The sequence below is a fragment of the Neolamprologus brichardi genome, chromosome 1 (genome assembly GCF_056152115.1).
Source record: "Neolamprologus brichardi isolate AB-2024 chromosome 1, ASM5615211v1, whole genome shotgun sequence".
NCBI classification, from domain to species: Eukaryota; Metazoa; Chordata; class Actinopteri; order Cichliformes; family Cichlidae; genus Neolamprologus; species Neolamprologus brichardi.
In genome coordinates, this window is record NC_142104.1 from 2,699,477 (window position 1) to 2,838,670 (window position 139,194).

The window sequence follows — 139,194 nt, forward strand, 5'->3', positions numbered from 1 at the left end:
AGCCTCTGTCACGTCTCCTCTCACCTTCTCAATTCTGACTCTGGACACTTGCAGAAGGAAATCAACCATGGCAGTTAGCAAATAAGCAGCACAACTAAAACAGGACACAGGATCCCGCAGAACATTGGTCTTTATAACAAAGGCGACAACTCAGGTTGTTTGATATAAGCCTGACAAAAACAGCAGAGAAACAGGAGGAGGACTTCTCCATCTACTGTCTGTCTCATTATTAGTGGTTTATACAGGATGAGAGCTCTTTTAAGGACAAACTTCAGCACAGCATGGTTGAGTCTGTGTCCTCACCACAGTTTGCGGGCCACATATTTGGTGAACCGTCTCATACATGCCAACCCTCCCGATTTTTCCGGGAGAATCCCGAATTTCAGTGCCCCTCCTGAGAATCTCCCAGAGCCACCATTCTTACGAATTTCTCCCGATTTTCAACCCGGACAACAAAATTGAAAAAACATATAGCAGAATTCATAGCGCGGCCCAGCCAATTCCAGTTTCCAACAATGGCGGCAGCTTCTAGTTTTAATATTACTCTTTTTTCTCTTTCTGGGTCACAAAATAAACTTTTAAAATATTTTCAGGTGAGAATGTAGCTGTGTAAACTTCAAATATCTGAGCCGACCAACACATCGTTTTCAAACCCCCGTGGTCTTTCGGTTAAACATGATATATAAGTCACTTTGATGATGATTTAAAGTTATTCGATTCGATTAAATTTAACTTTATTAATCCCTCGGGAGGGGTCCTCTGGGGTTTTCACAAAGCTGAATAAACGTCAAACAGAAAACTGATTAAACAGAAGTGTGAGACGGTGGAGAGTTTACGCCAGCGCCCGTTTATATTTTAGATAGCAAGGAGCAGACGGTAGTTTCAGAGAGCTCGTGACGTACTACCCGCGAAGGCCGGGTCCTCAGGTGGAAGCAGCCTTTGAATTTGGACACCCCCGCTGTTTCCGGCCAGCCAATAATAACGGTGACATTTAATGTATTTTGTCTGATAAATAAATACTGTAAAATGTATCCCCCCAACAGCCCTTTTGAATGTTGGCAAGTATGAACCGTCTGCTCGGTGTTTCCTAAAACGTTAAAGTACGTGTGGCTTCACACCGACAAACAGACCCAGCTTCGGCAGAAACCTAAACTAACTAACTGACCAAAGAGCCGCGTTAAGTGGCGATATCACTAACGTCGCGTAACTTAGCCGAAGGTTAGCTAAATTTGACTTTTTAAGACTTTTTCATTATGCTAACATTAGTGATATGACTGCACTTAATTCTACAATTCTTTCATTATGCTAACATTTGTTCCGGTGTATATCTGAAGTGAGATAAAAACCCAGAACTAACTTTTAAGAGTTTATTTCTTCTCCGCTTCGACCGTCGGCCATCCCCCCCCCACATCCTCCAACCTATGATTCGCAATAAATCCTGGGATTATGGTGGGTGGCTAACGAACGATACACCGGAGGCGTCATTCAAATCTGTGAGCGCGCGCAAGGGACGCCGCGTCTCCGCGTGCGCTCCTTGTGGAACGTCGCGTCTCCGCGTGCGTTCCGTGTGACGTCACTGACGCGCTTGCTTTGATCTGTCAGTAACGTCACAGACAACCAAACCCATAAATAAGGGCTCTCAGACAGAAAAATCAGAACTCGATGTTCATCTGTTTGCAAAACGTTCAGCAGTCGGCGCTCCGTAATACAAGAAAATTCTCACACTTCACTCAAACGAAGAAAATCAAATTTGTGACACAACAATGGAAACATTCAACGAAAATGAAAATTCAATGGTGGTCACACCAGACCAGATTATGCCGCCAATCAACAAGTGCTTTGAAAGGCTCTCTGAAGGTCAGTGGAGCATAATAGAAAATGGAAAATGTGACTCCAGCGTCCATGCCGTGCTCGCTGGTATGATTTCTGAAATCATTCAGATCGCCTCTGCCAGCATCCTGGAAATTGCCCTTCCTGTTATTCAGGAACCCATGATAAGGGAAGAGCTTATGGATGAGGGGAAAATAAGGGTGTCCCTTGGAGACTCGATCTCAGCTGCCATCGCAAGCGCTCTTAATGTCCCAAGACAGCAAGATAAGAGCGCTGACAAGCTGACACTGATGGTTGAGGAAGAGATCTCAGAAAAGGTCAGCTTAACCATTGCACTGATTGAAGAAAGCCCTGATTTCCTGCAAGACCCTGCCGTTTATTTTAGCGACAAACTTAGTAATAGTAAAAAACTAGACCGCATGGTTTGTTGCGCTGCCTCATGCCTGAAAAGTTATACGGCACGTAAGGTGTCGTTTCAGTGTGGGACAAGCAGCTCTGATTCCAGTACAGAAAATCTAATTTGGGACACAACAATGGGAACACGCAACAAAAACAAAAATTCAATGGTGGTCACACCAGACCAGATTATGCCGCCAATCAACAGGTGCTTTAAAAGGCTCTCTGAAGTTCAGTGGAGCATAATAGAAAATGGAAAATGCAACTCTAGGGTCCATGCGGTGCTCGCTGATATGATTTCTGAAATCATTCAGATTGCCTCTGCCAGCATCCTGGAAATAGCCCTTCCTGTTATTCAGGAACCCATGATAAGGGAAGAGTTTATGGATGAGGGGAAAATAAGGGTGTCCCTCGGAGACTCAATCTCAGCTGCCATCGCCGGCGCTCTTAATGTCTCAAAACAGCAAGATAAGAGCGCTGACAAGCTGACACTGATGGTTGAGGAAGAGATCATCGAAAAGGTCAGCTCAACCATTGCACTGATTGAAAAAAGCCCCGATTTCCCACTAGACCCCGCCGTTTATGTTAGCGGCAAATCTAGTAGTATTAAGAAACTACACCGCATGGTTTGTTGCGCTGCCTCATGCCTGAAAACGTATGCAGCATGTAAGCTGCGCTGCCAGTGTGGGACAAATGGGTCTGATCCCAGTACAGAAAGTACTGGTTCAAAAATATCAGTTCAATCAGCAATCGCAGAGATTTCTGTTATTCTGTCCACAAGGAGCTCAGATGGAGAGATGACAGAAAAAGATAAAGATGAGCTCCCAGAAGAATCAGCTGTAACAGAACAAAGCAAAATAAAACCAACTACAGAAACACAAAGTATCCAGGCTCCAACCCCAGTAGAAATGGTTGCAGCTGACATCGTAGGTGAGATACTTGCTAACATGGATTCAAGCAGTGAAGAGCTCTGTGAGAAATGTAACTTACCCAAACCTGCCTTTAATGCAGGCTTAATTATCCACAAGGTGAGACACTTCTTCTCCAAATGTGTGCCATCCACCTCACACGCCAGGCTCAAAGCACGCAAACACAACTTTTCCATGTTTGCAAAAAAACAATTTGAAAAAATGAAAACAGAGCTGAAAAAAAGAATAAAGTCAAACAGGCAACATTTTGTTTGTCTACAAAACATTTGCAACCACCTCAAGAATGAAACAGTGCCCTCCAATAAAAGTATAGTTTCCATTCTCCCAGGGTCAGTACCTGAAACGGCTGGTCCCCAGAGTACAGAGGCTCATCGCTCCCCTTCTCGACATACGCCAAGCCTGGGAACCGCAATTAAACGTTCTTCTTCATTCGACTTTAACGTCATTAGATCAGACGTTAATCAGTTATTTGACAAATTAACAAAGAAAGAAGAACTCTTCCTCATCGATAAGACCTTGGGGGACTTTAAAAACAGTGGGCATATCAGAAATTTTACGGTGGACTTAATGGCAAAAGTGTTTGATCTACTTATGATGGATCGAGTGTATCAAATCCCCATACCTCTAATGGGTAGATCCCTCTCAGACACGGTCATCTCCAGGACTCCACAATCAGTAGAGCGTCCCATTTCTGCTGAAGTCCTCTATGTCCTCATAGATGACACAGTAGAAAGGTTTTTGCAGAAGCTTTTACTGTGGATGGAGAATGAAGAGAAAGATCAAATGATTCAAATGGACAAGATTTCTGGGGTCCTGGAAGACATCCAAAACTTTATTAAAAGAACACAGACCCCAACACAGGAAAAAAGCCCTGATTCAGATGGCAGAGGAAAAGAATCTGGTGCATCACCTCCAACACCAAAATCTGGGAGCATTTCTCCAGATACATTATCCGTGGAATCTGACAAGTCACCCCGAACGCCAAAATCTGGGAGCATTTCTCCAGGTAGATGCTCTGTGGCATCTGACAAGTCACCTCGAACACCAAAACCTGGAAGCATTTCTCCAGATAAATTATCCGTGGAATCTGACAAGTCACCTCGAGCGCAACAACCTGGGAGCATTTCTCCAGGTAGATGCTCTGTGGCATCTGACAAGTCACCACAAATGCCAAAAACTGGGAGCATTTCTCCAGATAAATGCTCTGTGGCATCTGACAAGTCACTTCGAACGACAAAAACTGGGAGCATTTCTCCAGATAAATGCTCTGTGGCATCTGACAAGTCACCTCGAACACCAAAAGCTGGGAGCATTTCTCCAGATAAATTATCCATGGAATCTGAGAAGTCACCTCGAACACCAAAAACTGGGAGCATTTCTCCAGATAAATGCTCTGTGGAATCTGACAAGTCACCTCGAGCGCCACAACCTGGGAGCATTTCTCCAGATAAATTATCCATGGAATCTGACAAGTCACCTCGAACACCAAAAACTGGGAGCATTTCTCCAGATGAATGCTCTGTGGCATTTGACAAGTCACCTCGAGCGCCAAAAACTGGGAGCATTTCTCCAGATGAATGCTCTGTGGCATCTGACAAGTCACCACAAATGCCAAAAACTGGGAGCATTTCTCCAGATAAATGCTCTGTGGCATCTGACAAGTCACTTCGAACGACAAAAACTGGTAGCATCTCTCCAGATAAATGCTCTGTGGCATCTGACAAGTCACCTCGAGCGCCAAAAACTGGGAACATTTCTCCAGATAAATGCTCTGTGGCATCTGAAAATCCACCTCCAACACCAAAAACTGGGAGCATTTCTCCAGGTAGATGCTCCGTGGCATCTGACAAGTCACCACAAATGCCAAAAACTGGGAGCATTTCTCCAGATGAATGCTCTGTGGCATCTGACAAGTCACTTCGAACGACAAAAATTGGGAACATTTCTCCAGATAAATGCTCTGTGGCATCTGAAAATCCACCTCCAACACCAAAAACTGGGAGCATTTCTCCAGATAAATTATCCGTGGAATCTGACAAGTCACCTCGAACACCAAAACCTGGGAGCATTTCTCCAGATAAATGCTCTGTGGCATCTGACAAGTCACTTCGAGCGACAAAAACTGGGAGCATCTCTCCAGATAAATGCTCTGTGGCATCTGACAAGTCACCTCGAGCGCCAAAAATTGGGAACATTTCTCCAGATAAATGCTCTGTGGCATCTGAAAATCCACCTCCAACACCAAAAACTGGGAGCATTTCTCCAGATAAATTATCCGTGGAATCTGACAAGTCACCTCGAACACCAAAACCTGGGAGCATTTCTCCAGATAAATGCTCTGTGGCATCTGACAAGTCACTTCGAACGACAAAAACTGGGAGCATCTCTCCAGATAAATGCTCTGTGGCATCTGACAAGTCACCTCGAGCGCCAAAAATTGGGAGCATTTCTCCAGATAAATGCTTTGGGGCATCTGAAAATCCACCTCCAACACCAAAAACTGGGAGCATTTCTCCAGATAAATTATCCGTGGAATCTGACAAGTCACCTCGAACACCAAAAACTGGGAGCATTTCTCCAGATAAATGCTCTGTGGCATCTGACAAGTCACTTCGAACGACAAAAAGTGGGAGCATCTCTCCAGATAAATGCTCTGTGGCATCTGACAAGTCACCTCGAGCGCCAAAAACTGGGAGAATTTCTCCAGATAAATGCTTTGGGGCATCTGAAAATCCACCTCCAACACCAAAAACTGGGAGCATTTCTCCAGGTAGATGCTCCGTGGCATCTGACAAGTCACCTCGAGCACCAAAAACTGGGAGCATTTCTCCAGATAAATGCTTTGTGGCATCTGACAAGTCACCTCGAACACCAATACCTGGGAGCATTTCTCCAGATAAATGCTCCTTGGCATCCGACAAGTCACCTCGAACACCAAAATCTTGGAGCATTTCTCCAGATAAATTATGCGTGGAATCTGAAAAGTCACCTCGAACACCAAAAACTGGGAGCATTTCTCCAGATAAATTATCGGTGGCATCTGAGAAATCACCTCGAGCGCCACAACCTGGGAGCATTTCTCCAGATAAATGCTCTGTGGCATCTGACAAGTCACTTCGAACGCCAAAAACTGGGAGCATCTCTCCAGATAAATGTTCTGTGGCATCTGACAAGTCACCTCGAGCGCCAAAAATTGGGAGTATTTCTCCAGATAAATGCTTTGTGGCATCTGAAAATCCACCTCTAACACCAAAAACTGGGAGCATTTCTTCAGATAAATGTTCTGTGGCATCTGACAAGTCACCACAAATGCCAAAAACTGGGAGCATTTCTCCAGATAAATGCTCTGTGGTATCTGAAAAGTCACCTCGAACACCAAAAACTGGGAGCATTTCTCCAGATAAATGCTCCTTTGCATCTGACAAGTCACCTAGAACGCCAAAAACTGGGAGCATTTCTCCAGATAAATGCTCCTTGGAATCTGACAAGTCACCTAGAACGCCAAAAACTGGGAGCATTTCCCCAGATAAATGCTCCTTGGCATCCGACAAGTCACCTAGAACACCAAAACCTGGGCGTATTTCTCCAGATAAATGCTTTGTGGCATCTGAAAATCCACCTCCAACACCAAAAACTGGGAGCGTTTCTCCAGATGAATGCTTCTTGGCATCCGGCGACAAGTCATCTAGAACACCAAAAACTGGGAGCATTTCTCCAGATAAATTATCCGTGGAATCTGACAAGTCACCTCGAACACCAAAACCTGGGAGCATTTCTCCAGATGAATGCTCTGTGGCATCTGACAAGTCACTTCGAACGCCAAAAACTGGGAGCATCTCTCCAGATAAATGCTCTGTGGCATCTGACAAGTCACCTCGAGCGCCAAAAACTGGGAGCATTTCTCCAGATAAATGCTCTGTGGCATCTGACAAGTCACCTCGAGCGCCAAAAACTGGGAGCATTTCTCCAGATAAATGCTTTGGGGCATCTGAAAATCCACCTCTAACACCAAAAACTGGGAGCATTTCTCCAGATAAATGCTCCTTGGCATCTGACAAGTCACCACAAATGCCAAAAACTGGGAGCATTTCTCCAGATAAATGCTCCTTGGCATCCGACAAGTCACCTAGAACACCAAAACCTGGGAGAATTTCTCCAGAAAAATCATCTGGAGCCTTGAGCCTGAAACACTCTCTCAAAGATTCCTCCAAAATATCAGAGATGGGTTCTGTGTCAGTTTCATCTTCTGATGTTCAGAAAATTTCCAGTGACCTTGCGTTGCTCCTTATCATGAGAATCATCCATAAATCTAAACCTGAGACCAAAAAGTCTGCTGTTCGGATCCCATCTACTACAAAAGAAATAGACACGGTCATCAATCGTCTGAGCAATCTAATGCAGCCTGAACTCAGCAGCACAGCGTCTGCCACAAGTCTGACAAATGACAAGAAAAAGTTCATCAAGAAAATAGCCAAATGCCTCATCAAGGAGTTTGGCTCCCCAGACAATGTCTTTAAGGCTTCAATGGCAAATGATTCATCTTTTGATGAGGCTCTGATTAAACATCTAAAAATCAGCCTCGGAGTCATCCCGAGTCCCCCAAAGACGTCCAAAATATCCAGGTTTTTTTCTGCGTTGGGAAAAGCATTGCTAAAACCCTTCAGGTGGTTCACTAAAGCCAGAGATCATTAAAATGACCATTTTGGCTTTTCCCACTGCCCTGCTTCTTTTAAAATCTTGAAGCAGACTTTTAGCACCAAATCCTTTTTTTAAAAACATCACCATAAAATTTTGGGATCAGCCCTCAAATCCAAATTTTAGAACTGTAGTTCACGCCATCTCGTCTCCTTTTGATTTCCATCCCCCCAACCGGTCGCAGCGGATGGCCGCCCCTTCTGAGCCCGGTTCCGTTGGAAGTTTCTTCCTGTTAAAGGGAGTTTTTCTTCCCCACAGTCGCCTCGTGCTTGCTCAGAGGGGGATCATTTGATTGTTGGGGTTCTCTGTAGTACAGTAGGGCTTTGACCTTACAGTACAAACAGGGAGGAGACGTTGTGATTTGGCTTGATTTTTAAAATATCTAATTCGGCATGAAATAAAAAAAAAATCCAAATTATAAATACATTCCAAGTTTGTTTGTGTTTTTCTTCTGTTGTCAAATATGTAGGTGTTACACGTGTGATTTTAGTCATTTTGCATCAGTTTGTAGCCGACGTGTCTGTTTGTGATCATGCTGCATCTGTTTTTGTCTGATTTGTGTCTTAGTTTGGTCAATTTACATCACTTTTGTGGCCCAATTTAGTTGTTTTGCATGTATTTGTGGCAAAATGTGTGGACCCTGTTTGACGTTGCTATGTTTTGTCTTAATGCTTCACTTTGGTTGTTTATGTATGTGCTCATTTTGATTCTAGATGTAGACCTGGCATCTGAAAATTAGCACCTAGTCCACTTCAAACATTTTTTTTAGTCCATGGGTTAACACATTTCTTTTTATTTCGCTGACCTTGTAGAGCAGTGGTTCCCAAACTTTTTTTGCTAGGCCCCCCTTTGTTTTACAAGAAAAATGTTCGCTAAAAAATATTATTAGCCAAAGCTTTCACTGGAAGTCAGTTACTGGTGTCAGGCCAGCTCCCACTTCTTCTTTTGTGTTACTTCTGCATATAAGTATACACAAAGAGACATTGAGACCTGAATTACAAATAAAAGCCACCTTCAAGATTAACAAACACTGTTTAAAGATCTCCGTATAAACTTCTGTGTGCAACAAGGCCTCAGTAGCATCCAGACCACACTGATCTAGGTCTTCTTGGTAGAAGAAGGTGTTTCCTTTTTCCAGATGTTTAAATGCAGTCCCCCCACATGTTTGTTCCCCTTCTTCATCTGAACCAACAAGAAGTGTGAGCACATGTCAGTCAGCCTCGTACTTCTGTTACCCTGTCAACACATGTAGGAGGGATCTGATTGGCTGCTGCAGGTCGGGAAGTTATCCAGACGAGAGCCGAGGGAAGCAGATTCCCCTCGATGAGGTTTGTCAGCAGCTGGCTGACTGATGACCTTTCTGTGACATCAGACACAAGCTCCCTGTTGGTGAAATCCAATGAAAGTCTGCTTTCATCCAGGCCGTCAAAAATGAACAAAAGTTTACAGACAGCCAGCTTCTCTGCTGTGACCTTCTGTAATGTTGGATGGAAAACATGGAGCAGCTCCAGAAGACTGTACTGTTCATCTCTGATCAGGTTCAGCTTCCTGAATGAAAGCAGAACCACCACACTGACATCTTGGTTCTCCAAGCCCTCTGCCCAGTCCAGAGTGAACTTCTGCATTGACAAGGTTTTTCCAACACCAGCGACGCTGTTGGTCAGAACCACTCTGATGGGTCTCTCTTGGTCAGGTAAGGCTTTAAAGATGTCGTGACACCTGACTGTAATGTCATCAAGAGCCTCCATCTTGGAAGCTGTCTCCAGCTGCATCACCTCATGTTGGTTATGAACGTCTTCATTCTGTCCCTCTGTGATGTAGAGCTCAGTGTAGATCCTGTTCGGGAGGGTTCCACCTCCTGTATTATCAGTTTCTTCAGTCACACTTTCAAACCTCCTCCTCAGACTGGTCTTATATTCTTCTAAAACTTCTTCCAGACTCGCATCTGCTGATTGACAACAAGAAGCCAAAAAGAATGAAATGTCTTTAGTGTGTGAAACTGCATGAAAAACAGATTTTTATCTTTTGACGGCAGGGATGGGAATGGTGTTAAGCACTGTAAATTGTAAATAAGCTTCAGAAAATAGTAAATCATGTAACATGATATTTTCGGCATTAAGCTATAACCAGTAGTGATGGGATTTCCGGCTCTTTTTAGAGAACCGGCTCTTTCGGTTCGGCTCACTAAAAAGAGCCGGCTCTTTCGGCTCCGAACCGGCTCTTTAGGTTGTTTTGTTGCTTTAATTAATTTATTATTAACAATAATATAAAATTATGCACAAAAGGAATTACTAATGTACAAAAAAAAGAGGTTTTATTTATATATGTTTATATATAAATATATGTGGTGGCCCCCAGAGACAAAACACGTACAAACTCCAAAACACATTTCTAGCATGAACTGAACTTCCAAAACAGAGCTACCTAGATCACTTAAATTACACAATTGAAAGCATGAAAGCATATGTGTATTGTTTATGTATTTATACACAAGCATTCATATATAGTCAAATAATTAAAAAAAAATTCATTTACACGTTATTACCACACACTTCTGTGCTTCTGAGTTTTTACGTGTTTTGGAGTTTGTATGTGTTTTTACGTGTTTTGGAGTTTTTACGTGTTTTGGAGTTTGTACGTGTTTTTACGCGTTTTGGAGTTTTTACGTGTTTTAACGTGTTTTGGAGTTTGTACGTGCTTCAGAGTTCGTACGTGATTTGAAGTTTGTATGTGCTTTGTCTGTAGGGGCCACCGTAAATATTCTTTTATTTATTCACTCCACATAAAATGTAATAAATAAATCATATAATACAAAAATCAACTATTCACATTTCAACTTTTAACTATTTAAATTTTCAGCTTTTTCCTTTTACAAATTTAAAGTGAAACGACACAAAACACTGCAAACGACAATACAATAAAATATAAATTATAATATGAAAACAAAAAGAAGATGCATATTCTCTGTCATATGGACCTGCATGAATAAACTTTCTGAATCCTTTATCATCTGCAACTGAAAATAGTTGCAGATGATAGTACCTTTCTAATGTGACGTGGTTGTCCCTGGCTCTTTCTCTCTCTCTCCCTCCCGCTCTGTTCCTGTGCTACTGAGTGTAACTACCGCCCCTCCCCCCTCTTCCCAGCAAAGCACAAGGCTCGCGTGCTGAGTGAAGTGGAAAAAAGTGCAGGAGAGGGTGAGAGAAAGAAAAAAAACCCCCACGGCTCGCGATAAGGAGCCGGCTCCCGTCGTTCACGTCAAAGAACCGGCTCTAAGAGCCATTTCGTTCGCGACCGACCCATCACTAACCAGTGTGTGACTTATTTAAAACATTTTGATTCATAATCAGAACCTTTTTTTGTCACAGCAGAGACAAGAAGCAACTGTTAAAAATGTTCCTAATGTGACATTTTAAGAGGAGGGAAAATTCCCCTCATACTGGCTTCACATCATTGGCTCCCTGTTAAATCCAGAGCTGAATTCAAAATGCTTCTCACATAAAAAGGGCCATAATAAAACAGCCCCATCTTATCTGAGAGGCCTCACAGTATCATATCAGATAGATGGAGCACTTTGCTCTCAAAGTGTTCTCCATGTGATCCTTTACTCTGTCTGTGTTACTGCGTCTCTTTGTCTGCTGTGCTACACCCTGCGATTACTGTTGCTGTTGTTTGGCCATTTACATGATTCTGTTCTTGTTGTACAGTAGCTGCTTAATAAAGTGTGTAAATGAACTCTGCTCTTCTTTAGATGATCTTTTGTTGAGTGTTTTTTTTTTTTTATTATTTCATCTAAAAACTACAAATGACCAGCTAAAATTTTGGCCCAGCAGCACACGCAGCCATACAAACTATTTCATTTTGAGCTGCTGCTATGAAATTAGAGCCAAATGGAAAAGCCTGCTGAAGCGTTTTTTACACTCTGATTTTCTGTTTGTATTTGGATTCAGCCAGTATCCAGTATTTATTTCCAACAAACAATTGAATCCTTTAGTTTCCAACACATCACCCAGTTTGCATCAGTATTGATCTCCAGCATGATTTTCTCCGTGCGAGAGCCATTATGTTTTCAGTGTGTTCCTCTGATTTTTTTGAGTAGTATATTTTGAGGATTGCCTGATATTGTGAATAATTAAGACAATCACAAAGCAGGAAGTAAAACTAACGTGAGACATGAAAGGAAACAACATTCAAAATAAAACAGGAAAATTACCTATACCATAAAAAACTAATGAAATCTTTTTCATGCACCTACAAAACAAGAAGTCAAGTTTTCAAAAATGTGTTCATCAGCACACCGATACCGACTCTTACTTTGGACAGAGATGCCACAACTGGTAGCGACTGAATCCTCTGAGACATCTTGACCCAAAGCACAGCAGGACAACTGCTCCTCTTCCTCCACACCAACATCACTGTTCTCTCTGAGGACACAAAGGGAAAATTATTATTACCAGTACAACTGTCAAAGTGACCCAAGTGACTCACACACAGGTAAATTGTTCAGTGCATTCATCTGTAGTGAATAGTGAAGCACAGTTCAAAAAGACAACATGACGAGTTGATGCAGGAACTTGCCTTAGTTAAAGCTACAGCTGCACAAACTAAGTTCAAACCTGATCCTTTTCTATGCAGAGCTCTTCTCTAAGGTCAAAAGGTTTTTTTCTCAAGGTTTCCCACCCAATGACTGCTTTCAGTTTGTCACGTTAGGTGGAGTGTGGAAGATTAATCCATGATCAATGGTCTTTCATCAATGATTGTTGATCAATGGTCATGACAATTTGCATATTAATGATCAAGGAACTGATTTCACAGCCAGTGGGCTGGTTTCAGTCACTGTGCAAATGTACTGTTTATAAGACTGAAAACCTGCAGTCAGCTGTGTGTGACCACCCGACAATTTATCGTTGATGGAGTTGAGTCATCTTGTTCCAGAACAAGGAAGGGAAAATGCAGCTTTTTTCCTTCTGCTGTCTTTCTCGAACTGAGCAAAACTATGATGTGGGAGAAGTGGAACTGCTAGCTGGCCTTGGAAGGATGGTGCTACTAGCGGGAGGGAGCACAACACCTGCTCATTGTTCATCGTTTGACTGACCACAAGCATCTTGCATATCTCACAGCAGCCACTCAAGACAAGCCAGGTGGGCCCTCTTCTTTGCTTGGTTCAACTGTGATATGATCTATAGACCCGGCAACCCAAAACGTGAAACCCAACACTTTGTCCCGTCAATTCTCAACTTCTGATGCCACGGCAGAGGAGACCATTATTTTCCCGCCCTCCTGCATTGTTTGTTTGCTGTACTAAGAGATTGAGTCATTTTCTGCAATGCATAGCGAGACACATGTCCCAGATGTTGAACTTCACATCATATCATGCTTTGTAGATACTTGCAAATCTCTATAATATTAAAGTTTGGCATTCTACACTAAAAAGCTATGAAACCCTGAAAAAGAACCAGCTGTTTTTCTGTACTCTTTAAATTAAAATATTGACCATTATTAGCTGCAAAGGCCTTCGATAACGGATTTGCACAGGGCAGATGTATTCAGGTGAAAATGTATGACTATATTATGCTAAGCTTTTGAGGATCTTAATGTCTTTTTCCTTTTTGGCAGTTTTGTTCGCTGACTGTGGCAGATCAATACTGAACTATAGATTAAAAGTCTTCATGTAACAGGAAAGTTTTCAGCTGCATTATTCACTTGGAAACTCAGTCTCTGATTTTCAGAATCCATTTGTTCCATTCCAATCATATTACCTTTATTATGATAAAGGCTTCGGCATGTTCACCTACCAGTTTGAGTTCTACCCAAACAACCACTTCCAGAGAATGATTGATCCAAATTCATACCCTCTGCAGTATAACGTAGGAGAGAAGGTTTACATGGAGATAGATGCCTCCTCTACAGTCAACAACACTGAGATTTTTGTGGAGTCCTGCAGAGCTTCACCATATGACAACCCCAACTACCACCCGACCTACTCCATCATCGAAAATGGGTAGGCATGAGAACAGGTGGTGTATCAGTGAAGGTTCTCCTGTTTATCTGTTTGTACTTGAAGCAGTTACCTGAGTGCCTTTTAGAATAAAAATTTCGCTCATCTTTAAGAATTTCAGGTGTTATACAGAAGTGGAAGTCCATAGAATAAGGCTCTTTAAAGGTTTTTAAGGCATCAGGCTATCACTTGAATATTTGTGAATGGTGCTGTATGATGGTTAAACAAGGATTTATGATGAAATTGTAAGTTGTAGTCTCTTTCTTTGCATTGCGCTGTGATCAGGTGCCCAGTGCACTCCACTGTTCTAGTTCATTGGTTTGCACGATCAGGTATAGAATGAATTTAGACCAGACCTCTAAATACGTTTTACATTGTTGTGCTTGAGCAGCACCATCGACTGGAACCAAATTCCTTGTATGTGTTTGCGCATATACTCGGCCAAAAAAGGGGGTTCTGATTCTGATGAATTCTACACCCAAAACTCAAGCTATATCTTTTTAATCTGATTAACTTTATTGCATACTCGCACATCTCGTGCACACATTGCACATTGAAAACATTGAAAACGTGTCCATCATGGGGGGTTGTTTTGCAGAAAAAAGGTTTTATTTATATGCTATAGTTTGTCATTTGTTGTTTGCTCATGTGGCCAAAGGGCAGATGATGTTTGCTATCAGTCACTAGAATCTTCCTTCAGTATGTGTCAGTGAAACTTTCATGATGATTACCTGATGGGTTTCAGCCAAAATTATTCTTAAGATCAAGATTGTATTTGTTGTTTTACAGATAATACCAGCAACAGACTGAGAGGGCAGCTATTATGCTTAAAATTGTTATTTCATTGGCTGGGAATACATCCTCACATTAGGTTTGACAGCATTTCTAGTTTTGGTTTAAGCATGAACTGAGGCTGCAGTTTGGGGAAGGCCTCAGAGGAGGCTGGCTCCCGGGCCGGGCAGATCTCCATGATCTCCATCAACAGCTTGTAGCGCTGCGGGAAGCTAAATAAATAATCTCCACTTAATGTAAATTCAGATTTTCCATCAGAATTTTTACGTGCAGCACTTGGATACTGAGAGATTTGAGGTTGAGTGACACGCACAGCCAAAAGTTTCACTTGCATTCAGGTATACATCAGCTGTTCAGTATGTGAAGCAGGAAACTCCAACACCAGGTGCTCACAGGGATGCATCAACTCCACGTCAAACGCTCACCACCACTCCCACTGCTGAAAGAGAGGGGCTGTCATGCAGACTGCACAGCACTTAATTTCCCAGGGTCCCCTGTGCTTGAAGAGGTCAGCAGACATCAGCAGGAGTGCAGGTATGGAAACAGAGTCGGCTGCTTTGTTTTAGTCACTGTAACTTTTGATAACGCTGAATTAAAACAGACCTTCTCTTGTTTCCAGGGAACGCCATGAACCTGAACTTCATCGCTGGATGTCTTCTTGCTGCCGTCGCTATGATCTGTGGCGTGCTCACGTTGAGCGCCGAAACATCAATGGTCAGATACCGAGCTTTGTCCTCAACTGAAAGTTAAAACCCTTCGTGTGCTCCAGAGGATGAGATGAAATTATTTAGCTCAGCCTGCAGTCTGAGTCTGAGTGTTCATGTATCTTCTCATGTGTGAATTAACTGATGAAAAGCAATTATTTTCTATCAGTTATTATTAGAATATTACACAGCTTTGGGTGCATAAGTTTGTTTTTTAAATCTATAGATTTACAGAATAATTTGAAATGAATAAATCCTGATTATTGATCCTGATCAAAAATTTATAGAATAATGAAACTCTTTTATTACTGTTTTTGTCCATGTTTACTTTCAGCTGTCGACTGTGTAGCTCAAAGTCACAAGTGACGTTTACACAACATATACTTCATTCCACAGTTTCACAAACTGTGAAACAAGCTAACAAAAAGCTTGTTTGTGCTGCTTCTTCCTGCAGGTCTCTCTTGGAAATGAGGATATTTTTCCTTCTGATTAAATAAAGATGAAAAAAAAATAACTGCTTCTGTCTGAGATGTGGTGAAACGTGGAATCCAGTAATTGTGACACATACTTTCATTTCATCTGTATCATCTGTAATCTTGGATTAATGTTTGTAATATTATATCAATGTCAAGCTTAAACAACGTCACACACAGAAGTCTCTGAAATCATCAGAATATGTAGCAAAAGTTCTAAAAGATCACATTTCTCTTTGTGTCAATATCAATAAACTTCTTACAATGTAACTGGTAACGATGTTACCACAGCAACCCAAATCAGCTGTTCCTTTCCTTCTCCACAGTAATCGTGGTTACACGTCTTTTCTGTCCAATGTGGCCTTTTTGGTCTCGAGTGTAACCTCAGGTTGCATCGTTTGTTTCCATTCATCGATTGCAGTGACAGTGACATGTTTACTTACTTTAAGAGAGAGTTCTTCACTTAAACACAAAACGTCAGTTTTTGTGTGATTGAAGGTTTCCCAGCAGGTCAGTAAATACAGAACACTTGGTTATAAAGATTTTATGTTATTACCCAAAACTACACAGCAGGTAATCTGTCAGGTGAAACAATCAGCTGACTGACGGTCCTCACAGAGGACAGACCTCCAACTGATTCACCACGTCTGATGGGAGCGGATGCTCTTCAGTCTGGAAGAGAAGACAAACACACAGACAGTGAAGAAGACGGTTCAAGGTGCTTTGCATACGACACTAAATTAAGTTTGTAAAAATAAAAGCATCTGTTTACTAAACGTAAACACAACACTCCCCAGACACCAGATTATTACCCCTCTAATACAGCGGTCCCCAACCCCCGGGTCTCAGACCGGTACCGGTCCGTGAGTCGTTTGGTGCCGGGCCGCGAGAGTTGAGGCTCAGGTGTGAAATGTTTGGTTTTCAGGGTTTTTATCGGTTTTCAGCGTTATTTTGTTATCGTTTTTATCGTTTTTATCGTTTACTCGGTTTTCCTGGGTCTTTTCACGTGTGTTATGAATAAATCTTCTTTTTTTCGGTACCGGTACTAGTTTTATTTTGTTGTATTTATCCGCAAAAAAAAGAGAGAAAAACTCTAAATATTGTTAATAATTGTTTTGCACACAGCTTCTGACTAACATCAGCACTTTATAACAAACTAATTTCCAAGTGTCTCCTATTCCATCAGGGTCATCTTTCGATGCTCTGACAGGTGACCTCTGACCTTTTTAGCAGCTCGTCTGTCGACACCGGTCCGTCTTCACCTTCCTGCTCGCCGGCTCCTCCTCCTCGCTCTTCTTCGGCTGCTTCTTTGTGCTTGTGCTTCTTGTGTTTCTTCTTCTGTAAAGAAAAAAGAAGTCACAGCTTCAGCGTGAGGAAGGAGTCATTTTATCTGATCCTTACTCTTCGTTTTCTACCTTCTTTTCCTTCTTGTGTTTGTAATGCTTCTTTTTCTTGTGTTTCTTCTCTTTGCTCTTCTTGCCCGTTTTAACCTCCTTGATTGGAGGGCGCATGGAGGCGGCGCCTCCTCTGACTAAACACAGGAACAACAGGCAGGTTATTAACCTTCCAGCAACGCTTTTACGAAGCAGGATGCACTTAATGAAGTCGATGAACAGACGCTCTAGTTCTACATGTGGATCGATTTGCACGAATGTAACCCAGCTGAGCTTATCACAGAGAGATTGCTGTATCTATAAAAACAATGTCCACGCAAGGGAAACCACGTGACTGGGTCACGGTGAATAAACTTGAGTTGTCTGTTGTTGATCTGGTGGGTGACACTCACTCAGAGCAGCCGAGGGAGGCGGCAGCTTCGGCCCAAACTCCTCCTCTTCCTGTTCGGAGGCCTGAGTGGAAACTGCTGCTTTTGAAGGAGCCGAGAAGAGTTAACAGAGTTACGCTCGACAGGGACGTGAGATTAGAAGAAAGGTTAAGGTGATTCAGCAAACTCAGAGTACCTGCTTGGTGACTGGAGGAGGTGGTGGCTGAGGAGGAGGTGGTGGCTGAGGAGGAGGAGGGGATGCTGAAGAGGTTCAGTGGCTCCGAGTCCACTTTTCCTTCATCCTCCTTTGTCACCTTTTCTTCCTCCTCATCGCTACTCCCCCCCTCTGATGAAGAGGAGGACTTCTCATCAGAGGAGCTGGCAAAGATGGCCTTAAACAGACATGCAGGTCTTCCAGGAGACTAAACACTGTTTGCTTTCCAAATTTCCATAAAGTGATTTTTAACATTTCTCTGGTGAATTATCAGAAAACAGATTAAACATCCAGGGTACCGATGATATTGTAAGATCCAGACCCTACAATAAAACAGAGAAACCCCCCTGTGAACAAGCACTTTGCTACAGAGCCCCGCAGGGGACATGGGAGAAAAAAAATTAAGACGGAAATTTGCGAGATCTCGCAAAACAAACTCGGGATCTCGCAAACGTTTTAGCCGCATTCTTCCCGTTAGCTTCGACCTACTACAGCGGGGAGGAACACCGCTTTTCCGGCACATCGTGCCTCGACCTCCCGGTCGGCTTCGAGCCGACGTCCGAAGAATGTGGCTAAAACTTTTGCGAGATCTCAGATCCCGAGTTTGTTTTGCGAGATCTCGCAAAAGTTTTGCGAGATCCCGAGTTTGTTTTGCGAGATCTCGCAAAAGTCCGTCTTAATTATTTTTTCTCCCTTGTCCCCTGCGGGGCTCCGTACTTTGGTGACAGTGGGAAGGAAAACCTAAATTTTCACAGGAAGAAACCTCCAGCAGACCCAGGCTCAGAGATGGAGAGCACGGTGAGGGTGAGGGGAGAAAGACAGGACAAAAAAAGAAAGAAAGAAAAGCTCAAGGAGCAAAAACTTCCTAAAAACTTCTGGCCGGGACAGTGAGTGAAAATACTTGTGAACCTTGGAGGAAGAAGCCACCAACTTCCTGTCAGCGCTCACTGACACATCTGTCACCCAATCACTGTGGCCCTGATGGGGGGAAAAGCAAAATCAGGAGTTAAGTGTCTAAAAGAACACGACCAGAAACATCAGGATGTCTTCACACAGCCGAGTTTAATCACCTTCAGCACGAGAGTCTGAGAGAGAGACGACAAATCCCAGAGAGCAACAGTCCCGTCGTAGGAGGCGGACGCCAGGAGGTTCGCTGAGGAAACACAACAGGAAGTGATTTTATTAGGCAAACATTGTGAGGAAGAACTGAGCATGTTCCAGTACCTGCAGAAAAACACATCAGTGAGCAGTGCTTGCTTTCTAAACACAGTAAACAGCACGACGGACTCTAAGGTGCTGACATTTCTTACAAATCTTAAGCCGTGCAACCACCAGAGGTCTAAACCACCTGACCTCTGATCCTTTAGATCTGCTTCTTAACGAGGGCAGAAAACATACTTACAGCACACGACACGATGAGCTTTGTTCATTTTCATTCGTAAAAATTAGCTAAATCCTAATGCATAAATAATTAAATAGTTAAAAATACACATTAAAAGAACTCTTTTGTCCATACGTGGATGTAGCAAGTGTTCATCGATCAAACTCCGCCTCTTGCTCGTAGTTCAGCACAAATGTTACTGGAGAATCTGAGGACGTCAGCTGAGGACACCTGCTTGCTCAGAGGTCTCACCGTCAGCAGCGGCGAGGCAGCAGGCACTCACGCTGCCTTCGTGGCCTCCCTGTAGCGGCGTCCCGCCGTGAGATCGGAAGCCCCCCGCCTGCAGGTCCCACAGCTTCAGCGTCTTGTCCCACGACGCCGTGCACAGGAAGTGCCCGTTGCTGGTGAAGCAGCAGGCTGAGACGACGTTTCCATGGTTACTGATTGCGAGAATGTAAACAAGAACAAGTGCACAGGGGGGCTCCTCTGAGGGTCTGAAAATTGTCATCAAACTTTTGTGAATCTGATAAATATCTGAGACTTCAGAGTGTCTCACGCTGAAGACAAAAGCCACACAGTGTGAGAGGAGCTCAGAGCGTTTACAGGTCACTGAAATGCTTCACCTGTCGATGGACACGGTGGTTTTCTGCGCCCGCAGGTCCCACAGTTTGATGCTGCGGTCTGCAGAGACGGTGGCCACTCGCTGGCTCTGAGGGTCGAACCGACATCGAGTGACGCAGGAGCGGTGAAGATCTGATCGGCAAAGCAAACACACGCTCGCTGACGCTCACAGGAGTATTATTGCCGACCGGGCAACACGTGACCTGTCCTACCGCTGACGTGGTGCAGCATCTGTCCGCTGGCGGCGTCGCAGATGGAAACGCCATTCTGAGGATTTACAGCGCAAACGACCAGCCGGCCGTCAGACGAGGAGCTGCAGGAGGTCAGCAGGCCGAGCTGCCTCGATTTCCACTGCGACAAAGATCGTAAAAGTGAGTCGAACTCAGAAAAGCAAAAAGACCAAATTTATTCCATGTGTGTGAAAGAGCAGAAACGTGTGCGCAGAGAAATGTGTGCAGCGAATCACAGGAAGGTTGCTGGTTTGAAACTCCAGGAGCGTGACAGCAGACGTTACCAGAGTGAGTCCGGTCTCGAGGTCCCAGGCCACCACCTTCTTATCCCAGGACACTGTGACCATCCTGACACACAGAGCAAACGTTTCATTCACAGGTGCACTCGGGTTACTACATGGAAGTTTCTGCATTGTTGTTTTTTGTGAACTTTATGTTTTTTTCATCAGCGTGAGAGATTACATGAAGCCTTACGGGTCCATGGATGATGAATAAGTCATCGGTTAATTCACAAAGATGTTTTTTCCTCAAAGAAATGAAGAAAAACTTCATCTATCATCAGATAAAGGTGAAAAAATTGCTACTTTTTGTTTTACAAATCTCAGAAAGTCAACTTTTACAAGTCTACTTGACTTTACAGTCTTGGTAACAGCGAATCTTCACCAGCTGGTGGAGCTTACAGTTCCAGTGACAGTGACGGGGAGCTCACGGGAACTCATTTTTCCAAATATTCAGACATTGCAGTAATCGAGAGCCTGCTTCCCTATTTCACATGTTCTGGGCATGTCCAAAACTGGGTAGCTTTTGGAAAAGCATATTTGAAACCATGTCCAACATATTTGGTGTTCCAATTGCACCCTGCCCGTTTATAGCTATTTTTGGGGTGACGCCTTGTGATGCCAGTCTTTCCAAATCACACTCTGATCTTCTGGCCTTTTGCACTCTTTTGGCCCGTAGAATGATATTATTGAAATGGAAAGAGCCACTCCCACCTGTATATGGGCGATGGGTTAAGGATGTCATGTACTATACTCAGCTGGAAAAGATCCGCTACACTGTAAAAGGTTCGGAGGTTTTATGACACATGGCAACCTTTTCTTACTTACTTTGAAAGATTAAGTCCTGATACTATCGCTTAATGTGCGTGTGAGTGGGGTTTTTGTTGTTGTTGTTGTTGTTTTTTTTGTTGTTGTTTTCCCTTGCTGTTGTTCATTTATTTTATTATTTACTTTGTATCTGTAATTTTCTTTTCTTTTATCTCTTCTTTCCTCTCTGGCTGGGTTTTAGTTACACTGTTCTGGATGGGGGGTGGGAGGCACGACTGTTTGTTAATATTGCTGTAATTGTTGTTGGAAGCAATTCTTTGATCAATAAAAAGACCTTGATAAAAAAAAAAGACATTGCAGTAATCTGACTACAAGGCCAGCTGCACAAATAACTGAAAAAATGTTTTAATGTTGACCTGTACACCGCCAACTTCTAACGCTACTTCTGTAAATGTTGGCAGAAGTTCATCTCACCCTTTCTTTTACACCAAATCACTTCTGCCTCACTTGAAAAGACCCGACAGCTCAGCTTTGACCAAGACAAAAGGAATACAGGTGGAAAGATTTTGGCTTCCAGGGCATAATGTTTGCAAAATTCAAAAGAGAAATCATCTGCTCTCAGCTGCAGGATCATAACCTAGCTGAATTTAAAGCTAATGTGGAACCCACCTGTTGCTGTTTGGGATCAGAGCACACTCAGTGATGGCTTTACTGTGAACTCCCTCAAACGTCCTCAGAGGCTGACAGCTCCCCACATCCTACACAGGTCAGAGGTCAACCAGGAAGAGTGAATATGGAACAACCTTCTGATGATTTATTCCTAAACTTTCTGTGGAATGAATTCATCAGAAAACTGATCTACAGAGAGGCTGTTCAGTCAAACACAGATTCTGAGATTCTACAGACTGATGTGGACACACAAAAACACAGAGGTTCTCAGGGTTTGCAGAAGAGCGTCTCTCAGCACACAACCTTGAAGAAGATGGGTTAAAGCAGCAGAAGACCACACGGGGAGCCACGCCTGCCCGCTAAGAAGAAGAAGCTGAAGCTACAGTTTACACATGCTCAACAAAATAAGACAATAAAAAAACTGGAACTGTCTGATCTTCTGTATTTCTTGTTGGGACTTTGAGACGGTGGGACTGATCCACCCTGCCTTGTGTCCTGATTTCAGGCTGCTGGTAGTTTAAGAGTGTAGAGTTATGTTCACTTTGGTGTCAACTTAGCATCATTTAAACTCCACAGCATACCCGAGTGTTGTTGCTGACTATTTCCATGCCTATTTGACCACAGTGTACCATCTTCTGATGGCTCCTTCCAGCCACAAAGCTCAAATCGTCTCACACTGGTTTCTTGAACATGACGATGAGTTAACTGTACTCCAATGGCCTCCACACAACTTTGGGGATGTGGTGGAACAGGAGATTCAAAGTGCCAAGTATCTCCTGGTCGCAGCAGATGGCCCCGCCCCTCCCTGAGCCTGGTTCTGTCGGAGGTTTCTTCCTGTTAAAAGGAAGTTTTTCTTTCCCACTGTCACCAAAGTGCTTGCTCATAGGGGGTCATATGATTGTTGGCTTTTTCTCTGTATCTATTACTGTAGGATCTACCTTACAATATAAAGCGCCTTGAGGCAACTGTTGTTGTGATTTGGTGCTGTGTAAATAAAACTGAATTGAACTGACATTAGAAACTCGAGTGTAGACCAACCCTAAAATCAAAACAGGCACATCAACTCATAAAAAATGCCGACCATGACAGCAGCTTACCCAGAGGACAGCGGTGCAGTCTGAGGAGCAGCTCAGGATGCAGCGATTGTCGCAGCAGACTCGAGCTGTGGTCACAGCATCGCTGTGAGCTTGCAACACCTTCACTGGGATCTGCAGACACAGGTTATACAGCAAACTAGCAGAGGACCATTGAGGAGAAAGAAGACTGACATCTACTGTACAAAGAACATCCATGCAGTGGTTGCCCAGTATAATTATGGACCAGCTTCAGATCGCAATATATTTTGGGCTACTGGAGCTCAAATTCTAAGCTTTGGTTTTAAATGAATGCTTGTTTTGCAATAGCTGAAAGAACAGGAGAAAGTGGGATCTTACCGCACATAGAACCCAGGCAGAGAAATAGCAGTAAGATTTGGTGCTGCAGATAAAAATATAGAGTTGATGATGTGCATTTCCCTACTTTAAAATGAGGGCGGAACGGCTCAAAGCCAGTTTGCATGTTTGGCCCTCCCCTCTGACTCACTCAATGACCTGTGGCTGCCCTATCACCTAAAAGCCATTTAGGTTGGGGTTTCTGGGTCTTACTGTCCCGTGAAGGTCTTTCTTATGTCCCCAGATGATTTTTAAGGGAAACTTTCCCAACCAGCTTAGAGGCATCAATGTCAAACATGAAATAAAGGCAGGCTAGTGGAAGATAAGCCATTTTACCTGGTTTTACAATACACATGCAATTCTGCCCATCAGTGTCACTTTTACAAATAGTGTTTTCAGACTCATCTTACAACATTAATCTGCGCATAACAGTCCACAGTGACAGCAGAGTTTTAAAAAATATTTACAGATCCTTTATTATGACGCTCACGCTGGTGAATCCTAATTTTGAAACATTCATTTGGTTGATCCAGTGGCGCCTTGAGGTTGTTCACTAATCTGCCCATGTTTCTATTAGCTCTCCTTATGTTTTGTAAATGAAATCTTAAGCTCGATAAAAACGTCAATACATCAAAGATAAAAGTAGCGACCTCGGTATTGCACTGTACTTAGAATCTAGGAATTCTAATAGTGCTTTACTATTACCTGAACTTTATAATAACTGTTACAGAATTACTGGAAGTTACAGAATAAATATGCCTGCTCCATCTCAGTCAGACTGTCGGGATCAGACGCTCTAAAATAACTTTGCTCTCGTGAAGTGCTTCAGACCAAGAGAAGACAAACCTCACATGCAAGTGAACGCATCACGCTAACGTTAGCCACGGAGCTAACGTTAGCTCCGAAACACGTTTCGGTTTACCTGAGACTCCGAGCTCCACGCTTCTCTCTCCTCTTCTCCGCCTTCTGAAGGCTCCTCCGCTGACAAAGGGTCGATGTTCCTTGACGCCATTTTTCGGTACAAATAAAACTTGTCGTTTAGCCAAACGCCACATTAGCTAATGACAGTTACCGTGGCAACAGCCTCACAAGCGAAATTTGGTGCATTCGGGGGCGGTGGGAGATAAGATAATTAGTTGATAATTAGATTTTTGATGGAAACGGAAACAAGCAAAATACGCACTTACTTTGACAGTTAATGATAATTATACTACTGTTTAACACTGCGTGTTTCAGTTTGAGTTAATCTAATTATGGTTCTGTGAAATAACACTCAGTGATTTTCAGAGTTCTGTCAGACTGATCTCAGAGTTATGTCCATGATCACCTCTGTATGAAAGCTTTAGTCATATTTAAGGGCAATATCACCAAAATACAGTAAAAGATCTCCTCCTTGAATGTTTCAGATAAAATGGAAGAAAATATATGCAGTAAATATTCTTTTATTGGAGAGAAAACTGTGCAGTATAATTTACTTGAGATGTTGAAGATATGAGAGCATTAAACAGGCTGATGTTTGGGTAAGAGGCTCTGACAGGAGAGAGATGATACAGAAACATGACATCCTTATAAAATACTGACACACTTTATGAACAGACAACTTTTCACAGCTCTTTGAACTTCATATTTAAATGAGCTGCATACTTTTCCCACTGAAACCAGCACAATCCCTCTGTGATGAAAACAATATTTGAACTAAATATACTGTGGATAAATCAAAGCATTATCAAAGTTGTCCGTGGTTCCCTTATTTTTCCTTCTTTCCCTGTCAGATCCTCTCCTGCAGGATAAACATGACTGAGTGGTTCCCTGTATGCAGCTGTTACAGTTTGTGTTGGAGATACTTCTGCAAATATCTAAAAACTGTTTTTTACCAGTCCGTCAACTACAGAGAGCTGTCTGTTGCCCCCCTGTTCTCCTCTATATCTCTCAGCTGATGCTGGCTCCTTTTTCTCCTCCTCTTCCTCACACACTGTCCTGGTGTCTCATCAGGGGTGGAGAGCCTCTGTCACGTCTCCTCTCACCTTCTCAATTCTGACTCTGGACACTTGCAGAAGGAAATCAACCATGGCAGTTAGCAACTAAAGCAGCACAACTAAAACAGGACACAGGATCCCGCAGAACATTGGTCTTTATAACAAAGGTGACAACTCAGGTTGTTTGATATAAGCCTGACAAAAACAGCAGAGAAACAGGAGGAGGACTTCTCCATCTACTGTCTGTCTCATTATTAGTGGTTTATACAGGATGAGAGCTCTTTTAAGGACAAACTTCAGCACAGCATGGTTGAGTCTGTGTCCTCACCACAGTTCGCGGGCCACATATTTGGTGAACCGTCTCATACATGCCAACCCTCCCGATTTTTCCGGGAGAATCCCGAATTTCAGTGCCCCTCCTGAGAATCTCCCAGAGCCACCATTCTCACGAATTTCTCCCGATTTTCAACCCGGACAACAAAATTGAAAAAACATATCGCAGAATTCATAGCGCGGCCCAGCCAATTCCAGTTTCCAAAAATGCAGCTTTTAGTTTTAATATTACTCTTATTTCTCTTTCTGGGTCACAAATAAACTTTTAAAATATTTTCAGGTGAGAATGTAGCTGTGTAAACTTCAAATATCTGAGCCGACCAACACATCGTTTTCAAACCCCCGTGGTCTTTCGGTTAAACATGATATATAAGTCACTTTGATGATGATTTAAAGTTATTCGATTCGATTAAATTTAACTTTATTAATCCCTTGGGAGGGGTCCTCTGAATAGCTGAACAAACGTCAAACAGAAAACTGATTAAACAGAAGTGTGAGACGGTGGAGAGTTTACGCCAGCGCCCGTTTATATTTTAGATAGCAAGGAGCAGACGGTAGTTTCAGAGAGCTCGTGACGTACTACACGGCTTTCTTTAGACCGCCAGCAGCCGTCTGCTCGGTGTATCCTAAAACGTTAAAGTACGTGTGGCTTCACACCGACAAACAGACCCAGCTTCGGCAGAAACCTAAACTAACTAACTGACCAAAGAGCCGCGTTAAGTGGCGATATCACTAACGTCACGTAACTTAGCCGAAGGTTAGCTAAATTTGACTTTTTAAGACTTTTTCATTATGCTAACATTTGTGATATGACTGCACTTAATTCTACAATTCTTTCATTATGCTAACATTTGTTCCGGTGTATATCTGAAGTGAGATAAAAACCCAGAACTAACTTTTAAGAGTTTATTTCTTCTCCGCTTCGACCGTCGGCCATTCCCCCCCCCCAACATCCTCCAACCAACATCCTCCAACCTATGATTCGCAATGAATCCTGGGATTATGATGGGTGGCTAACGAACGATACACCGGAGGCGTCATTCAAATCTGTGAGCGCGCGCAAGGGACGCCGCGTCTCCGCGTGCGCTCCTTGTGGAACGTCGCGTCTCCGCGTGCGTTCCGTGTGACGTCACTGACGCGCTTGCTTTGATCTGTCAGTAACGTCACAGACAACCAAACCCATAAATAAGGGCTCTCAGACAGAAAAATCAGAACTCGATGTTCATCTGTTTGCAAAACGTTCAGCAGTCGGCGCTCCGTAATACAAGAAAATTCTCACACTTCACTCAAACGAAGAAAATCAAATTTGTGACACAACAATGGAAACATTCAACGAAAATGAAAATTCAATGGTGGTCACACCAGACCAGATTATGCCGCCAATCAACAAGTGCTTTGAAAGGCTCTCTGAAGGTCAGTGGAGCATAATAGAAAATGGAAAATGCGACTCCAGCGTCCATGCCGTGCTCGCTGGTATGATTTCTGAAATCATTCAGATTGCCTCTACCAGCATCCTGGAAATTGCCCTTCCTGTTATTCAGGAACCCATGATAAGGGAAGAGCTTATGGATGAGGGGAAAATAAGGGTGTCCCTTGGAGACTCGATCTCAGCTGCCATCGCAAGCGCTCTTAATGTCCCAAGACAGCAAGATAAGAGCGCTGACAAGCTGACACTGATGGTTGAGGAAGAGATCACCGAAAAGGTCAGCTTAACCATTGCACTGATTGAAGAAAGCCCTGATTTCCTGCAAGACCCTGCCGTTTATTTTAGCGACAAACTTAGTAATAGTAAAAAACTAGACCGCATGGTTTGTTGCGCTGCCTCATGCCTGAAAAGTTATACGGCACGTAAGGTGTCGTTTCAGTGTGGGACAAGCAGCTCTGATTCCAGTACAGAAAATCTAATTTGGGACACAACAATGGGAACACGCAACAAAAACAAAAATTCAATGGTGGTCACACCAGACCAGATTATGCCGCCAATCAACAGGTGCTTTAAAAGGCTCTCTGAAGTTCAGTGGAGCATAATAGAAAATGGAAAATGCAACTCTAGGGTCCATGCGGTGCTCGCTGATATGATTTCTGAAATCATTCAGATTGCCTCTGCCAGCATCCTGGAAATAGCCCTTCCTGTTATTCAGGAACCCATGATAAGGGAAGAGTTTATGGATGAGGGGAAAATAAGGGTGTCCCTCGGAGACTCAATCTCAGCTGCCATCGCCGGCGCTCTTAATGTCTCAAAACAGCAAGATAAGAGCGCTGACAAGCTGACACTGATGGTTGAGGAAGAGATCATCGAAAAGGTCAGCTCAACCATTGCACTGATTGAAAAAAGCCCCGATTTCCCACTAGACCCCGCCGTTTATGTTAGCGGCAAATCTAGTAGTATTAAGAAACTACACCGCATGGTTTGTTGCGCTGCCTCATGCCTGAAAACGTATGCAGCATGTAAGCTGCGCTGCCAGTGTGGGACAAATGGGTCTGATCCCAGTACAGAAAGTACTGGTTCAAAAATATCAGTTCAATCAGCAATCGCAGAGATTTCTGTTATTCTGTCCACAAGGAGCTCAGATGGAGAGATGACAGAAAAAGATAAAGATGAGCTCCCAGAAGAATCAGCTGTAACAGAACAAAGCAAAATAAAACCAACTACAGAAACACAAAGTATCCAGGCTCCAACCCCAGTAGAAATGGTTGCAGCTGACATCGTAGGTGAGATACTTGCTAACATGGATTCAAGCAGTGAAGAGCTCTGTGAGAAATGTAACTTACCCAAACCTGCCTTTAATGCAGGCTTAATTATCCACAAGGTGAGACACTTCTTCTCCAAATGTGTGCCATCCACCTCACACGCCAGGCTCAAAGCACGCAAACACAACTTTTCCATGTTTGCAAAAAAACAATTTGAAAAAATGAAAACAGAGCTGAAAAAAAGAATAAAGTCAAACAGGCAACATTTTGTTTGTCTACAAAACATTTGCAACCACCTCAAGAATGAAACAGTGCCCTCCAATAAAAGTATAGTTTCCATTCTCCCAGGGTCAGTACCTGAAACGGCTAGTCCCCAGAGTACAGAGGCTCATCGCTCCCCTTCTCGACATACGCCAAGCCTGGGAACCGCAATTAAACGTTCTTCTTCATTCGACTTTAACGTCATTAGATCAGACGTTAATCAGTTATTTGACAAATTAACAAAGAAAGAAGAACTCTTCCTCATCGATAAGACCTTGGGGGACTTTAAAAACAGTGGGCATATCAGAAATTTTATGGTGGACTTAATGGCAAAAGTGTTTGATCTACTTATGATGGATCAAGTGTATCAAATCCCCATACCTCTAATGGGTAGATCCCTCTCAGACACGGTCATCTCCAGGACTCCACAATCAGTAGAGCGTCCCATTTCTGCTGAAGTCCTCTATGTCCTCATAGATGACACAGTAGAAAGGTTTTTGCAGAAGCTTTTACTGTGGGTGGAGAATGAAGAGAAAGATCAAATGATTCAAATGGACAAGATTTCTGGGGTCCTGGAAGACATCCAAAACTTTATTAAAAGAACACAGACTCCAACACAGGAAAAAAGCCCTGATTCAGATGGCAGAGGAAAAGAATCTGGTGCTTCACCTCCAACACCAAAATCTGGGAGCATTTCTCCAGATACATTATCCGTGGAATCTGACAAGTCACCCCGAACACCAAAATCTGGGAGCATTTCTCCAGGTAGATGCTCTGTGGCATCTGACAAGTCACCTCGAACACCAAAACCTGGAAGCATTTCTCCAGATAAATTATCCGTGGAATCTGACAAGTCACCTCGAACACCAAAACCTGGAAGCATTTCTCCAGATAAATTATCCGTGGAATCTGACAAGTCACCTCGAGCGCCACAACCTGGGAGCATTTCTCCAGGTAGATGCTCTGTGGCATCTGACAAGTCACCACAAATGCCAAAAACTGGGAGCATTTCTCCAGATAAATGCTCTGTGGCATCTGACAAGTCACCTCGAACACCAAAACCTGGGAGCATTTCTCCAGATAAATTATCCATGGAATCTGACAAGTCACCTCGAACACCAAAACCTGGGAGCATTTCTCCAGATAAATGCTCTGTGGCATCTGACAAGTCACCTCGAGCGCCACAACCTGGGAGCATTTCTCCAGATAAATGCTCCTTGGCATCCGACAAGTCACCTAGAACACCAAAACCTGGGAGCATTTCTCCAGATAAATTATCCATGGAATCTGACAAGTCACCTCGAACACCAAAAACTGGGAGAATTTCTCCAGATGAATGCTCTGTGGCATTTGACAAGTCACCTCGAGCGCCAAAAACTGGGAGCATTTCTCCAGATAAATGCTTTGTGGCATCTGACAAGTCACCACAAATGCCAAAAACTAGGAGCATTTCTCCAGATAAATGCTCTGTGGCATCTGACAAGTCACTTCGAATGCCAAAAACTGGTAGCATCTCTCCAGATAAATGCTCTGTGGCATCTGATAAGTCACCTCGAGCGCCAAAAACTGGGAACATTTCTCCACATAAATGCTTTGTGGCATCTGAAAATCCACCTCCAACACCAAAACCTGGGAGCATTTCTCCAGATAAATGCTCTGTGGCATCTGACAAGTCACTTCGAACGACAAAAACTGGGAGCATCTCTCCAGATAAATGCTCTGTGGCATCTGACAAGTCACCTCTAACGCCAAAAACTGGGAGCATTTCTCCAGATAAATGCTTTGGGGCATCTGAAAATCCACCTCCAACACCAAAAACTGGGAGCATTTCTCCAGGTAGATGCTCCGTGGCATCTAACAAGTCACCACAAATGCCAAAAACTGGGAGCATTTCTCCAGATAAATGCTCTGTGGCATCTGACAAGTCACTTCGAACGACAAAAACTGGGAGCATCTCTCCAGATAAATGCTCTGTGGCATCTGACAAGTCACCTCGAACACCAAAAACTGGGAGCATTTCTCCAGATAAATTATCCGTGGAATCTGACAAGTCACCTCGAACACCAAAAACTGGGAGCATTTCTCCAGATAAATGCTCTGTGGCATCTGACAAGTCACTTCGAACGACAAAAACTGGGAGCATTTCTCCAGATAAATGCTCCTTGGCATCCGACAAGTCACCTCGAACACCAAAATCTGGGAGCATTTCTCCAGATAAATTATCCGTGGAATCTGAAAAGTCACCTCGAACACCAAAAACTGGGAGCATTTCTCCAGATAAATTATTGGTGGCATCTGACAAGTCACCTCGAGCGCCACAACCTGGGAGCATTTCTCCAGATAAATGCTCTGTGGCATCTGACAAGTCACTTCGAACGCCAAAAACTGGGAGCATCTATCCAGATAAATGCTCTGTGGCATCTGACAAGTCACCTCGAGCGCCAAAAACTGGGAGTATTTCTCCAGATAAATGCTTTGTGGCATCTGAAAATCCACCTCTAACACCAAAACCTGGGAGCATTTCTTCAGATAAATGTTCTTTGGCATCTGACAAGTCACCACAAATGCCAAAAACTGGGAGCATTTCTCCAGATAAATGCTCTGTGGTATCTGAAAAACCACCTCAAACGCCAAATATTGGGAGCATTTCTCCAGATAAATGCTCCTTGGCATCTGACAAGTCACCTAGAACGCCAAAAACTGGGAACATTTCTCCAGATAAATGCTCCTTGGCATCTGACAAGTCACCTAGAACGCCAAAAACTGGGAGCATTTCCCCAGATAAATGCTCCTTGGCATCCGACAAGTCACCTAGAACACCAAAACCTGGGCGTATTTCTCCAGATAAATGCTCTGTGGCATCTGAAAATCCACCTCCAACACCAAAAACTGGGAGCATTTCTCCAGATGAATGCTTCTTGGCATCCGGCGACAAGTCATCTAGAACACCAAAAACTGGGAGCATTTCTCCAGATAAATTATCCGTGGAATCTGACAAGTCACCTCGAACACCAAAACCTGGGAGCATTTCTCCAGATGAATGCTCTGTGGCATCTGACAAGTCACTTCGAACGCCAAAAACTGGGAGCATCTCTCCAGATAAATGCTCTGTGGCATCTGACAAGTCACCTCGAGCGCCAAAAACTGGGAGCATTTCTCCAGATAAATGTTCTGTGGCATCTGACAAGTCACCACAAATGCCAAAAACTGGGAGCATTTCTCCAGATAAATGCTCCTTGGCATCCGACAAGTCACCTAGAACACCAAAACCTGGGAGAATCTCTCCAGAAAAATCATCTGGAGCCTTGAGCCTGAAACACTCTCTCAAAGATTCCTCCAAAATATCAGAGATGGGTTCTGTGTCAGTTTCATCTTCTGATGTTCAGAAAATTTCCAGTGACCTTGCGTTGCTCCTTATCATGAGAATCATCCATAAATCTAAACCTGAGACCAAAAAGTCTGCTGTTCGGATCCCATCTACTACAAAAGAAATAGACACGGTCATCAATCGTCTGAGCAATCTAATGCAGCCTGAACTCAGCAGCACAGCGTCTGCCACAAGTCTGACAAATGACAAGAAAAAGTTCATCAAGAAAATAGCCAAATGCCTCATCAAGGAGTTTGGCTCCCCAGACAATGTCTTTAAGGCTTCAATGGCAAATGATTCATCTTTTGATGAGGCTCTGATTAAACATCTAAAAATCAGCCTCGGAGTCATCCCGAGTCCCCCAAAGACGTCCAAAATATCCAGGTTTTTTTCTGCGTTGGGAAAAGCATTGCTAAAACCCTTCAGGTGGTTCACTAAAGGCAGAGATCATTAAAATGACCATTTTGGCTTTTCCCACTGCCCTGCTTCTTTTAAAATCTTGAAGCAGACTTTTAGCACCAAATCCTTTTTTTAAAAACATCACCATAAAATTTTGGGATCAGCCCTCAAATCCAAATTTTAGAACTGTAGTTCACGCCATCTCGTCTCCTTTTGATTTCCATCCCCCCAACCGGTCGCAGCGGATGGCCGCCCCTTCTGAGCCCGGTTCCGTTGGAAGTTTCTTCCTGTTAAAGGGAGTTTTTCTTCCCCACAGTCGCCTCGTGCTTGCTCAGAGGGGGATCATTTGATTGTTGGGGTTCTCTGTAGTACAGTAGGGCTTTGACCTTACAGTACAAACAGGGAGGAGACGTTGTGATTTGGCTTGATTTTTAAAATATCTAATTCGGCATGAAATAAAAAAAAAATCCAAATTATAAATACATTCCAAGTTTGTTTGTGTTTTTCTTCTGTTGTCAAATATGTAGGTGTTACACGTGTGATTTTAGTCATTTTGCATCAGTTTGTAGCCGACGTGTCTGTTTGTGATCATGCTGCATCTGTTTTTGTCTGATTTGTGTCTTAGTTTGGTCAATTTACATCACTTTTGTGGCCCAATTTAGTTGTTTTGCATGTATTTGTGGCAAAATGTGTGGACCCTGTTTGACGTTGCTATGTTTTGTCTTAATGCTTCACTTTGGTTGTTTATGTATGTGCTCATTTTGATTCTAGATGTAGACCTGGCATCTGAAAATTAGCACCTAGGCTACTTCGAACATTTTTTTTAGTCCATGGGTTAACACATTTTTTTTATTTTGCTGACCTTGTAGAGCAGTGGTTCCCAAACTTCTTTTGCTAGGCCCCCCTTTGTTTTACAAGAAAAATGTTCGCTAAAAAATATTATTAGCCAAAGCTTTCACTGGAAGTCAGTTACTGGTGTCAGGCCAGCTCCCACTTCTTCTTTTGTGTTACTTCTGCATATAAGTATACACAAAGAGACATTGAGACCTGAATTACAAATAAAAGCCACCTTCAAGATTATCAAACACTGTTTAAAGATCTCCGTATAAACTTCTGTGTGAAACAAGGCCTCAGTAGCATCCAGACCACACTGATCTAGGTCTTCTTGGTAGAAGAAGGTGTTTCCTTTTTCCAGATGTTTAAATGCAGCCTCCCCAGATTCAGAAGAAATTTCCTTTCAGCCATCTCACTTGTTTCATGTCCCCCCACATGTTTGTTCCCCTTCTTCGTCTGAACCAACAAGAAGTGTGAGTACATGTCAGTCAGGGTCTTGGGCAGCTCTCCTCTCTGCTCTTTAGTCAACATGTGCTCCAGAACTGTGATCCAGCAGAAGACTGGGATGCTACACATGATGTGGAGGCTCCTGCATGTCTTCATGTGGGAGATGATTCTGGACAGCTCTTCATCACTGAATCTTCTCCTGAAGTACTCCTCCTTCTGGGCATCAGTGAAGCCTCGTACTTCTGTTACCCTGTGAACACGTCTAGGAGGGATCTGATTGGCTGCTGCAGGTCGGGAAGTTATCCAGACGAGAGCCGAGGGAAGCAGATTCCCCTCGATGAGGTTTGTCAGCAGCTGGCTGACTGATGACCTTTCTGTGACATCAGACACAAGCTTCCTGTTGGTGAAATCCAATGAAAGTCTGCTTTCATCCAGGCTGTCAAAAATGAACAAAAGTTTACAGACAGCGAGCTTCTCTGCTGTGACCTTCTGTAATGTTGGATGGAAAACATGGAGCAGCTCCAGAAAACTGTACTGCTCATCTCTGATCAGCAACGCTGTTGGTCAGAACCACTCTGATGGGTCTCTGTTGGTCAGGTAAGGCTTTAAAGATGTCGTGACACCTGACTGTAATGTCATCAAGAGCCTCCATCTTGGAAGCTGTCTCCAGCTGCATCACCTCATGTTGGTTATGAACATCTTCATTCTGTCCCTCTGTGATGTAGAGCTCAGTGTAGATCCTGTTCGGGAGGGTTCCACCTCCTGTATTATCAGTTTCTTCAGTCACACTTTCAAACCTCCTCCTCAGACTGGTCTTATATTCTTCTAAAACTTCTTCCAGACTCGCATCTGCTGATTGACAACAAGAAACCAAAAAGAATGAAATGTCTTTAGTGTGTGAAACTGCATGAAAAACAGATTTTTATCTTTTGACGGCAGGGATGGGAATGGTGTTAAGCATTGTAAATTGTAAATAAGCTTCAGAAAATAGTAAATCATGTAACATGATATTTTCGGCATTAAACTATAACCAGTAGTGATGGGATTTCCGGCTCTTTTTAGAGAACCGGCTCTTTCGGTTTGGCTCACTAAAAAGAGCCGGCTCTTTCGGCTCCGAACCGGCTCTTCAGGTTGTTTTGTTGCTTTAATTATTTAATCATTAACAATAATATAAAATTATGCACAAAAGGAATTACTAATGTACAAAAAAAAAGTGGTTTTATTTATATATGTTTATATATAAATATATGTGGTGGCCCCCAGAGACAAAACACGTACAAACTCCAAAACACATTTCTAGCTTTAACTGAACTTCAAAACAGAGCTACCTAGATCACTTAAATTACACAATTGAAAGCATGAAAGCATATGTGTATTGTTTATGTATTTATACACAAGCATTCATATATAGTCAAATAATTTAAAAAAAATTTCATTTACACGTTATTACCACACACCTCTGTGCTTCTGAGTTTTTACGTGTTTGTACATGTTTTGGAGTTTGTACGTGCGTCAGAGTTCGTACGTGATTTGAAGTTTGTATGTGCTTTGTCTGTAGGGGCCACCGTAAATATACTTTTATTTATTCACTCCACATAAAATGTAATAAATAAATCATATAATACAAAAATCAACTATTCACATTTCAACTTTTAACTATTTAAATTTTCAACTTTTTCCTTTTACAAATTTAAAGTGAAACGACACAAAACACTGCAAACCACAATACAATAAAATATAAATTATAATATGAAAACAAAAAGAAGATGCACATTCTCTGTCATATGGACCTGCATGAATAAACTTTCTGAATCCTTTATCATCTGCAACTGAAAATAGTTGCAGATGATAGTACCTTTCTAATGTGACGTGGTTGTCCCTGGCTCTTTCTCTCTCTCTCCCTCCCGCTCTGTTCCTGTGCTACTGAGTGTAACTACCGCCCCTCCCCCCTCTTCCCAGCGTAAAGCACAAGGCTCGCGTGCTGAGTGAAGTGGAAAAAAGTGCGAGAGAGAGGCTGAGAGAAAGAAAAAAAAAACCCCACGGCTCGCGATAAGGAGCCGGCTCCGGTCGTTCACGTCAAAGAACCGGCTCAAAGAGCCATTTCGTTCGCGACCGGCCCATCACTAACCAGTGTGTGACTTATTTAAAACATTTTGATTCATAATCAGAACCTTTTTTGTCACAGCAGAGACAAGAAGCAACTGTTAAAAATGTTCCTAATGTGACATTTTAAGAGGAGGGAAAATTCCCCTCATACTGGCTTCACATCATTGGCTCCCTGTTAAATCCAGAGCTGAATTCAAAATGCTTCTCACATAAAAAGGGCCATAATAAAACAGCCCCATCTTATCTGAGAGGCCTCACAGTATCATATCAGATAGATGGAGCACTTTGCTCTCAAAGTGTTCTCCATGTGATCCTTTACTCTCTCTGTGTTACTGCTCTTTGTCTGCTGTGTTACACCCTGCGATTACTGTTGCTGTTGTTTGGCCATTTACATGATTCTGTTCTTGTTGTACAGTAGCTGCTTAATAAAGTGTGTAAATGAACTCTGCTCTTCTTTAGATGATTTTTTTGAGTGTTTTTTTTTTTTAAATTTCATCTAAAAACTACAAATGACCAGCTAAAATTTTGGCCCAGCAGCACACGCAGCCATACAAACTATTCATTTTGAGCTGCTGCTATGAAATTAGAGCCAAATGGAAAAGCCTGCTGAAGCGTTTTTTACACTCTGATTTTCTGTTTGTATTTGGATTCAGCCAGTATCCAGTATTTTTATCATTTATTTCCAACAAACAATTGAATCCTTTAGTTTCCAACACATCACCCAGTTTGCATCAGTATTGATCTCCAGCATGATTTTCTCCGTGCGATAGCCATTATGTTTTCAGTGTGTTCCTCTGATTTTTTTGAGTAGTATATATTGAGGATTGCCTGATATTGTGTGCAGGTGGGGAACATGACAGCTAAACTTTAGCAAACCAGGTGAAAAATAATTAAGACAATCACAAAGCAGGAAGTAAAACTAACGTGAGACATGAAAGGAAACAACATTCAAAGTAAAACAGGAAAAAAACCTATACCATAAAAAACTAATGAAATCTTTTTCATTTCCTACAAAACAAGAAGTCAAGTTTTCAAAAATGTGTTCATCAGCACACCGATACCGACTCTTACTTTGGACAGAGATGCCACAACTGGTAGCGACTGAATCCTCTGAGACATCTTGACCCAAAGCACAGCAGGACAACTGCTCCTCTTCCTCCACACCAACATCACTGTTCTCTCTGAGGAGACAAAGGGAAAATTATTATTACCAGTACAACTGTCAAAGTGACCCAAGTGACTCACACGCAGGTCTCCAATTGTTTACAGTGCATTCATCTGTAGTGAATAGTGAAGCACAGTTCAAAAAGACAACAGGACGAGTTGATGCCTTAGTTAAAGGTACAGCTGCACAAACTAAGTTCAAACCTGATCCTTTTCTATGCAGAGCTCTTCTCTAAGGTCAAACGTGTTTTTCTCAAGGTTTCCCACCCAATGACTGCTTTCAGTTTGTCACGTTAGGTGCAGTGTGGAAGATTATTCCATGATCAATGGTCTTTGATCAATGATTGTTGATCAATGGTCATGACAAATTGCATATTAATGATCAAGGAACTGACGTCACAGCCAGTGGGCTGGTTTCAGTCATTGTGCAAATGTACTGTTTATAAGACTGGAAACCTGCAGTCAGCTGTGTGTGGCCACCCAACAATTTAGTGTTGATGGAGCTGAGTCATCTTGTGCCAGAACAAGGAAGGGAAAATGCAGCTTTTTTCCTTCTGCTGTCTTTCTCAAACTGAGCAAAACTATGATGTGGGAGAAGTGGAACTGCTAGCTTTCCTTGGAAGGATGGTGTTATTAACGGGAGGGAGCACAACACCTGCTCATTGTTCATCGTTTGACTGACCACAAGCATCTTGCATATCTCACAGCAGCCACTCAAGACAAGCCAGGTGGGCCCTCTTCTTTGCTTGGTTCAACTGTGTTATGATCTATAGACCCGGCAACCCAAAACGTGAAACCCAACACTTTGTCCCGTCAATTCTCAACTTCTGATGCCACGGCAGAGGAGACCATTATTTTCCCGCCCTCCTGCATTGTTTGTTTGCTGTACTAAGAGATTGAGTCATTTTCTGCAATGCATAGCGGGACACATGTCCCAGATGTTGAACTTCACATCATATCATGCTTTGTAGATACTTGCAAATCTCTATAATATTAAAGCTTGGCATTCTACACTAAAAAGCTATGAAACCCTGAAAAAGAACCAGCTGTTTTTCTGTACTCTTTAAATTAAAATATTGACCATTATTAGCTGCAAAGGCCTTCGATAACGGATTTGCACAGGGCAGATGTGTTCAGGTGAAAATGTATGACTATATTATGCTAAGCTTTTGAGGATCTTAATGTCTTTTTCCTTTTTGGCAGTTTTGTTCGCTGACTGTGGCAGATCAATACTGAACTATAGATTAAAAGTCTTCATGTAACAGGAAAGTTTTTCAGCTGCATTATTCACTTGGAAACTCAATCTCTGATTTTCAGAATCCATTTGTTCCATTCCAATCATATTACCTTTATTATGATAAAGGCTTCGGCATGTTCACCTACCAGTTTGAGTTCTACCCAAACAACCACTTCCAGAGAATGATTGATCCAAATTCATACCCTCTGCAGTATAACGTAGGAGAGAAGGTTTAGGAGATAGATGAGTCCACAATGAGAGTTGAGATTGACAAATCGTCCTTCTGTGGACTCCACGAGGATCACCTGCGTCTCAGTGAACCCAGCAACACCCTCTGCAGCCTGGAGAGATACTCCAACAGTCCTCACGTCATCGGCATCATCCCCCTAAGCACTCAAATTGAGGTAACGAGGGCTCATTTGTGTCAACACACACAAATTCATACCCTCTGCAGTATAACGTAGGAGAGAAGGTTTACATGGAGATAGATGCCTCCTCTACAGTCAACAACACAAAGTTTTTTGTGGAGTCCTGCAGAGCTTCGCCATATGACAACCCCAACTACCACCCGACCTACTCCATCGTCGAAAAATGGGTAGGCATGAGAACAGGTGGTGCATCAGTGAAGGTTCTCCTGTTTATCTGTTTGTATTGAAGCAGTTACCTGAGTGCCTTTTAGAGTAAAAATTTCTCTCATCTTTAAGAATTTCAGGTGTTATACAGAAGTGGAAGTCCGTAGAATAAGGCTCTTTAAAGGTTTTTAAGGCATCAGGCTATTACTTGAATATTTGTGAATGGCGCTGTATGATGGTTAAACAAGGATTTATGATGAAATTGTAAGTTGTAGTCTCTTTCTTTGCATTGCGCTGTGATCAGATGCCCAGTGCACTTCTGTCAGCCGGTGATCAGCTGATCGCCAGCTGATCACGGGGCCGGGTTTAAAAGGGAGACGCCACCCACCTGTTCGCCGCTCAGACATCGTTCTCCTCATGTCAGAAGCTCCAACTCTTTGCCGACGTCAGTGTCCTTCTGATTCAGCAACCGTGAGTGTTTTTCCTCTCGATTCTTTTTCTGTAACGCCAGTCCGAAGCCACGCTTCGTGCACTGACCGTTACTAGATTAACTGCGTGTCTGTTCCTACCCATCGCTAGCCTTCCCCGCGTTTGGGTCTAACCAGCACGCCACACAGGCACGCCGAATTACCGTGCGTAGTCCGCCCGTTCGTGACAACTTCACTGTTCTAGTTCATTGGTTTGCACGATCAGGTAAAGAATGAGTTTAGACCAGACCTCTAAATACGTTTTACATTGTGGTGCTTGAGCGGCACCATCGACTGGAACCAAATTCCTTGTATGTGTTTGCGCATATACTTGGCCAAAAAGGGGGTTCTGATTCTGATGAATTCTACACCCAAAACTCAAGCCATATCTTTTTAATCTGATTAACTTTATTGCATACTCGCACATCTCGTGCACACATTGCACATTGAACACATTGAACACATTGAAAATGTGTCCATCATGGGGGGTGTTTTTGCAGGAAAAATGCCTGCTTTTATTTAAATGCTATAGTTTGTCATTTGTTGTTTGCTCATGTGGCCAAAGGGCAGATGATGTTTGCTATCAATCACTAGAATCTTCCTTCAGTATGTTTCAGTGAAACTTTCATGATGATTACCTGATGGGTTTCGGCCAAAATTGTTCTTAAGATCAAGATTGTATTTGCTGTTTTACAGATAATACCAGCAACAGACTGAGAGGGCAGCTATTATGCTTATAAGTTAATGATTAAAATTGTTATTTCATTGGCTGGGAATACATCCTCACATTAGGTTTGACAGCATTTCCAGTTTTGGCTGAAGCATGAACTGAGGCTGCAGTTTGGGGAAGACCTCAGAGGAGGCTGGCTCCCGGGCCGGGCAGATCTCCATCAACAGCTTGTAGCGCTGCGGGAAGCTAAATAAATAATCTCCATTTAAATCTGGGATGTCCACTTAATGTAAATTCAGATTTTCCATCAGAATTTTTACGTGCAGCACTTGGATACTGAGAGATTTGAGGTTGAGCGACACGCACAGCCAAAAGTTTCACTTGCATTCAGGTATACATCAGCTGTTCAGTATGTGAAGCAGGAAACCCCAACACCAGGTGCTCACAGGGATGCATCAACTCCACGTCAAACGCTCACCACCACTCCCACTGCTGAAAGAGAGGGGCTGTCATGCAGACTGCACAGCACTTAATTTCCCAGGGTCCCCTGTGCTTGAAGAGGTCAGCAGACATCAGCAGGAGTGCAGGTATGGAAACAGAGTCGGCTGCTTTGTTTTAGTCACTGTAACTTTGGATAACGCTGAATTAAAACGGATCTTCTCTTGTTTCCAGGGAACGCCATGAACCTGAACCTGGTCTTCATCGCTGGATGTCTTCTTGCTGCCGTCGCTATGATCTGTGGCGTGCTCACGTTGAGCGCCGAAACATCAATGGTCAGATACCGAGCTTTGTCCTCAACTGAAAGTTAAAACCCTTCATGTGCTCCAGTGGATGAGATGAAATTATTTAGCTCAGCCTGCAGTCTGAGTCTGAGTGTTCATGTATCTTCTCATGTGTGAATTAACTGATGAAAAGCAATTATTTTCTATCAGTTATTATTAGAATATTACACAGCTTTGGGTGCATAAGTTTGATTTTTAAATCTATAGATTTACAGAATAATTTGAAATGAATAAATCCTGATTATTGATCCTGATCAAAGATTTATAGAATAATGAAACTCTTTTATTACTGTTTTTGTCCATGTTTACTTTCACCTGTCGACTGTGTGGCTCAAAGTCACAAGTGACATTTACACAACATATACTTCATACCACAGTTTCACAAACTGTGAAACAAGCTAACAAAAAGGTTGTTTGTGCTGCTTCTTCCTGCAGGTCTCTCTTGGAAATGAGGATATTTTTCCTTCTGATTAAATAAAGATGAAAAAAAAAAAAACTGCTTCTGTCTGAGAAACGTGGAATCCAGTAATTGTGACACATACTTCCATCTGTAACACATTTCTTACCAATCTGTAATCTTGGATTAATGTTTGTAATATTATATCAATGTCAAGCTTAAACGACGTCACACACAGAAGTCTCTGAAATCATCAGAATATGTAGCAAAAGTTCTAAAAGTTCACATTTCTTTTTTCTCTTTGTGTCAATATTGATAAACTTCTTACAATGTAACTGGTAACGATGTTACCACAGCAACCCAAATCAGCTGTTCCTTTCCTTCTCCACAGTAATCGTGGTTACACGTCTTTTCTGTCCAATGTGGCCTTTTTGGTCTCGAGTGTAACCTAAGGTTGCATCGTTTGTTTCCATTCATTGATTGCAGTGACAGTGACATATTTACTTACTTTAAGAGAGAGTTCTTCACTTAAACACAAAACGTCAGTTTTTGTGTGATTGAAGGTTTCCCAGCAGGTCAGTAAATACAGAACACTTGGTTATAAAGATTTTATGTTATTACCCAAAACTACACAGCAGGTAATCTGTCAGGTGAAACAATCAGCTGACTGACGGTCCTCACAGAGGACAGACCTCCAACTGATTCACCACGTCTGATGGGAGCGGATGCTCTTCAGTCTGGAAGAGAAGACAAACACACACAGACAGTGAAGAAGACGGTTCAAGGTGCTTTGCATACGACACTAAATTCAGTTTTTAAAAATAAAAGCATCTGTTTACTAAACGTAAACACAACACTCCCCAGACACCAGATTATTACCCCTCTAATACAGCGGTCCCCAACCCCCGGGTCTCGGACCGGTACCGGTCCGTGAGTCGTTTGGTACCGGGCCGGAGAGTTGAGGCTCAGGTGTGAAATGTTTGGTTTTCAGGGTTTTTATTTCAGCGTTATTTTGTTATCGTTTTTATCGTTTACTCGGTTTTCCTGGGTCTTTTCACGAGTGTTAGGAATAAATTTTCTTTTTTTCGGTACCGGTACTAGTTTTATTTTGTTGTATTTATCCGCGACACCTTAAAGGCCGGTCTGTGAAAATATTGTCGGGCATAAACCGGTCCGTGGCGCAAAAAAGGTTGGAGACCGCTGCTCTAAGAGATCTGATAAATAAAAATGATATCAGAAACAGAAGAGCAGATAAAAACAAACTATGTTCTTAAGTGAACGCAGTGAGTTTCTGGATTATGGATTTAAAACGTTTTGGTGGAAACAAAAAAAAAGAGAGAAAAACTCTAAATATTGTTAATAATGATTGTTTTGCACACAGCTTCTGACTTACATCAGCACTTTATAACAAACTAATTTCCAAGTGTCTCCTATTCCATCAGGGTCATCTTTCGATGCTCTGACAGGTGACCTCTGACCTTTTTAGCAGCTCGTCTGTCGACACCTGTCCGTCTTCACCTTCCTGCTCGCCGGCTCCTCCTCCTCGCTCTTCTTCGGCTGCTTCTTTGTGCTTGTGCTTCTTGTGTTTCTTCTTCTGTAAAGAAAAAAGAGGTCACAGCTTCAGCGTGAGGAAGGAGTCATTTTATCTGATCTGATCCTTACTCTTCGTTTTCTACCTTCTTTTCCTTCTTGTGTTTGTAATGCTTCTTTTTCTTGTGTTTCTTCTCTTTGCTCTTCTTGCCCGTTTTAACCTCCTTGATTGGAGGGCGCATGGAGGCGGCGCCTCCTCTGACTAAACACAGGAACAACAGGCAGGTTATTAATCCTCCAGCAACGCTTTTACAAAGCAGGATGCACTTAATGAAGTCGATGAACAGACGCTCTAGCTCTACACACTGAAGGTAGATCGATTCACATGAATGTAACCCAGCTGAGCTGATCACAGAGAGATTGCTGCATCTATAAAAACAATGTCCACGCAAGGGAAACCACGTGACTGGGTCACGGTGAATAAACTTGAGTTGTCTGTTGTTGATCTGGTGGGTGACACTCACTCAGAGCAGCCGAGGGAGGCGGCAGCTTCGGCCCAAACTCCTCCTCTTCCTGTTCGGAGGCCTGAGTGGAAACTGCTGCTTCTGAAGGAGCCGAGAAGAGTTGACAGAGTTACGCTCGACAGGGACGTGAGATTAGAAGAAAGGTTAAGGTGATTCAGCAAACTCAGAGTACCTGCTTGGTGACTGGAGGAGGTGGTGGCTGAGGAGGAGGTGGTGGCTGAGGAGGAGGAGGGGATGCTGAAGAGGTTCAGTGACTCCGAGTCCACTTTTCCTTCATCCTCCTTTGTCACCTTTTCTTCCTCCTCATCGCTGCTCCCCCCCTCTGATGAAGAGGAGGACTTCTCATCGGAGGAGCTGGCAAAGATGGCCTTAAACAGACATGCAGGTCTTCCAGGAGACTAAACGCTGTTTGCTTTCCAAATTTCCATAAAATGATTTTTAACATTTCTCTGGTGAATTATCAGAAAACAGATTAAACATCCAGGGTACCAATGATATTGTAAGATCCAGACCTACATTAAAACAGAGAAACCCCCTGTGAACAAGCACTTTGGTACGGAGCCCCGCAGGGGACATGGGAGAAAAAAAATTAAGACGGAAATTTGCGAGATCTCGCAAAACAAACTCGGGATCGCGCAAAAGTTTTAGCCGCATTCTTCCCGTTAGCTCGAAGCTAACGGGAGGTCGAGACCTACTACAGCCGGGAGGAACACCGCTTTCCCGGCACATCGTGGCTCGACCTCCTGGTCGGCTTCGAGCCAGCGTCCGAAGAATGTGGCTAAAACTTTTGCGAGATCTCACAAAAGTTTTGCGAGATCTCGCAAAAGTTTTGCGAGATCTCGCAAAAGTTTTGCGAGATCCCGAGTTTGTTATGCGAGATCTCGCAAAAGTCCGTCTTAATTATTTTTTCTCCCATGTCCCCTGCGGGGCTCCGTACTTTGGTGACAGTGGGAAGGAAAACCTAAATTTTCGCAGGAAGAAACCTCCAGCAGACCCAGGCTCAGAGATGGTGAGCACGGTGAGGGTGAGAGGAGAAAGACAGGACAAAAAAAGAAAGAAAGAAAAGCTCAAGGAGCAAAAACTTCCTAAAAACTTCTGGCCGGGACTGTGAGTGAAAATACTTGTGAACCTTGGAGGAAGCAGCCACCAACTTCCTGTCAGCACTCACTGACACATCTGTCACCCAATCACTGTGGCCCTGATGGGGGGAAAAGCAAAATCAGGAGTTAAGTGTCTAAAAGAACACGACCAGAAACATCAGGATGTCTTCACACAGCCGAGTTTAATCACCTTCAGCACGAGAGTCTGAGAGAGAGACGACAAATCCCAGAGAGCAACAGTCCCGTCGTAGGAGGCGGACACCAGGAGGTTCGCTGAGGAAACACAACAGGAAGTGATTTTAGGCAAACATTATGAGGAAGAACTGAGCATGTTCCAGTACCTGCAGAAAAACACATCAGCTCAGTGAGCAGTGCTTGCTTTCTAAACAGTAAACAGCACGACGGACTCTAAGGTGCTGACATTTCTTACAAATCTTAAGCCGTGCAACCACCAGAGGTCTAAACCACCTGACCTCTGATCCTTTAGATCTGCTTCTTAACGAGGGCAGAAAACATACTTACAGCACACGACACGATGAGCTTTGTTCATTTTCATTCGTAAAAATTAGCTAAATCCTAATGCATAAATAATTAAATAGTTAAAAATACACATTAAAAGAACTCTTTTGTCCATACGTGGATTTAGCAAGTGTTCATCGATCAAACTCCGCCTCTTGCTCGTAGTTCAGCACAAATGTTACTGGAGAATCTGAGGACGTCAGCTGAGGACACCTGCTTGCTCAGAGGTCTCACCGTCAGCAGCGGCGAGGCAGCAGGCACTCACGCTGCCTTCGTGGCCTCCCTGCAGCGGCGTCCCGCCGTGAGATCGGAACCCCCCCGCCTGCAGGTCCCACAGCTTCAGCGTCTTGTCCCACGACGCCGTGCACAGGAAGTGCCCGTTGCTGGTGAAGCAGCAGGCTGAGACGACGTTTCCATGGTTACTGATTGCGAGAATGTAAACAAGAACAAGCGCACAGGGGGGCTCCTCTGAGGGTCTGAAAATTGTCATCAAACTTTTGTGAATCTGATAAATATCTGAGACTTCAGAGTGTCTCACGCTGAAGACAAAAGCCACACAGCGTGAGAGGAGCTCAGAGCGTTTACAGGTCACTGAAATGCTTCACCTGTCGATGGACACGGTGGTTTTCTGCGCCCGCAGGTCCCACAGTTTGATGCTGCGGTCTGCAGAGACGGTAGCCACTCGCTGGCTCTGAGGGTCGAACCGACATCGAGTGACGCAGGAGCGGTGAAGATCTGATCGGCAAAGCAAACACACGCTCACTGACGCTCACAGGAGTATTATTGCCGACCGGGCAACACGCGACCTGTCCTACCGCTGACGTGGTGCAGCATCTGTCCGCTGGCGGCGTCGCAGATGGAAACGCCATTCTGAGGATTTACAGCGCAAACGACCAGCCGGCCGTCAGACGAGGAGCTGCAGGAGGTCAGCAGGCCGAGCTGCCTCGATTTCCACTGCGACAAAGATCATAAAAATGAGTCAAACTCAGAAAAGCAAAAAGACCAAATTTATTCCATGTGTGTGAAAGAGCAGAAACGTGTGTGCGCAGAGAAATGTGTGCAGCGAATCACAGGAAGGTTGCTGGTTTGAAACTCCAGGAGCGTGACAGCAGACGTTACCAGAGTGAGTCCGGTCTCGAGGTCCCAGGCCACCATCTTCTTATCCCAGGACACTGTGACCATCCTGACACACAGAGCAAACGTTTCATTCACAGGTGCACTCGAGTTACTACATGGAAGTTTCTGCATTGTTGTTTTTTGTGAACTTTATGTTTTTTTCATCAGTGTGAGAGATTACATGAAGCCTTACGGGTCCATTGACGATGAATAAGTCATCGATTAATTCACAAAGATGTTTTTTCCTCAAAGAAATGAAGAAAAACTTCATCTATCATCAGATAAAGGTGCAAAAATTGCTACTTTTTGTATTACAAATCTCAGAAAGTCAACTTTTACAAGTCTACTTGACTTTACAGTCTTGGTAACAGCGAATCTTCACCAGCTGGTGGAGCTTACAGTTCCAGTGGCAGTGACGGGGAGCTCACGGGAACTCATTTTTCCAAATATTCAGACATTGCAGTAATCGAGAGCCTGCTTCCCTATTTCACATGTTCTGGGCATGTCCAAAACTGGGTAGCTTTTGGAAAAGCATATTTGAAACCATGTCCAACATATTTGGTGTTCCAATTGCACCCTGCCCGTTTATAGCTATTTTTGGGGTGACGCCTTGTGATGCCAGTCTTTCCAAATCACACTCTGATCTTCTGGGCTTTTGCACTCTTTTGGCCCGTAGAATGATATTATTGAAATGGAAAGAGCCACTTCCACCTGTATATGGGCGATGGGTTAAGGATGTCATGTACTATACTCAGCTGGAAAAGATCCGCTACACTGTAAAAGGTTCGGAGGTTTTATGACACATGGCAACCTTTTCTTACTTACTTTGAAAGATTAAGTCCTGATACTATCGCTTAATGTGCGTGTGAGTGGGGTTTTTGTTGTTGTTGTTGTTGTTTTTTTTGTTGTTGTTTTCCCTTGCTGTTGTTCATTTATTTTATTATTTACTTTGTATCTGTAATTTTCTTTTCTTTTATCTCTTCTTTCCTCTCTGGCTGGGTTTTAGTTACACTGTTCTGGATGGGTGGGGGGGGGGGGGGGGGGGGGGGGCACGACTGTTTGTTAATATTGCTGTAATTGTTGTTGGAAGCAATTCTTTGATCAATAAAAAGACCCTGATATAAAAAAAAAAAAGACATTGCAGTAATCGACTACAAGGCCAGCTGCACAAATAACTGAAGAAATGTTTTAATGTTGACCTGTACACCGCCAACTTCTAACGCTACTTCTGTAAATGTTGGCAGAAGTTCATCTCACCCTTTCTTTTACACCAAATCACTTCTGCCTCACTTGAAAAGACCCGACAGCTCAGCTTTGACTAAGACAAAAGGAATACAGGTGGAAAGATTTTGGCTTCCAGGTCATAATGTTTGCAAAATTCAAAAGAGAAATCATCTGCTCTCAGCTGCAGGATCATAACCTAGCTGAATTTAAAGCTAACGTGGAACCCACCTGTTGCTGTTTGGGATCAGAGCACACTCAGTGATGGCTTTACTGTGAACTCCATCAAACGTCCTCAGAGGCTGACAGCTCCCCACATCCTACACGGGTCAGAGGTCAACCAGGAAGAGTGAATATGGAACAACCTTCTGATGATTTATTCCGAAACTTTCTGTGGAATGAATTCATCGGAAAACTGATCTACAGAGAGGCTGTTCAGTCAAACACGGATTCTGAGATTCTACAGACTGATGTGGACACACAAAAACACAGAGGTTCTCTCAGGGTTTGCAGAAGAGCGTCTCTCAGCACACAACCTTGAAGAAGATGGGTTAAAGCAGCAGAAGACCACACGGGGAGCCACGCCTGTCCGCTAAGAACAAGAAGCTGAAGCTACAGTTTACACATGCTCACCAAAATAAGACAATAAAAAAACTGGAACTGTCTGATCTTCTGTATTTCTTGTTGGGACTTTGAGACGGTGGGACTGATCCATCCTGCCTTGTGTCCTGATCTCAGGCTGCTGGTAGTTTAAGAGTGTAGAGTTATGTTCACTTTGGTGTCAACTTAGCATCATTTAAACATCATTTAAACTCCACAGCATACCCGAGTGTTGTTGCTGACTATTTCCATGCCTATTTGACCACAGTGCACCATCTTCTGATGGCTCCTTCCAGCCACAAAGCTCAAATCGTCTCACACTGGTTTCTTGAACATGACGATGAGTTAACTGTAGTCCAATGGCCTCCACAGAACTTTGGGGATGTGGTGCAACAGGAGATTCAAAGTGCCAAGTATCTCCTGGTCGCAGCAGATGGCCCCGCCCCTCCCTGAGCCTGGTTCTGTCGGAGGTTTCTTCCTGTTAAAAGGAAGTTTTTCTTTCCCACTGTCACCAAAGTGCTTGCTCATAGGGGGTCATATGATTGTTGGCTTTTTCTATGCATCTATTACTGTAGGATCTACCTTACAATATAAAGCGCCTTGAGGCGACTGTTGTTGTGATTTGGCGCTGTATAAATAAAACTGAATTGAACTGACATTAGAAACTCGAGTGTAGACCAACCCTAAAATCAAAACAGGCACATAAACTTATAAAAACTGCCGACCATGACAGCAGCTTACCCAGAGGACAGCGGTGCAGTCTGAGGAGCAGCTCAGGATGCAGCGATTGTCGCAGCAGACTCGAGCTGTGGTCACAGCATCGCTGTGAGCTTGCAACACCTTCACTGGGATCTGCAGACACAGGTTATACAGCAAACTAGCAGAGGACCATTGAGGAAAAAGATAGAAGACTGACATCTACTGTACAAAGAACATCCATGCAGTGGTTGCCCAGTATAATTATGGACCAGCTTCGGACAGCAATATATTTTGGGCTACTGGAGCTCAAATTCTAAGCTTTGGTTTTAAATGAATGCTTGTTTTGCAATAGCTGAATGAACAGGAGAAAGTGGGATCTTACCGCACATAGAACCCAGACAGAGAAATAGCAGTAAGATTTGGTGCTGCAGATAAAAATATAGAGTTGATGATGTGCATTTCCCTACTTTAAAATGAGGGCGGAACGGCTCAAAGCCAGTTTGCATGTTTGGCCCTCCCCTCTGACTCACTCAATGACCCGTGGCTGCCCTATCACCTAAAAGCCATTTAGGTTGGGGTTTCTGTGTCTTACTGTCCCGTGAAGGTCTTTCTTATGTCCCCAGATGATTTTTAAGGGAAACTTTCCCAACCAGCTTAGAGGCATCAATGTCAAACATGAAATAAAGGCAGGCTAGTGCAAGATAAGCCATTTTACCTGGTTTTGCAATACACATGCAACTCTGCCAATCAGAGTCACTTTTACAAATAGTTTTCAGACTCATCTTACAACATTAATCTGCACATAACAGTAACAGCACAGATTTTTAAACATTATTTACAGACCCTTTATTATGACGCTCACGCTGGTGAATCCTAATTTTGAAACGTTCATTTGGTTGATCCAGTGGCGCCTTGAGGTTGTTCACTAATCTGCCCATGTTTCTATTAGCTCTCCTTATGTTTTGTAAATGAAATCTTAAGCTCGATAAAAACGTCAATACATCAAAGATAAAAGTAGCGACCTCGGTATTGCACTGTACTTAGATTCTAGGAATTCTAATAGTGCTTTACTATTACCTGAACTTTATAATAACTGTTACAGAATTACTGGAAGTTACAGAATAAATATGCCTGCTCCATCTCAGTCAGACTGTCGGGATCAGACGCTCTAAAATAACTTTGCTCTCGTGAAGTGCTTCAGACCAAGAGAAGACAAACCTCACATGCAAGTGAACGCATCACGCTAACGTTAGCCACCGAGCTAACGTTAGCTCCGAAACACGTTTCGGTTTACCTGAGACTCCGAGCTCCACGCTTCTCTCTCCTCTTCTCCGCCTTCCGAAGGCTCCTCCGCTGACAAAGGGTCGATGTTCCTTGACGCCATTTTTCGGTACAAATAAAACTTGTCGTTTAGCCAAACGCCACATTAGCTAATGACAGTTACCGTGGCAACAGCCTCACAAGCGAAATTTGGTGCATTCGGGGGCGGTGGGAGATATGATAATTAGTTGATAATTAGATTTTTGATGGAAACGGAAACAAGCAAAATACGCACTTTGACAGTTAATGATAATTATACTACTGTTTAACACTGCGTGTTTCAGTTTGAGTTAATCTAATTATGGTTCTGTGAAATAACACTCAATGATTTTCAGAGTTCAGTCAGACTGATCTCAGTTATGTCCATGATCACCTCTGTATGAAAGCTTTAGTCATATTTAAGGGCAATATCACCAAAATACAGTAAAAGATCTCCTCCTTGAATGTTTCAGATAAAATGGACGAAAATATATGCAGTAAATATTCTTTTATTGGAGAGAAAACTGTGCAGTATAATTTACTTGAGATGTTGAAGATATGAGAGCATTAAACAGGCTGATGTTTGGGTAAGAGGCTCTGACAGGAGAGAGAGATGATACAGAAACATGACATCCTTATAAAATACTGACACACTTTATGAACGGTCAACTTTTCACAGCTCTTTGAACTTCATATTTAAATGAGCTGCATACTTTTCCCACTGAAACCAGCACAATCCCTCTGTGATGAAAACAATATTTGAACTAAATATACTGTGGATAAATCAAAGCATTATCAAAGTTGTCCGTGGTTCCCTTATTTTTCCTTCTTTCCCTGTCAGATCCTGTCCTGCAGGATAAACATGACTGAGTGGTTCCCTGTATGCAGCTGTTACAGTTTGTGTTGGAGATACTTCTGCAAATACAGGAAGCAAATATCTAAAAACTGTTTTTTACCAGTCCGTCAACTACAGAGAGCTGTCTGTTGTCCCCCTGTTCTCCTCTATATCTCTCAGCTGATGCTGGCTCCTTTTTCTCCTCCTCTTCCTCACACACTGTCCTGGTGTCTCATCAGGGGTGGAGAGCCTCTGTCACGTCTCCTCTCACCTTCTCAATTCTGACTCTGGACACTTGCAGAAGGAAATCAACCATGGCAGTTAGCAACTAAAGCAGCAAAACTAAAACAGGACACAGGATCCCGCAGAACATTGGTCTTTATAACAAAGGTGACAACTCAGGTTGTTTGATATAAGCCTGACAAAAACAGCAGAGAAACAGGAGGAGGACTTCTCCATCTACTGTCTGTCTCATTATTAGTGGTTTATACAGGATGAGAGCTCTTTTAAGGACAAACTTCAGCACAGCATGGTTGAGTCTGTGTCCTCACCACAGTTCCCGGGCCACATATTTGGTGAACCGTCTCATACATGCCAACCCTCCCGATTTTTCCGGGAGAATCCCGAATTTCAGTGCCCCTCCTGAGAATCTCCCAGAGCCACCATTCTCACTAATTTCTCCCGATTTTCAACCCGGACAACAAAATTGAAAAAACATATAGCAGAATTCATAGCGCGGCCCAGCCAATTCCAGTTTCCAAAAATGGCGGCAGCTTTTAGTTTTAATATTACTCTTATTTCTCTTTCTGGGTCACAAAATAAACTTTTAAAATATTTTCAGGTGAGAATGTAGCTGTGTAAACTTCAAATATCTGAGCCGACCAACACATCGTTTTCAAACCCCCGTGGTCTTTAGGTTAAACATGATATATAAGTCACTTTGATGATGATTTAAAGATATTCTATTCGATTAAATTTAACTTTATTAATCCCTCGGGAGGGGTCCTCTGGGGTTTTCACAAAGCTGAATAAACGTCAAACAGAAAACTGATTAAACAGAAGTGTGAGACGGTGGAGAGTTTAGCGCCCGTTTATATTTTAGATAGCAAGGAGCAGACGGTAGTTTCAGAGAGCTCGTGACGTACTACACGGCTTTCTTTAGACCGCCAGCAGCCGTCTGCTCGGTGTATCCTAAAACGTTAAAGTACGTGTGGCTTCACACCGACAAACAGACCCAGCTTCGGCAGAAACCTAAACTAACTAACTGACCAAAGAGCCGCGTTAAGTGGCGATATCACTAACGTCACGTAACTTAGCCGAAGGTTAGCTAAATTTGACTTTTTAAGACTTTTTCATTATGCTAACATTTGTGATATGACTGCACTTAATTCTACAATTCTTTCATTATGCTAACATTTGTTCCGGTGTATATCTGAAGTGAGATAAAAACCCAGAACTAACTTTTAAGAGTTTATTTCTTCTCCGCTTCGACCGTCGGCCATCCACCCCCCCCAACATCCTCCAACCTATGATTCGCAATGAATCCTGGGATTATGGTGGGTGGCTAACGAACGATACACCTGAGGCGTCATTCAAATCTGTGAGCGCGCGCAAGGGACGCCGCGTCTCCGCGTGCGCTCCTTGTGGAACGTCGCGTCTCCGCGTGCGTTCCGTGTGACGTCACTGACGCGCTTGCTTTGATCTGTCAGTAACGTCACAGACAACCAAACCCATAAATAAGGGCTCTCAGACAGAAAAATCAGAACTCGATGTTCATCTGTTTGCAAAACGTTCAGCAGTCGGCGCTCCGTAATACAAGAAAATTCTCACACTTCACTCAAACGAAGAAAATCAAATTTGTGACACAACAATGGAAACATTCAACGAAAATGAAAATTCAATGGTGGTCACACCAGACCAGATTATGCCGCCAATCAACAAGTGCTTTGAAAGGCTCTCTGAAGGTCAGTGGAGCATAATAGAAAATGGAAAATGCGACTCCAGCGTCCATGCCGTGCTCGCTGGTATGATTTCTGAAATCATTCAGATTGCCTCTACCAGCATCCTGGAAATTGCCCTTCCTGTTATTCAGGAACCCATGATAAGGGAAGAGCTTATGGATGAGGGGAAAATAAGGGTGTCCCTTGGAGACTCGATCTCAGCTGCCATCGCAAGCGCTCTTAATGTCCCAAGACAGCAAGATAAGAGCGCTGACAAGCTGACACTGATGGTTGAGGAAGAGATCACCGAAAAGGTCAGCTTAACCATTGCACTGATTGAAGAAAGCCCTGATTTCCTGCAAGACCCTGCCGTTTATTTTAGCGACAAACTTAGTAATAGTAAAAAACTAGACCGCATGGTTTGTTGCGCTGCCTCATGCCTGAAAAGTTATACGGCACGTAAGGTGTCGTTTCAGTGTGGGACAAGCAGCTCTGATTCCAGTACAGAAAATCTAATTTGGGACACAACAATGGGAACACGCAACAAAAACAAAAATTCAATGGTGGTCACACCAGACCAGATTATGCCGCCAATCAACAGGTGCTTTAAAAGGCTCTCTGAAGTTCAGTGGAGCATAATAGAAAATGGAAAATGCAACTCTAGGGTCCATGCGGTGCTCGCTGATATGATTTCTGAAATCATTCAGATTGCCTCTGCCAGCATCCTGGAAATAGCCCTTCCTGTTATTCAGGAACCCATGATAAGGGAAGAGTTTATGGATGAGGGGAAAATAAGGGTGTCCCTCGGAGACTCAATCTCAGCTGCCATCGCCGGCGCTCTTAATGTCTCAAAACAGCAAGATAAGAGCGCTGACAAGCTGACGCTGATGGTTGAGGAAGAGATCATCGAAAAGGTCAGCTCAACCATTGCACTGATTGAAAAAAGCCCCGATTTCCCACTAGACCCCGCCGTTTATGTTAGCGGCAAATTTAGTAGTATTAAGAAACTACACCGCATGGTTTGTTGCGCTGCCTCATGCCTGAAAACGTATGCAGCATGTAAGCTGTGCTGCCAGTGTGGGACAAATGGGTCTGATCCCAGTACAGAAAGTACTGGTTCAAAAATATCAGTTCAATCAGCAATCGCAGAGATTTCTGTTATTCTGTCCACAAGGAGCTCAGATGGAGAGATGACAGAAAAAGATAAAGATGAGCTCCCAGAAGAATCAGCTGTAACAGAACAAAGCAAAATAAAACCAACTACAGAAACACAAAGTATCCAGGCTCCAACCCCAGTAGAAATGGTTGCAGCTGACATCGTAGGTGAGATACTTGCTAACATGGATTCAAGCAGTGAAGAGCTCTGTGAGAAATGTAACTTACCCAAACCTGCCTTTAATGCAGGCTTAATTATCCACAAGGTGAGACACTTCTTCTCCAAATGTGTGCCATCCACCTCACACGCCAGGCTCAAAGCACGCAAACACAACTTTTCCATGTTTGCAAAAAAACAATTTGAAAAAATGAAAACAGAGCTGAAAAAAAGAATAAAGTCAAACAGGCAACATTTTGTTTGTCTACAAAACATTTGCAACCACCTCAAGAATGAAACAGTGCCCTCCAATAAAAGTATAGTTTCCATTCTCCCAGGGTCAGTACCTGAAACGGCTGGTCCCCAGAGTACAGAGGCTCATCGCTCCCCTTCTCGACATACGCCAAGCCTGGGAACCGCAATTAAACGTTCTTCTTCATTCGACTTTAACGTCATTAGATCAGACGTTAATCAGTTATATGACAAATTAACAAAGAAAGAAGGACTCTTCCTCATCGATAAGACCTTGGGGGACTTTAAAAACAGTGGGCATATCAGAAATTTCACGGTGGACTTAATGGCAAAAGTGTTTGATCTACTTATGATGGATCGAGTGTATCAAATCCCCATACCTCTAATGGGTAGATCCCTCTCAGACACGGTCATCTCCAGGACTCCACAATCAGTAGAGCGTCCCATTTCTGCTGAAGTCCTCTATGTCCTCATAGATGACACAGTAGAAAGGTTTTTGCAGAAGCTTTTACTGTGGGTGGAGAATGAAGAGAAAGATCAAATGATTCAAATGGACAAGATTTCTGGGGTCCTGGAAGACATCCAAAACTTTATTAAAAGAACACTGACCCCAACACAGGAAAAAAGCCCTGATTCAGATGGCAGAGGAAAAGAATCTGGTGCATCACCTCCAACACCAAAATCTGGGAGCATTTCTCCAGATACATTATCCATGGAATCTGACAAGTCACCTCGAACACCAAAACCTGGAAGCATTTCTCCAGGTAGATGCTCTGTGGCATCTGACAAGTCACCTCGAACACCAAAACCTGGAAGCATTTCTCCAGATAAATTATCCGTGGAATCTGACAAGTCACCTCGAACACCAAAACCTGGAAGCATTTCTCCAGATAAATTATCCGTGGAATCTGACAAGTCACCACAAATGCCAAAAACTGGGAGCATTTCTCCAGATAAATGCTCTGTGGCATCTGACAAGTCACTTCGAACGACAAAAACTGGGAGCATTTCTCCAGATAAATGCTCTGTGGCATCTGACAAGTCACCTCGAACACCAAAACCTGGGAGCATTTCTCCAGATAAATTATCCATGGAATCTGACAAGTCACCTCGAACACCAAAAACTGGGAGCATTTCTCCAGATGAATGCTCTGTGGCATTTGACAAGTCACCTCGAGCGCCAAAAACTGGGAGCATTTCTCCAGATAAATGCTTTGTGGCATCTGACAAGTCACCACAAATGCCAAAAACTAGGAGCATTTCTCCAGATAAATGCTCTGTGGCATCTGACAAGTCACTTCGAATGCCAAAAACTGGTAGCATCTCTCCAGATAAATGCTCTGTGGCATCTGATAAGTCACCTCGAGCGCCAAAAACTGGGAACATTTCTCCAGATAAATGCTTTGTGGCATCTGAAAATCCACCTCCAACACCAAAAACTGGGAGCATTTCTCCAGATAAATGCTCTGTTGCATCTGACAAGTCACTTCGAACGACAAAAACTGGGAGCATCTCTCCAGATAAATGCTCTGTGGCATCTGACAAGTCACCTCGAGCGCCAAAAACTGGGAGCATTTCTCCAGATAAATGCTTTGGGGCATCTGAAAATCCACCTCCAACACCAAAAACTGGGAGCATTTCTCCAGGTAGATGCTCCGTGTCATCTGACAAGTCACCTCGAGCACCAAAAACTGGGAGCATTTCTCCAGGTAGATGCTCCGTGGCATCTGACAAGTCACCTCGAACACCAAAATCTGGGAGCATTTCTCCAGATAAATTATCCGTGGAATCTGACAAGTCACCTCGAGCGCCACAACCTGGGAGCATTTCTCCAGATAAATGCTCCTTGGCATCCGATAAGTCACCTAGAACACCAAAACCTGGGAGCATTTCTCCAGATAAATTATCCATGGAATCTGACAAGTCACTTCGAACGACAAAAACTGGGAGCATCTCTCCAGATAAATGCTCTGTGGCATCTGACAAGTCACCTCGAACGCCAAAAACTGGGAGCATTTCTCCAGATAAATGCTTTGGGGCATCTGAAAATCCACCTCCAACACCAAAAACTGGGAGCATTTCTCCAGGTAGATGCTCCGTGGCATCTGACAAGTCACCACAAATGCCAAAAACTGGGAGCATTTCTCCAGATAAATGCTCTGTGGCATCTGACAAGTCACTTCGAACGACAAAAACTGGGAGCATCTCTCCAGATAAATGCTCTGTGGCATCTGACAAGTCACCTCGAACACCAAAAACTGGGAGCATTTCTCCAGATAAATTATCCGTGGAATCTGACAAGTCACCTCGAACACCAAAAACTGGGAGCATTTCTCCAGATAAATGCTCTGTGGCATCTGACAAGTCACTTCGAACGACAAAAACTGGGAGCATTTCTCCAGATAAATGCTCCTTGGCATCCGACAAGTCACCTCGAACACCAAAATCTGGGAGCATTTCTCCAGATAAATTATCCGTGGAATCTGAAAAGTCACCTCGAACACCAAAAACTGGGAGCATTTCTCCAGATAAATTATCGGTGGCATCTGACAAGTCACCTCGAGCGCCACAACCTGGGAGCATTTCTCCAGATAAATGCTCTTTGGCATCTTACAAGTCACTTCGAACGCCAAAAACTGGGAGCATCTATCCAGATAAATGCTCTGTGGCATCTGACAAGTCACCTCGAGCGCCAAAAACTGGGAGTATTTCTCCAGATAAATGCTTTGTGGCATCTGAAAATCCACCTCTAACACCAAAACCTGGGAGCATTTCTTCAGATAAATGTTCTTTGGCATCTGACAAGTCACCACAAATGCCAAAAACTGGGAGCATTTCTCCAGATAAATGCTCTGTGGTATCTGAAAAACCACCTCAAACGCCAAATATTGGGAGCATTTCTCCAGATAAATGCTCCTTGGCATCTGACAAGTCACCTAGAACGCTAAAAACTGGGAGCATTTCTCCAGATAAATGCTCCTTGGCATCCGACAAGTCACCTAGAACACCAAAACCTGGGCGTATTTCTCCAGATAAATGCTTTGTGGCATCTGAAAATCCACCTCCAACACCAAAAACTGGGAGCATTTCTCCAGATGAATGCTTCTTGGCATCCGGCGACAAGTCATCTAGAACACCAAAAACTAGGAGCATTTCTCCAGATAAATTATCCGTGGAATCTGACAAGTCACCTCGAACACCAAAACCTGGGAGCATTTCTCCAGATGAATGCTCTGTGGCATCTGACAAGTCACTTCGAACGCCAAAAACTGGGAGCATCTCTCCAGATAAATGCTCTGTGGCATCTGACAAGTCACCTCGAGCGCCAAAAACTGGGAGCATTTCTCCAGATAAATGTTCTGTGGCATCTGACAAGTCACCACAAATGCCAAAAACTGGGAGCATTTCTCCAGATAAATGCTCCTTGGCATCCAACAAGTCACCTAGAACACCAAAACCTGGGAGAATCTCTCCAGAAAAATCATCTGGAGCCTTGAGCCTGAAACACTCTCTCAAAGATTCCTCCAAAATATCAGAGATGGGTTCTGTGTCAGTTTCATCTTCTGATGTTCAGAAAATTTCCAGTGACCTTGCGTTGCTCCTTATCATGAGAATCATCCATAAATCTAAACCTGAGACCAAAAAGTCTGCTGTTCGGATCCCATCTACTACAAAAGAAATAGACACGGTCATCAATCGTCTGAGCAATCTAATGCAGCCTGAACTCAGCAGCACAGCGTCTGCCACAAGTCTGACAAATGACAAGAAAAAGTTCATCAAGAAAATAGCCAAATGCCTCATCAAGGAGTTTGGCTCCCCAGACAATGTCTTTAAGGCTTCAATGGCAAATGATTCATCTTTTGATGAGGCTCTGATTAAACATCTAAAAATCAGCCTCGGAGTCATCCCGAGTCCCCCAAAGACGTCCAAAATATCCAGGTTTTTTTCTGCGTTGGGAAAAGCATTGCTAAAACCCTTCAGGTGGTTCACTAAAGCCAGAGATCATTAAAATGACCATTTTGGCTTTTCCCACTGCCCTGCTTCTTTTAAAATCTTGAAGCAGACTTTTAGCACCAAATCCTTTTTTAAAAAACATCACCATAAAATTTTGGGATCAGACCTCAAATCCAAATTTTAGAACTGTAGTTCACGCAATCTCGTCTCCTTTTGATTTCCATCCCCCCAACCGGTCGCAGCGGATGGCCGCCCCTTCTGAGCCCGGTTCCGTTGGAAGTTTCTTCCTGTTAAAGGGAGTTTTTCTTCCCCACAGTCGCCTCGTGCTTGCTCAGAGGGGGATCATTTGATTGTTGGGGTTCTCTGTAGTACAGTAGGGCTTTGACCTTACAGTACAAACAGGGAGGAGACTTTGTGATTTGGCTTGATTTTTAAAATATCTAATTCGGCATGAAATTAAAAAAAAATCCAAATTATAAATACATTCCAAGTTTGTTTGTGTTTTCCTTCTGTTGTCAAATATGTAGGTGTTACACGTGTGATTTTAGTCATTTTGCATCAGTTTGTAGCCGACGTGTCTGTTTGTGATCATGCTGCATCTGTTTTTGTCTGATTTGTGTCTTAGTTTGGTCAGTTTACATCACTTTTGTGGCCCAATTTAGTTGTTTTGCATGTATTTGTGGCAAAATGTGTGGACCCTGTTTGACGTTGCTATGTTTTGTCTTAATGCTTCACTTTGGTTGTTTATGTATGTGCTCATTTTGATTCTAGATGTAGACCTGGCATCTGAAAATTAGCACCTAGGCTACTTCGAACATTTTTTTTAGTCCATGGGTTAACACATTTTTTTTATTTTGCTGACCTTGTAGAGCAGTGGTTCCCAAACTTCTTTTGCTAGGCCCCCCTTTGTTTTACAAGAAAAATGTTCGCTAAAAAATATTATTAGCCAAAGCTTTCACTGGAAGTCAGTTACTGGTGTCAGGCCAGCTCCCACTTCTTCTTTTGTGTTACTTCTGCATATAAGTATACACAAAGAGACATTGAGACCTGAATTACAAATAAAAGCCACCTTCAAGATTATCAAACACTGTTTAAAGATCTCCGTATAAACTTCTGTGTGAAACAAGGCCTCAGTAGCATCCAGACCACACTGATCTAGGTCTTCTTGGTAGAAGAAGGTGTTTCCTTTTTCCAGATGTTTAAATGCAGCCTCCCCAGATTCAGAAGAAATTTCCTTTCAGCCATCTCACTTGTTTCATGTCCCCCCACATGTTTGTTCCCCTTCTTCGTCTGAACCAACAAGAAGTGTGAGTACATGTCAGTCAGGGTCTTGGGCAGCTCTCCTCTCTGCTCTTTAGTCAACATGTGCTCCAGAACTGTGATCCAGCAGAAGACTGGGATGCTACACATGATGTGGAGGCTCCTGCATGTCTTCATGTGGGAGATGATTCTGGACAGCTCTTCATCACTGAATCTTCTCCTGAAGTACTCCTCCTTCTGGGCATCAGTGAAGCCTCGTACTTCTGTTACCCTGTGAACACGTCTAGGAGGGATCTGATTGGCTGCTGCAGGTCGGGAAGTTATCCAGACGAGAGCCGAGGGAAGCAGATTCCCCTCGATGAGGTTTGTCAGCAGCTGGCTGACTGATGACCTTTCTGTGACATCAGACACAAGCTTCCTGTTGGTGAAATCCAATGAAAGTCTGCTTTCATCCAGGCTGTCAAAAATGAACAAAAGTTTACAGACAGCGAGCTTCTCTGCTGTGACCTTCTGTAATGTTGGATGGAAAACATGGAGCAGCTCCAGAAAACTGTACTGCTCATCTCTGATCAGCAACGCTGTTGGTCAGAACCACTCTGATGGGTCTCTGTTGGTCAGGTAAGGCTTTAAAGATGTCGTGACACCTGACTGTAATGTCATCAAGAGCCTCCATCTTGGAAGCTGTCTCCAGCTGCATCACCTCATGTTGGTTATGAACATCTTCATTCTGTCCCTCTGTGATGTAGAGCTCAGTGTAGATCCTGTTCGGGAGGGTTCCACCTCCTGTATTATCAGTTTCTTCAGTCACACTTTCAAACCTCCTCCTCAGACTGGTCTTATATTCTTCTAAAACTTCTTCCAGACTCGCATCTGCTGATTGACAACAAGAAACCAAAAAGAATGAAATGTCTTTAGTGTGTGAAACTGCATGAAAAACAGATTTTTATCTTTTGACGGCAGGGATGGGAATGGTGTTAAGCATTGTAAATTGTAAATAAGCTTCAGAAAATAGTAAATCATGTAACATGATATTTTCGGCATTAAACCATAACCAGTAGTGATGGGATTTCCGGCTCTTTTTAGAGAACCGGCTCTTTCGGTTTGGCTCACTAAAAAGAGCCGGCTCTTTCGGCTCCGAACCGGCTCTTCAGGTTGTTTTGTTGCTTTAATTAATTTATTATTAACAATAATATAAAATTATGCACAAAAGGGATTACTAATGTACAAAAAAAAAGTGGTTTTATTTATATATGTTTATATATAAATATATGTGGTGGCCCCCAGAGACAAAACACGTACAAACTCCAAAACACATTTCTAGCATGAACTGAACTTCCAAAACAGAGCTACCTAGATCACTTAAATTACACAATTGAAAGCATGAAAGCATATGTGTATTGTTTATGTATTTATACACAAGCATTCATATATAGTCAAATAATTTAAAAAAAATTTCATTTACACGTTATTACCACACACCTCTGTGCTTCTGAGTTTTTACGTGTTTGTACATGTTTTGGAGTTTGTACGTGCGTCAGAGTTCGTACGTGATTTGAAGTTTGTATGTGCTTTGTCTGTAGGGGCCACCGTAAATATACTTTTATTTATTCACTCCACATAAAATGTAATAAATAAATCATATAATACAAAAATCAACTATTCACATTTCAACTTTTAACTATTTAAATTTTCAGCTTTTTCCTTTTACAAATTTAAAGTGAAACGACACAAAACACTGCAAACCACAATACAATAAAATATAAATTATAATATGAAAACAAAAAGAAGATGCATATTCTCTGTCATATGGACCTGCATGAATAAACTTTCTGAATCCTTTATCATCTGCAACTGAAAATAGTTGCAGATGATAGTACCTTTCTAATGTGACGTGGTTGTCCCTGGCTCTTTCTCTCTCTCTCCCTCCCGCTCTGTTCCTGTGCTACTGAGTGTAACTACCGCCCCTCCCCCCTCTTCCCAGCAAAGCACAAGGCTCGCGTGCTGAGTGAAGTGGAAAAAAGTGCAGGAGAGGGTGAGAGAAAGAAAAAAAACCCCCACGGCTCGCGATAAGGAGCCGGCTCCCGTCGTTCACGTCAAAGAACCGGCTCTAAGAGCCATTTCGTTCGCGACCGACCCATCACTAACCAGTGTGTGACTTATTTAAAACATTTTGATTCATAATCAGAACCTTTTTTTGTCACAGCAGAGACAAGAAGCAATTGTTAAAAATGTTCCTAATGTGACATTTTAAGAGGAGGGAAAATTCCCCTCATACTGGCTTCACATCATTGGCTCCCTGTTAAATCCAGAGCTGAATTCAAAAGGCTTCTCACATAAAAAGGGCCATAATAAAACAGCCCCATCTTATCTGAGAGGCCTCACAGTATCATATCAGATAGATGGAGCACTTTGCTCTCAAAGTGTTCTCCATGTGATCCTTTACTCTGTCTGTGTTACTGCGTCTCTTTGTCTGCTGTGCTACACCCTGCGATTACTGTTGCTGTTGTTTGGCCATTTACATGATTCTGTTCTTGTTGTACAGTAGCTGCTTAATAAAGTGTGTAAATGAACTCTGCTCTTCTTTAGATGATTTTTTTGAGTGTTTTTTTTTTTATTATTATTTCATCTAAAAACTACAAATGACCAGCTAAAATTTTGGCCCAGCAGCACACGCAGCCATACAAACTATTCATTTTGAGCTGCTGCTATGAAATTAGAGCCAAATGGAAAAGTCTGCTGCAGCTTTTTTTCACTCTGATTTTCTGTTTGTATTTGGATTCAGCCAGTATCCAGTATTTTTATCATTTATTTCCAACAAACAATTGAATCCTTTAGTTTCCAACACATCAGCCAGTTTGCATCAGTATTGATCTCCAGCATGATTTTCTCCGCGCGAGAGCCATTATGTTTTCAGTGTGTTCCTCTGATTTTTTTGAGTAGTATATATTGAGGATTGCCTGATATTGTGTGCAGGTGGGGAACATGACAGCTAAACTTTAGCAAACCAGGTGAAAAATAATTAAGACAATCACAAAGCAGGAAGTAAAACTAACGTGAGACATGAAAGGAAACAACATTCAAAGTAAAACAGGAAAAAAACCTATACCATAAAAAATCTAATGAAATCTTTTTCATGCACCTACAAAACAAGAAGTCAAGTTTTCAAAAATGTGTTCATCAGCACACCGATACCGACTCTTACTTTGGACAGAGATGCCACAACTGGTAGCGACTGAATCCTCATAGACATCTTGACCCAAAGCACAGCAGGACAACTGCTCCTCTTCCTCCACACCAACATCACTGTTCTCTCTGAGGACACAAAGGGAAAATTATTATTACCAGTACAACTGTCAAAGTGACCAAAGTGACTCACACGCAGGTAAATTGTTTACAGTGCATTCATCTGTAGTGAATAGTGAAGCTGCACAAACTAAGTTCAAACCTGATCCTTTTCTATGCAGAGCTCTTCTCTAAGGTCAAATGTGTTTTTCTCAAGGTTTCCCACCCAATGACTGCTTTCAGTTTGTCACGTTAGGTGCAGTGTGGAAGATTATTCCATGATCAATGGTCTTTGATCAATGATTGTTGATCAATGGTCATGACAATTTGCATATTAATGATCAAGGAACTGACGTCACAGCCAGTGGGCTGGTTTCAGTCATTGTGCAAATGTACTGTTTATAAGACTGGAAACCTGCAGTCAGCTGTGTGTGGCCACCCGACAATTTATCGTTGATGGAGCTGAGTCATCTTGTTCCAGAACAAGGAAGGGAAAATGCAGCTTTTTTCCTTCTGCTGTCTTTCTCGAACTGAGCAAAACTATGATGTGGGAGAAGTGGAACTGCTAGCTTTCCTTGGAAGGATGGTGTTATTAACGGGAGGGAGCACAACACCTGCTCATTGTTCATCGTTTGACTGACCACAAGCATCTTGCATATCTCACAGCAGCCACTCAAGACAAGCCAGGTGGGCCCTCTTCTTTGCTTGGTTCAACTGTGATATGATCTATAGACCCGGCAACCCAAAACGTGAAACCCAACACTTTGTCCCGTCAATTCTCAACTTCTGATGCCACGGCAGAGGAGACCATTATTTTCCCGCCCTCCTGCATTGTTTGTTTGCTGTACTAAGAGATTGAGTCATTTTCTGCAATGCATAGCGGGACACATGTCCCAGATGTTGAACTTCACATCATATCATGCTTTGTAGATACTTGCAAATCTCTATAATATTAAAGCTTGGCATTCTACACTAAAAAGCTATGAAACCCTGAAAAAGAACCAGCTGTTTTTCTGTATTCTTTAAATTAAAATATTGACCATTATTAGCTGCAAAGGCCTTCGATAACGGATTTGCACAGGGCAGATGTATTCAGGTGAAAATGTATGACTATATTATGCTAAGCTTTTGAGGATCTTAATGTCTTTTTCCTTTTTGGCAGTTTTGTTCGCTGACTGTGGCAGATCAATACTGAACTATAGATTAAAAGTCTTCATGTAACAGGAAAGTTTTTCAGCTGCATTATTCACTTGGAAACTCAATCTCTGATTTTCAGAATCCATTTGTTCCATTCCAGTCATATTACCTTTATTATGATAAAGGCTTCGACATGTTCACCTACCAGTTTGAGTTCTACCCAAACAACCACTTCCAGAGAATGATTGATCCAAATTCATACCCTCTGCAGTATAACGTAGGAGAGAAGGTTTACATGGAGATAGATGCCTCCTCTACAGTCAACAACACAGAGATTTTTGTGGAGTCCTGCAGAGCTTCACCATATGACAACCCCAACTACCACCCGACCTACTCCATCATCGAAAATGGGTAGGCATGAGGACAGGTGGTGTGTCAGTGAAGGTTCTCCTGTTTATCTGTTTGTACTTGAAGCAGTTACCTGAGTGCCTTTTAGAATAAAAAATTCTCTCATATTTAAGAATTTCAGGTGTTATACAGAAGTGGAAGTCCGTAGAATAAGGCTCTTTAAAGGTTTTTAAGGCATCAGGCTATCACTTGAATATTTGTGAATGGTGCTGTATGATGGTTAAACAAGGATTTATGATGAAATTGTAAGTTGTAGTCTCTTTCTTTGCTTTGCGCTGTGATCAGGTGCCCAGTGCACTCCACTGTTCAAGTTCATTGGTTTGCACGATCAGGTAAAGAATGAGTTTAGACCAGACCTCTAAATACGTTTTACATTGTTGTGCTTCAGCAGCACCATCGACTGGAACCAAATTCCTTGTATGTGTTTGCGCATATACTTGGCCAAAAAAGGGGGTTCTGATTCTGATGAATTCTACACCCAAAACTCAAGCCATATCTTTTTAATCTGATTAACTTTATTGCATACTCGCACATCGCGTGCATACATTGCACATTGAAAACATTGAAAGCGTATCCATCTTGGGGGGTGGTTTTGCAGGAAAAAGGCCTGCTTTTATTTATATGCTATAGTTTGTCATTTGTTGTTTGCTCATGTGGCCAAAGGGCAGGTGATGTTTGCTATCAGTCACTAGAATCTTCCTTCAGTATGTTTCAGTGAAACTTTCATGATGATTACCTGATGGGTTTCGGCCAAAATTGTTCTTAAGATCAAGATTGTATTTGTTGTTTTACAGATAATACCAGCAACAGACTGAGAGGGCAGCTATTATGCTTATAATTTAATGCTTAAAATTGTCATTTCATTGGCTGGGAATACATCCTCACATTAGGTTTGACAGCATTTCCAGTTTTGGCTGAAGCATGAACTGAGGCTGCAGTTTGGGGAAGACCTCAGAGGAGGCTGGCTCCCGGGCCGGGCAGATCTCCATCAACAGCTTGTAGCGCTGCGGGAAGCTAAATAAATAATCTCCATTTAAATCTGTGATGTCCACTTAATGTAAATTCAGTTTTTCCATCAGAATGTTTTACGTGCAGCACTTGGATACTGAGAGATTTGAGGTTGAGTGACACGCACAGCCAATCACTTGCATTCAGGTATACATCAGCTGTTCAGTATGTGAAGCAGGAAACTCCAACACCAGGTGCTCACAGGGATGCATCAACTCCACGTCAAACGCTCACCACCACTCCCACTGCTGAAAGAGAGGGGCTGTCATGCAGACTGCACAGCACTTTTCCAGGGTCCCCTGTGCTTGAAGAGGTCAGCAGACATCAGCAGGAGTGCAGGTATGGAAACAGAGTCGGCTGCTTTGTTTTAGCCACTGTAACTTTGGATAACGCTGAATTAAAACGGATCTTCTCTTGTTTCCAGGGAACGCCATGAACCTGAACCTGGTCTTCATCGCTGGATGTCTTCTTGCTGCCGTCGCTATGATCTGTGGCGTGCTTACGTTCAGCGCCGAAACATCAATGGTCAGATACCGAGCTTTGTCCTCAACTGAAAGTTAAAACCCTTCGTGTGCTCCAGTGGATGAGATGAAATTATTTAGCTCAGCCTGCAGTCTGAGTCTGAGTGTTCATGTATCTCCTCATGTGTGAATTAACTGATGAAAAGCAATTATTTTCTATCAGTTATTATTAGAATATTACACAGCTTTGGGTGCATAAGTTTGTTTTTTAAATCTATAGATTTACAGAATAATTTGAAATGAATAAATCCTGATTATTGATCCTGATCAAAAATTTATAGAATAATGAAACTTTTATTACTGTTTTTGTCCATGTTTACTTTCAGCTGTCGACTGTGTAGCTCAAAGTCTCAACTGACATTTACACAACATATACTTCATACCACAGTTTCACAAACTGTGAAACAAGCTAACGAAAAGCTTGTTTGTGCTGCTTCTTCCTGCAGGTCTCTCTTGGAAATGAGGATATTTTTCCTTCTGATTAAATAAAGATGAAAAAAAAAAACTGCTTCTGTCTGAGATTCCAGTAATTGTGTCACATACTTCCATTTGTAACACATTTCTTACCAATCTGTAATCTTGGATTAATGTTTGTAATATTATATCAATGTCAAGCTTAAACGACGTCACACACAGAAGTCTCTGAAATCATCAGAATATGTAGCAAAAGTTCTAAAAGATCACATTTCTCTTTGTGTCAATATCAATAAACTTCTTACAATGTAACTGGTAACGATGTTACCACAGCAACCCAAATCAGCTGTTCCTTTCCTTCTCCATAGTAATCGTGGTTACACGTCTTTTCTGTCCAATGTGGCCTTTTTGGTCTCGAGTGTAACCTAAGGTTGCATCGTTTGTTTCCATTCATTGATTGCAGTGACAGTGACATATTTACTTACTTTAAGAGAGAGTTCTTCACTTAAACACAAAACGTCAGTTTTTGTGTGATTGAAGGTTTCCCAGCAGGTCAGTAAATACAGAACACTTGGTTATAAAGATTTTATGTTATCACCTAAAACTACACAGCAGGTAATCTGTCAGGTGAAACAATCAGCTGACTGACGGTCCTCACAGAGGACAGACCTCCAACTGATTCACCACATCTGATGGGAGCGGATGCTCTTCAGTCTGGAAGAGAAGACACAAACACACACAGACAGTGAAGAAGACGGATCAAGGTGCTTTGCATACGACACTAAATTCAGTTTTTAAAAATAAAAGCATCTGTTTACTAAACGTAAACACAACACTCCCCAGACACCAGATTATTACCCCTCTAATACAGCGGTCCCCAACCCCCGGGTCTCGGACCGGTACCGGTCCGTGAGTCGTTTGGTACCGGGCCGCGAGAGTTGAGGCTCAGGTGTGAAATGTTTGGTTTTCAGGGTTTTTATTTCAGCGTTATTTTGTTATCGTTTTTATCGTTTACTCGGTTTTCCTGGGTCTTTTCACGAGTGTTAGGAATAAATTTTCTTTTTTTCGGTACCGGTACTAGTTTTATTTTGTTGTATTTATCCGCGACACCTTAAAGGCCGGTCTGTGAAAATATTGTCGGGCATAAACTGGTCCGTGGCGCAAAAAAGGTTGGAGACCGCTGCTCTAAGAGATCTGATAAATAAAAATGATATCAGAAACAGAAGAGCAGATAAAAACAAACTATGTTCTTAAGTGAACGCAGTGAGTTTCTGGATTATGGATTTAAAACGTTTTGGTGGAAACAAAAAAAGAGAGAAAAAAACTCTAAATATTGTTAATAATTGTTTTGCACACACAGCTTCTGACTAACATCAGCACTTTATAACAAACTAATTTCCAAGTGTCTCCTATTCCATCAGGGTCATCTTTCGATGCTCTGACAGGTGACCTCTGACCTTTTTAGCAGCTCGTCTGTCGACACCGGTCCGTCTTCACCTTCCTGCTCGCCGGCTCCTCCTCCTCGCTCTTCTTCGGCTGCTTCTTTGTGCTTGTGCTTCTTGTGTTTCTTCTTCTGTAAAGAAAAAAGAAGTCACAGCTTCAGCGTGAGGAAGGAGTCATTTTATCTGATCTGATCCTTACTCTTCGTTTTCTACCTTCTTTTCCTTCTTGTGTTTGTAATGCTTCTTTTTCTTGTGTTTCTTCTCTTTGCTCTTCTTGCCCGTTTTAACCTCCTTGATTGGAGGGCGCATGGAGGCGGCGCCTCCTCTGACTAAACACAGGAACAACAGGCAGGTTATTAATCCTCCAGCAACGCTTTTACGAAGCAGGATGCACTTAATGAAGTAGAAGCAGAAGAGGAGCAGTGAAAGCGTCGATGAACAGATGCTCTAGTTCTACATGTGGATCGATTCACATGAATGTAACCCAGCTGAGCTGATCACAGAGAGATTGCTGCATCTATAAAAACAATGTCCACGCAAGGGAAACCACGTGACTGGGTCACGGTGAATAAACTTGAGTTGTCTGTTGTTGATCTGGTGGGTGACACTCACTCAGAGCAGCCGAGGGAGGCGGCAGCTTCGGCCCAAACTCCTCCTCTTCCTGTTCGGAGGCCTGAGTGGAAACTGCTGCTTTTGAAGGAGCCGAGAGGAAAAGAGTTGACAGAGTTACGCTCGACAGGGACGTGAGATTAGAAGAAAGGTTAAGGTGATTCAGCAAACTCAGAGTACCTGCTCGGTAACTGGAGGAGGTGGTGGCTGAGGAGGAGGTGGTGGTGGCTGAGGAGGAGGAGGGGATGCTGAAGAGGTTCAGTGACTCCGAGTCCACTTTTCCTTCATCCTCCTTTGTCACCTTTTCTTCCTCCTCATCGCTGCTCCCCCCCTCTGATGAAGAGGAGGACTTCTCATCGGAGGAGCTGGCAAAGATGGCCTTAAACAGACATGCAGGTCTTCCAGGAGACTAAACGCTGTTTGCTTTCCAAATTTCCATAAAATGATTTTTAACATTTCTCTGGTGAATTATCAGAAAACAGATTAAACATCCAGGGTACCAATGATATTGTAAGATCCAGACCTACATTAAAACAGAGAAACCCCCTGTGAACAAGCACTTTGGTACGGAGCCCCGCAGGGGACATGGGAGAAAAAAAATTAAGACGGAAATTTGCGAGATCTCGCAAAACAAACTCGGGATCGCGCAAAAGTTTTAGCCGCATTCTTCCCGTTAGCTCGAAGCTAACGGGAGGTCGAGACCTACTACAGCCGGGAGGAACACCGCTTTCCCGGCACATCGTGGCTCGACCTCCTGGTCGGCTTCGAGCCAGCGTCCGAAGAATGTGGCTAAAACTTTTGCGAGATCTCGCAAAAGTTTTGCGAGATCTCGCAAAAGTTTTGCGAGATCCCGAGTTTGTTATGCGAGATCTCGCAAAAGTCCGTCTTAATTATTTTTTCTCCCATGTCCCCTGCGGGGCTCCGTACTTTGGTGACAGTGGGAAGGAAAACCTAAATTTTCGCAGGAAGAAACCTCCAGCAGACCCAGGCTCAGAGATGGTGAGCACGGTGAGGGTGAGAGGAGAAAGACAGGACAAAAAAAGAAAGAAAGAAAAGCTCAAGGAGCAAAAACTTCCTAAAAACTTCTGGCCGGGACTGTGAGTGAAAATACTTGTGAACCTTGGAGGAAGCAGCCACCAACTTCCTGTCAGCACTCACTGACACATCTGTCACCCAATCACTGTGGCCCTGATGGGGGGAAAAGCAAAATCAGGAGTTAAGTGTCTAAAAGAACACGACCAGAAACATCAGGATGTCTTCACACAGCCGAGTTTAATCACCTTCAGCACGAGAGTCTGAGAGAGAGACGACAAATCCCAGAGAGCAACAGTCCCGTCGTAGGAGGCGGACACCAGGAGGTTCGCTGAGGAAACACAACAGGAAGTGATTTTAGGCAAACATTATGAGGAAGAACTGAGCATGTTCCAGTACCTGCAGAAAAACACATCAGCTCAGTGAGCAGTGCTTGCTTTCTAAACAGTAAACAGCACGACGGACTCTAAGGTGCTGACATTTCTTACAAATCTTAAGCCGTGCAACCACCAGAGGTCTAAACCACCTGACCTCTGATCCTTTAGATCTGCTTCTTAACGAGGGCAGAAAACATACTTACAGCACACGACACGATGAGCTTTGTTCATTTTCATTCGTAAAAATTAGCTAAATCCTAATGCATAAATAATTAAATAGTTAAAAATACACATTAAAAGAACTCTTTTGTCCATACGTGGATCTAGCAAGTGTTCATCGATCAAACGCCGCCTCTTGCTCGTAGTTCAGCACAAATGTTACTGGAGAATCTGAGGACGTCAGCTGAGGACACCTGCTTGCTCAGAGGTCTCACCGTCAGCAGCGGCGAGGCAGCAGGCACTCACGCTGCCTTCGTGGCCTCCCTGCAGCGGCGTCCCGCCGTGAGATCGGAACCCCCCCGCCTGCAGGTCCCACAGCTTCAGCGTCTTGTCCCACGACGCCGTGCACAGGAAGTGCCCGTTGCTGGTGAAGCAGCAGGCTGAGACGACGTTTCCATGGTTACTGATTGCGAGAATGTAAACAAGAACAAGCGCACAGGGGGGCTCCTCTGAGGGTCTGAAAATTGTCATCAAACTTTTGTGAATCTGATAAATATCTGAGACTTCAGAGTGTCTCACGCTGAAGACAAAAGCCACACAGCGTGAGAGGAGCTCAGAGCGTTTACAGGTCACTGAAATGCTTCACCTGTCGATGGACACGGTGGTTTTCTGCGCCCGCAGGTCCCACAGTTTGATGCTGCGGTCTGCAGAGACGGTGGCCACTCGCTGGCTCTGAGGGTCGAACCGACATCGAGTGACGCAGGAGCGGTGAAGATCTGATCGGCAAAGCAAACACACGCTCGCTGACGCTCACAGGAGTATTATTGCCGAGCGGGCAACACGCGACCTGTCCTACCGCTGACGTGGTGCAGCATCTGTCCGCTGGCGGCGTCGCAGATGGAAACGCCATTCTGAGGATTTACAGCGCAAACGACCAGCCGGCCGTCAGACGAGGAGCTGCAGGAGGTCAGCAGGCCGAGCTGCCTCGATTTCCACTGCGACAAAGATCATAAAAGTGAGTCAAACTCAGAAAAGCAAAAAGACCAAATTTATTCCATGTGTGTGAAAGAGCAGAAACGTGTGTGCGCAGAGAAATGTGTGCAGCGAATCACAGGAAGGTTGCTGGTTTGAAACTCCAGGAGCGTGACAGCAGACGTTACCAGAGTGAGTCCGGTCTCGAGGTCCCAGGCCACCATCTTCTTATCCCAGGACACTGTGACCATCCTGACACACAGAGCAAACGTTTCATTCACAGGTGCACTCAGGTTACTGCATGGACGTTTCTGCATTGTTGTTTTTTGTGAACTTTATGTTTTTTTCATCAGTGTGAGAGATTACATGAAGCCTTACGGGTCCATGGACGATGAATAAGTCATCGGTTAATTCACAAAGATGTTTTTTCCTCAAAGAAATGAAGAAAAACTTCATCTATCATCAGATAAAGGTGAAAAAATTGCTACTTTTTGTTTTACAAATCTCAGAAAGTCAACTTTTACAAGTCTACTTGACTTTACAGTCTTGGTAACAGCGAATCTTCACCAGCTGGTGGAGCTTACAGTTCCAGTGACAGTGACGGGGAGCTCACGGGAACTCATTTTTCCAAATATTCAGACATTGCAGTAATCGAGAGCCTGCTTCCCTATTTCACATGTTCTGGGCATGTCCAAAACTGGGTAGCTTTTGGAAAAGCATATTTGAAACCATGTCCAACATATTTGGTGTTCCAATTGCACCCTGCCCGTTTATAGCTATTTTTGGGGTGACGCCTTGTGATGCCAGTCTTTCCAAATCACACTCTGATCTTCTGGGCTTTTGCACTCTTTTGGCCCGTAGAATGATATTATTGAAATGGAAAGAGCCACTTCCACCTGTATATGGGCGATGGGTTAAGGATGTCATGTACTATACTCAGCTGGAAAAGATCCGCTACACTGTAAAAGGTTCGGAGGTTTTATGACACATGGCAACCTTTTCTTACTTACTTTGAAAGATTAAGTCCTGATACTATCGCTTAATGTGCGTGTGAGTGGGGTTTTTGTTGTTGTTGTTGTTGTTTTTTTTGTTGTTGTTTTCCCTTGCTGTTGTTCATTTATTTTATTATTTACTTTGTATCTGTAATTTTCTTTTCTTTTATCTCTTCTTTCCTCTCTGGCTGGGTTTTAGTTACACTGTTCTGGATGGGTGGGGGGGGGGGGGGGGGGGGGCACGACTGTTTGTTAATATTGCTGTAATTGTTGTTGGAAGCAATTCTTTGATCAATAAAAAGACCCTGATATAAAAAAAAAAAAGACATTGCAGTAATCGACTACAAGGCCAGCTGCACAAATAACTGAAGAAATGTTTTAATGTTGACCTGTACACCGCCAACTTCTAACGCTACTTCTGTAAATGTTGGCAGAAGTTCATCTCACCCTTTCTTTTACACCAAATCACTTCTGCCTCACTTGAAAAGACCCGACAGCTCAGCTTTGACTAAGACAAAAGGAATACAGGTGGAAAGATTTTGGCTTCCAGGTCATAATGTTTGCAAAATTCAAAAGAGAAATCATCTGCTCTCAGCTGCAGGATCATAACCTAGCTGAATTTAAAGCTAACGTGGAACCCACCTGTTGCTGTTTGGGATCAGAGCACACTCAGTGATGGCTTTACTGTGAACTCCATCAAACGTCCTCAGAGGCTGACAGCTCCCCACATCCTACACGGGTCAGAGGTCAACCAGGAAGAGTGAATATGGAACAACCTTCTGATGATTTATTCCGAAACTTTCTGTGGAATGAATTCATCGGAAAACTGATCTACAGAGAGGCTGTTCAGTCAAACACGGATTCTGAGATTCTACAGACTGATGTGGACACACAAAAACACAGAGGTTCTCTCAGGGTTTGCAGAAGAGCGTCTCTCAGCACACAACCTTGAAGAAGATGGGTTAAAGCAGCAGAAGACCACACGGGGAGCCACGCCTGCCCGCTAAGAACAAGAAGCTGAAGCTACAGTTTACACATGCTCACCAAAATAAGACAATAAAAAAACTGGAACTGTCTGATCTTCTGTATTTCTTGTTGGGACTTTGAGACGGTGGGACTGATCCATCCTGCCTTGTGTCCTGATCTCAGGCTGCTGGTAGTTTAAGAGTGTAGAGTTATGTTCACTTTGGTGTCAACTTAGCATCATTTAAACATCATTTAAACTCCACAGCATACCCGAGTGTTGTTGCTGACTATTTCCATGCCTATTTGACCACAGTGCACCATCTTCTGATGGCTCCTTCCAGCCACAAAGCTCAAATCGTCTCACACTGGTTTCTTGAACATGACGATGAGTTAACTGTAGTCCAATGGCCTCCACAGAACTTTGGGGATGTGGTGCAACAGGAGATTCAAAGTGCCAAGTATCTCCTGGTCGCAGCAGATGGCCCCGCCCCTCCCTGAGCCTGGTTCTGTCGGAGGTTTCTTCCTGTTAAAAGGAAGTTTTTCTTTCCCACTGTCACCAAAGTGCTTGCTCATAGGGGGTCATATGATTGTTGGCTTTTTCTATGCATCTATTACTGTAGGATCTACCTTACAATATAAAGCGCCTTGAGGCGACTGTTGTTGTGATTTGGCGCTGTATAAATAAAACTGAATTGAACTGACATTAGAAACTCGAGTGTAGACCAACCCTAAAATCAAAACAGGCACATAAACTTATAAAAACTGCCGACCATGACAGCAGCTTACCCAGAGGACAGCGGTGCAGTCTGAGGAGCAGCTCAGGATGCAGCGATTGTCGCAGCAGACTCGAGCTGTGGTCACAGCATCGCTGTGAGCTTGCAACACCTTCACTGGGATCTGCAGACACAGGTTATACAGCAAACTAGCAGAGGACCATTGAGGAAAAAGATAGAAGACTGACATCTACTGTACAAAGAACATCCATGCAGTGGTTGCCCAGTATAATTATGGACCAGCTTCGGACAGCAATATATTTTGGGCTACTGGAGCTCAAATTCTAAGCTTTGGTTTTAAATGAATGCTTGTTTTGCAATAGCTGAATGAACAGGAGAAAGTGGGATCTTACCGCACATAGAACCCAGACAGAGAAATAGCAGTAAGATTTGGTGCTGCAGATAAAAATATAGAGTTGATGATGTGCATTTCCCTACTTTAAAATGAGGGCGGAACGGCTCAAAGCCAGTTTGCATGTTTGGCCCTCCCCTCTGACTCACTCAATGACCCGTGGCTGCCCTATCACCTAAAAGCCATTTAGGTTGGGGTTTCTGTGTCTTACTGTCCCGTGAAGGTCTTTCTTATGTCCCCAGATGATTTTTAAGGGAAACTTTCCCAACCAGCTTAGAGGCATCAATGTCAAACATGAAATAAAGGCAGGCTAGTGCAAGATAAGCCATTTTACCTGGTTTTGCAATACACATGCAACTCTGCCAATCAGAGTCACTTTTACAAATAGTTTTCAGACTCATCTTACAACATTAATCTGCACATAACAGTAACAGCACAGATTTTTAAACATTATTTACAGACCCTTTATTATGACGCTCACGCTGGTGAATCCTAATTTTGAAACGTTCATTTGGTTGATCCAGTGGCGCCTTGAGGTTGTTCACTAATCTGCCCATGTTTCTATTAGCTCTCCTTATGTTTTGTAAATGAAATCTTAAGCTCGATAAAAACGTCAATACATCAAAGATAAAAGTAGCGACCTCGGTATTGCACTGTACTTAGATTCTAGGAATTCTAATAGTGCTTTACTATTACCTGAACTTTATAATAACTGTTACAGAATTACTGGAAGTTACAGAATAAATATGCCTGCTCCATCTCAGTCAGACTGTCGGGATCAGACGCTCTAAAATAACTTTGCTCTCGTGAAGTGCTTCAGACCAAGAGAAGACAAACCTCACATGCAAGTGAACGCATCACGCTAACGTTAGCCACCGAGCTAACGTTAGCTCCGAAACACGTTTCGGTTTACCTGAGACTCCGAGCTCCACGCTTCTCTCTCCTCTTCTCCGCCTTCCGAAGGCTCCTCCGCTGACAAAGGGTCGATGTTCCTTGACGCCATTTTTCGGTACAAATAAAACTTGTCGTTTAGCCAAACGCCACATTAGCTAATGACAGTTACCGTGGCAACAGCCTCACAAGCGAAATTTGGTGCATTCGGGGGCGGTGGGAGATATGATAATTAGTTGATAATTAGATTTTTGATGGAAACGGAAACAAGCAAAATACGCACTTTGACAGTTAATGATAATTATACTACTGTTTAACACTGCGTGTTTCAGTTTGAGTTAATCTAATTATGGTTCTGTGAAATAACACTCAATGATTTTCAGAGTTCAGTCAGACTGATCTCAGTTATGTCCATGATCACCTCTGTATGAAAGCTTTAGTCATATTTAAGGGCAATATCACCAAAATACAGTAAAAGATCTCCTCCTTGAATGTTTCAGATAAAATGGACGAAAATATATGCAGTAAATATTCTTTTATTGGAGAGAAAACTGTGCAGTATAATTTACTTGAGATGTTGAAGATATGAGAGCATTAAACAGGCTGATGTTTGGGTAAGAGGCTCTGACAGGAGAGAGAGATGATACAGAAACATGACATCCTTATAAAATACTGACACACTTTATGAACGGTCAACTTTTCACAGCTCTTTGAACTTCATATTTAAATGAGCTGCATACTTTTCCCACTGAAACCAGCACAATCCCTCTGTGATGAAAACAATATTTGAACTAAATATACTGTGGATAAATCAAAGCATTATCAAAGTTGTCCGTGGTTCCCTTATTTTTCCTTCTTTCCCTGTCAGATCCTGTCCTGCAGGATAAACATGACTGAGTGGTTCCCTGTATGCAGCTGTTACAGTTTGTGTTGGAGATACTTCTGCAAATACAGGAAGCAAATATCTAAAAACTGTTTTTTACCAGTCCGTCAACTACAGAGAGCTGTCTGTTGTCCCCCTGTTCTCCTCTATATCTCTCAGCTGATGCTGGCTCCTTTTTCTCCTCCTCTTCCTCACACACTGTCCTGGTGTCTCATCAGGGGTGGAGAGCCTCTGTCACGTCTCCTCTCACCTTCTCAATTCTGACTCTGGACACTTGCAGAAGGAAATCAACCATGGCAGTTAGCAACTAAAGCAGCAAAACTAAAACAGGACACAGGATCCCGCAGAACATTGGTCTTTATAACAAAGGTGACAACTCAGGTTGTTTGATATAAGCCTGACAAAAACAGCAGAGAAACAGGAGGAGGACTTCTCCATCTACTGTCTGTCTCATTATTAGTGGTTTATACAGGATGAGAGCTCTTTTAAGGACAAACTTCAGCACAGCATGGTTGAGTCTGTGTCCTCACCACAGTTCCCGGGCCACATATTTGGTGAACCGTCTCATACATGCCAACCCTCCCGATTTTTCCGGGAGAATCCCGAATTTCAGTGCCCCTCCTGAGAATCTCCCAGAGCCACCATTCTCACTAATTTCTCCCGATTTTCAACCCGGACAACAAAATTGAAAAAACATATAGCAGAATTCATAGCGCGGCCCAGCCAATTCCAGTTTCCAAAAATGGCGGCAGCTTTTAGTTTTAATATTACTCTTATTTCTCTTTCTGGGTCACAAAATAAACTTTTAAAATATTTTCAGGTGAGAATGTAGCTGTGTAAACTTCAAATATCTGAGCCGACCAACACATCGTTTTCAAACCCCCGTGGTCTTTAGGTTAAACATGATATATAAGTCACTTTGATGATGATTTAAAGATATTCTATTCGATTAAATTTAACTTTATTAATCCCTCGGGAGGGGTCCTCTGGGGTTTTCACAAAGCTGAATAAACGTCAAACAGAAAACTGATTAAACAGAAGTGTGAGACGGTGGAGAGTTTAGCGCCCGTTTATATTTTAGATAGCAAGGAGCAGACGGTAGTTTCAGAGAGCTCGTGACGTACTACACGGCTTTCTTTAGACCGCCAGCAGCCGTCTGCTCGGTGTATCCTAAAACGTTAAAGTACGTGTGGCTTCACACCGACAAACAGACCCAGCTTCGGCAGAAACCTAAACTAACTAACTGACCAAAGAGCCGCGTTAAGTGGCGATATCACTAACGTCACGTAACTTAGCCGAAGGTTAGCTAAATTTGACTTTTTAAGACTTTTTCATTATGCTAACATTTGTGATATGACTGCACTTAATTCTACAATTCTTTCATTATGCTAACATTTGTTCCGGTGTATATCTGAAGTGAGATAAAAACCCAGAACTAACTTTTAAGAGTTTATTTCTTCTCCGCTTCGACCGTCGGCCATCCACCCCCCCCAACATCCTCCAACCTATGATTCGCAATGAATCCTGGGATTATGGTGGGTGGCTAACGAACGATACACCTGAGGCGTCATTCAAATCTGTGAGCGCGCGCAAGGGACGCCGCGTCTCCGCGTGCGCTCCTTGTGGAACGTCGCGTCTCCGCGTGCGTTCCGTGTGACGTCACTGACGCGCTTGCTTTGATCTGTCAGTAACGTCACAGACAACCAAACCCATAAATAAGGGCTCTCAGACAGAAAAATCAGAACTCGATGTTCATCTGTTTGCAAAACGTTCAGCAGTCGGCGCTCCGTAATACAAGAAAATTCTCACACTTCACTCAAACGAAGAAAATCAAATTTGTGACACAACAATGGAAACATTCAACGAAAATGAAAATTCAATGGTGGTCACACCAGACCAGATTATGCCGCCAATCAACAAGTGCTTTGAAAGGCTCTCTGAAGGTCAGTGGAGCATAATAGAAAATGGAAAATGCGACTCCAGCGTCCATGCCGTGCTCGCTGGTATGATTTCTGAAATCATTCAGATTGCCTCTACCAGCATCCTGGAAATTGCCCTTCCTGTTATTCAGGAACCCATGATAAGGGAAGAGCTTATGGATGAGGGGAAAATAAGGGTGTCCCTTGGAGACTCGATCTCAGCTGCCATCGCAAGCGCTCTTAATGTCCCAAGACAGCAAGATAAGAGCGCTGACAAGCTGACACTGATGGTTGAGGAAGAGATCACCGAAAAGGTCAGCTTAACCATTGCACTGATTGAAGAAAGCCCTGATTTCCTGCAAGACCCTGCCGTTTATTTTAGCGACAAACTTAGTAATAGTAAAAAACTAGACCGCATGGTTTGTTGCGCTGCCTCATGCCTGAAAAGTTATACGGCACGTAAGGTGTCGTTTCAGTGTGGGACAAGCAGCTCTGATTCCAGTACAGAAAATCTAATTTGGGACACAACAATGGGAACACGCAACAAAAACAAAAATTCAATGGTGGTCACACCAGACCAGATTATGCCGCCAATCAACAGGTGCTTTAAAAGGCTCTCTGAAGTTCAGTGGAGCATAATAGAAAATGGAAAATGCAACTCTAGGGTCCATGCGGTGCTCGCTGATATGATTTCTGAAATCATTCAGATTGCCTCTGCCAGCATCCTGGAAATAGCCCTTCCTGTTATTCAGGAACCCATGATAAGGGAAGAGTTTATGGATGAGGGGAAAATAAGGGTGTCCCTCGGAGACTCAATCTCAGCTGCCATCGCCGGCGCTCTTAATGTCTCAAAACAGCAAGATAAGAGCGCTGACAAGCTGACGCTGATGGTTGAGGAAGAGATCATCGAAAAGGTCAGCTCAACCATTGCACTGATTGAAAAAAGCCCCGATTTCCCACTAGACCCCGCCGTTTATGTTAGCGGCAAATTTAGTAGTATTAAGAAACTACACCGCATGGTTTGTTGCGCTGCCTCATGCCTGAAAACGTATGCAGCATGTAAGCTGTGCTGCCAGTGTGGGACAAATGGGTCTGATCCCAGTACAGAAAGTACTGGTTCAAAAATATCAGTTCAATCAGCAATCGCAGAGATTTCTGTTATTCTGTCCACAAGGAGCTCAGATGGAGAGATGACAGAAAAAGATAAAGATGAGCTCCCAGAAGAATCAGCTGTAACAGAACAAAGCAAAATAAAACCAACTACAGAAACACAAAGTATCCAGGCTCCAACCCCAGTAGAAATGGTTGCAGCTGACATCGTAGGTGAGATACTTGCTAACATGGATTCAAGCAGTGAAGAGCTCTGTGAGAAATGTAACTTACCCAAACCTGCCTTTAATGCAGGCTTAATTATCCACAAGGTGAGACACTTCTTCTCCAAATGTGTGCCATCCACCTCACACGCCAGGCTCAAAGCACGCAAACACAACTTTTCCATGTTTGCAAAAAAACAATTTGAAAAAATGAAAACAGAGCTGAAAAAAAGAATAAAGTCAAACAGGCAACATTTTGTTTGTCTACAAAACATTTGCAACCACCTCAAGAATGAAACAGTGCCCTCCAATAAAAGTATAGTTTCCATTCTCCCAGGGTCAGTACCTGAAACGGCTGGTCCCCAGAGTACAGAGGCTCATCGCTCCCCTTCTCGACATACGCCAAGCCTGGGAACCGCAATTAAACGTTCTTCTTCATTCGACTTTAACGTCATTAGATCAGACGTTAATCAGTTATATGACAAATTAACAAAGAAAGAAGGACTCTTCCTCATCGATAAGACCTTGGGGGACTTTAAAAACAGTGGGCATATCAGAAATTTCACGGTGGACTTAATGGCAAAAGTGTTTGATCTACTTATGATGGATCGAGTGTATCAAATCCCCATACCTCTAATGGGTAGATCCCTCTCAGACACGGTCATCTCCAGGACTCCACAATCAGTAGAGCGTCCCATTTCTGCTGAAGTCCTCTATGTCCTCATAGATGACACAGTAGAAAGGTTTTTGCAGAAGCTTTTACTGTGGGTGGAGAATGAAGAGAAAGATCAAATGATTCAAATGGACAAGATTTCTGGGGTCCTGGAAGACATCCAAAACTTTATTAAAAGAACACTGACCCCAACACAGGAAAAAAGCCCTGATTCAGATGGCAGAGGAAAAGAATCTGGTGCATCACCTCCAACACCAAAATCTGGGAGCATTTCTCCAGATACATTATCCATGGAATCTGACAAGTCACCTCGAACACCAAAACCTGGAAGCATTTCTCCAGGTAGATGCTCTGTGGCATCTGACAAGTCACCTCGAACACCAAAACCTGGAAGCATTTCTCCAGATAAATTATCCGTGGAATCTGACAAGTCACCTCGAACACCAAAACCTGGAAGCATTTCTCCAGATAAATTATCCGTGGAATCTGACAAGTCACCACAAATGCCAAAAACTGGGAGCATTTCTCCAGATAAATGCTCTGTGGCATCTGACAAGTCACTTCGAACGACAAAAACTGGGAGCATTTCTCCAGATAAATGCTCTGTGGCATCTGACAAGTCACCTCGAACACCAAAACCTGGGAGCATTTCTCCAGATAAATTATCCATGGAATCTGACAAGTCACCTCGAACACCAAAAACTGGGAGCATTTCTCCAGATGAATGCTCTGTGGCATTTGACAAGTCACCTCGAGCGCCAAAAACTGGGAGCATTTCTCCAGATAAATGCTTTGTGGCATCTGACAAGTCACCACAAATGCCAAAAACTAGGAGCATTTCTCCAGATAAATGCTCTGTGGCATCTGACAAGTCACTTCGAATGCCAAAAACTGGTAGCATCTCTCCAGATAAATGCTCTGTGGCATCTGATAAGTCACCTCGAGCGCCAAAAACTGGGAACATTTCTCCAGATAAATGCTTTGTGGCATCTGAAAATCCACCTCCAACACCAAAAACTGGGAGCATTTCTCCAGATAAATGCTCTGTTGCATCTGACAAGTCACTTCGAACGACAAAAACTGGGAGCATCTCTCCAGATAAATGCTCTGTGGCATCTGACAAGTCACCTCGAGCGCCAAAAACTGGGAGCATTTCTCCAGATAAATGCTTTGGGGCATCTGAAAATCCACCTCCAACACCAAAAACTGGGAGCATTTCTCCAGGTAGATGCTCCGTGTCATCTGACAAGTCACCTCGAGCACCAAAAACTGGGAGCATTTCTCCAGGTAGATGCTCCGTGGCATCTGACAAGTCACCTCGAACACCAAAATCTGGGAGCATTTCTCCAGATAAATTATCCGTGGAATCTGACAAGTCACCTCGAGCGCCACAACCTGGGAGCATTTCTCCAGATAAATGCTCCTTGGCATCCGATAAGTCACCTAGAACACCAAAACCTGGGAGCATTTCTCCAGATAAATTATCCATGGAATCTGACAAGTCACTTCGAACGACAAAAACTGGGAGCATCTCTCCAGATAAATGCTCTGTGGCATCTGACAAGTCACCTCGAACGCCAAAAACTGGGAGCATTTCTCCAGATAAATGCTTTGGGGCATCTGAAAATCCACCTCCAACACCAAAAACTGGGAGCATTTCTCCAGGTAGATGCTCCGTGGCATCTGACAAGTCACCACAAATGCCAAAAACTGGGAGCATTTCTCCAGATAAATGCTCTGTGGCATCTGACAAGTCACTTCGAACGACAAAAACTGGGAGCATCTCTCCAGATAAATGCTCTGTGGCATCTGACAAGTCACCTCGAACACCAAAAACTGGGAGCATTTCTCCAGATAAATTATCCGTGGAATCTGACAAGTCACCTCGAACACCAAAAACTGGGAGCATTTCTCCAGATAAATGCTCTGTGGCATCTGACAAGTCACTTCGAACGACAAAAACTGGGAGCATTTCTCCAGATAAATGCTCCTTGGCATCCGACAAGTCACCTCGAACACCAAAATCTGGGAGCATTTCTCCAGATAAATTATCCGTGGAATCTGAAAAGTCACCTCGAACACCAAAAACTGGGAGCATTTCTCCAGATAAATTATCGGTGGCATCTGACAAGTCACCTCGAGCGCCACAACCTGGGAGCATTTCTCCAGATAAATGCTCTTTGGCATCTTACAAGTCACTTCGAACGCCAAAAACTGGGAGCATCTATCCAGATAAATGCTCTGTGGCATCTGACAAGTCACCTCGAGCGCCAAAAACTGGGAGTATTTCTCCAGATAAATGCTTTGTGGCATCTGAAAATCCACCTCTAACACCAAAACCTGGGAGCATTTCTTCAGATAAATGTTCTTTGGCATCTGACAAGTCACCACAAATGCCAAAAACTGGGAGCATTTCTCCAGATAAATGCTCTGTGGTATCTGAAAAACCACCTCAAACGCCAAATATTGGGAGCATTTCTCCAGATAAATGCTCCTTGGCATCTGACAAGTCACCTAGAACGCTAAAAACTGGGAGCATTTCTCCAGATAAATGCTCCTTGGCATCCGACAAGTCACCTAGAACACCAAAACCTGGGCGTATTTCTCCAGATAAATGCTTTGTGGCATCTGAAAATCCACCTCCAACACCAAAAACTGGGAGCATTTCTCCAGATGAATGCTTCTTGGCATCCGGCGACAAGTCATCTAGAACACCAAAAACTAGGAGCATTTCTCCAGATAAATTATCCGTGGAATCTGACAAGTCACCTCGAACACCAAAACCTGGGAGCATTTCTCCAGATGAATGCTCTGTGGCATCTGACAAGTCACTTCGAACGCCAAAAACTGGGAGCATCTCTCCAGATAAATGCTCTGTGGCATCTGACAAGTCACCTCGAGCGCCAAAAACTGGGAGCATTTCTCCAGATAAATGTTCTGTGGCATCTGACAAGTCACCACAAATGCCAAAAACTGGGAGCATTTCTCCAGATAAATGCTCCTTGGCATCCAACAAGTCACCTAGAACACCAAAACCTGGGAGAATCTCTCCAGAAAAATCATCTGGAGCCTTGAGCCTGAAACACTCTCTCAAAGATTCCTCCAAAATATCAGAGATGGGTTCTGTGTCAGTTTCATCTTCTGATGTTCAGAAAATTTCCAGTGACCTTGCGTTGCTCCTTATCATGAGAATCATCCATAAATCTAAACCTGAGACCAAAAAGTCTGCTGTTCGGATCCCATCTACTACAAAAGAAATAGACACGGTCATCAATCGTCTGAGCAATCTAATGCAGCCTGAACTCAGCAGCACAGCGTCTGCCACAAGTCTGACAAATGACAAGAAAAAGTTCATCAAGAAAATAGCCAAATGCCTCATCAAGGAGTTTGGCTCCCCAGACAATGTCTTTAAGGCTTCAATGGCAAATGATTCATCTTTTGATGAGGCTCTGATTAAACATCTAAAAATCAGCCTCGGAGTCATCCCGAGTCCCCCAAAGACGTCCAAAATATCCAGGTTTTTTTCTGCGTTGGGAAAAGCATTGCTAAAACCCTTCAGGCGGTTCACTAAAGCCAGAGATCATTAAAATGACCATTTTGGCTTTTCCCACTGCCCTGCTTCTTTTAAAATCTTGAAGCAGACTTTTAGCACCAAATCCTTTTTTAAAAAACATCACCATAAAATTTTGGGATCAGACCTCAAATCCAAATTTTAGAACTGTAGTTCACGCAATCTCGTCTCCTTTTGATTTCCATCCCCCCAACCGGTCGCAGCGGATGGCCGCCCCTTCTGAGCCCGGTTCCGTTGGAAGTTTCTTCCTGTTAAAGGGAGTTTTTCTTCCCCACAGTCGCCTCGTGCTTGCTCAGAGGGGGATCATTTGATTGTTGGGGTTCTCTGTAGTACAGTAGGGCTTTGACCTTACAGTACAAACAGGGAGGAGACTTTGTGATTTGGCTTGATTTTTAAAATATCTAATTCGGCATGAAATTAAAAAAAAATCCAAATTATAAATACATTCCAAGTTTGTTTGTGTTTTCCTTCTGTTGTCAAATATGTAGGTGTTACACGTGTGATTTTAGTCATTTTGCATCAGTTTGTAGCCGACGTGTCTGTTTGTGATCATGCTGCATCTGTTTTTGTCTGATTTGTGTCTTAGTTTGGTCAGTTTACATCACTTTTGTGGCCCAATTTAGTTGTTTTGCATGTATTTGTGGCAAAATGTGTGGACCCTGTTTGACGTTGCTATGTTTTGTCTTAATGCTTCACTTTGGTTGTTTATGTATGTGCTCATTTTGATTCTAGATGTAGACCTGGCATCTGAAAATTAGCACCTAGGCTACTTCGAACATTTTTTTTAGTCCATGGGTTAACACATTTTTTTTATTTTGCTGACCTTGTAGAGCAGTGGTTCCCAAACTTCTTTTGCTAGGCCCCCCTTTGTTTTACAAGAAAAATGTTCGCTAAAAAATATTATTAGCCAAAGCTTTCACTGGAAGTCAGTTACTGGTGTCAGGCCAGCTCCCACTTCTTCTTTTGTGTTACTTCTGCATATAAGTATACACAAAGAGACATTGAGACCTGAATTACAAATAAAAGCCACCTTCAAGATTATCAAACACTGTTTAAAGATCTCCGTATAAACTTCTGTGTGAAACAAGGCCTCAGTAGCATCCAGACCACACTGATCTAGGTCTTCTTGGTAGAAGAAGGTGTTTCCTTTTTCCAGATGTTTAAATGCAGCCTCCCCAGATTCAGAAGAAATTTCCTTTCAGCCATCTCACTTGTTTCATGTCCCCCCACATGTTTGTTCCCCTTCTTCGTCTGAACCAACAAGAAGTGTGAGTACATGTCAGTCAGGGTCTTGGGCAGCTCTCCTCTCTGCTCTTTAGTCAACATGTGCTCCAGAACTGTGATCCAGCAGAAGACTGGGATGCTACACATGATGTGGAGGCTCCTGCATGTCTTCATGTGGGAGATGATTCTGGACAGCTCTTCATCACTGAATCTTCTCCTGAAGTACTCCTCCTTCTGGGCATCAGTGAAGCCTCGTACTTCTGTTACCCTGTGAACACGTCTAGGAGGGATCTGATTGGCTGCTGCAGGTCGGGAAGTTATCCAGACGAGAGCCGAGGGAAGCAGATTCCCCTCGATGAGGTTTGTCAGCAGCTGGCTGACTGATGACCTTTCTGTGACATCAGACACAAGCTTCCTGTTGGTGAAATCCAATGAAAGTCTGCTTTCATCCAGGCTGTCAAAAATGAACAAAAGTTTACAGACAGCGAGCTTCTCTGCTGTGACCTTCTGTAATGTTGGATGGAAAACATGGAGCAGCTCCAGAAAACTGTACTGCTCATCTCTGATCAGCAACGCTGTTGGTCAGAACCACTCTGATGGGTCTCTGTTGGTCAGGTAAGGCTTTAAAGATGTCGTGACACCTGACTGTAATGTCATCAAGAGCCTCCATCTTGGAAGCTGTCTCCAGCTGCATCACCTCATGTTGGTTATGAACATCTTCATTCTGTCCCTCTGTGATGTAGAGCTCAGTGTAGATCCTGTTCGGGAGGGTTCCACCTCCTGTATTATCAGTTTCTTCAGTCACACTTTCAAACCTCCTCCTCAGACTGGTCTTATATTCTTCTAAAACTTCTTCCAGACTCGCATCTGCTGATTGACAACAAGAAACCAAAAAGAATGAAATGTCTTTAGTGTGTGAAACTGCATGAAAAACAGATTTTTATCTTTTGACGGCAGGGATGGGAATGGTGTTAAGCATTGTAAATTGTAAATAAGCTTCAGAAAATAGTAAATCATGTAACATGATATTTTCGGCATTAAACCATAACCAGTAGTGATGGGATTTCCGGCTCTTTTTAGAGAACCGGCTCTTTCGGTTTGGCTCACTAAAAAGAGCCGGCTCTTTCGGCTCCGAACCGGCTCTTCAGGTTGTTTTGTTGCTTTAATTAATTTATTATTAACAATAATATAAAATTATGCACAAAAGGGATTACTAATGTACAAAAAAAAAGTGGTTTTATTTATATATGTTTATATATAAATATATGTGGTGGCCCCCAGAGACAAAACACGTACAAACTCCAAAACACATTTCTAGCATGAACTGAACTTCCAAAACAGAGCTACCTAGATCACTTAAATTACACAATTGAAAGCATGAAAGCATATGTGTATTGTTTATGTATTTATACACAAGCATTCATATATAGTCAAATAATTTAAAAAAAATTTCATTTACACGTTATTACCACACACCTCTGTGCTTCTGAGTTTTTACGTGTTTGTACATGTTTTGGAGTTTGTACGTGCGTCAGAGTTCGTACGTGATTTGAAGTTTGTATGTGCTTTGTCTGTAGGGGCCACCGTAAATATACTTTTATTTATTCACTCCACATAAAATGTAATAAATAAATCATATAATACAAAAATCAACTATTCACATTTCAACTTTTAACTATTTAAATTTTCAGCTTTTTCCTTTTACAAATTTAAAGTGAAACGACACAAAACACTGCAAACCACAATACAATAAAATATAAATTATAATATGAAAACAAAAAGAAGATGCATATTCTCTGTCATATGGACCTGCATGAATAAACTTTCTGAATCCTTTATCATCTGCAACTGAAAATAGTTGCAGATGATAGTACCTTTCTAATGTGACGTGGTTGTCCCTGGCTCTTTCTCTCTCTCTCCCTCCCGCTCTGTTCCTGTGCTACTGAGTGTAACTACCGCCCCTCCCCCCTCTTCCCAGCAAAGCACAAGGCTCGCGTGCTGAGTGAAGTGGAAAAAAGTGCAGGAGAGGGTGAGAGAAAGAAAAAAAACCCCCACGGCTCGCGATAAGGAGCCGGCTCCCGTCGTTCACGTCAAAGAACCGGCTCTAAGAGCCATTTCGTTCGCGACCGACCCATCACTAACCAGTGTGTGACTTATTTAAAACATTTTGATTCATAATCAGAACCTTTTTTTGTCACAGCAGAGACAAGAAGCAATTGTTAAAAATGTTCCTAATGTGACATTTTAAGAGGAGGGAAAATTCCCCTCATACTGGCTTCACATCATTGGCTCCCTGTTAAATCCAGAGCTGAATTCAAAATGCTTCTCACATAAAAAGGGCCATAATAAAACAGCCCCATCTTATCTGAGAGGCCTCACAGTATCATATCAGATAGATGGAGCACTTTGCTCTCAAAGTGTTCTCCATGTGATCCTTTACTCTGTCTGTGTTACTGCGTCTCTTTGTCTGCTGTGCTACACCCTGCGATTACTGTTGCTGTTGTTTGGCCATTTACATGATTCTGTTCTTGTTGTACAGTAGCTGCTTAATAAAGTGTGTAAATGAACTCTGCTCTTCTTTAGATGATCTTTTGTTGAGTGTTTTTTTTTTTTTATTATTTCATCTAAAAATCTACAAATGACCAGCTAAAATTTTGGCCCAGCAGCACACGCAGCCATACAAACTATTTCAATTTGAGCTGCTGCTATGAAATTAGAGCCAAATGGAAAAGCCTGCTGCAGCTTTTTTCACTCTGATTTTCTGTTTGTATTTGGATTCAGCCAGTATCCAGTATTTTGATCATTTATTTCCAACAAACAATTGAATCCTTTAGTTTCCAACACATCAGCCAGTTTGCATCAGTATTGATCTCCAGCATGATTTTCTCCGCGCGAGAGCCATTATGTTTTCAGTGTGTTCCTCTGATTTTTTTGAGTAGTATATATTGAGGATTGCCTGATATTGTGTGCAGGTGGGGAACATGACAGCTGAACTTTAGCAAACCAGGTGAAAAATAATTAAGACAATCACAAAGCAGGAAGTAAAACTAACGTGAGACATGAAAGGAAACAACATTCAAAGTAAAACAGGAAAAAAACCTATACCATAAAAAACTAATGAAATCTTTTTCATTTCCTACAAAACAAGAAGTCAAGTTTTCAAAAATGTGTTCATCAGCACACCGATACCGACTCTTACTTTGGACAGAGATGCCACAACTGGTAGCGACTGAATCCTCATAGACATCTTGACCCAAAGCACAGCAGGACAACTGCTCCTCTTCCTCCACACCAACATCACTGTTCTCTCTGAGGACACAAAGGGAAAATTATTATTACCAGTACAACTGTCAAAGTGACCAAAGTGACTCACACGCAGGTAAATTGTTTACAGTGCATTCATCTGTAGTGAATAGTGAAGCTGCACAAACTAAGTTCAAACCTGATCCTTTTCTATGCAGAGCTCTTCTCTAAGGTCAAATGTGTTTTTCTCAAGGTTTCCCACCCAATGACTGCTTTCAGTTTGTCACGTTAGGTGCAGTGTGGAAGATTATTCCATGATCAATGGTCTTTGATCAATGATTGTTGATCAATGGTCATGACAATTTGCATATTAATGATCAAGGAACTGACGTCACAGCCAGTGGGCTGGTTTCAGTCATTGTGCAAATGTACTGTTTATAAGACTGGAAACCTGCAGTCAGCTGTGTGTGGCCACCCGACAATTTATCGTTGATGGAGCTGAGTCATCTTGTTCCAGAACAAGGAAGGGAAAATGCAGCTTTTTTCCTTCTGCTGTCTTTCTCGAACTGAGCAAAACTATGATGTGGGAGAAGTGGAACTGCTAGCTGGCCTTGGAAGGATGGTGTTATTAACGGGAGGGAGCACAACACCTGCTCATTGTTCATCGTTTGACTGACCACAAGCATCTTGCATATCTCACAGCAGCCACTCAAGACAAGCCAGGTGGGCCCTCTTCTTTGCTTGGTTCAACTGTGATATGATCTATAGACCCGGCAACCCAAAACGTGAAACCCAACACTTTGTCCCGTCAATTCTCAACTTCTGATGCCACGGCAGAGGAGACCATTATTTTCCCGCCCTCCTGCATTGTTTGTTTGCTGTACTAAGAGATTGAGTCATTTTCTGCAATGCATAGCGGGACACATGTCCCAGATGTTGAACTTCACATCATATCATGCTTTGTAGATACTTGCAAATGTCTATAATATTAAAGCTTGGCATTCTACACTAAAAAGCTATGAAACCCTGAAAAAGAACCAGCTGTTTTTCTGTATTCTTTAAATTAAAATATTGACCATTATTAGCTGCAAAGGCCTTCGATAACGGATTTGCACAGGGCAGATGTATTCAGGTGAAAATGTATGACTATATTATGCTAAGCTTTTGAGGATCTTAATGTCTTTTTCCTTTTTGGCAGTTTTGTTCGCTGACTGTGGCAGATCAATACTGAACTATAGATTAAAAGTCTTCATATAACAGGAAAGTTTTTCAGCTGCATTATTCACTTGGAAACTCAGTCTCTGATTTTCAGAATCCATTTGTTCCATTCCAATCATATTACCTTTATTATGATAAAGGCTTCGACATGTTCACCTACCAGTTTGAGTTCTACCCAAACAACCACTTCCAGAGAATGATTGATCCAAATTCATACCCTCTGCAGTATAACGTAGGAGAGAAGGTTTACATGGAGATAGATGCCTCCTCTACAGTCAACAACACAGAGATTTTTGTGGAGTCCTGCAGAGCTTCACCATATGACAACCCCAACTACCACCCGACCTACTCCATCATCGAAAATGGGTAGGCATGAGGACAGGTGGTGTATCAGTGAAGGTTCTCCTGTTTATCCGTTTGTATTGAAGCAGTTACCTGAGTGCCTTTTAGAATAAAAAATTCTCTCATATTTAAGAATTTCAGGTGTTATACAGAAGTGGAAGTCCGTAGAATAAGGCTCTTTAAAGGTTTTTAAGGCATCAGGCTATCACTTGAATATTTGTGAATGGTGCTGTATGATGGTTAAACAAGGATTTATGATGAAATTGTAAGTTGTAGTCTCTTTCTTTGCTTTGCGCTGTGATCAGGTGCCCAGTGCACTCCACTGTTCAAGTTCATTGGTTTGCACGATCAGGTAAAGAATGAGTTTAGACCAGACCTCTAAATACGTTTTACATTGTTGTGCTTCAGCAGCACCATCGACTGGAACCAAATTCCTTGTATGTGTTTGCGCATATACTTGGCCAAAAAAGGGGGTTCTGATTCTGATGAATTCTACACCCAAAACTCAAGCCATATCTTTTTAATCTGATTAACTTTATTGCATACTCGCACATCGCGTGCATACATTGCACATTGAAAACATTGAAAGCGTGTCCATCTTGGGGGGTGGTTTTGCAGGAAAAAGGCCTGCTTTTATTTATATGCTATAGTTTGTCATTTGTTGTTTGCTCATGTGGTCAAAGGGCAGGTGATGTTTGCTATCAGTCACTAGAATCTTCCTTCAGTATGTGTCAGTGAAACTTTCATGATGATTACCTGATGGGTTTCGGCCAAAATTGTTCTTAAGATCAAGATTGTATTTGTTGTTTTACAGATAATACCAGCAACAGACTGAGAGGGCAGCTATTATGCTTATAAGTTAATGCTTAAAATTGTTATTTCATTGGCTGGGAATACATCCTCACATTAGGTTTGACAGCATTTCCAGTTTTGGCTGAAGCATGAACTGAGGCTGCAGTTTGGGGAAGGCCTCAGAGGAGGCTGGCTCCCGGGCCGGGCAGAACTCCATGATCTCCATCAACAGCTTGTAGCGCTGCGGGAAGCTAAATAAATAATCTCCACTTAATGTAAATTCAGTTTTTCCATCAGAATGTTTTACGTGCAGCACTTGGATACTGAGAGATTTGAGGTTGAGTGACACGCACAGCCAATCACTTGCATTCAGGTATACATCAGCTGTTCAGTATGTGAAGCAGGAAACTCCAACACCAGGTGCTCACAGGGATGCATCAACTCCACGTCAAACGCTCACCACCACTCCCACTGCTGAAAGAGAGGGGCTGTCATGCAGACTGCACAGCACTTTTCCAGGGTCCCCTGTGCTTGAAGAGGTCAGCAGACATCAGCAGGAGTGCAGGTATGGAAACAGAGTCGGCTGCTTTGTTTTAGTCACTGTAACTTTTGATAACGCTGAATTAAAACCGACCTTCTCTTGTTTCCAGGGAACGCCATGAACCTGAACTTCATAGCTGGATGTCTTCTTGCTGCCGTCGCTATGATCTGTGGCGTGCTCACGTACAGCGCCGAAACATCAATGGTCAGATACCGAGCTTTGTCCTCAACTGAAAGTTAAAACCCTTCATGTGCTCCAGTGGATGAGATGAAATTATTTAGCTCAGCCTGCAGTCTGAGTCTGAGTGTTCATGTATCTTCTCATGTGTGAATTAACTGATGAAAATCAATTATTTTCTATCAGTTATTATTAGAATATTACACAGCTTTGGGTGCATAAGTTTGATTTTTAAATCTATAGATTTACAGAATAATTTGAAATGAATAAATCCTGATTATTGATCCTGATCAAAGATTTATAGAACAATGAAACTTTTATTACTGTTTTTGTCCATGTTTACTTTCAGCTGTCGACTGTGTGGCTCAAAGTCACAAGTGACATTTACACAACATATACTTCATACCACAGTTTCACAAACTGTGAAACAAGCTAACAAAAAGCTTGTTTGTGCTGCTTCTTCCTGCAGGTCTCTCATGGAAATGAGGATATTTTTCCTTCTGATTAAATAAAGATGAAAAAAAAAAACTGCTTCTGTCTGAGAAACGTGGAATCCAGTAATTGTGACACATACTTCCATCTGTAACACATTTCTTACCAATCTGTAATCTTGGATTAATGTTTGTAATATTATATCAATGTCAAGCTTAAACGACGTCACACACAGAAGTCTCTGAAATCATCAGAATATGTAGCAAAAGTTCTAAAAGTTCACATTTCTTTTTTCTCTTTGTGTCAATATTGATAAACTTCTTACAATGTAACTGGTAACGATGTTACCACAGCAACCCAAATCAGCTGTTCCTTTCCTTCTCCATAGTAATCAAGGTTACACGTCTTTTCTGTCCAATGTGGCCTTTTTGGTCTCGAGTGTAACCTAAGGTTGCATCGTTTGTTTCCATTCATCGATTGCAGTGACAGTGACATGTTTACCTCCTTTAAGAGAGACTTCTTCACTTAAACACAAAACGTCAGTTTTTTGTGTGATTGAAGGTTTCCCAGCAGGTCAGTAAATACAGAACACTTGGTTATAAAGATTTTATGTTATCACCTAAAACTACACAGCAGGTAATCTGTCAGGTGAAACAATCAGCTGACTGACGGTCCTCACAGAGGACAGACCTCCAACTGATTCACCACATCTGATGGGAGCGGATGCTCTTCAGTCTGGAAGAGAAAACAAACACACAGACAGTGAAGAAGACGGTTCAAGGTGCTTTGCATACGACACTAAATTCAGTTTTTAAAAATAAAAGCATCTGTTTACTAAACGTAAACACGACACTCCCCAGACACCAGATTATTACCCCTCTAATACAGCGGTCCCCAACCCCCGGGTCTCAGACCGGTACCGGTCCGTGAGTCGTTTGGTACCGGGCCGCGAGAGTTGAGGCTCAGGTGTGAAATGTTTGGTTTTCAGGGTTTTTATTTCAGCGTTATTTTGTTATCGTTTTTATCGTTTACTCGGTTTTCCTGGGTCTTTTCACGAGTGTTAGGAATAAATTTTCTTTTTTTCGGTACCGGTACTAGTTTTATTTTGTTGTATTTATCCGCGACACCTTAAAGACCGGTCCGTGAAAATATTGTCGGGCATAAACTGGTCCGTGGCGCAAAAAAGGTTGGAGACCGCTGATCTATAAGATCTGATAAATAAAAATTATATCAGAAACAGAAGAGCAGATAAAAACAAACTATGTTCTTAAGTGAACGCAATGAGTTTCTGGATTATGGATTTAAAACGTTTTGGTGGAAACAAAAAAAGAGAAAAAAACTCTAAATATTGTTAATAATTGTTTTGCACACACAGCTTCTGACTAACATCAGCACTTTATAACAAACTAATTTCCAAGTGTCTCCTATTCCATCAGGGTCATCTTTCGATGCTCTGACAGGTGACCTCTGACCTTTTTAGCAGCTCGTCTGTCGACACCTGTCCGTCTTCACCTTCCTGCTCGCCGGCTCCTCCTCCTCGCTCTTCTTCGGCTGCTTCTCTGTGCTTGTGCTTCTTGTGTTTCTTCTTCTGTAAAGAAAAAAGAAGTCAGAGCTTCAGCGTGAGGAAGGAGTCATTTTATCTGATCTGATCCTTACTCTTCGTTTTCTACCTTCTTTTCCTTCTTGTGTTTGTAATGCTTCTTTTTCTTGTGTTTCTTCTCTTTGCTCTTCTTGCCCGTTTTAACCTCCTTGATTGGAGGGCGCATGGAGGCGGCGCCTCCTCTGACTAAACACAGGAACAACAGGCAGGTTATTAACCCTCCAGCAACGCTTTTACAAAGCAGGATGCACTTAATGAAGTCGATGAACAGACGCTCTAGTTCTACACACTGAAGGTGGATCGATTCACATGAATGTGACCCAGCTGAGCTGATCACAGAGAGATTGCTGCATCTATAAAAACAATGTCCACGCAAGGGAAACCACGTGACTGGGTCACGGTGAATAAACTTGAGTTGTCTGTTGTTGATCTGGTGGGTGACACTCACTCAGAGCAGCCGAGGGAGGCGGCAGCTTCGGCCCAAACTCCTCCTCTTCCTGTTCGGAGGCCTGAGTGGAAACTGCTGCTTCTGAAGGAGCAGAGAAGAGTTGACAGAGTTACGCTCGACAGGGACGTGAGATTAGAAGAAAGGTTAAGGTGATTCAGCAAACTCAGAGTACCTGCTTGGTGACTGGAGGAGGTGGTGGCTGAGGAGGAGGTGGTGGCTGAGGAGGAGGAGGGGATGCTGAAGAGGTTCAGTGGCTCCGAGTCCACTTTTCCTTCATCCTCCTTTGTCACCTTTTCTTCCTCCTCATCGCTGCTCTCCCCCTCTGATGAAGAGGAGGACTTCTCATCGGAGGAGCTGGCAAAGATGGCCTTAAACAGACATGCAGGTCTTCCAGGAGACTAAACACTGTTTGCTTTCCAAATTTCCATAAAATGATTTTTAACATTTCTCTGGTGAATTATCAGAAAACAGATTAAACATCCAGGGTACCGATGATAATGTAAGATCCAGACCTACATTAAAACAGAGAAACCCCCTGTGAACAAGCACTTTGGTACGGAGCCCCGCAGAGGACATGGGAGAAAAAAAATTAAGACGGACTTTTGCGAGATCTCGCAAAACAAACTCGGGATCTCGCAAACGTTTTAGCCGCATTCTTCCCGTTAGCTTCGACCTACTACAGCGGGGAGGAACACCGCTTTCCCGGCACATCGTGCCTCGACCTCCCGGTCGGCTTCGAGCCGACGCCCGAAGAATGCGGCTAAAACTTTTGCGAGATCCCGAGTTTGTTTGTTTTGCGAGATCCCGAGTTTGTTATGCGAGATCTCGCAAAAGTCCGTCTTAATTATTTTTTCTCCCATGTCCCCTGCGGGGCTCCGTACTTTGGTGACAGTGGGAAGGAAAACCTAAATTTTCACAGGAAGAAACCTCCAGAAGACCCAGGCTCAGAGATGGTGAGCACGGTGAGGGTGAGGAGAGAAAGACAGGACAAAAAAAGAAAGAAAGAAAAGCTCAAGGAGCAAAAACTTCCTAAAAACTTCTGGTCGGGACTGTGAGTGAAAATACTTGTGAACCTTGGAGGAAGAAGCCACCAACTTCCTGTCAGCACTCACTGACACATCTGTCACCCAATCACTGTGGCCCTGATGGGGGAAAAAGCAAAATCAGGAGTTAAGTGTCTAAAAGAACACGACCAGAAACATCAGGATGTCTTCACACAGCCGAGTTTAATCACCTTCAGCACGAGAGTCTGAGAGAGAGACGACAAATCCCAGAGAGCAACAGTCCCGTCGTAGGAGGCGGACACCAGGAGGTTCGCTGAGGAAACACAACAGGAAGTGATTTTAGGCAAACATTATGAGGAAGAACTGAGCATGTTCCAGTACCTGCAGAAAAACACATCAGCTCAGTGAGCAGTGCTTGCTTTCTAAACAGTAAACAGCACGACGGACTCTAAGGTGCTGACATTTCTTACAAATCTTAAGCCGTGCAACCACCAGAGGTCTAAACCACCTGACCTCTGATCCTTTAGATCTGCTTCTTAACGAGGGCAGAAAACATACTTACAGCACACGACACGATGAGCTTTGTTCATTTTCATTCGTAAAAATTAGCTAAATCCTAATGCATAAATAATTAAATAGTTAAAAATACACATTAAAAGAACTCTTTTGTCCATACGTGGATCTAGCAAGTGTTCATCGATCAAACGCCGCCTCTTGCTCGTAGTTCAGCACAAATGTTACTGGAGAATCTGAGGACGTCAGCTGAGGACACCTGCTTGCTCAGAGGTCTCACCGTCAGCAGCGGCGAGGCAGCAGGCACTCACGCTGCCTTCGTGGCCTCCCTGCAGCGGCGTCCCGCCGTGAGATCGGAACCCCCCCGCCTGCAGGTCCCACAGCTTCAGCGTCTTGTCCCACGACGCCGTGCACAGGAAGTGCCCGTTGCTGGTGAAGCAGCAGGCTGAGACGACGTTTCCATGGTTACTGATTGCGAGAATGTAAACAAGAACAAGCGCACAGGGGGGCTCCTCTGAGGGTCTGAAAATTGTCATCAAACTTTTGTGAATCTGATAAATATCTGAGACTTCAGAGTGTCTCACGCTGAAGACAAAAGCCACACAGCGTGAGAGGAGCTCAGAGCGTTTACAGGTCACTGAAATGCTTCACCTGTCGATGGACACGGTGGTTTTCTGCGCCCGCAGGTCCCACAGTTTGATGCTGCGGTCTGCAGAGACGGTAGCCACTCGCTGGCTCTGAGGGTCGAACCGACATCGAGTGACGCAGGAGCGGTGAAGATCTGATCGGCAAAGCAAACACACGCTCACTGACGCTCACAGGAGTATTATTGCCGACCGGGCAACACGCGACCTGTCCTACCGCTGACGTGGTGCAGCATCTGTCCGCTGGCGGCGTCGCAGATGGAAACGCCATTCTGAGGATTTACAGCGCAAACGACCAGCCGGCCGTCAGACGAGGAGCTGCAGGAGGTCAGCAGGCCGAGCTGCCTCGATTTCCACTGCGACAAAGATCATAAAAGTGAGTCAAACTCAGAAAAGCAAAAAGACCAAATTTATTCCATGTGTGTGAAAGAGCAGAAACGTGTGCGCAGAGAAATGTGTGCAGCGAATCACAGGAAGGTTGCTGGTTTGAAACTCCAGGAGCGTGACAGCAGACGTTACCAGAGTGAGTCCGGTCTCGAGGTCCCAGGCCACCATCTTCTTATCCCAGGACACTGTGACCATCCTGACACACAGAGCAAACGTTTCATTCACAGGTGCACTCGGGTTACTACATGGAAGTTTCTGCATTGTTGTTTTTTGTGAACTTTATGTTTTTTTCATCAGTGTGAGAGATTACATGAAGCCTTACGGGTCCATGGACGATGAATAAGTCATCGGTTAATTCACAAAGATGTTTTTTCCTCAAAGAAATGAAGAAAAACTTCATCTATCATCAGATAAAGGTGAAAAAATTGCTACTTTTTGTTTTACAAATCTCAGAAAGTCAACTTTTACAAGTCTACTTGACTTTACAGTCTTGGTAACAGCGAATCTTCACCAGCTGGTGGAGCTTACAGTTCCAGTGACAGTGACGGGGAGCTCACGGGAACTCATTTTTCCAAATATTCAGACATTGCAGTAATCGAGAGCCTGCTTCCCTATTTCACATGTTCTGGGCATGTCCAAAACTGGGTAGCTTTTGGAAAAGCATATTTGAAACCATGTCCAACATATTTGGTGTTCCAATTGCACCCTGCCCGTTTATAGCTATTTTTGGGGTGACGCCTTGTGATGCCAGTCTTTCCAAATCACACTCTGATCTTCTGGCCTTTTGCACTCTTTTGGCCCGTAGAATGATATTATTGAAATGGAAAGAGCCACTTCCACCTGTATATGGGCGATGGGTTAAGGATGTCATGTACTATACTCAGCTGCAAAACATCCGCTACACTGTAAAAGGTTCGGTTCAGAGGTTTTATGAAACATGGCAACCTTTTCCTACTTACTTTGGAAGATTAAGTCCCGATACTATCGCTTAATGCGCGTGTGAGTGGGGTTTTTTTGTTGTTGTTTTTTTCCCTTGCTATTGTTCATTTATTTTATTATTTACTTTGTATCTGTAATTTTCTTTTCTTTTATCTCTTCTTTCCTCTCTGGCTGGGTTTTAGTTACACTGTTCTGGATGGGTGGGTGGGGGGTGGGGGCACGACTGTTTGTTAATATTGCTGTAATTGTTGTTGGAAGCAATTCTTTGATCAATAAAAAGACCTTGATATAAAAAAAAAAAAAGACATTGCAGTAATCGACTACAAGGCCAGCTGCACAAATAACTGAAAAAATGTTTTAATGTTGACCTGTACACCGCCAAATTCTAACGCTACTTAATGTAAATGTTGGCAGAAGTTCATCTCACCCTTTCTTCTTTCTGCTTCACTTGAAAAGACCCGACAGCTCAGCTTTGACCAAGACAAAAGGAATACAGGTGGAAAGATTTTGGCTTCCAGGTCATAATGTTTGCAAAATTCAAAAGAGAAATCCTCTGCTCTCAGCTGCAGGATCATAACCTAGCTGAACTTAAAGCTAACGTGGAACCCACCTGTTGCTGTTTGGGATCAGAGCACACTCAGTGATGGCTTTACTGTGAACTCCATCAAACGTCCTCAGAGGCTGACAGCTCCCCACATCCTACACAGGTCAGAGGTCAACCAGGAAGAGTGAATATGGAACAACCTTCTGATGATTTATTCCTAAACTTTCTGTGGAATGAATTCATCAGAAAACTGATCTACAGAGAGGCTGTTCAGTCAAACACAGATTCTGAGATTCTACAGACTGATGTGGACGCACAAAAACACAGAGGTTCTCTCAGGGTTTGCAGAAGAGCGTCTCTCAGCACACAACCTTGAAGAAGATGGGTTAAAGCAGCAGAAGACCACACGGGGAGCCACGCCTGTCCGCTAAGAACAAGAAGCTGAAGCTACAGTTTACACATGCTCACCAAAATAAGACAATAAAAAAACTGGAACTGTCTGATCTTCTGTATTTCTTGTTGGGACTTTGAGACGGTGGGACTGATCCATCCTGCCTTGTGTCCTGATCTCAGGCTGCTGGTAGTTTAAGAGTGTAGAGTTATGTTCACTTTGGTGTCAACTTAGCATCATTTAAACATCATTTAAACTCCACAGCATACCCGAGTGTTGTTGCTGACTATTTCCATGCCTATTTGACCACAGTGCACCATCTTCTGATGGCTCCTTCCAGCCACAAAGCTCAAATCGTCTCACACTGGTTTCTTGAACATGACGATGAGTTAACTGTAGTCCAATGGCCTCCACAGAACTTTGGGGATGTGGTGCAACAGGAGATTCAAAGTGCCAAGTATCTCCTGGTCGCAGCAGATGGCCCCGCCCCTCCCTGAGCCTGGTTCTGTCGGAGGTTTCTTCCTGTTAAAAGGAAGTTTTTCTTTCCCACTGTCACCAAAGTGCTGCTAATAGGGGGTCATATGATTGTTGGCTTTTTCTCTGTATCTATTACTGTAGGATCTATCTTACAATATAAAGCGCTTTGAGGCAACTGTTGTTGTGATTTGGCGCTGTATAAATAAAACTGAATTGAACTGACATTAGAAACTCGAGTGTAGACCAACCCTAAAATCAAAACAGGCACATCAACTCATAAAAACTGCCGACCATGACAGCAGCTTACCCAGAGGACAGCGGTGCAGTCTGAGGAGCAGCTCAGGATGCAGCGATTGTCGCAGCAGACTCGAGCTGTGGTCACAGCATCGCTGTGAGCTTGCAACACCTTCACTGGGATCTGCAGACACAGGTTATACAGCAAACTAGCAGAGGACCATTGAGGAGAAAGATAGAAGACTGACATCTACTGTACAAAGAACATCCATGCAGAGGTTGCCCAGTATAATTATGGACCAGCTTCGGACAGCAATATATTTTGGGCTACTGGAGCTCAAATTCTAAGCTTTGGTTTTAAATGAATGCTTGTTTTGCAATAGCTGAATGAACAGGAGAAAGTGGGATCTTACCGCACATAGAACCCAGACAGAGAAATAGCAGTAAAATTTGGTGCTGCAGATAAAAATATAGAGTTGATGATGTGCATTTCCCTACTTTAACATGAGGGCGGAACGGCTCAAAGCCAGTTTGCATGTTTGGCCCTCCCCTCTGACTCACTCAATGACCTGTGGCTGCCCTATCACCTAAAAGCCATTTAGGTTGGGGTTTCTGGGTCTTACTGTCCCGTGAAGGTCTTTCTTATGTCCCCAGATGATTTTTAAGGGAAACTTTCCCAACCAGCTTTGAGGCATCAATGTCAAACATGAAATAAAGGCAGGCTAGTGCAAGATAAGCCATTTTACCTGGTTTTGCAATACACATGCAACTCTGCCCATCAGTGTCACTTTTACAAATAGTTTTCAGACTCATCTTACAACATTAATCTGCACATAACAGTCCACAGTGACAGCACAGAGTTTTAAAAATTATTTACAGACCCTTTATTATGACGCTAACGCTGGTGAATCCTAATTTTGAAACGTTTATTTGGTTGATCCAGTGGCGCCTTGAGGCTGTTCACTAATCTGCCCATGTTTCTATTAGCTCTCCTTATGTTTTGTAAATGAAATCTTAAGCTCGATAAAAACGTCAATACATCAAAGATAAAAGTAGCGACCTCGGTATTGCACTGTACTTAGATTCTAGGAATTCTAATAGTGCTTTACTATTACCTGAACTTTATAATAACTGTTACAGAATTACTGGAAGTTACAGAATAAATATGCCTGCTCCATCTCAGTCAGACTGTCGGGACCAGACGCTCTAAAATAACTTTGCTCTCGTGAAGTGCTTCAGACCAAGAGAAGACAAACCTCACATGCAAGTGAACGCATCACGCTAACGCTAGCCACCGAGCTAACGTTAGCTCCGAAACACGTTTCGGTTTACCTGAGACTCCGAGCTCCACGCTTCTCTCTCCTCTTCTCCGCCTTCTGAAGGCTCCTCCGCTGACAAAGGGTCGATGTTCCTTGACGCCATTTTTCGGTACAAATAAAACTTGTCGTTTAGCCAAAAGCCACATTAGCTAATGACGGTTACCGTGGCAACAGCCTCACAAGCGAAATTTGGTGCATTCGGGGGCGGTGGGAGATATGATAATTAGTTGATAATTAGATTTTTGATGGAAACGGAAACAAGCAAAATACGAACTTACTTTGACAGTTAATGATAATTATACTACTGTTTAACATTGCGTGTTTCAGTTTGAGTTAATCTAATTATGGTTCTGTGAAATAACACTCAGTGATTTTCAGAGTTCAGTCAGACTGATCTCAGAGTTATGTCCATGATCACCACTGTATGAAAGCTTTAGTCATATTTAAGGGCAATATCACCAAAATACAGTAAAAGATCTCCTTGAATGTTTCAGATAAAATGGAAGAAAATATATGCAGTAAATATTCTTTTATTGGAGAGAAAACTGTGCAGTATAATTTACTTGAGATGTTGAAGATATGAGAGCATTAAACAGGCTGATGTTTGGGTAAGAGGCTCTGACAGGAGAGAGATGATACAGAAACATGACATCCTTATAAAATACTGACACACTTTATGAACGGACAACTTTTCACAGCTCTTTGAACTTCATATTTAAATGAGCTGCATACTTTTCCCACTGAAACCAGCACAATCCCTCTGTGATGAAAACAATATTTGAACTAAATATACTGTGGATAAATCAAAGCATTATCAAAGTTGTCCGTGGTTCCCTTACTTTTCCTTCTTTCCCTGTCAGATCCTCTCCTGCAGGATAAACATGACTGAGTGGTTCCCTGTATGCAGCTGTTACAGTTTGTGTTGGAGATACTTCTGTAAATATCTAAAAACTGTTTTTTACCAGTCCGTCAACTACAGAGAGCTGTCTGTTGCCCCCCTGTTCTCCTCTATATCTCTCAGCTGATGCTGGCTCCTTTTTCTCCTCCTCTTCCTCACACACTGTCCTGGTGTCTCATCAGGGGTGGAGAGCCTCTGTCACGTCTCCTCTCACCTTCTCAATTCTGACTCTGGACACTTGCAGAAGGAAATCAACCATGGCAGTTAGCAAATAAGCAGCACAACTAAAACAGGACACAGGATCCCGCAGAACATTGGTCTTTATAACAAAGGTGACAACTCAGGTTGTTTGATATAAGCCTGACAAAAACAGCAGAGAAACAGGAGGAGGACTTCTCCATCTACTGTCTGTCTCATTATTAGTGGTTTATACAGGATGAGAGCTCTTTTAAGGACAAACTTCAGCACAGCATGGTTGAGTCTGTGTCCTCACCACAGTTTGCGGGCCACATATTTGGTGAACCGTCTCATACATGCCAACCCTCCCGATTTTTCCGGGAGAATCCCGAATTTCAGTGCCCCTCCTGAGAATCTCCCAGAGCCACCATTCTCACGAATTTCTCCCGATTTTCAACCCGGACAACAAAATTGAAAAAACATATCGCAGAATTCATAGCGCGGCCCAGCCAATTCCAGTTTCCAACAATGGCGGCAGCTTCTAGTTTTAATATTACTCTTATTTCTCTTTCTGGGTCACAAAATAAACTTTTAAAATATTTTCAGGCGAGAATGTAGCTGTGTAAACTTCAAATATCTGAGCCGACCAACACATCGTTTTCAAACCCCCGTGGTCTTTCGGTTAAACATGATATATAAGTCACTTTGATGATGATTTAAAGTTATTCGATTCGATTAAATTTAACTTTATTAATCCCTCGGGAAGGGTCCTCTGGGGTTTTCACAAAGCTGAATAAACGTCAAACAGAAAACTGATTAAACAGAAGTGTGAGACGGTGGAGAGTTTACGCCAGCCCCCGTTTATATTTTAGATAGCAAGGAGCAGACGGTAGTTTCAGAGAGCTCGTGACGTACTACACGGCTTTCTTTAGACCGCGAAGGCCGGGTCCTCAGGTGGAAGCAGCCTTTGAATTTGGACACCCCCGCTGTTTCCGGCCAGCCAATAATAACGGTGACATTTAATGTATTTTGTCCGATAAATAAATACTGTAAAATGTATTTACCCCCCTCCCCTCCCCCAACAGCCCTTTTGAATGTTGGCAAGTATGAACCGTCTGCTCGGTGTATCCTAAAACGTTAAAGTACGTGTGGCTTCACACCGACAAACAGACCCAGCTTCGGCGGAAACCTAAACTAACTAACTGACCAAAGAGCCGCGTTAAGTGGCGATATCACTAACGTCACGTAACTTAGCCGAAGGTTAGCTAAATTTTACTTTTTAAGACTTTTTCATTATGCTAACATTAGTGATATGACTGCACTATGCTGTCGCTGTTGACTCCACTTAATTCTACAATTCTTTCATTATGCTAACATTTGTTCCGGTGTATAACTGAAGTGAGATAAAAACCCAGAACTAACTTTTAAGAGTTTATTTCTTCTCCGCTTCGGCCGTCGGCCATTCCCCCCCCCTAACATCCTCCAACCTATGATTCGCAATGAATCCTGGGATTATGGTGGGTGGCTAACGAACGATACACCTGAGGCGTCATTCAAATCTGTGAGCGCGCGCAAGGGACGCCGCGTCTCCGCGTGCGCTCCTTGTGGAACGTCGCGTCTCCGCGTGCGCTCCTTGTGGAACGTCGCGTCTCCGCGTGCGTTCCGTGTGACATCACTGACGCGCTTGCTTTGATCTGTCAGTAACGTCACAGACAACCAAACCTATAAATAAGGGCTCTCAGACAGAAAAATCAGAACTCGATGTTCATCTGTTTGCAAAACGTTCAGCAGTCGGCGCTCCGTAATACAAGAAAATTCTCACACTTCACTCAAACGAAGAAAATCAAATTTGTGACACAACAATGGAAACATTCAACGAAAATGAAAATTCAATCGTGGTCACACCAGACCAGATTATGCCGCCAATCAACAAGTGCTTTGAAAGGCTCTCTGAAGGTCAGTGGAGCATAATAGAAAATGGAAAATGCGACTCCAGCGTCCATGCCGTGCTCGCTGGTATGATTTCTGAAATCATTCAGATTGCCTCTGCCAGCATCCTGGAAATTGCCCTTCCTGTTATTAAGGAACCCATGATAAGGGAAGAGCTTATGTATGAGGGGAAAATAAGGGTGTCCCTTGGAGACTCGATCTCAGCTGCCATCGCAAGCGCTCTTAATGTCCCAAGACAGCAAGATAAGAGCGCTGACAAGCTGACACTGATGGTTGAGGAAGAGATCTCAGAAAAGGTCAGCTTAACCATTGCACTGATTGAAGAAAGCCCTGATTTCCTGCAAGACCCTGCCGTTTATTTTAGCGACAAACTTAGTAATAGTAAAAAACTAGACCGCATGGTTTGTTGCGCTGCCTCATGCCTGAAAAGTTATGCGGCACGTAAGGTGTCGTTCCAGTGTGGGACAAGCAGCTCTGATTCCAGTATAGAAAATCTAATTTGGGACACAACAATGGAAACATTCAACGAAAATGAAAATTCAATGGTGGTCACACCAGACCAGATTATGCCGCCAATCAACAAGTGCTTTGAAAGGCTCTCTGAAGGTCAGTGGAGCATAATAGAAAATGGAAAATGTGACTCCAGCGTCCATGCCGTGCTCGCTGGTATGATTTCTGAAATCATTCAGATCGCCTCTGCCAGCATCCTGGAAATTGCCCTTCCTGTTATTCAGGAACCCATGATAAGGGAAGAGCTTATGGATGAGGGGAAAATAAGGGTGTCCCTTGGAGACTCGATCTCAGCTGCCATCGCAAGCGCTCTTAATGTCCCAAGACAGCAAGATAAGAGCGCTGACAAGCTGACACTGATGGTTGAGGAAGAGATCTCAGAAAAGGTCAGCTTAACCATTGCACTGATTGAAGAAAGCCCTGATTTCCTGCAAGACCCTGCCGTTTATTTTAGCGACAAACTTAGTAATAGTAAAAAACTAGACCGCATGGTTTGTTGCGCTGCCTCATGCCTGAAAAGTTATACGGCACGTAAGGTGTCGTTTCAGTGTGGGACAAGCAGCTCTGATTCCAGTACAGAAAATCTAATTTGGGACACAACAATGGGAACACGCAACAAAAACAAAAATTCAATGGTGGTCACACCAGACCAGATTATGCCGCCAATCAACAGGTGCTTTAAAAGGCTCTCTGAAGTTCAGTGGAGCATAATAGAAAATGGAAAATGCAACTCTAGGGTCCATGCGGTGCTCGCTGATATGATTTCTGAAATCATTCAGATTGCCTCTGCCAGCATCCTGGAAATAGCCCTTCCTGTTATTCAGGAACCCATGATAAGGGAAGAGTTTATGGATGAGGGGAAAATAAGGGTGTCCCTCGGAGACTCAATCTCAGCTGCCATCGCCGGCGCTCTTAATGTCTCAAAACAGCAAGATAAGAGCGCTGACAAGCTGACACTGATGGTTGAGGAAGAGATCATCGAAAAGGTCAGCTCAACCATTGCACTGATTGAAAAAAGCCCCGATTTCCCACTAGACCCCGCCGTTTATGTTAGCGGCAAATTTAGTAGTATTAAGAAACTACACCGCATGGTTTGTTGCGCTGCCTCATGCCTGAAAAGGTATGCAGCATGTAAGCTGCGCTGCCAGTGTGGGACAAATGGGTCTGATCCCAGTACAGAAAGTACTGGTTCAAAAATATCAGTGCAATCAGCAATCGCAGAGATTTCTGTTATTCTGTCAACAAGGAGCTCAGATGGAGAGATGACAGAAAAAGATAAAGATGAGCTCCCAGAAGAATCAGCTGTAACAGAACAAAGCAAAATAAAACCAACTGCAGAAACACAAAGTATCCAGGCTCCAACCCCAGTAGAAATGGTTGCAGCTGACATCGTAGGTGAGATACTTGCTAACATGGATTCAAGCAGTGAAGAGCTCTGTGAGAAATGTAACTTACCCAAACCTGCCTTTAATGCAGGCTTAATTATCCACAAGGTGAGACACTTCTTCTCCAAATGTGTGCCATCCACCTCACACGCCAGGCTCAAAGCACGCAAACACAACTTTTCCATGTTTGCAAAAAAACAATTTGAAAAAATGAAAACAGAGCTGAAAAAAAGAATAAAGTCAAACAGGAAACATTTTGTTTGTCTACAAAACATTTGCAACCACCTCAAGAATGAAACAGTGCCCTCCAATAAAAGTATAGTTTCCATTCTTCCAGGGTCAGTACCTGAAACGGCTGGTCCCCAGAGTACAGAGGCTCATTGCTCCCCTTCTCGACATACGCCAAGCCTGGGAACCGCAATTAAACGTTCTTCTTCATTCGACTTTAACGTCATTAGATCAGACGTTAATCAGTTATATGACAAATTAACAAAGAAAGAAGGACTCTTCCTCATCGATAAGACCTTGGGGGACTTTAAAAACAGTGGGCATATCAGAAATTTTACGGTGGACTTAATGGCAAAAGTGTTTGATCTACTTATGATGGATCGAGTGTATCAAATCCCCATACCTCTAATGGGTAGATCCCTCTCAGACACGGTCATCTCCAGGACTCCACAATCAGTAGAGCGTCCCATTTCTGCTGAAGTCCTCTATGTCCTCATAGATGACACAGTAGAAAGGTTTTTGCAGAAGCTTTTACTGTGGGTGGAGAATGAAGAGAAAGATCAAATGATTCAAATGGACAAGATTTCTGGGGTCCTGGAAGACATCCAAAACTTTATTAAAAGAACACAGACCCCAACACAGGAAAAAAGCCCTGATTCAGATGGCAGAGGAAAAGAATCTGGTGCATCACCTCCAACACCAAAATCTGGGAGCATTTCTCCAGATACATTATCCGTGGAATCTGACAAGTCACCCCGAACGCCAAAATCTGGGAGCATTTCTCCAGGTAGATGCTCTGTGGCATCTGACAAGTCACCTCGAACACCAAAACCTGGAAGCATTTCTCCAGATAAATTATCCGTGGAATCTGACAAGTCACCTCGAACACCAAAACCTGGAAGCATTTCTCCAGATAAATTATCCGTGGAATCTGACAAGTCACCTCGAGCGCCACAACCTGGGAGCATTTCTCCAGATAAATGCTCTGTGGCATCTGACAAGTCACCTCGAACACCAAAAGCTGGGAGCATTTCTCCAGATAAATGCTTTGTGGCATCTGAAAATCCACCTCCAACACCAAAAACTGGGAGCATTTCTCCAGATAAATTATCCGTGGAATCTGACAAGTCACCTCGAACACCAAAACCTGGGAGCATCTCTCCAGATAAATGCTCTGTGGCATCTGACAAGTCACTTCGAACGACAAAAACTGGGAGCATCTCTCCAGATAAATGCTCTGTGGCATCTGACAAGTCACCTCGAGCGCCAAAAACTGGGACCATTTCTCCAGATAAATGCTTTGGGGCATCTGAAAATCCACCTCCAACACCAAAAACTGGGAGCATTTCTCCAGGTAGATGCTCCGTGGCATCTGACAAGTCACCACAAATGCCAAAAACTGGGAGCATTTCGCCAGATAAATGCTCTGTGGCATCTGACAAGTCACTTCGAACGACAAAAACTGGGAGCATCTCTCCAGATAAATGCTCTGTGGCATCTGACAAGTCACCTCGAGCGCCAAAAACTGGGAGCATTTCTCCAGATAAATGCTTTGGGGCATCTGAAAATCCACCTCCAACACCAAAAACTGGGAGCATTTCTCCAGGTAGATGCTCCTTGGCATCCGACAAGTCACCTAGAACACCAAAACCTGGGAGCATTTCTCCAGATAAATTATCCATGGAATCTGACAAGTCACCTCGAACACCAAAAACTGGGAGCATTTCTCCAGATGAATGCTCTGTGGCATTTGACAAGTCACCTAGAGCGCCAAAAACTGGGAGCATTTCTCCAGATAAATGCTTTGTGGCATCTGACAAGTCACCACAAATGCCAAAAACTAGGAGCATTTCTCCAGATAAATGCTCTTTGGCATCTGACAAGTCACTTCGAACGACAAAAACTGGTAGCATCTCTCCAGATAAATGCTCTGTGGCATCTGATAAGTCACCTCGATCGCCAAAAACTGGGAACATTTCTCCAGATAAATGCTTTGTGGCATCTGAAAATCCACCTCCAACACCAAAAACTGGGAGCATTTCTCCAGATAAATTATCCGTGGAATCTGACATGTCACCTCGAACACCAAAACCTGGGAGCATTTCTCCAGATAAATGCTCTGTGGCATCTGACAAGTCACTTCGAACGACAAAAACTGGGAGCATCTCTCCAGATAAATGCTCTGTGGCATCTGACAAGTCACCTCGAGCGCCAAAAACTGGGAGCATTTCTCCAGATAAATGCTTTGGGGTATCTGAAAATCCACCTCCAACACCAAAAACTGGGAGCATTTCTCCAGGTAGATGCTCCGTGGCATCTGACAAGTCACCACAAATGCCAAAAACTGGGAGCATTTCTCCAGATAAATGCTCTGTGGCATCTGACAAGTCACTTCGAACGACAAAAACTGGGAGCATCTCTCCAGATAAATGCTCTGTGGCATCTGACAAGTCACCTCGAGCGCCAAAAACTGGGAGCATTTCTCCAGATAAATGCTTTGGGGTATCTGAAAATCCACCTCCAACACCAAAAACTGGGAGCATTTCTCCAGGTAGATGCTCCGTGGCATCTGACAAGTCACCACAAATGCCAAAAACTGGGAGCATTTCTCCAGATAAATGCTCTGTGGCATCTGACAAGTCACTTCGAACGACAAAAACTGGGAGCATCTCTCCAGATAAATGCTCTGTGGCATCTGACAAGTCACCTCCAACACCAAAAACTGGGAGCATTTCTCCAGATAAATTATCCATGGAATCTGACAAGTCACCTCGAACACCAAAAACTGGGAGCATCTCTCCAGATGAATGCTCTGTGGCATTTGACAAGTCACCTCGAGCGCCAAAAACTGGGAGCATTTCTCCAGATAAATGCTTTGTGGCATCTGACAAGTCACCACAAATGCCAAAAACTAGGAGCATTTCTCCAGATAAATGCTCTGTGGCATCTGACAAGTCACTTCGAACGACAAAAACTGGTAGCATCTCTCCAGATAAATGCTCTGTGGCATCTGACAAGTCACCTCGAGCGCCAAAAACTGGGAACATTTCTCCAGATAAATGCTTTGTGGCATCTGAAAATCCACCTCCAACACCAAAAACTGGGAGCATTTCTCCAGATAGATTATCCGTGGAATCTGACAAGTCACCTCGAACACCAAAAGCTGGGAGCATTTCTCCAGATAAATGCTCTGTGGCATCTGACAAGTCACTTCGAACGACAAAAACTGGGAGCATCTCTCCAGATAAATGCTCTGTGGCATCTGACAAGTCACCTCGAGCGCCAAAAACTGGGAGCATTTCTCCAGATAAATGCTTTGTGGCATCTGAAAATCCACCTCCAACACCAAAAACTGGGAGCATTTCTCCAGGTAGATGCTCCGTGGCATCTGACAAGTCACCACAAACGCCAAAAACTGGGAGCATTTCTCCAGATAAATGCTCTGTGGCATCTGACAAGTCACTTCGAACGACAAAAACTGGGAGCATCTCTCCAGATAAATGCTCTGTGGCATCTGACAAGTCACCTCGAACACCAAAAACTGGGAGCATTTCTCCAGATAAATTATCCGTGGAATCTGACAAGTCACCTCGAACACCAAAAACTGGGAGCATTTCTCCAGATAAATGCTCTGTGGCATCTGACAAGTCACTTCGAACGACAAAAATTGGGAGCATCTCTCCAGATAAATGCTCTGTGGCATCTGACAAGTCACCTCGAGCGCCAAAAACTGGGAGCATTTCTCCAGATAAATGCTTTGTGGCATCTGACAAGTCACCTCGAGCGCCAAAAACTGGGAGTATTTCTCCAGATAAATGCTTTGTGGCATCTGAAAATCCACCTCTAACACCAAAAACTGGGAGCATTTCTTCAGATAAATGTTCTGTGGCATCTGACAAGTCACCACAAATGCCAAAAACTGGGAGCATTTCTCCAGATAAATGCTCTGTGGTATCTGAAAATCCACCTCAAACGCCAAAAACTGGGAACATTTCTCCAGATAAATGCTCCTTGGCATCTGACAAGTCACCTAGAACGCCAAAAACTGGGAGCATCTCTCCAGATAAATGCTCTGTGGCATCTGACAAGTCACCTCGAACACCAAAAACTGGGAGCATTTCTCCAGATAAATTATCCGTGGAATCTGACAAGTCACCTCAAACACCAAAAACTGGGAGCATTTCTGCAGATAAATGCTCTGTGGCATCTGACAAGTCACTTCGAACGACAAAAACTGGGAGCATCTCTCCAGATAAATGCTCTGTGGCATCTGACAAGTCACCTCGAGCGCCAAAAACTGGGAGCATTTCTCCAGATAAATGCTTTGTGGCATCTGACAAGTCACCTCGAGCGCCAAAAATTGGGAGCATTTCTCCAGATAAATGCTCTGTGGCATCTGACAAGTCACCTCGAGCGCCAAAAACTGGGAGCATTTCTCCAGATGAATGCTTCTTGGCATCCGGCGACAAGTCATCTAGAACACCAAAAACTGGGAGCATTTCTCCAGATAAATTATCCGTGGAATCTGACAAGTCACCTCGAACACCAAAAACTGGGAGCATCTCTCCAGATAAATGCTCTGTGGCATCTGACAAGTCACCTCGAGCGCCAAAAACTGGGAGCATTTCTCCAGATAAATGCTTTGTGGCATCTGAAAATCCACCTCTAACACCAAAAACTGGGAGCATTTCTTCAGATAAATGTTCTGTGGCATCTGACAAGTCACCACAAATGCCAAAAACTGGGAGCATTTCTCCATATAAATGCTCCCTGGCATCCGACAAGTCACCTAGAACACCAAAACCTGGGAGAATTTCTCCAGAAAAATCATCTGGAACCTTGAGCCTGAAACACTCTCTCAAAGATTCCTCCAAAATATCAGAGATGGGTTCTGTGTCAGTTTCATCTTCTGATGTTCAGAAAATTTCCAGTGACCTTGCGTTGCTCCTTATCATGAGAATCATCCATAAATCTAAACCTGAGACCAAAAAGTCTGCTGTTCGGATCCCATCTACTACAAAAGAAATAGACACGGTCATCAATCGTCTGAGCAATCTAATGCAGCCTGAACTCAGCAGCACAGCGTCTGCCACAAGTCTGACAAATGACAAGAAAAAGTTCATCAAGAAAATAGCCAAATGCCTCATCAAGGAGTTTGGCTCCCCAGACAATGTCTTTAGGGCTTCAATGGCAAATGATTCATCTTTTGATGAGGCTCTGATTAAACATCTAAAAATCAGCCTCGGAGTCATCCCGAGTCCCCCAAAGACGTCCAAAATATCCAGGTTTTTTTCTGCGTTGGGAAAAGCATTGCTAAAACCCTTCAGGTGGTTCACTAAAGCCAGAGATCATTAAAATGACCATTTTGGCTTTTCCCACTGCCCTGCTTCTTTTAAAATCTTGAAGCAGACTTTTAGCACCAAATCCTTTTTTTAAAAACATCACCATAAAATTTTGGGATCAGCTCTCAAATCCAAATTTTAGAACTGTAGTTCACGCCATCTCGTCTCCTTTTGATTTCCATCCCCCCAACCGGTCGCAGCGGATGGCCGCCCCTTCTGAGCCCGGTTCCGTTGGAAGTTTCTTCCTGTTAAAGGGAGTTTTTCTTCCCCACAGTTGCCTCGTGCTTGCTCAGAGGGGGATCATTTGATTGTTGGGGTTCTCTGTAGTACAGTAGGGCTTTGACCTTACAGTACAAACAGGGAGGAGACATTGTGATTTGGCTTGATTTTTAAAATATCTAATTCGGCATGAAATAAAAAAAAAAATCCAAATTATAAATACATTCCAAGTTTGTTTGTGTTTTTCTTCTGTTGTCAAATATGTAGGTGTTACACGTGTGATTTTAGTCATTTTGCATCAGTTTGTAGCCGACTTGTCTGTTTGTGATCATGCTGCATCTGTTTTTGTCTGATTTGTGTCTTAGTTTGGTCAATTTACATCACTTTTGTGGCCCAATTTAGTTGTTTTGCATGTATTTGTGGCAAAATGTGTGGACCCTGTTTGACGTTGCTATGTTTTGTCTTAATGCTTCACTTTGGTTGTGTATGTATGTGCTCATTCTGATTCTAGATGTAGACCTGGCATCTGAAAATTAGCACCTAGTCCACTTCGAACATTTTTTTTAGTCCATGGGTTAACACATTTTTTTTATTTTGCTGACCTTGTAGAGCAGTGGTTCCCAAACTTTTTTTGCTAGGCCCCCCTTTGTTTTACAAGAAAAATGTTCGCTAAAAAATATTATTAGCCAAAGCTTTCACTGGAAGTCAGTTACTGGTGTCAGGCCAGCTCCCACTTCTTCTTTTGTGTTACTTCTGCATATAAGTATACACAAAGAGACATTGAGACCTGAATTACAAATAAAAGCCACCTTCAAGATTAACAAACACTGTTTAAAGATCTCCGTATAAACTTCTGTGTGAAACAAGGCCTCAGTAGCATGCAGACCACACTGATCTAGGTCTTCTTGGTAGAAGAAGGTGTTTCCTTTTTCCAGATGTTTAAATGCAGCCTCCCCAGATTCAGAAGAAATTTCCTTTCAGCCATCTCACTTGTTTCATGTCCCCCTACATGTTTGTTCCCCTTCTTCATCTGAACCAACAAGAAGTGTGAGTACATGTCAGTCAGGGTCTTGGGCAGCTCTCCTCTCTGCTCTTTAGTCAACATGTGCTCCAGAACTGTGATCCAGCAGAAGACTGGGATGCTACACATGATGTGGAGGCTCCTGGATGTCTTCATGTGGGAGATGATTCTGGACAGCTCTTCATCACTGAATCTCCTCCTGAAGTACTCCTCCTTCTGGGCATCAGTGAAGCCTCGTACTTCTGTTACCCTGTGAACACATCTAGGAGGGATCTGATTGGCTGCTGCAGGTCGGGAAGTTATCCAGACGAGAGCCGAGGGAAGCAGATTCCCCTCGATGAGGTTTGTCAGCAGCTGGCTGACTGATGAATTCTCTGTGACATCAGACACAAGCTCCCTGTTGGTGAAATCCAATGAAAGTCTGCTTTCATCCAGGCCGTCAAAAATGAACAAAAGTTTACAGACAGCCAGCTTCTCTGCTGTGACCTTCTGTAATGTTGGATGGAAAACATGGAGCAGCTCCAGAAGACTGTACTGCTCATCTCTGATCAGCGACGCTGTTGGTCAGAACCACTCTGATGGGTCTCTCTTGGTCAGGTAAGGCTTTAAAGATGTTATGACACCTGACTGTAATGTCATCAAGAGCCTCCATCTTGGAAGCTGTCTCCAGCTGCATCACCTCATGCTGGTTATGAACATCTTCATTCTGTCCCTCTGTGATGTAGAGCTCAGTGTAGATCCTGTTCGGGAGGGTTCCACCTCCTGTATTATCAGTTTTTTCAGTCACACTTTCAAACCTCCTCCTCAGACTGGTCTTATATTCTTCTAAAACTTCTTCCAGACTCGCATCTGCTGATTGACAACAAGAAACCAAAAAGAATGAAATGTCTTTAGTGTGTGAAACTGCATGAAAAACAGATTTTTATCTTTTGACAGCAGGGATGGGAATGGTGTTAAGCATTGTAAATTGTAAATAAGCTTCAGAAAATAGTAAATCACGTAACATGATATTTTCGGCATTAAGCTATAACCAGTAGTGATGGGATTTCCGGCTCTTTTTAGAGAACCAGCTCTTTCGGTTTGGCTCACTAAAAAGAGCCGGCTCTTTCGGCTCCGAACCGGCTCTTCAGGTTGTTTTGTTGCTTTAATTATTTAATCATTAACAATAATATAAAATTATGCACAAAAGGAATTACTAATGTACAAAAAAAAAGTGGTTTTATTTATATATGTTTATATATAAATATATGTGGTGGCCCCCAGAGACAAAACACGTACAAACTCCAAAACACATTTCTAGCATGAACTGAACTTCCAAAACAGAGCTACCTAGATAACTTAAATTACACAATTGAAAGCATGAAAGCATATGTGTATTGTTTATGTATTTATACACAAGCATTCATATATAGTCAAATAATTAATTTTTTTTTTCATTTACACGTTATTACCACACACTTCTGTGCTTCTGAGTTTTTACGTGTTTTGGAGTTTGTACGTGTCTTTACGTGTTTTGGAGTTTTTACGTGTTTTGGAGTTTTTACGTGTTTTGGAGTTTTTACGTGTTTGTACATGTTTTGGAGTTTGTACGTGCTTCAGAGTTTGTACGTGATTTGAAGTTTGTACGTGCTTTGTCTGTAGGGGCCACCGTAAATATACTTTTATTTATTCACTCCACATAAAATGTAATAAATAAATCATATAATACAAAAATCAACTATTCACATTTCAACTTTTAACTATTTAAATTTTCAGCTTTTTCCTTTTACAAATTTAAAGTGAAACAACACAAAACTCTGCAAACCACAACACAATAAAATATAAATTATAATATGAAAACAAAAAGAAGATGCACATTCTCTGTCATATGGACCTGCATGAATAAACTTTCTGAATCCTTTATCATCTGCAACTGAAAATAGTTGTGGATGATTACTATATCTTTCTAATGTGACGTTGTTGTCCCTGGCTCTTTCTCTCTCTTTCCCTCCCTCTCTGTTCCTGTGCTACTGAGTGTAACTACCGCCCCTCCCCCCTCTTCCCAGCATAAAGCACAAGGCTGGCATGCTGAGTGAAGCGGGAAAAAGTGCGAGAGAGAGGGTGAGAGAAAGGAAAAAAAAAAAACCCCACGGCTCGCGATAAGGAGCCGGCTCCCGTCGTTCACGTCAAAGAACCGGCTCTAAGAGCCATTTCGTTCGCGACCGGCCCATCACTAACCAGTGTGTGACTTATTTAAAACATTTTGATTCATAATCAGAACCTTTTTTGTCACAGCAGAGACAAGAAGCAACTGTTAAAAATGTTCCTAATGAGACATTTTAAGAGGAGGGAAAATTCCCCTCATACTGGCTTCACATCATTGGCTCCCTGTTAAATCCAGAGCTGAATTCAAAATGCTTCTCACATAAAAAGGGCCATAATAAAACAGCCCCATCTTATCTGAGAGGCCTCACAGTATCATATCAGATAGATGGAGCACTTTGCTCTCAAAGTGTTCTCCATGTGATCCTTTACTCTCTCTGTGTTACTGCGTCTCTTTGTCTGCTGTGCTACACCCTGCGATTACTGTTGCTGTTGTTTGGCCATTTACATGATTCTGTTCTTGTTGTACAGTAGCTGCTTAATAAAGTGTGTAAATAAACTCTGCTCTTCTTTAGATGATCTTTTGTTGAGTGTTTTTTTAATTTCATCTAAAAATCTACAAATGACCAGCTAAAATTCTGGCCCAGCAGCACACGCAGCCATACAAACTATTTCATTTTGAGCTGCTGCTATGAAATTAGAGCCAAATGGAAAAGCCTGCTGCAGCACTTTCTGTTTGTATTTGGATTCAGCCAGTATCCAGTATTTTGATCATTTATTTCCAACAAACAATTGAATCCTTTAGTTTCCAACACATCACCCAGTTTGCATCAGTATTGATCTCCAGCATGATTTTCTCCGCGCGATAGCCATTATGTTTTCAGTGTGTTCCTCAGATTTTTTTGAGTAGTATATATTGAGGATTGCCTGATATTGTGAATAATTAAGACAATCACAAAGCAGGAAGTAAAACTAACGTGAGACACGAAAGGAAACAACATTCAAAGTAAAACAGGAAAAAAACCTATACCATAAAAAACGAATGAAATCTTTTTCATGCACCTACAAAACAAGAAGTCAAGTTTTCAAAACTGTGTTCATCAGCACACCGATACCGACTCTTACTTTGGACAGAGATGCCACAACTGGTAGCGACTGAATCCTCTGAGACATCTTGACCCAAAGCACAGCAGGACAACTGCTCCTCTTCCTCCACACCAACATCACTGTTCTCTCTGAGGACACAAAGGGAAAATTATTATTACCAGTACAACTGTCAAAGTGACCAAAGTGACTCACACGCAGGTCTCCAATTGTTTACAGTGCATTCATCTGTAGTGAATAGTGAAGCTGCACAAACTAAGTTCAAACCTGATCCTTTTCTATGCAGAGCTCTTCTCTAAGGTCAAACGTGTTTTTCTCAAGGTTTCCCACCCAATGACTGCTTTCAGTTTGTCACGTTAGGTGCAGTGTGGAAGATTATTCCATGATCAATGGTCTTTCATCAATGATTGTTGATCAATGGTCATGACAAATTGCATATTAATGATCAAGGAACTGACGTCACAGCCAGTGGGCTGGTTTCAGTCATTGTGCAAATGTACTGTTTATAAGACTGGAAACCTGCAGTCAGCTGTGTGTGACCACCCAACAATTTATTGTTGATGGAGTTGAGTCATCTTGTTCCAGAACAAGGAAGGCAAAATGCAGCTTTTTTCCTTCTGCTGTCTTTCTCGAACTGAGCAAAACTATGATGTGGGAGAAGTGGAACTGCTAGCCGGCCTTGGAAGGATGGTGCTACTAGCGGGAGGGAGCACAACACCTGCTCATTGTTCATCGTTTGACTGACCACAAGCATCTTGCATATCTCACAGCAGCCACTCAAGACAAGCCAGGTGTGTGTGTTATGTGTGGCCAGATATCAACACAATTTCGATCCACTCCTCACGTGTTAACCTCTTCGACGTGTCAATGGCTGTGAACAAAGAGAAACTTGTAAATAACTCATGAAAGAATAAAGTTACGTTGAAACCAAGCACACCATTGTTTTTCTTGTGACATTACCAATAAGTTTGATGTGTCACATGGCCCTCTTCCTATTGAAAAAACAAAAGTTGTATCCAAGATGGCCAACTTCTAAATGGCCACCATGGTCACCACCCATCTTGAGGAGTTTGCCCCCTCACATATACTAATGTGCCACAAACAGGACTTTAATATCACCAACCATTCCCATGTTATTACGGTGTATCCATATAAATGGCCCACCCTGTACACTAAAAAGCTATGAAACCCTGAAAAAGAACCAGCTGTTTTTCTGTACTCTTTAAATTAATATATTGACCATTATTAGCTGCAAAGGCCTTCAATAACGGATTTGCACAGGGCAGATGTATTCAGGTGAAAATGTATGACTATATTATGCTAAGCTTTTGAGGATCTTAATGTCTTTTTCCTTTTTGGCAGTTTTGTTCGCTGACTGTGGCAGATCAATACTGAACTATAGATTAAAAGTCTTCATATAACAGGAAAGTTTTTCAGCTGCATTATTCACTTGGAAACTCAGTCTCTGATTTTCAGAATCCATTTGTTCCATTCCAATCATATTACCTTTATTATGATAAAGGCTTCGGCATGTTCACCTACCAGTTTGAGTTCTACCCAAACAACCACTTCCAGAGAATGATTGATCCAAATTCATACCCTCTGCAGTATAACGTAGGAGAGAAGGTTTACATGGACATAGATGCCTCCTCTACAGTCAACAACACTGAGATTTTTGTGGAGTCCTGCAGAGCTTCGCCATATGACAACCCCAACTACCACCCGACCTACTCCATCATCGAAAATGGGTAGGCATGAGGACAGGTGGTGTATCTGTGAAGGTTCTCCTGTTTATCTGTTTGTACTTGAAGCAGTTACCTGAGTGCCTTTTAGAATAAAAATTTCTCTCATCTTTAAGAATTTCAGGTGTTATACAGAAGTGGAAGTCCATAGAATAAGGCTCTTTAAAGGTTTTTAAGGCATCAGGCTATCACTTGAATATTTGTGAATGGTGCTGTATGAGGTTAAACAAGGATTTATGATGAAATTGTAAGTTGTAGTCTCTTTCTTTGCATTGCGCTGTGATCAGGTGCCCAGTGCACTCCACTGTTCTAGTTCATTGGTTTGCACGATCAGGTATAGAATGAATTTAGACCAGACCTCTAAATACGTTTTACATTGTTGTGCTTGAGCAGCACCATCGACTGGAACCAAATTCCTTGTATGTGTTTGCGCATATACTTGGCCAAAAAAGGGGTTCTGATTCTGATGAATTCTACACCCAAAACTCAAGCCATATCTTTTTAATCTGATTAACTTCATTGCATACTCGCACATCTCGTGCACACATTGCACATTGAAAACATTGAAAATGTGTCCATCTTGGGGGGTGGTTTTGCAGGAAAAAGGTTTTATTTATATGCTATAGTTTGTCATTTGTTGTTTGCTCACGTGGTCAAAGGGCAGATGATGTTTGCTATCAGTCACTAGAATCTTCCTTCAGTATGTTTCAGTGAAACTTTCATGATGATTACCTGATGGGTTTCAGCCAAAATTGTTTGCTGAACTGCTGAAAGAGAGGGGCTGTCATGCAGACTGCACAGCACCTAATTTCCCAGGGTCCCCTGTGCTTGAAGAGGTCAGCAGACATCAGCAGGAGCGCAGGTATGGAAACAGAGTCGGCTGCTTTGTTTTAGCCACTGTAACTTTGGATAACGCTGAATTAAAACGGATCTTCTCTTGTTTCCAGGGAACGCCATGAACCTGAACTTCATAGCTGGATGTCTTCTTGCTGCCGTCGCTATGATCTGTGGCGTGCTCACGTTGAGCACCGAAACATCAATGGTCAGATACCGAGCTTTGTCCTCAACTGAAAGTTAAAACCCTTCGTGTGCTCCAGTGGATGAGAAGAAATGATTTAGCTCAGCCTGCAGTCTGAGTCTGAGTGTTCATGTATCTTCTCATGTGTGAATTAACTGATGAAAAGCAATTATTTTCTATCAGTTATTATTAGAATATTACACAGCTTTGGGTGCATAAGTTTGTTTTTTAAATCTATAGATTTACAGAATAATTTGAAATGAATAAATCCTGATTATTGATCCTGATCAAAGATTTATAGAATAATGAAACTCTTTTATTACTGTTTTTGTCCATGTTTACTTTCACCTGTCGACTGTGTAGCTCAAAGTCACAAGTGACATTTACACAACATATACTTCATACCACAGTTTCACAAACTGTGAAACAAGCTAACAAAAAGCTTGTTTGTGCTGCTTCTTCCTCCGGGTCTCTCTTGGAAATGAGGATATTTTTCCTTCTGATTAAATAAAGATGAAAAAAAAAACTGCTTCTGTCTGAGATGTGGTGAAACGTGGAATCCAGTAATTGTGACACATACTTTCATTTCATCTGTATCATCTGTAATCTTGGATTAATGTTTGTAATATTATATCAATGTCAAGCTTAAACGACGTCACACACAGAAGTCTCTGAAATCATCAGAATATGTAGCAAAAGTTCTAAAAGATCACATTTCTCTTTGTGTCAATATCAATAAACTTCTTACAATGTAACTGGTAATGATGTTACCACAGCAACCCAAATCAGCTGTTCCTTTCCTTCTCCATAGTAATCGTGGTTACACGTCTTTTCTGTCCAATGTGGCCTTTTTGGTCTCGAGTGTAACCTAAGGTTGCATCGTTTGTTTCCATTCATCGATTGCAGTGACATGTTTACTTACTTTAAGAGAGAGTTCTTCACTTAAACACAAAACGTCAGTTTTTTGTGTGATTGAAGGTTTCCCAGCAGGTCAGTAAATACAGAACACTTGGTTATAAAGATTTTATGTTATCACCTAAAACTACACAGCAGGTAATCTGTCAGGTGAAACAATCAGCTGACTGACGGTCCTCACAGAGGACAGACCTCCAACTGATTCACCACGTCTGATGGGAGCGGATGCTCTTCAGTCTGGAAGAGAAAACACAAACACACACAGACAGTGAAGAAGACGGTTCAAGGTGCTTTGCATACGACACTAAATTCAGTTTTTAAAAATAAAAGCATCTGTTTACTAAACGTAAACACGACACTCCCCAGACACCAGATTATTACCCCTCTAATACAGTGGTCCCCAACCCCCGGGTCTCGGACCGGTACCGGGCCGCAAGAGTTGAGGCTCAGGTGTGCAATGTATAGTTTTCAGGGTTTTTATTGGTTTTCAGCGTTATTTTGTTATCGTTTTTATCGTTTACTCGGTTTTCCTGGGTCTTTTCACGTGTGTTATGAATAAATCTTCTTTTTTTCGGTACCAGTACTAGTTTTATTTTGTTGTATTTATCCGTGACACCTTGAAAGGCCGGTCTGTGAAAATATTGTCGGGCATAAACCGGTCCGTGGCGCAAAAAAGGTTGGAGACCGCTGATCTATAAGATCTGATAAATAAAAATTATATCAGAAACAGAAGAGCAGATAAAAACAAACTATGTTCTTAAGTGAACGCAGTGAGTTTCTGGATTATGGATTTAAAAAGTTTTGGTGGAAACAAAAAAAGAGAAAAAAACTCTAAATATTGTTAATAATTGTTTTGCACACACAGCTTCTGACTAACATCAGCACTTTATAACAAACTAATTTCCAAGCGTCTCCTATTCCATCAGGGTCATCTTTCGATACTCTGACAGGTGACCTCTGACCTTTTTAGCAGCTCGTCTGTCTTCACCCGTCCGTCTTCACCTTCCTGCTCGCCGGCTCCTCCTCCTCGCTCTTCTTCGGCTGCTTCTTTGTGCTTGTGCTTCTTGTGTTTCTTCTTCTGTAAAGAAAAAAGAGGTCACAGCTTCAGCGTGAGGAAGGAGTCATTTTATCTGATCTGATCCTTACTCTTCGTTTTCTACCTTCTTTTCCTTCTTGTGTTTGTAATGCTTCTTTTTCTTGTGTTTCTTCTCTTTGCTCTTCTTGCCCGTTTTAACCTCCTTGATTGGAGGGCGCATGGAGGCGGCGCCTCCTCTGACTAAACACAGGAACAACAGGCAGGTTATTAACCTTCCAGCAACGCTTTTACGAAGCAGGATGCACTTAATGAAGTCGATGAACAGACGCTCTAGTTCTACACACTGAAGGTGGATCGATTCACATGAATGTGACCCAGCTGAGCTGATCACAGAGAGATTGCTGCATCTATAAAAACAATGTCCACGCAAGGGAAACCACGTGACTGGGTCACGGTGAATAAACTTGAGTTGTCTGTTGTTGATCTGGTGGGTGACACTCACTCAGAGCAGCCGAGGGAGGCGGCAGCTTCGGCCCAAACTCCTCCTCTTCCTGTTCGGAGGCCTGAGTGGAAACTGCTGCTTTTGAAGGAGCAGAGAGGAAAAGAGTTGACAGAGTTACGCTCGACAGGGACGTGAGATTAGAAGAAAGGTTAAGGTGATTCAGCAAACTCAGAGTACCTGCTTGGTGACTGGAGGAGGTGGTGGCTGAGGAGGAGGTGGTGGCTGAGGAGGAGGTGGTGGCTGAGGAGGAGGTGGTGGTGGCTGAGGAGGAAGAGGGGATGCTGAAGAGGTTCAGTGGCTCCGAGTCCACTTTTCCTTCATCCTTCTTTGTCACCTTTTCTTCCTCCTCATCGCTGCTCTCCCCCTCTGATGAAGAGGAGGACTTCTCATCAGAGGAGCTGGCAAAGATGGCCTTAAACAGATCCATGGGAGGCCTGCTCTCCTCTTCCTCCTCCTCTTCTTCGTCACCTTCTTTCTTCTGCTCTGAGCTCTGCTGCTCTGATGACTTTATCTGTAGAAGGAAGGATAAACTCTTTAGATTTAAGGACTTCTGCTGGTTTGGACACTTTGCTCTTTCACTACCTCCGGTTTGCTTCCTGGAGCCTGATCGCTGCTGCTGATTGAAGCAGGTAAAGCAGGCGTGGGGGTGTGCTCCACTTTGGTCTCGGTCTGGTTGCGTGCAGCACTGAGAAGCTCACCCAGCGGGTCCTCCTTCTTCTTCTCCACCTTCTGCTCAGAGACATCCCACCTGGACTTCTTCCCGGATTCTGGAGGTTTTGGAGGTGCTGAAGAGAAATAATGAGGCTTCTCTGTGAGCACAAACACTGTGCTGTAAGGCTACAAAGAAACTTAAATTCATGGAGGAAAAACTAAACGGAAAGAAAGTATCAATTTAATAAAAGCAATCACTTCAGTTTTCCTGTCTTTACTTTTTTATCCTAAATAAATCCTGATTGGTTAACAAACGTCAGTCTGAGGAACAGCAGATTTAAAACATCTAAATACATTCTTACATAACTCTTCAGTCACACTGAGATATTCTTTGATAAAAATGAGTTTGGATCAGTTTTCATCTACTTGAGTTTTAAAACACCGTTCGCTTTGCAACACATTTAACTTTCAATTGTGCTGAAAAAAAATCGGTCTACTTTATTTTGACGTTTAGTGTGACTGTGACTAGAGATGGACCGATCCGATATTACATATCGGTATCGGTCCGATACTGACCCAAATTACTGGATCGGATATCGGAGAAAAATAAAAAATGTAATCCGATCCATTAAATATCAAAAAAGCACCTCACAAAACTTGCGACATGGCGTAACTTGGCTCGGAGCAGTATGCATCACGTGATAGAGCGGCTGTGTGTATTTGTAGCCTCGCTACCAAACCAGCATTTCATCTCCGAGGAAGTTTTCCCAGAGAGAAGTAAAGCAAGTGTGTAAGTTCATCTCTGAATGTTTGTAAAGCATTCCAGCGTTAAGCTTAACAACCGATATATGGAGCGACTGCCTCTCTCGCTCTCCTGCTGCTACTTCAATCGTGAAACTGATCAATGATCAGCTGATCGTCTCTCTTGTTTGTTTATTGCCCACTTTGCACCAGAAAGAGGAAACCAGCGGCTGAACAACAGCAGCACGTTTAAGCTTGATAAGCTGTTGTTAGAATTTATTTAATATTATTTCTACACCAGGATCTTTTTCTACGCAGCTGACGGCTGGTAACTGTGCAGGGGCGGATCTAGCAAAGTTTAGCCAGGGGGGCCGATAGGGCATTAACAGGGAAAAGGGGGCACAAAGACATACTTTTCTTTCTTGTTCTCATTTAAAATGTCGAGCTTTTAATAAATAATTATCTGACTCTTACACCCAAAGTTTTAATCTGATGTAAAATATATAGAAGTCCATTACTGTATATAGTAACTGTTAAGTCTAATATACCCTAGTAAGCTATACTACTTTTTCCTTTGGGAAGATACCATCTGTGCAGTCTGCAATTCTGTTGAAGAAAGATGTTGAATCTATTTAATTATTCTTGAAAAATAATTTATTTCTGTGCATTTTTTCACACTGCATCAAATTAAAGTTGATTACATCGATTAAGCATCATGAGGTGGAGGGTGGGGGGTGGTTCCCTATTTTTTTTTTTGCTGGGAGTTTGCAACCCTATTAGTTAGCTTTAGTGTTGTTGTTTATTTAAACTTGAGTATGAACTTATACAAAATGCAGCAAGATATTAAAAAAACGTTTTATTGATTAAAAAACACACTATATCGGATTCATATCGGTATCGGCAGATATCCAAATTTATGATATCGGTATCGGACATAAAAAAGTGGTATCGTGCCATCTCTAACTGTGACAGGGCAGGATGTGATAAAGCTGCTGCTGCAGTCAGAAACCATTTACTCGCTTTGGCTCGTCGATGTGTAAATGGAGCCTGGGAGCTCGCTCACGTCTCGCTGTCAAAGCTAACACTGCTTAACTGCTTTGTGCACCGACAGCTGCTCGTGTGGCCGACAGAAACAAGTCAAGCAGGCAAAAGTTGATACTGAAGGTCTGATCTTCCCTCTCAGCAAACCTGGGAACATCTTTTATGTTTAAAATAATACCGAGCTTTATTACAGGTGGGTTTTAAGCTTTTAAGTTAAAGAAACAAGAAAAAGGGCTTCAAGTTCTCTTACAGAATATTCTCCTGCTTGCCTGTTAAAACTCTTTAGCGCCTCCTGTGTGTGAATGAAGTTACCTGCAGCCTCTCTGCTCTCAGTCACAGTCAGGAAATTGAAGACTGAAAACTTGTCTCTCTTCACTTTGGGCAGACCCACAATACCGGACCTGCAGGACCAATCAGAGTGAGACTTTAGCTCAGCAGTTTGGATTTAACCTCAGACGATTCAGTGCGATGTGTGTGGCGTACCCGGGGTAGGGGTCGGGCACGTTGAATCTTTTGCAGAGCAGTTTGTCAGGATACCACTCGAACGTTTCTCTGGTCAGTTGTCCAAACATCTTCATCTTTACTGCGGCCTGTTTATCATCCAGGTCTCCCTGACAACCAAAAGAAAGCATCAGTGACTCCTGAGCTTACCTGCAGTATAGGGGCGTGGTTTTTTACAGCACCAGGTGGCGTCCTACCTCTTGGTCCTGGCTGACCTCCACGCTGTCATCGTCCTCCTGGTCTTTGGCTCTGGTGAAGCGGGAGGACAGCGAGGAGGAGGTGGGCCGGTACAAGATAGAAGCTCGGACAAACTCCTCCCTCTCCCGGCTGCGCTCCCACTCTGTCATTCCCGGGTCTAGACTCTGCTCCAGAGCGTCTGAGGGACACAGAAGATTTTTACATTTGAATATCCAGGCGATCTAATGTGGGAGCTTTTATCCAGCGTCTGTGTTAGCCAGTAATCACATATACGCACGTAGGAGCATCAACCCTCTGGGGTGCAGGGTATAACTGGCCATTTTTGACTACTTTTGATTTTACCTCTATATTTATCTATATTTCACCTTTAAAAACTGTTTTTCTTGCCTTGTTTGGTGTCATTATTTTCAGCACAACCTCAAATATCTGAAATTTGAGTTATTTTTTCATTTTGGCATACTATATTAGAACAAATGATCTAAATTCAGACAAAAAATTCAAAATCTGAATAGAAAAAAGTTATTTTTTACTGTAAACCCACAAACATGTTTAACGAATCATTTTCATAACTTCAAATGCAAATAGAAATTGTACATTTCTAAAAATTATGCACAAGATTTGCAAACAACAAAGTTATTTGGTACTATTCACCTAAAAATGCAGCCAAGGCCTCAGGTGTTTTTTATATAACCATTTAAATCTATTAACAGAACAATCAGCTGTGCTGCATCAAATAAGAAGACACAAATTATTTGTGCCGGTCCAAAAATGTAGTTTGTGTCCAGTATAAGACAGGAGAACAGCACACGGATAAACCTGCAGGTCTGACAGCAGGAGGTGGATCAGTCCTGTTTTCCATGTGGTAACATCGTTTACACTGGAATCTGCTTTTGGCGGCTTTTTTGGAGAAAATGTGAAATTCAGCAGTTTAACTGACACACAATACAAAACAATAACTACACAACAAACTAACTACAGCCTCCAAACACGCTAAACGTCACTAATGTCTCACATATGAAAACTCTCTCTCCTAATGCCGGGCTCACACTGTTGTATTTTTGGCCCATTTTGAGCCGATTTTTGAGTCGTGCGACCGTTTTGGCGATCGGCCCGATTTTGGCCTTCATCGTGTGTCGTGCATCGTGTAGTATGCGTGGGGAAACGAGAAGCGATTAACACCTCACGACCAGCTCCCGATCATCAATCGCTTGGTCGTGAGGGTGTCACCGCAGTTTCTCACACTGCGCACGCGCAAACACAAATGTCAGCGAAAAAGACGGCGCATCACGGCAGTGCAGCGTGTGATCTGGACACAAGCGATGGAGGCACAACTTGTAGAACTTTGGAAAGCTCATCCGAGCCTTTTCGATGTGGCCTCACAAAATTATCACGACCACAACAACCGTGAAAATAGTTGGATGGACATCGCTGCTCAATCACAGCTGATCATGTTTTTCATTAGCAATTTAGCAAAGTTGATGGCGGTGGTGTGCGTGTCTGTGTGAGTGAAAGACAGAGAGGGAGAGCGAGCGACAGAATTTCTGTTATAACCTTCATTTTATGGACGCACAGTGTGAGCACTCGGGTCACATCAGAGCATCGTGACCTACGAACTTTTAACCCCTGCGAGTCAATCGTGCAGTTTGAGCAGGAGCTGAATCGCACGACTGAAGAAAAAAAAATCGCACAGTGTGAGCCCGGCATTAATCTTCCCCTTCTCCCTAAGCAACCAAGTGCCCATGTCACCATATCATTTTTTGATTGGCTGACATGTTAAACTCTAACACCAATAGGGAAGGGGTGTTTTTCTTTCTTCACTTGTAAGCGGAGAGTGTTTGCGAGCGCTGTCTGTAGAAAACGCCATTTTTACCGTTCTTCCTGCTGTAAACGCCGCTGTTTTGTTCAAAAAAAAAAAAACATCGCGTGTATTTTTTATCATAACTCTGGTTTTACGTGGCCCATCGACACAATTCAAAAACTGGTATATAGTTTGAAGTCCGCACTTTCGACCCAACTTGAAATGGAGACTCAGAGTCGCTGCATCTTGTAGCTGTGTCGTCTTAAATTGGTCATGTGATTTTGACGCGTTCGTCGACCCCAGAGGGTTAATGATGGTTTTTGTGGTTTAACTAAAACTGTACCAACTATATCAAAGGATGCTGCAGTGCATGATGGGACCTGCAGGGCGGAGCCTCGTACCATTGTCTCCCTGCTTGAGACGGCTCAGGTAGAGTTCGTAGCGTGCCTGCTTGCTGGGGTTTTTCTCAAACGGTTTGAAGGTCTGCGACGATGTTTGGACGCCTCTCCACGCTGCCAGAGCCTCCTGCTGGAGGCCGGAGGAGGCAGGCAGCACTTGTGCCGACTTCCCTGATGTCTGTGAGGCACGACTGGAGACGGGGGTGGAGGTTGTGGCCGAGGGCGGGTTAGAGGAGTTGCGGAAGCTGAGCAGGCGCTGCCTGTCCTCGGGCCTCAGCAGCTCCATGACTGAACTGGGACCTGATTGGGATGAAGTTGGGAAAAATCACCAGCAGCATTAACGCACTTGCCATCAGAACGGGACACGATGTCCTGATTATCCTACATTTTTAATTAATCTAGAAAAACTACATATAGTTTCAACCCTTTTTAATTTTCCTCATCTGTTGTTTTTTGCACTTCTGTGATTGCTTCATTATCAGCCATCTCTTACCTTGCAGGGCGTCCTCTCCCAGCAGCGCCCTCCTCTGGCCAGAGTCCAGCTGGTGGCGTCCTGCTTGCTGGGGCTCCTCTTTGACCATGTGGCCTTTGGACACCCGGAGAGCCTCGGCCAGCGCGGGGCTGACCCCGGAAAGATGTGAAACATCGACCGAAGGACGGAAATGATGGACTGGACGATAATCGCGAGGCAGACAGGGAGGCGGGAAGATCTACAGACAGATACAGAAACATGAGGGGTGTGTCCAGGTAGTGATGAGGACACGTGATCAGATGGTTTGAAGCTCCTCACTGTTTTTTCCTCGAGGGGTTTCTGTGCCAGAGTGAATCCTTCCAGGATTTTTCCGAGATACGAAGCATCTTTACTTCTGTCTGAAAGTAAAAAAAATCCAAATAATTTTCCATCTTACTTCATGAATGCTTTCATTTCAGTTTTTCATGGACAAAAGAGAGACATTATTCTTTAATAATTAAAAAAACTAAAAAATACGCCTCTCTGGTGGCTTTCCAGGTTTTCCCAGGAAGCGTTACCTTTCTTCTTAGTGTACTGCTGCGGGGCCGTCCAGCCGTACAGGCTGTCGCCCGGCTCCTCTTCTCCCAGGATTGTGTCGTATCTGGACATGGAGTCTCTGTGGTACACGTCTTCATCGTCATCCTCTAACGCACCCACGCCAAAGGCCTGCAGGTCAAAGGTCAGCAGCCAAACACTTTGCATTTAAAAAAGACAACCAAAAACACTTCTGGGGTTTGTGGGCTCACCTGTCCGACCACTCCTCCTCTCCTCGAGCTGCTCTTCGTGTCTCCGAACAGGCGATTCCTCGTCTCAGACTGAGGTTTAAACAGATCGATGTGTTCAGCCGTGCCGTGACCCAGCAACGCCAGGCTCGGGTCCAGACCGCGGTACCCCAAACCCTGAACTCCCAACCTAGGGTTGAAGTCCACCGGAGTTACATCCTTCGGGGCAAAGGTCACGTTCTCTGGAGCAAACTCCTCATCGTCATCCTGATGAGGCAGAGAGATTTCATGCACGCACAGGTGAAAATATGCAGCTCGCATTATGAATTTCAGATTCAGTTTAGATCGTCCTCCATCAGGTTCTGTGTTAAAATATTCTGTCTAAGCAGCCGCACTCACCTCCGATTCCTCCGAACCAGCAGGGGGCAGCGTGGAGCCGTAAACTTTACCTCCACCGTCTGTCAGGAGGACAAAGTGTCAGTATTTATACTACAGATGGCACGATACCACTTTTTTATGTCCGATACCGATATCATAAATTTGGATATCTGCCTATACCAATATGAAGCCAATATAGTGTGTTTTTTAATCAATAAAACGTTTTTTTAATATCTTGCTGCATTTTGTATAAGTTTATACTCAAGTTTAAATAAATAACAACACTAAAGCTATTCTGTTATACCTGTATGTAAAAAATACACTGCACCCAAAATATTTCATAGTTCAGCAAAACTGATCAATCTAATAAACTTAAACCTGCTCCATCCTCCCTATTCTGGTATTTTAAAGAGTAAGCAACCTAATCAATAGGGTTCTAAACTCCCAGCAAATAAAAAATAGGGAACCACCCCCACCTCATGATGCTTAATCGATGTAATCAACTTTAATTTGATGCAGTGTGAAAAAATGCACAGAAACAAATTATTTTTCAAGAATAATTAAATAGATTCAACATCTTTCTTCAACAGAACTGCAGACTGCACAGATGGTATCTTCCCAAAGGAAAAAGTACTACAGCTTACTAGGGTATATTAGACTTAACAGTTACTATATACAGTAATGGACTTCTATATATTTTACATCAGATTAAAACTTTGGGTGTAAGAGTCAGATAATTATTTATTAAAAGCTCGACATTTTAAATGAGAATAAGAAAGAAAAGTATGTCTTTGTGCCCCCTTTTCCCTGTTCATGCCCTATCGGCCCCCCTGGCTAAACTTTGCTAGATCCGCCCCTGCACAGTTACGTCAGCTGTAGAAAAAGATCCTGGTGTAGAAATAATATTAAATAAATTCTAACAACAGCTTATCAAGCTTAAACGTGCTGCTGTTGTTCAGCCGCTGGTTTCCTCTTTCTGGTGCAAAGTGGGACAAAAACAAAGAAGAGAGACGATCAGCTGATCATTGATCAGTTTCATGATTGAAGTAGCAGCAAGAAGAGGCAGTCGCTCCATATATCGGTTGTTAAGCTTAACGTGGGAATGCTTTACAAACATTCAGAGATGAACTTGCACACTTGCTTTACTTCTCTCTGAGAAAACTTCCTCGGAGATGAAATGCCGGATTGGTAGCGACACTACAAATACACACAGCCGCTCTATCACGTGATGCATGCTGCTGCGACGTGCTACGGTTATGAGCCGAGTTACGCCGTGTAGCAAGTTTTGTGAGGTGCTTTTTTGATATTTAATGGATCGGATTACATTTTTTATTTCTCTCCGATATCCGATCCAGTAATTTGGGTCAGTATCGGACTGATACCGATACGTAATATCGGATCGGTCCATCTCTAATTTATACACTATAACTAACACCAGACAGATACAAGATTCATGCTGAAATGAAACACAGCATAAGATGAAGTAGGAAAAACAGAATTTAAAAAAACGGCATCAAACATCAAAGCTGCTGCAAATCTTCACTTGAGACGCTGAGTGGACGGATTCAGTATTTTAAATTTTTCAAGTTCTGGTTTTAAATGATCCACAACACCAAAGCTAACTCCACCTCCTCATCGGCAGCCTCAGAGTGAATGTGCTCACATTTTACTGACACAGTTTATTCTGTGTGAAAAGAAACCAAAGACGGGAAAAAGCTTCAAGTTTCCGAACTCACATGAATCAGATCACAGTGAGCAAACTACAGGTGTGAAAACGCCTTAAGTCAAGTGTCACAGGGATTATTTTACCCTTTACAAACTCCTGAATTTCTCTTATTGGTCAAGCAACCTTGTGCCTGTAAAGATGACACACTTACCCATCTGCTGCCGGCGAGCTTTCCTCTTCACACGAGGCCCGATGCCCTGACCTTCCTTCCAGCCCATCTTCATCAGCAGCTCCACCCCGATGGAAGACCTGAGAGACAAAACAAACACACCTCAGAGCAAATTCACTCTGCAAACTGTTAAAGAGTGAAGGATGGACCCGGCGGTGCTGCAGAAGCAGGCTGCTGGGACACAGTTGGTGGGATGTGGGTGTGGCAGCAGTTACCTGGCAGGTGCGATCAGCTCCTCCAGCAGCGTGTCTCCGGGGATCAGAGCCGCCTGAGCGCTGATGGCTCTCGCCTTCTCTCCGGCCTCGTCTCTGCGGCTGGACGAGAACTCCTGACTGGTGGTGATCTCTCTGGGAGCGATGCCGTGTTCGCTGAAATCCTGACAAACACCAACAACGATCTGCATCAGCTCCACTAAACCTGAACCTCAAACCTCCTCACGTCTCTTCTGGAAAGACCAAGCACTCAAACGCTGCAGCGTAAAAACTATAAAATCAGCTTTAGATGATTTCCAGACATCAGACAGCTGCTCTGACAGAAGCGTAGAAAATGTTATTTGATATTTTAGGATATTTGATGTTATTTGGATAAAGTCCCAGATTTTTCTTTTACATGTGAATAAAAAACCTTCCCCTCTCTCTGGGTGGTTGTACCTCCTCATCCATGAAATCTTCTGGCCTGGCATGGTGTTTCTCAGCTTTCTGTTGCCGTGACGACACAAAGGCTGACGGGGTCCAGCCTAAAAAGACACGGGGACGCCAAATGGCAAGATATGGAATCAAAATTAAAATGCTTGAGCTGAAAAAATGGTTTCACTGTTTGCAGAACAAACAGTGAAACATGGAAGAAAAGTGGAGGACAAAAAAAGAAAACAACACGCAGCTACAAAGCAGCCAGGTCTGCTCTAAAGCCAACTTCAAAATCAGAGGCTGGACTGAACCAAACACTGTTAGCTTCACGATGAGGGGACACCACCTCCCCTTACACGTCTGCATGCAGCGCTCCATAAATATCACGTTAACTAAAATATGTGTGAACTCTACAGGAGGCGTCTCACCTTCTTTTGAGCCGACAGTGTTGAAGTATCCGGCTGAAAAGCCTCCAGTGAACGCTCCGTGGAACCTCTTATATCGTCCCTTCTCATCTTTGACTGTCTGATCGTGGAGCGGGACGGGCTTCTTCAGCGGCTCGTCTGTGGAAACACATGGAAATTTTTAAATGGTAAACATTGAAATGGGAAAACATTTAAAATTGTTGTCAATTCTGTACAAAACAGAGGTTGTAATAAACTAGAAGGATTTGGAAGTAATTTATTGCTGATTTATACACTGGTCAAAAAGGAAGCAAAGGCAACAACAAGACAACCCCCCAAAAAGCAGATGAGGGCACAGTCCATTGCTCTCTCCTCTTTCTTTTGCTAGTGTCACCGATGATCACCACTCGTCACTGCTGGCAGCCTGAGATGGTGTCTGTATCCTATTTGGGTTGCACAGGTAGTCCAGCTCCTCCATGTGTATCATCTTTGTCTCAAGAATGTGGAGGAGATATCAGGAGATGGAGCCGTAGAAGGTCATCACCCAAGATCGGCATCTGCTCCTTTGTGTGAGGAGCAGGATGAGCTCTGCTATAAGATGGTTACCCGTTTGCATGTTTCTGACCAAACAGTCAGAAAAAGACTTAATGAGGGTGGCTGGAAGGTCCAATATCCTTCAGTGGGACCCGCGCTCACAGCCCAGCACCATGCAGAACCAGCGGGTCCACCACCGGAGCCCAGGGTAGGCTCACACTGCGCTATGAGTTAACCACTACATCACAGAGTCTGTGTAATACAATTTATTTTTTTCCTCCAACTAGTAACGACATTTACGAATATTCTTGTTTTTGTTTTCCCACATTAAATACACTAAAAAAATATATAAATAATCTACATCCTGTAACGATATTTAAGACACAGAATGTCGCACAAAGCCACAGTATAGTCTTTACCGCAGTAAGCCCACAAATCACACACTGCAGCTTCAGATTTGAAGGGAAAAAATAAATGGCAGCTTTCACTACAACTTTGAGGCCGAACTGAAGACCTGATAGTGCTGAAACTTTAGAGATGAGAAATGGCACTGTATTCAGTAGTTATGTTCAACTACTTTAATCAGCAACATTAACATAAAGGATTTTTGAATGAGGTCTGGGTTTCAAACTAGGAGGCTATGATTGCGCTTAGCTAGCTGCTCGTTAGCTGAACTCAGCGAAGTAGCGCTGCGAACGGCGCAGCTAGTAACGCTTTGCTTTAAACACCTGGGAGATTTTTTAATGCAAGTAAACAGATGACCGAGCTCATAAAATTCACCCCACCTTCTTCCAAAGGTTCCAAAGGAGTCCCGTAAGTCACAAAATCTTCATCGCTGTCGCTGTCGGACGCCATGATTTATTTATTTTTACCCCGTTTACGGTATCCGCAAAAGGACAAACTTTGTGAAGTGTACTTTAGCGCTTCACAAGAACAGTTGGGGAAAATAGCGACACCTTGCGTTAGCTACAAATAACTACATCAGCTGTAACTACATTCACTCAAACTTTAGTAAAATATTTATGTGAGACACTTCCCCTGTTGTGAGGATATCTATGCAGATATAGCTTGCCTTAAAATCAACAAATCAACAATTGTAAATATTTCATATAATTCATTTAAGATAACATAAGGCATATTGAAACATATACTTATTATTAAAATAAAGTCTAATATCTTAAAGTCTAACAAAATATCAGAATTAATGATGGCTTACCTATTACTAATTTGTGTTATTATGAGTTATTTATAAGGACTTAAAGTCGTTAGCGTGAGACAAACTTTTACAGTGACAACATTTTTTCTTCTAGTTCACTATGATTCTGTTTCTTTACTGGAAATAAATATTCCTGTCTGAAATGTCATTAGTGTGTTTAATGAAGAAGGTGGTTTCTCCCTTGTTTGCTCTTAAGTGCTTGCTTTAGTTGTCTTTTCTTCTTATTGTTTGGTTTGTTGATAAAACAACCAGATTTATTGTTTCTTACTGAACTGTGTAATTTCCTCTGCAGCCTCGGAGGAGCTGAAGTGTTGGCTATCGAATGTCCATCCAAAGCTCACAGCAGTTTGTCATTTGTTTTCTTTGAGCCTGAAATCACTCACACCCCCTCAGTGATCCATAAAACCCCACGCTCTTGACAAAAGCCAAACGCCTGCCTCAGCAGAAAGCCAAGACCCTGTAAAGATCCAAATCTGAGACCCCCACGTCTCTGCACAGAAAACACAGAACCTCCCTGCTCTTTGTAACCTGACCGAACTGCTAAACTTCAGGGGGTTTAAACTAACTGAATCTGGACCGAGCTCAGGGTGGGGGGCCACAGGGTCAGTTTGGTGGTGAAATCTGTGGGCAGGATGAAGCTGTGTGGAGTCAGAACCATGACGGCGCAGGAACAGCCACAAAAGAACCAGGTTATCAGAAAAGAGCCCGGACAGAGCGGAGGTCGAGCCGGGACACCAGAGTTATAACAGTTTTGTTCCCTGTTGTTATTTTATATTTCATTTTCAGTTTAGTTTCAGTTATTTTTCAGTTCTTCTAGTTTTTCAATCATGAGCAGCATATTTGACTAGGAAATGCTGAATATGGACTTTACTATGTGAACACAGAACTTTAAAGGCAAGATACTCAAAGTCATGAACAACTTCTTTACCAAAACCACCAAACGGACTAAAATTAGAACATTTTTTCATTTGAGTTTGACACAATATCTTTGTGTCCATGTGTCCATCCTCATCTGCTTATCAAATTCAGAGTTGTGGGGTGAGGTGGGGGCGCATGGACCCTATTCCAGCTGCCACAGGCCGAGAGGTGTGGTACACCCTGTACAGGTCACCAGTCTGTCAGAGAGATGATAGCTTTTAATCTATTTTTTTTGAGTGAACTATAATGAATAATTGAACGAACTATGCTTGGATAAGAATTATCATAGAAAAAAATAAACTTTTAACCTGACCTTGAATAGTTTTGGAGACCTCAGCCTGTTGACTTAACGAGTCCCTTCCTCCTTTTGGCCACTAGGTGTCAGTGTCTGCCTGCAGGTCACGGGTTTGTCTCACAGCTGGGTTTCCTCTGCACACTCACATTAAAATAACTGACAGAAATATATATTTGTATAATTTAGACTTTCACTTGCAGGATGAATTTGTAAATGTGATGCATTAACAGGTCAGAGATGGAAAATCCACACGAGGAGGCACAAAGGTTACACTCCCCGAAAGTCTGATGATCAGTGAGGGAAAAGTTGTTCCTATCTCCAGAAGACAGATACAAACATTAACCATGGCTTCATAGTTTTCCAAGATAACGGCTTCAAATGCATAATAAGATTAAAAGATTGTTATTGTTTGTTTTTCCTCCCTTGGTTGCTAAGACTTTGCAGGACATTTCTTGAAAAGCCAGAAATCTTTGCAGACATCTCACCATGTGGCTGCTCCTCATAAATCGTTGCATATGTTCATAAAAGTGGATCCGTAGAGTTGTGGTTCACACATTTGCTTAACAAGCGTCCCTGGTTTGATCTCGGCAGGAGACACAAGTCCCTCAGGATTGGACTCATTTCATTCAGATCTGCCTGCTGTGGTGACCCTTTGTGAAAAAAGTAACTTTAATTAAACTGTATACAAACATTTAACATGAGATGTAAAGTGAGCATAGACTGCATGTGAAAGATGGACGTGTCTTCCACTTCTGCAAAATGACGCCAGCGCACAACTGTCCAAATCATGCATTCTTTCTAATCTCCAACAGGGGGCGACTCCTCTGGTTGCACAGAGTGACTGCTTGAGAAAACGACCCTCAGCTCCTTCCCTCACTCACACTTTCCTGATAACTATATATATATATATATATATATATATATATGCTAATATTTACACTTAAGAGAAAAAAACTCACGCTGACGTTTGATTGAGGGTTTATGAGTCTGATCTGTTTGTTGTTCAACAGCTATGAATGAAGTATTTTTGGACGCAGCTGCACACTTTTGTTCGGGAAGACTGTGGAGCTCGAGTCTGACGTTGTTTCTGCTGTTCTGTGGTGGAAAAGTCGATGCAGGCAGCTCAAGTAAGAGAAGCAGGTCTCATTATGAGGCAGGCTGACCAGCAGCACAGCCTGCAGCCTGCAGAAGTTTCATCATGAGTCTCTTTGACAGTTTCAACAACAGCTGCACGTCATCGCCTCCACAAAGAGGCCTGTTGGAATAGCCTGCAGTAGTTTTAGTCACTTTGAGTTAAAAATGGAGTAGGCACCATGTTTTAGGTGTCAGTGGACAAAAAAACACAACAATTTCTCAGCATGCTGCTAAGGAAGTGGTCGGAGAAGGAACTACACTTCTGCACCTCCTTGTGACTGTGTTCGTGCTTCAGAAAATCTCACCTGTGACTGGAGACTTTGGTTAGTCACTGTTGTTTGAAGCAGGATAAAGAAGGTCTGCATAGAACGATGCGATGGCATGCACGTCTAGAACAGAGAGCTGCAGGATCTACTTTCAGTAGAGTTTTCTGTATTTCTGAGGGACACGTTTACACGATCCACCATCTGAAGACTTGATCTGAACCCCTGAACAGTTTGAACTCTGTCAGCCAGATGTGATACTGTGTGAAATGGAACAATATGAGTTGGTCTCTTTGTTGTAAAGCACCAGATTTTTAAAAAAATAATCATTCTTGTATTTGGATGATTGTTTGTCGAATTTTCATTCTTACATTTCTTTCCCTTCTTTGTGGCTTTTAGCCTGTCAGTAGGGTCATGCAAAAACTGCATGGTCAAATGTAACTGAACCACCTTTGCATTTATTAACAGGTGCATGTGCAAGAAAGACTTTTGGACTGTTATATATTTTTCGCTGACTGGTCTTGGTGACGTCTGTGCTCTCTGCTCTGGCGTTCTTTGCTGTTCTGCTGCTCCGTGCTGTCTAAATTTCATTGCTCCTCTAAACAAAGGAAGTTTGGTGGAGTTACATCCTGCTGTTTGTCACAGCTGCTGGTGTCCCCAGTTTAAGGTTTCCTTCAGTATCTGTACCTGCAGCACTGGGTTTAGGCAACAATCAGATGGATCTGTCACTCCCATTTCTTGTAAAGGACTCCTTCACTTTTAACCTCACTGGTTAAACGTGTTTTCTTCAGGATGCAGGGTTAAAGATGTGAAAGGCGAATGTTTGAACCCAAATCACCTTTTTTGAAAAAAACAAAACAAAACAAAACAAAACGTAGATTTCAAGGACATCTTGTGCATAACTTGCCAGAAGCATCTTAGGGTGCACTCACACTAGGTTCTGTGTCCTTATCCTATTAGAAGTGAATTAGAAAGGGATGCCTATAAAGAACAGTTAGGTCAATACGTTTATGCATACTTAATCATGACCAGCAATCGCAGTACAGGCGTACCACCTCAACTTCTGACCTGTGGTATGAAGCGACCATATGCAAACACAAACATGCTTGTGGACGGTACGGCACACCTGATAAGAGCGCACCCGATGCCCCGCAATAGAGGTTTGTTTGCTAAAAGCAACCTTCAGACTTTACATCAGAACCTTCCCTACAGAAACATTACGTAATGCGTGCGATTCATAATACAGAATGCATCTGGTCATCGTTTGATAGGTTGCAACATCACCGGCTGGTGTTGTGACAAAATTAGTCTGTGGTGGCAAAATAAGCAAACCGCAGGGAGACTTTTCTGCAAGGTTGTAGTAACCTTCTAGAACGACACAAATACTGTGCAAACCCGTCGTTTTTATATAACTGGCTGGGAAAATGGGAAGAAGATGCTGTGATTTATTGAAACATGCACGAAACATACACGGAGATACGGCGTGGAAGGCAAAAATGACTCTCACAAGCTTTGAAGTTAAAATTTGACATGATCACCTTTCAGCAGCTTTCTATCATTTCTTTAGGTATCTTCAGGCTTTTTGAAGAACACCGAAACAGCCTTTTGTTCTCCATCAGGATGATCCCACACTGCTGCAGCCATGTTGACGTCCGGCCTCTGGGGAAGTCAATCCATGACTGATGTGCGTTTCCATCCAGGTGAACCTTTACTGTACTGGCAGCGTGTTTGGGATCATTGTCCTGCTAAAAAATGAAGCTGCTCCAAATCAGATGCTTTCCAGATGCTCTTGCACGGTGGATCGAATCGGACTTTTCTGCATTCATAATTTCACCAATTTTGACAAGATCTCCAACGCGAACCATGACGCAGCCTCCGTAGTGTAAAGCGGGCAAAATAAAAAACGTATGTAAGTCCTTATAAACTCCAGTTATCTGCACTCAAACACTTTATTCAGACAGTTCTGTTTGATGATCAGTGACAGCACATCATCAATAAGTATCGATGTTAGAAGAGCCATCAAAAGAGCATATCTTAGCCCCAAGCTCACACTCAGAAACGTGTACCCGCAATCTTTATATGTTCATGTGCATGTAGGCAAATTACAGCTAGTTTCTGGTATATTTGCACTGCGTGTTTCTAAAAACCAGGTCATGTGTGTTTAATATTGAATTTCTGACTCCTGCTGCACTGCCTGTGTGAGGAGCTTTATCAAAGTGAAATCAGCGTAAAAGGCATCGTGTTTCCTCTCTCCTCAACCTGAGGTGACCTGAAATGAAGAAGAGCTGACATCCTCTGCTGAAGCAAAGGATGTGACTCCTTGTTGCGCTGCTGCTGCTGTCATTTGTGTCCTCCGGTCTTGTCTGAGCAGTGTTACACCTCCTCAGCTCCAAATGTCATCATGGTGCGATAACGCCTGAAATATTAAAGAGACGAGCGCTCAGGCTGCTGCACAGAAACTCATGACTAAAGCATTAAGGGCTGCTTCTGATCTCTCTGTGCACGTCTGCTGCATGAGGCAACACGCTGCAACTCACTGTGCACGTATGTGTGGATCCAAAGAGGAAGATGAAGAGGAAAGAAGAGCATGGAGAAGAGGATAAAAAGTTACATAAAAGAAGGTAAATGAGTGAAACAAAGGGGGAGATGGAGAAGAGACACGGGAGACAAACTGCAGAAGCAAAGGTGAGAGAAAGAGAGCACGGGGGAGGAAAGGAAATAAGGAAGGGAGGAGTGGAAAATACAAAGGTACAAAGTGGGAAGGAAGTAGGAAAGAAAAGAAAAGGAAAGAAATGGAAAGGAAAGGAAATAAGGGAGGGAGGAGTGAAAAATACAAAGAGGTACAAAGTGGAAATGAAGTAGGAAAGGAAAGGAAATAAGGGAGGGAGAAGTGGAAAATACAAGTGGAAATGAAGTAGGAAAGGAAAGGACATAAGGAAGGGAGGAGTGGAAAATACAAAGAGGTACAAAGTGGGAAGGAAGCAGGAAAGGAAAGGAAACAAGGAAGGGAGAAGTGGAAAATACAAGTGGAAATGAAGTAGGAAAGGAAAGGAAATAAGGAAGGAAGGAGTGGAAAATACAAAGAGGTACAAAGTGGAAATGAAGTAGGAAAGGAAAGGAAATAAGGGAGGGAGAAGTGGAAAATACAAGTGGAAATGAAGTAGGAAAGGAAAGGACATAAGGAAGGAAGGAGTGGAAAATACAAAGAGGTACAAAGTGGAAATGAAGTAGGAAAGGAAAGGAAATAAGGGAGGGAGAAGTGGAAAATACAAGTGGAAATGAAGTAGGAAAGGAAAGGACATAAGGAAGGGAGGAGTGGAAAATACAAAGAGGTACAAAGTGGGAAGGAAGCAGGAAAGGAAAGGAAATAAGGAAGGGAGAAGTGGAAAATACAAGTGGAAATGAAGTAGGAAAGGAAAGGACATAAGGAAGGAAGGAGTGGAAAATACAAAGAGGTACAAAGTGGAAATGAAGTAGGAAAGGAAAGGAAATAAGGGAGGGAGAAGTGGAAAATACAAGTGGAAATGAAGTAGGAAAGGAAAGGACATAAGGAAGGGAGGAGTGGAAAATACAAAGAGGTACAAAGTGGGAAGGAAGCAGGAAAGGAAAGGAAATAAGGAAGGGAGGAGTGAAAAATACAAAGGTACAAAGTGGGAAGGAAGCAGGAAAGGAAAGGAATGGAAAGGAAAGGAAATAAGGGAGGGAGGAGTGAAAAATTCAAAGGTACAAAGTGGGAAGGAAGCAGGAAAGGAAAGGAATGGAAAGGAAAGGAAATAAGGGAGGGAGGAGTGAAAAATACAAAGAGGTACAAAGTGGAAATGAAGTAGGAAAGGAAAGGAAATAAGGAAGAGAGAAGTGGAAAATACAAGTGGAAATGAAGTAGGAAAGGAAAGGACATAAGGAAGGAAGGAGTGGAAAATACAAAGAGGTACAAAGTGGAAATGAAGTAGGAAAGGAAAGGAAATAAGGGAGGGAGAAGTGGAAAATACAAGTGGAAATGAAGTAGGAAAGGAAAGGACATAAGGAAGGGAGGAGTGGAAAATACAAAGAGGTACAAAGTGGGAAGGAAGCAGGAAAGGAAAGGAAATAAGGAAGGGAGGAGTGAAAAATACAAAGGTACAAAGTGGGAAGGAAGCAGGAAAGGAAAGGAATGGAAAGGAAAGGAAATAAGGGAGGGAGGAGTGAAAAATTCAAAGGTACAAAGTGGGAAGGAAGCAGGAAAGGAAAGGAATGGAAAGGAAAGGAAATAAGGGAGGGAGGAGTGAAAAATACAAAGAGGTACAAAGTGGAAATGAAGTAGGAAAGGAAAGGAAATAAGGAAGAGAGAAGTGGAAAATACAAGTGGAAATGAAGTAGGAAAGGAAAGGAAATAAGGAAGGGAGGAGTGAAAAATACAAAGAGGTACAAAGTGGGAAGGAAGCAGGAAAGGAAAGGAATGGAAATAAGGAAGGGAGGAGTGAAAAATTCAAAGGTACAAAGTGGAAAGGAAAGGAAAGGAAAAGCAGGGAAGTTGGCAGGAGACATAGAAGGAAAGAAGAGGACATGAAGAAAAAGATGTAAAAGGAAAAAACAGTAAAAAAAATAAACTGAAGAGGAAAAGGAAAGTAAGTGGTCGCTGTAGGAGAGAAAAAAAAATAGATTTTATAGGAAAACACGAGAGGAGGTAGAAAAGAAAAAATGACATACTGAAGGAGGGAAAAGGGTAGAAAAGGAAAGGATGCGACAGGAAGGAAGGAAAGAGGGCACAGTATTTTATGCTAGGAGGTAGAGAATGAGAGAAGGAGTTGGAGAAGGTCTACAGCATTTTAAGGAAAGGACATGACTGAAAAGAAGAGGGTAAAAAAGGAAGCGATAGTGTAGGATATGAGAGAAAGTGCTCGACAAGCAAACAGCACGTTAGGAAAGTAAAGAAAGGATTGAAAAGAACTGAGAAGTGAGGAAAAGGATTAAAGTTGGAAATAAAAAGAGACGTAGGAATGTGAAGGAAAGACGGAGGTGGAAAAGAAACGGATAAAAAGAAGTGTGTCTGATAAGAATGCTGGCTGTTGTGCTGTATTCTCACACCTCCCCTCGCTGCTGCTTATCGCATCAAATTCTCTGCAAATCAGATTAAGGCACTTGGACTTTGTCCTGCTGGCTGCAGATACAGAGTGCAGACCGGCCCGGGACCAGAACTATCACAAACCAGATCATAAATACACCCGGCATAGAACCTAAACGTGCAGAATAAACCAAAGACATTCACAATAAAATCTCAGAGGATTCTGAGAGAAAGTGAAACGGCGGTTAACAAATGCCAACACACTCCCACCCAGCCGGTGAAAGTAACTGAATATTGTTTCAGGGCCGTGAGCAAGCGAGACGTGTCCTCCGTGTGAACAATGCGCCTGCTCCTGGTTTCATTCGTCTTTGTCTCAGCATGAAAACCCGCTCGGCTTCCTCCCAGCAGAGCAGATAGAGCTGCTCGCTGTTCATCATCAAACCCTCTGTGAGTCAATAACATCCAAAGCAAGCAAGCTGGAGCTGAGAGCTGAGACCTGGACCTCTTCACGACGCTGGGAGGGTCAGGAGGCCTTTCTGGAGAAGTCTGGACGGCGAGAGGAAGCCAGTTTTAAAAAGCACAATCGAAAGGAGAAAAGAGAAA

General features: G+C 43.0%; 12 protein-coding genes and 1 pseudogene across 26 annotated transcripts; 7 read left to right on the plus strand and 6 right to left on the minus strand.

The window, feature by feature from the left end:
* Positions 1-1,963: 1,963 nt before the first annotated feature.
* On the plus strand, positions 1,964-8,276 carry LOC148106258 (uncharacterized). The gene is made up of 3 exons (XM_087843778.1): positions 1,964-4,161; positions 6,556-6,726; positions 7,234-8,276. Exons 1-3 carry the CDS (start codon positions 1,992-1,994, stop codon positions 7,845-7,847), a joined length of 2,955 nt encoding a protein of 984 aa, XP_087699904.1. The 5' UTR covers positions 1,964-1,991; the 3' UTR covers positions 7,848-8,276.
* A 788-nt stretch (positions 8,277-9,064) lies between these two features.
* LOC148106259 (NACHT, LRR and PYD domains-containing protein 12-like) lies at positions 9,065-18,259 on the minus strand. Its single transcript, XM_087843211.1, has 7 exons — positions 18,255-18,259; positions 17,776-17,990; positions 17,604-17,681; positions 17,233-17,348; positions 17,040-17,155; positions 12,165-12,274; positions 9,065-9,795 (listed from the first exon to the last, which is right to left on the minus strand). The coding sequence occupies exons 1-7, from the start codon at positions 18,257-18,259 to the stop codon at positions 9,065-9,067; spliced, it is 1,371 nt and encodes a 456-aa protein (XP_087699337.1).
* On the plus strand, positions 13,391-15,390 carry LOC148106260 (ZP domain-containing protein-like; annotated as a pseudogene).
* A 241-nt stretch (positions 18,260-18,500) lies between the features above and the next one.
* On the minus strand, positions 18,501-24,283 carry LOC148106261 (uncharacterized). Of its 2 annotated transcripts, none has more exons than XM_087839746.1 (9): positions 24,093-24,283; positions 22,838-22,948; positions 21,741-21,829; positions 20,310-20,373; positions 20,008-20,146; positions 19,798-19,927; positions 19,427-19,614; positions 18,864-18,946; positions 18,501-18,771 (listed from the first exon to the last, which is right to left on the minus strand). In XM_087839746.1, the coding sequence occupies exons 1-9, from the start codon at positions 24,180-24,182 to the stop codon at positions 18,574-18,576; spliced, it is 1,092 nt and encodes a 363-aa protein (XP_087695872.1). In that variant the 5' UTR covers positions 24,183-24,283; the 3' UTR covers positions 18,501-18,573. The 2 variants fall into 2 exon arrangements, with proteins under 2 accessions (XP_087695872.1, XP_087695825.1); XM_087839699.1 differs by having other exon boundaries at positions 20,262-20,373.
* Positions 24,284-26,710: 2,427 nt separating this feature from the next.
* LOC148106262 (uncharacterized) lies at positions 26,711-32,681 on the plus strand. The gene is made up of 4 exons (XM_087839556.1): positions 26,711-27,182; positions 27,783-29,196; positions 30,457-31,242; positions 31,372-32,681. Exons 1-4 carry the CDS (start codon positions 26,799-26,801, stop codon positions 32,250-32,252), a joined length of 3,465 nt encoding a protein of 1,154 aa, XP_087695682.1. The 5' UTR covers positions 26,711-26,798; the 3' UTR covers positions 32,253-32,681.
* A 4,062-nt stretch (positions 32,682-36,743) lies between these two features.
* On the minus strand, positions 36,744-49,629 carry LOC148106263 (uncharacterized). 5 transcript variants are annotated; one of them, XR_015719006.1, is made up of 15 exons: positions 49,477-49,629; positions 48,225-48,335; positions 47,115-47,203; positions 45,618-45,729; positions 45,362-45,500; positions 45,152-45,281; positions 44,781-45,022; positions 44,218-44,300; positions 44,057-44,125; positions 43,100-43,295; positions 42,928-43,005; positions 42,550-42,665; positions 42,352-42,467; positions 41,495-41,610; positions 36,744-36,765 (listed from the first exon to the last, which is right to left on the minus strand). XR_015719006.1 is itself a non-coding variant. In XM_087840243.1 (14 exons), exons 1-14 carry the CDS (start codon positions 49,564-49,566, stop codon positions 41,577-41,579), a joined length of 1,503 nt encoding a protein of 500 aa, XP_087696369.1. In that variant the 5' UTR covers positions 49,567-49,629; the 3' UTR covers positions 40,902-41,576. The 5 variants fall into 5 exon arrangements, 4 of the variants coding, with proteins under 4 accessions (XP_087696369.1, XP_087696269.1, XP_087696332.1 ...); XM_087840243.1 differs by lacking the exon at positions 36,744-36,765 and having other exon boundaries at positions 40,902-41,610; positions 44,781-44,968; positions 45,666-45,729; XM_087840143.1 differs by lacking the exon at positions 36,744-36,765 and having other exon boundaries at positions 40,902-41,610; positions 42,928-43,002.
* Positions 49,630-52,098: 2,469 nt separating this feature from the next.
* LOC148106264 (uncharacterized) lies at positions 52,099-57,895 on the plus strand. Its single transcript, XM_087839781.1, has 5 exons — positions 52,099-52,570; positions 53,171-54,584; positions 54,711-55,308; positions 55,939-56,306; positions 57,255-57,895. Exons 1-5 carry the CDS (start codon positions 52,187-52,189, stop codon positions 57,827-57,829), a joined length of 3,339 nt encoding a protein of 1,112 aa, XP_087695907.1. The 5' UTR covers positions 52,099-52,186; the 3' UTR covers positions 57,830-57,895.
* A 536-nt stretch (positions 57,896-58,431) lies between these two features.
* On the minus strand, positions 58,432-74,544 carry LOC148106265 (uncharacterized). 7 transcript variants are annotated; one of them, XM_087839968.1, is made up of 15 exons: positions 74,392-74,544; positions 73,140-73,250; positions 72,030-72,118; positions 70,584-70,647; positions 70,280-70,418; positions 70,070-70,199; positions 69,699-69,886; positions 69,136-69,218; positions 68,975-69,043; positions 68,036-68,234; positions 67,859-67,936; positions 67,460-67,575; positions 67,262-67,377; positions 62,237-62,346; positions 58,432-59,904 (listed from the first exon to the last, which is right to left on the minus strand). In XM_087839968.1, the coding sequence occupies exons 1-15, from the start codon at positions 74,479-74,481 to the stop codon at positions 59,594-59,596; spliced, it is 1,893 nt and encodes a 630-aa protein (XP_087696094.1). In that variant the 5' UTR covers positions 74,482-74,544; the 3' UTR covers positions 58,432-59,593. The 7 variants fall into 7 exon arrangements, with proteins under 7 accessions (XP_087696094.1, XP_087696033.1, XP_087696070.1 ...); XM_087839907.1 differs by having other exon boundaries at positions 69,699-69,940; XM_087839944.1 differs by having other exon boundaries at positions 70,536-70,647.
* LOC148106266 (ZP domain-containing protein-like) lies at positions 63,647-65,799 on the plus strand. Its single transcript, XM_087840572.1, has 5 exons — positions 63,647-63,864; positions 63,983-64,005; positions 64,147-64,193; positions 65,017-65,116; positions 65,294-65,799. Exons 1-5 carry the CDS (start codon positions 63,647-63,649, stop codon positions 65,428-65,430), a joined length of 525 nt encoding a protein of 174 aa, XP_087696698.1. The 3' UTR covers positions 65,431-65,799.
* A 2,469-nt stretch (positions 74,545-77,013) lies between the features above and the next one.
* On the plus strand, positions 77,014-82,781 carry LOC148106267 (uncharacterized). The gene is made up of 5 exons (XM_087843780.1): positions 77,014-77,485; positions 78,086-79,499; positions 79,626-80,223; positions 80,854-81,221; positions 82,170-82,781. The coding sequence occupies exons 1-5, from the start codon at positions 77,102-77,104 to the stop codon at positions 82,742-82,744; spliced, it is 3,339 nt and encodes a 1,112-aa protein (XP_087699906.1). The 5' UTR covers positions 77,014-77,101; the 3' UTR covers positions 82,745-82,781.
* An 8,032-nt stretch (positions 82,782-90,813) lies between these two features.
* Positions 90,814-99,331, minus strand: LOC148106268 (uncharacterized). 3 transcript variants are annotated; one of them, XM_087840360.1, is made up of 14 exons: positions 99,211-99,331; positions 97,952-98,062; positions 96,843-96,931; positions 95,426-95,489; positions 95,124-95,262; positions 94,914-95,043; positions 94,543-94,730; positions 93,980-94,062; positions 93,819-93,887; positions 92,918-93,113; positions 92,746-92,823; positions 92,368-92,483; positions 92,170-92,285; positions 90,814-91,432 (listed from the first exon to the last, which is right to left on the minus strand). In XM_087840360.1, exons 1-14 carry the CDS (start codon positions 99,298-99,300, stop codon positions 91,399-91,401), a joined length of 1,503 nt encoding a protein of 500 aa, XP_087696486.1. In that variant the 5' UTR covers positions 99,301-99,331; the 3' UTR covers positions 90,814-91,398. The 3 variants fall into 3 exon arrangements, with proteins under 3 accessions (XP_087696486.1, XP_087696462.1, XP_087696416.1); XM_087840336.1 differs by having other exon boundaries at positions 92,746-92,820; positions 94,543-94,784; positions 95,378-95,489; XM_087840290.1 differs by having other exon boundaries at positions 94,543-94,784; positions 95,378-95,489.
* A 3,604-nt stretch (positions 99,332-102,935) lies between these two features.
* Positions 102,936-109,700, plus strand: LOC148106269 (uncharacterized). The gene is made up of 2 exons (XM_087843219.1): positions 102,936-105,009; positions 109,369-109,700. Exons 1-2 carry the CDS (start codon positions 102,963-102,965, stop codon positions 109,698-109,700), a joined length of 2,379 nt encoding a protein of 792 aa, XP_087699345.1. The 5' UTR covers positions 102,936-102,962.
* A 7,791-nt stretch (positions 109,701-117,491) lies between these two features.
* gpatch1 (G patch domain containing 1) lies at positions 117,492-130,607 on the minus strand. Of its 2 annotated transcripts, XM_087840442.1 has the most exons (20): positions 130,510-130,607; positions 129,215-129,349; positions 128,811-128,896; positions 128,376-128,536; positions 128,143-128,240; positions 126,287-126,345; positions 125,912-126,154; positions 125,684-125,831; positions 125,445-125,524; positions 125,148-125,364; positions 124,658-124,954; positions 122,458-122,636; positions 122,243-122,370; positions 122,072-122,160; positions 119,909-120,111; positions 119,504-119,837; positions 119,327-119,404; positions 118,949-119,064; positions 118,751-118,866; positions 117,492-118,025 (listed from the first exon to the last, which is right to left on the minus strand). In XM_087840442.1, exons 1-20 carry the CDS (start codon positions 130,577-130,579, stop codon positions 117,992-117,994), a joined length of 2,871 nt encoding a protein of 956 aa, XP_087696568.1. In that variant the 5' UTR covers positions 130,580-130,607; the 3' UTR covers positions 117,492-117,991. The 2 variants fall into 2 exon arrangements, with proteins under 2 accessions (XP_087696568.1, XP_087696540.1); XM_087840414.1 differs by having other exon boundaries at positions 119,327-119,837.
* Between the last annotated feature and the right edge of the window lie 8,587 nt (positions 130,608-139,194).

Excerpts from the sequence above, each read along its gene's own strand:
- LOC148106258 (XM_087843778.1), top strand. The coding sequence starts at position 1,992 with ATGATAAGGGAAGAGCTTATGGATGAGGGGAAAATAAGGGTGTCCCTT. Across the intron at positions 4,162-6,555 it reads ATCTGGGAGCATTTCTCCAG|ATAAATGCTCCTTTGCATCT; the intron begins GTAGATGCTCTG and ends GCATTTCTCCAG. Across the intron at positions 6,727-7,233 it reads GTCACCTAGAACACCAAAAC|CTGGGAGCATTTCTCCAGAT; the intron begins CTGGGCGTATTT and ends AAATGCCAAAAA.
- LOC148106259 (XM_087843211.1), bottom strand. Across the intron at positions 17,682-17,775 it reads CTCCTCCAGTCACCAAGCAG|CAGCAGTTTCCACTCAGGCC; the intron begins GTACTCTGAGTT and ends CTCCTTCAAAAG. Across the intron at positions 12,275-17,039 it reads ACAGACGAGCTGCTAAAAAG|AGAGAACAGTGATGTTGGTG; the intron begins GTCAGAGGTCAC and ends TTGTGTCCTCAG.
- LOC148106261 (XM_087839699.1), bottom strand. The coding sequence starts at position 24,182 with ATGGCGTCAAGGAACATCGACCCTTTGTCAGCGGAGGAGCCTTCAGAA. Across the intron at positions 22,949-24,092 it reads CGTGGAGCTCGGAGTCTCAG|ATCCCAGTGAAGGTGTTGCA; the intron begins GTAAACCGAAAC and ends CTGTGTCTGCAG. Across the intron at positions 19,928-20,007 it reads GATGCTGCACCACGTCAGCG|ATCTTCACCGCTCCTGCGTC; the intron begins GTAGGACAGGTC and ends TTTGCCGATCAG.
- LOC148106262 (XM_087839556.1), top strand. The coding sequence starts at position 26,799 with ATGGAAACATTCAACGAAAATGAAAATTCAATGGTGGTCACACCAGAC. Across the intron at positions 27,183-27,782 it reads AGGAAGAGATCACCGAAAAG|GTCAGCTCAACCATTGCACT; the intron begins GTCAGCTTAACC and ends ATCATCGAAAAG. Across the intron at positions 31,243-31,371 it reads CTTGGCATCCGACAAGTCAC|CTAGAACACCAAAAACTGGG; the intron begins CTAGAACACCAA and ends GCGACAAGTCAT.
- LOC148106263 (XM_087840064.1), bottom strand. The coding sequence starts at position 49,566 with ATGGCGTCAAGGAACATCGACCCTTTGTCAGCGGAGGAGCCTTCGGAA. Across the intron at positions 45,501-45,617 it reads TTCAAACCAGCAACCTTCCT|TGGAAATCGAGGCAGCTCGG; the intron begins GTGATTCGCTGC and ends TCTTTGTCGCAG. Across the intron at positions 43,296-44,056 it reads TGGTGGCTGCTTCCTCCAAG|GCCATCTTTGCCAGCTCCTC; the intron begins GTTCACAAGTAT and ends TGTCTGTTTAAG.
- LOC148106264 (XM_087839781.1), top strand. The coding sequence starts at position 52,187 with ATGGAAACATTCAACGAAAATGAAAATTCAATGGTGGTCACACCAGAC. Across the intron at positions 52,571-53,170 it reads AGGAAGAGATCACCGAAAAG|GTCAGCTCAACCATTGCACT; the intron begins GTCAGCTTAACC and ends ATCATCGAAAAG. Across the intron at positions 55,309-55,938 it reads GTTGCATCTGACAAGTCACT|ACAAATGCCAAAAACTGGGA; the intron begins TCGAACGACAAA and ends TGACAAGTCACC.
- LOC148106266 (XM_087840572.1), top strand. The coding sequence starts at position 63,647 with ATGTTCACCTACCAGTTTGAGTTCTACCCAAACAACCACTTCCAGAGA. Across the intron at positions 63,865-63,982 it reads TACTCCATCATCGAAAATGG|GTGTTATACAGAAGTGGAAG; the intron begins GTAGGCATGAGG and ends TAAGAATTTCAG. Across the intron at positions 65,117-65,293 it reads CGCTCACCACCACTCCCACT|GGAACGCCATGAACCTGAAC; the intron begins GCTGAAAGAGAG and ends TCTTGTTTCCAG.
- LOC148106265 (XM_087839826.1), bottom strand. The coding sequence starts at position 74,481 with ATGGCGTCAAGGAACATCGACCCTTTGTCAGCGGAGGAGCCTTCGGAA. Across the intron at positions 67,937-68,035 it reads CTCCTCCAGTTACCGAGCAG|CAGCAGTTTCCACTCAGGCC; the intron begins GTACTCTGAGTT and ends CTCCTTCAAAAG. Across the intron at positions 59,905-62,236 it reads TTGTGGCATCTCTGTCCAAA|ATGCGAGTCTGGAAGAAGTT; the intron begins GTAAGAGTCGGT and ends GTCAATCAGCAG.
- LOC148106267 (XM_087843780.1), top strand. The coding sequence starts at position 77,102 with ATGGAAACATTCAACGAAAATGAAAATTCAATGGTGGTCACACCAGAC. Across the intron at positions 79,500-79,625 it reads ACCTGGAAGCATTTCTCCAG|ATAAATTATCCGTGGAATCT; the intron begins GTAGATGCTCTG and ends GCATTTCTCCAG. Across the intron at positions 80,224-80,853 it reads GTTGCATCTGACAAGTCACT|ACAAATGCCAAAAACTGGGA; the intron begins TCGAACGACAAA and ends TGACAAGTCACC.
- LOC148106268 (XM_087840290.1), bottom strand. The coding sequence starts at position 99,300 with ATGGCGTCAAGGAACATCGACCCTTTGTCAGCGGAGGAGCCTTCAGAA. Across the intron at positions 94,785-94,913 it reads ACCACCGTGTCCATCGACAG|ACCCTCAGAGGAGCCCCCCT; the intron begins GTGAAGCATTTC and ends GACAATTTTCAG. Across the intron at positions 93,888-93,979 it reads CTCAGACTCTCGTGCTGAAG|GGCCACAGTGATTGGGTGAC; the intron begins GTGATTAAACTC and ends TTCCCCCATCAG.
- LOC148106269 (XM_087843219.1), top strand. The coding sequence starts at position 102,963 with ATGATAAGGGAAGAGCTTATGGATGAGGGGAAAATAAGGGTGTCCCTT. Across the intron at positions 105,010-109,368 it reads AAAAAGCCCTGATTCAGATG|AAATAGACACGGTCATCAAT; the intron begins GCAGAGGAAAAG and ends CTACTACAAAAG.
- gpatch1 (XM_087840414.1), bottom strand. The coding sequence starts at position 130,579 with ATGGCGTCCGACAGCGACAGCGATGAAGATTTTGTGACTTACGGGACT. Across the intron at positions 126,346-128,142 it reads AGCTCGCCGGCAGCAGATGG|ACGGTGGAGGTAAAGTTTAC; the intron begins GTAAGTGTGTCA and ends TCCTCCTGACAG. Across the intron at positions 124,955-125,147 it reads GGGAGAGGACGCCCTGCAAG|GTCCCAGTTCAGTCATGGAG; the intron begins GTAAGAGATGGC and ends CATCCCAATCAG.